Source organism: Panthera onca, chromosome E1 (genome assembly GCF_046562875.1).
Source record: "Panthera onca isolate mPanOnc1 chromosome E1, mPanOnc1 haplotype 2, whole genome shotgun sequence".
Classification (NCBI taxonomy): domain Eukaryota; kingdom Metazoa; phylum Chordata; class Mammalia; order Carnivora; family Felidae; genus Panthera; species Panthera onca.
The window spans coordinates 18032429-18162378 of NC_138352.1; the positions used below are offsets into that span (position 1 = coordinate 18032429).

The following is a 129950-nucleotide window of genomic DNA, read 5'->3' on the forward strand; positions in this document are numbered from 1 at the left end:
CCCAACAGCGCCATTGGGTTGTTAGTCCCGGGTCCAGAGAAGAAACTGAGGCCCCATGCAGCTAATTAGTGAGGTAGCCGTAATGCAGGTCTGGGCGCTCCCCGGGCGGAGGGCAGCCCCCCCCGTGGGGATCCAGACCTGCACTTGCAGAAGGCAGAGCTGCTTCTTCCAGCTGAGAAAGCTCTGCAAACATGAGAACACTTTCCACGGTCATTTCTAAAGAAGCTTCGCTTGCTAAGCAGGAGAGCTCTCCAGGTTAGTCCATGTGCCTGGGGCATCGACTTGGAGCTATCGGAGCTCAGGGCCACACCTTCCCAGGTATCTGGAAACATGTTCCTTCTCCAGGGATTGGGGGGGGGGGGGAGCGGGGAGGGGTAGCCGAGGTGGAAACGCTCACGGATAAAGCTGTCAGGGATACCGTAGGTTAATGGGCCGCTCCCACCACTGAGCAATTGTTTAAAGCTGAGAGGAGCAGTGTCTACAGCACCCATCTGGTGGCCAGACCTTTAGAGGAGACATTGTCTCCACATGATGCCACAGTCTGCTGGTCTTTGACCTCGGCGGGGGGGCGGGGGGGGGGGCAGGCACTAAAGCCAACCTTAGCAGGCAGCTGGATGTGTTAAGGAAGCAGCACAGAGTAGCGGGGCTATGGGGAGATACCGAGACCCGGGTGAGGTTAGGGGGGATACTGAAAGCCAGCCTGCCTTGGGTAGGCAGCGTCCCCCAAAATTCTACTGGTACAGGACGCAGGAGCCCAGTGGCACCCCGGGTTTCAGAGAGTTCACATGAAGGGATACATTGGCGGTGTGGGCAGAGTCGGTGATTGGGCAGGAAAGGAGGGTCTCTCGGGATGGCGAGTGGAAGGTACCCAAGGTCTACCTGCACTGAAATGTCATCAAGTCCCCACTGAACTTACATCTTCGAGCCAAATTAGAAGCTGGGAATATACAGAAAGGTATGAAGAAGGCTATTTTTTGAAGAAAGTTTTGGGATCTCCAAATGTATTTATTCAAGATCCCGAAACTCCAGGTGAAAAAGCAGAAAGTCCAAATGAGTAGCTAACAAAAGGAAAAAGCCTCCCCCCCCCAGAAAGAAATGAAAAAAAGCAAATGAAATTTCCAAGGAAACCAAGGGTGAAATCGAAGAAATGTCCAAGCTGAGCAGGCAAGAAAACTGGCAGATTCTGCCCATGATTCCGGGGGCGGGCGGGGGGGGGGGGGTGGGGTGGGGGTGGGAATAGTGGCTCTCAGGTCTTCAGGGGCCAGAAACTGGAGGTAGACGCAGGAAATACTCGAGAATACCTAAGGCGAGAAGGGATGCTGGCTTCTAGAAGGAAAGCTGGGGGTGTGAGACACAGTATGGGGTCTGGGCTTCAGTCAAATCGCCTGGGTGGGAATCCTAACGTTTTCTCTTAGGAAGTGTATGACCTTGGGCAGCTCACTAATCGTATTCAAACCTGTCTCCCCACCTGAAAAATGGAGACAAAACAGATCAGATCGACGTTACAGGGCCGTCTGGCATGGTTACGGAATGTTAGCACGTGTAGCAAATAAGATTGGTGGGCACTTCTCGAAGTAAAGTATAAAGTTCATTTTAAAAGACGGATTTGGAAGGACGAGGTGCATACAGACAGTAGATAATACACATTTATATAAGGCAGCTTTAGGGAAAAATAACCCAACTGTATTAATTTTTTTTTAATTAATGTCTATTTACTTTGAGAAAGAGAAAGCGAGAATATGGGTGGGGTAGGGGCAGCGAGACAGAGAGAGAGAGAGAGAGAGAGAGAGAGAGAGAGAGGGAGGGAGAGAGCATCCCAAGCAGGCTCTGGCCATCAGCACAGAGCCTGATGTTGGGGCTCGATCTCAGGAGCTGTGGGATCATGACCTGAGCCGAAATCAAGAGTTGGACGCTTACCCGACTGAGCCACCCAGGCGAACCGACCCAACTGCGTGTTCAAACAGTGAGCTGTCTCTCCCGTCTCAGCCCCCACATGACTTGTCCCAACTGCTCAGCTTGCTCTGACCTGCGGGGAACTTTGTATTCTATCATTTTCTTGCTCACATTTAATCTCCTTGCCCAGATTATAAACTGCTCAAGTAAACACTGTCGCCAAGCTATCCATTACATTCTGGATCTTGGGTCACTGTCAACAGGTCCCTGAAGACCCGGCAGTCAAAGCTGCCAAAATGAAGGTAGCCAGCACCAGGGCGTGGAAACCCAGAGTAAACACAATCGTACCCTTGCCCAGGGCCGTGGTTTTGGCTGCAGTTGGGGATCGTGTCTATGGTTTTGGCCGCTAGTGCCTGGAGACTGACATCAGGAAGCTGTGGGCAAACAGCTCACAGTTTCAAACGGGGGAGGTGTTTTCCTGAGAACGGGAAGATTCCGGAGTTTGGCAAGCTGCAGGCAGGGCAGGGATTCGATTTAACCTCGTTCCTCCAGGCCAGGACACGAAAGCGAGCAAGCAGCATCCTCCTGCTACAGTCTCAAGACACCAGGCTTCTTGGGATGCGGGACGCGCCCTGGCCCAAGGCAGGGATCACAGATGGGAAGAAAATAAGCAGGTGGGTGCAGTGGGCTTGATCAACATTCCAAAGTCCAAGAGAACAGAACCCGGGGGGAATTCTCGCTCTGCGGAAGACCTTTCAAACGGCGAGGGGCTGGGTGGAGCTGAACCCCGCCTTGCCCCCAAATCCTGCAAGTCCTGTTAGGAACGGACAGGTGGGTCCCCCTCTCCCTGCCCTCATCCCTCCCGCTCTCCTCTGTCGGTGACCACGCGGTGACCCGTGGGGGGGGCAGAAAGGGAGGCGCCAGGTGAGCCAAAATGGAGGGAGGGAAATCAGGACTGGGTTCGGCACCCTGAAGGGAGAGTCATGGGGCGGAACGTTCAAGAATCCAAGACGACCGCTCTTGTATCTTGATCTGGGTGATGATTCCCAGGGTACACACCTAGGTAAAACTCCGCCGAGCCGCACGCTTAGGATCTGTGCATTTTCCTTGGATCACCCACCCCTCTGTTTAAAGCCAGACCAAACCAGCACCGGCTCTGTTTGCTATCCTTTATTGAAGGGTCCCACACCCTCGTGGGACCCCAGCCAAACCAGAATCCAGACAGGGCCCCCAAATATAGCAGGAGGCCCGGAAGGGGAGGGGAATGACTTCCGGTCGGCCACACCTCACCTCCCTGGAAACAGAAGCCCACCACAGACAGACAGACAGACAGACAGTCGGGGCAGGGAAGAGAACTCGCCTCACCCTGGGTCCTCCCCTCCCCCCCCCCCCCCCCCCGTGTCCCCACTTGAAAAGAAAGTCAAACACTGGCTACGCGGCACCCCTACCCCCACCCCACCCCTAGCAGCATTTGTGGGACCCCCCCCCTCTGCAAGGGGCGCCCCGAGGCAGCCCCCACCCTCTCTTCCTTCACTTTGGTTTGCTCCCGGCAACTCCGTGCGCGCTTCCTTCCTGCGGCCTCCGGCCCAGCCTCTGCCACGCCGTCCATCACCTACTCGGACCTTCTCGCCCACCTGTCGCCTCCCTGCCCGGGGCTCCCGGGAAAGCGGCGGCTCCGGCATCTGCTCTGCTCCGGCCCCGGCCGTCGGGGCGCTCACACGGCCGCCCCGCTCTCCTTGAGGTCGGGGGCCGAGCGCTGCCGCCTCATCCGCGGGGGAGTGGTGTACGGGGGGTAGCGGGGCCCCGGGGGCCGCTGCGCGGGGTACGGCTGGGGCTGCTGGGGGTAATAGTTGTGCTTCTTAGGCTGGAAGTGCTGGGGTTCGGGCTGCGCGGAGCCCCCTCCCCGGGAGCGGCCGCCTCCGTCCAGGGAGTTCCTGCGGGGCCGGTGGGACCTCCGGGGACTGGGGGGCCGGCGCGCGGGGGCGGCCGGAGGGGGCGCCACCTCCTCGGGAGCTTGGGGTGCGGGGGCGGCCTCCCCGGCCCCCGGCCAGGACTCCCGGTGCTGCGGGTTGCTCTTGAAAGGGAAGCGCAGCTTGCAGTCGTGAGGGGGCACGAAGCGGGCGGGGGGCCTGCGCAGCCCCCCGCCCCGGCCGCCCGCGCCCTGCAGTCCCTGCAGCCGCAACTGCTCCTGCTTGAGCCAGCGAAGGCGGCCGCGGCGGAACGCGGGGTCCTCCTCCATGAGCCGCGACACCCGCTCCCAGCTGGACAGGGGCGGCGAGGGGGGCCGCGCCGGGGCCGCGCGCTCGCCGGGGGCCTCCTCCTCCACCGCCTCTGACGCCGGCGGCGCCGCCCAGGCGGCCTCCCCGGCCTCTTCGTTCTCATCCTCGTGGTCCTGGGAGGAAGAGAGGGGCAGAGGGTAGAAGGGCGGTGAGCACAGACTTCAGGGGGGCCCCAGAGGAGCGTGGAGACAGGGGGGGCCGGGACAGTGGCTTAAGGGCACAGGCCTGTGTGGGGGTGGGGGACGAGTGACCTAAGACCCTTCCTGGCCTGCCACTTCTGTCCCTGCCTCCGCACCCAGGCCCCTCCTGTGCAAGAGCCCTTCAGTAACGGCACCCACCGCGGGGGCGGCTGTAAGAGTTCAGCGAGTCCACCGCGGGGTGAATAGAGCCATGCCCCGCGCCCGGTGGGCACTGGGTAAGTCCTGCCGATACCTTCTGTGCCCTGGGAATACAAGGTCAGTGATACCTGCCATCATCTAAGGGAGAGAGACAGCTGATCCATCCATGAGAAAAACCGTGGAATGGTACATAGGTTATGCTTCAATAAGAAGTTAAATAGAAGAGCATGTTTAGGGGCGCCTGGATGGCTCAGCTGAACATCTGACTCTTGATTTCCACTCAGGTCATGATCCCAGGGTTGTGGGCTCGAGCCCAGGTTCCGCCGCTGAGCACGGAACCTGCTTAGGCTTCTCTCTTCTCGCCCTGTGCCCCTCCGCCGCTTGCTCGTGCTCTCTCCCTCAAGTTAACTTTTTAAAAGTAGAATATTTATATTGATATACGTCGGGTACATTACATAAAAGCATATGAGATGTATTCAGTGACGTGCTTTATCAAAACACGTATACCGGGATAAAGAGCAGAGCCAGGCAGGGGATGGGGCCAGGGTGAAGGTGGCCACGGCAGGGACCCATCCACCGGGAGGCTATCGGCTATCGCCGAAGTAAACGCCTGAAGGAGGTGAGCGGAAGGCGCTCCAGGCGCAACGGCCTCCAGGCGGTAGGTGCGCAGCAAGGTCAAGGAGCAGCTGCTGGGGCTGGACGTGCAGGGCGGGTGGGGGCGGTAAGCCGCCAATAACCCCCGGCCGGCCGAGGGCTGCCTGCCTGTCCTGCGCCCCCAGAGGGCAAGCAGGAAGAGCACAGCGTGTCTGCGGCCAGTAACCCGGGTGCCCAGCGCGAAGGCTGGCCCACGGAAGACACAGATTAACTCGTTGGGCCAAAGCCAGCAGAAGCGGGCCGGTGATCCCACCGCCACTGGCCACTGGCGGGGCTGCGGTCAGGACCAAATGGGGGAGGGGGGTGTGGGGAGCTGCTGAAACATCCGGGGACTCATTACAAATGCGGAGTCACCAGCAAAGACGGGGGGGGGGGGGGGGGGGGGGCAGCAATCTGCATTTTCCGTTAGCGCCGTGGAATGCGCCAGGAGGGGCAGGAAGGGGGGCCCTCTAGTGGGGGGCTGGCGCTGCTGGGGGAAGGGGTGTTGGGAGGACCCGAACGGCCTCCCCTTCGCACCTGCGCCAGGGGAATGACCCTCTCCATGCGCAGCATGCGGTCCCTCAGGGCCTGCAGCTCCCGGTCTTTGCTGCTGTTCTGCAATTTCACCTCCTGCAGGATCCCCGTCAGCTTGTCGATGTGGGCGCGGAGGTCCTCCACCTCCGCCCCGCGGGCCCCCTCCTCGCCGCCGCCGCCACCGCCGCCGCCTTCCTCCTCGCCCACCGTGTCCCAGACGTCGCGGGCCACGGCCCTCCAGGCGTCCCCGGGGCCCTCGGGCTTGCCGTACGTGCGGCACAGCTCCCGCATCTTCAGGGCGGCCAGGGCCTCGATCTCGGCGCGGCCGTGGCGGAAGTCGGCCAGGGCCACCTCGTAGCAGATCTCCTTCACCGCCTGCATCTTCAGATCGGCCATGGTGGCCCAGCGCGGGTCCTTGCCCTGCAGCCGCCGCCGCTGGGGGATCTGGTACACCCTCCGCGGGGCCCGGCGCTTGCCGCTGCTGGGCAGGCCGCAGCGCCTCACGATGGTCTGCACGGTGGTCGGGGGCAGCTGCTCTCGCAGGGACGAGATGAGCCGCCAGCTCTCCTCGCACGAGCGCTTGTCCGAGTCGTCCCCGCTGTCCGAGTCCGCGTACTGGGGCCACACACACAGAACGGGGAGGGGGCTCAGGACACCCCAGGGCCCGCCGGTCCCCGCGACCCCAGAGACGCCCCGTCTGGACCGCTGACCCTAGCGTCTCCCCGCAAACCCGCGCGCCCGTGGAACAGTGACGGGCAGAGAGCCCCGCGAGCGGAGCTGCGGCGGTGCCGAGTACGGGGGGTCCGCACACGGGGCCGCGCTAAGGGCAGGCCCGCTTAAAGAACAGTCTCAGAGCACAAACAGTACTTGGATGCGTGAAAATCACAAAGGTCGAGTCCAGGAAGCCCTGCTCACGTGGGAGGGATGCTAATTCCCTGCACCCAGCTTGCTCCCCGAGTCACCTTTCGGTCCCATCTCCTCCTAAATGCCACGGCCACGCGCCGACCCCGTGCCCACTCCCCACTCTGGCTCACACAGCATGAACCAAAGGCAGAGTTGTGTTATTGCACCGCCAGTCCGTCTCCTGCCTCCGCACCCCAGTGCACCCCACTGGCCCCCATTGCACACTCTACGCACACATGCCCCCTCCCTCCACCCCCGCGTGCCCCTCTGCATGCACCCTGCATGCCCCTCCACACACCTCACCACCTCCCTGCCCCCGCCCCCCGTGCCCCTCTGTGCGTGCGCCCCCCATGCCTGGCCGGCCCTCACCACCTCTCTGCCCCCCATGCCCTGGCCGGCCCTCACCAGTCGCTGCTGCTCGAGCAGAAGATCGGCCTCCTCCTTCTCTTTCCGGTACTGATTCTCCAGGTCCTGCAGCCTGGGGTTGGGGGGCAGGGGGGGAAGAGCATGAGGCTCCGAAGCCACCGCAGTGGGGTCCCCGACAATGGGAGGAGGGCGGTCCAGACAGCACTCCTCCCCGCACCTCTTCTCCATCTCCAGCTTGATGTCGATGCCCTGCTGCTCCAACAGCTCCTTCTGGGCGAAGTTCCAGTCGACGGGCTCGGAGGGCGGCCCGGGGGGCGGGGGCACCCCTCGCTCCCGCTCCAGCCGCGCCTGCTCCGGGTGATTGAAGCGGAACACGTGGTTCTTGCCCATCACAATCCTATTCCCTGGAGACGGGAGCGGAGAAGGGTGGGCTCGCTCCCCACGGCGGCGAACCCATCCCCGCGCCCACGGGGAGCCGGGCCTTGCCCACAAGCCCAGGAGCCCTGCCACCAGGTCTCCGGCCACCCTGCCAGCCAGAGGGAGCCCAGGAGCATGCGCACTCTTCCCGTTTCCCCAGGGCCATGGGAGAAACCAGGAGCAGGGTCCCTCTTCTTCACTTCCCAGTCCCTTCCTCTTTCCGGGTGCTGCCCCGGCAACCTCTGCCCAGGACCCTCTTGGCCCAGCCTGCCCGGAGCGCTCGCAGCACACGGTCTCCTCTACCTGACTTCAGCACCAGGGGCTCGGTCACCAGCCTCCCGTTGACGTAGGTCTCGGCTCCTTCGCAAGGCTCCAGGGTGACCACCACTGAGCAGAGGGAGAGAGGGAGTGGGGGGCATTAGGCCCTTGGGGGAGGGGGTGATGCTCACAGACTCCCATCTTGCAGTCCCCCCAAAAGACATGCACGCGCCCCCAGGCCCGCCCTCCAGTACCTGTCGGGGGTGCCACGGCCCCTCTGGTGGCAGGCAGCACAGGAAAGGAAGAGCAGAAGGAGGGTTAGAGCCCCAGCTACAATTCCAGAAGCCTCTGTAGAAGCTCCCTAGTGCCCCCCCTCCAACCTCCCCAGCAGTGGCTCAGCAAGACAGTAATTCTCAGAGTGCTTTGTCCTTCGCGTCCGGGCAGGCTGTCACTTCTGCCTTCCCGATGCCCACTCCTTCCTTTCCAACGAACGCCATCCCGCGCCAAGCCTGGACCCCTCCCGCAGGCCCCCAGCCCGCTGCCGTCTGATGTGCTTCGCAAACTGCCGCCTGACTACTCTTCTCGGGCCACAGCCCGCAGAGCACGGTATCCACGTGACAAGACAGAGCCGACTGGACTCCAACATGTGTCAGGGTGCTCCTCGGTCCTCCGTACAAGCCACGGAGCCTGCTGCTCGCTGGGACACCGAGCATGAGGCAGCTTCCTGCCCTCGAGGACTGGCGCCTCGCTGGCACCGAGGGACCCTGGTGTCCCAAAGGCTCTGCAACGCCTTCACTGAGGGATGCTGAGCAGATCGCCTGACTTCTGCGGCTTCTATAAACTGGGATGATCAAGTCCTCCCTTACGGGATGGTTGAGGGACAGAAAAACAAAGTGCTACATGGAGCTGAGTTCTTACACCAACAGTGACAAGGGAAGCAGAGCGAACAGTGACATAAGGCAGAGGGGGCTCCCGACGCCGCGGGAGAAGAAAGCAGGCAGGGAACTCAGCTCCGGGGCAGCGGAGGTAGTGACAGCGGGAAAGAGAAGGATGTGGCAGAGAGGGTGGGGTGGCTGTAATGGGGACCAGTCTCTCCCTACCCTTTCCCACCATGCCCCAACTTCATTCGTTCGTTCGTTCGTTCGTTCCGTGAGTGCTTTGCACCCCCACTATATGCCCGGCGCTATTTTAGGTCTTAGAAATACACTGGAGATAAAAACCCAAATCCCTAGGCGCCTGGTGGTTCAATCAGCTGAGCGTCCAACCGCTGATCTCGGCTCAGGTCATGATCTCGCGGTCTGTGAGACCAAACTCCGCTCAGCCTGCTTGGGATGATTCTCTCTCTCCCTCTCTCTGACCCCCATGAGCATGCGCGGTCTCTCTCAAAATAAGTAAATGAACGTTAGAAAGAACCACCATGTCCCCGCTCTCCCAGAGCTCACTTCCAGCTGGTAAGTCGGACAAGTCAATGAGCAGAGAATCTAAAGCTGGAGAGACGGGCATTGTGGAGGGCAGTGGGGCCGGCCGAGCAGACGACTTTGCTCCAGCCTTCTCCCGGACGCACAGCCGCCCGTACCCAGGCGGAGCTCAGAGCACAGCCCTGGAGCCCGCCAAGCAGTGTCCCAATCCAGCTCCGCCAGCTTCTAGCTGCGTGGTCTTGGGCAAGTCCCCTGACCCCCGAGAGCCTCAGGTCCCTCACTCGTGATCTGCGTGAGACAACGCAACAGCACAAGCTGGATGGTCAGCGATAAACGCTCTTCCACGTCCACGGCTCTGGCTGGGCTGCCCACCGCCCCTCCGCCTGTCTGCTCAAGTCCCAAGTCCGCCACAAGAACAGAGACCGGATCGGACTGAACCTTCACAGACCCCACCCTTTGGGGCACAGGATCATCGGCTGCTTTCACTGCTATGTAACCAACCGCCCCCTGCCTGCCCGTCACCTTCCCAAACGTGCTCTGAGCTCCCAAGGCTGGGCTCGCTCCGCGGGCCTTGTACGGTTTGGTCGTGACCTAGCACGTGGCTTGAGGCGACCACAGAACAGGAACTCGGCCGTAAGTCATCGGGCTGAACTGATTCGACAGCTTGCGGCCCGCCAACGCCGGAAGCACCTGCTGCCACTGAGGACTTGAATGAGACCAGAACCGCTGCATTAACCTGCAGACCCTGAACCAGAGTGCGGCCCGCCAGGCAGGTGTCCAACCTGAGCTGTAAGCCACAGGGCGGCGTCTTTTCTTATTTAAAAAGCGTGCGCGCCCCAACTCCCTGCCCCTCCTTCAGAGCCTGAGGCACAGCGCACCGCTCCAGGCTCCAGGCTCCGCGAGTGCTCGGGTGGACGGCACCCTGCCTCCTACCCTACCCGAGTCCCAGGGCTCGACTTCACTCGGGCCCACGTAAACCCAAACTATTCCTTTTAAAAAAATGACTGGACCAGAGACGGGGTGGTCCTGCCTAGGTGGCGCAGTCGGTTGAGCGTCCGACTTCGGCTCAGGTCATGATTTTGCGGTTCGTGGGTTCGAGCCCCGCGTCGGGCTCTGTGCCAACAGCTCAGAGCCTGGAGCCTGCTTTGGATTCTGTTTCTCTCTCTCTCTCTCTCTCTCTCTCTCTCTCTCTCTCTGCCCCTCCCCTGCTCATGCCCTGTCTCAAAAAATAATATAAAACATTAAAAAAAAATAAAGACCGGACCAGAACAAAACGGCGACCTCAAAACACACCCGGAAACGCACAAGTACCGTTCTGTCGCAATATCAGACGGGCTGCTACCTTCACCCTCAGCTTTTGTGAGTCCTCAAAGCTTTCGCTGCTACGGCTGAATTAGGGCTAAAAGTCTGGAAGTTTTGCAACCAGAGGGGCACGTGGGCCAGCGAACTCCCAGAAACCTCTACCGTCACAGCTGGACAGAAGCAGGACGTGAACTCAGAGACCCCACCGAGACTGACACAGCTTTCCGTAAGAAACAACCAGAGTGCTCTCTGAGGCTACAAGACCAGGGATGAGGGCAAGATGTCATCTTCAGCAGAACCTCACTGCCCCCACCCCCGGCACGCTTCAGCGTCGTGTGTCTGCAGTGGGGACCCCGCCGCTCCCGCCTGCCGCAGCAGACCTTGGTCCCAGGGCGGGTGCACACGGCCGGGCCCCGGACGCTCTCCCAGCGCTTAACCTGAGCTTGAAGCCGCTCCGAGGACGGACACGTCCCCTCTTACACGGCCACAGTCCCAGCGTGGGGACCCGACCCAGGCCACAGAGCTCTCGTCCCTCAGCCGTTACCTTCTCCGTCTGGCTGCGGGATGCTCCGGAACACACAGTGCTGCTCCCGGATGAACTGCCCGGTCAGCTTGATGTCCACGTCCACCTGGCCCACCCTGGGGAGGCAACGGCCAACGTCTTGTGAGCGCGTGCCAGACGTCCGCCACATCCCCTCCGAACACAAGCTCGCCCATCTCAGTGAGCCAAGCGGTCATTCCCGGTTCACGGAGAAGGAGGCCGAGGCTCAGAAAGATAAAGCCACCTGCCCAAGGTCATACAGCCTGCCCGGGGGGACGCTGGGATCGAGACGGGACCTGCCTGATTCCAAAGCCCGGGTCCTACCCACGGGTCACGTGGCAAGGGGGAAGGGAGCCGGAAGTGTGGCGGGCACCCTCAGCACGGGCCTCCCACCCGTCCCCGGGGCTGGTCGCCCGAGGGCTCACTTCCTACCCACGATCATCAGCCGTAATGCTTATGTTGGGGGAGGGGACATCCTCACCCCTCTGACTGCAGGAGGTGACCTCCGAGGCCCCGAGCCCCAGGGCTTGGTCAGAGCCGCCCGCGAACCCCCTGCCGCGTGGGCACTCTCGGCAACACGAAGCCGTGCTTCCCGTCTCCCTTTGCGAGGCAGGGTGCACCAGGGGAGGCCAAGGTAACAAACACCACCAGGGGCTCAGAAGGTGGCAATCGGAGCTTTCCGCCCCCCCTTGTGCCCCAGTAAATCGGGATCTATCCCCACAAACGAGGCCCGTCCCCGTCCCGAAGTGGTGGGTGCAGGGCACGGCCGCTGGGCAACCAGGCTCACACCTTCTCGGGAAGCCTGGAGGGCGACCTGGGCCGTGCAGGTAGCTGTCCTGAGACCTGGGGTGTCTCCAGGAAGGTCACCAGGGAAGGGAGTCATCAGCGTGGCCATCTGTCTGCAGCCACACCCCAAAAGGAGAGGCGGCCCCAGAGACTGCGGGGCGAATGCTACCTGGTGATGCCGTCCTTGATGTGGTACAGCAGACATTCGGACATTAGAGGGTCTTCGTTCAGGTTCACCAGGTGGGGGGTCTGAGGGAGAAGGGGAGCGGTCAGGGGAGCGGGAGGGAGCTTCGGCAACGTCCCCCCGGGTTCCAGCACCGCAGGCCGCTCCCCCACTCGGGGAGCTCCCCCAGCCGCCCGACCCCCAGGTACAGGTCACCGCAGGACACCGCGAGCCACCTCTCCACACACACAAGGGGCCCAGGTGCCCACCCGTGTACCCCTCCCACCTCCCACGGCCCACCCGACCGTCCCCCCCGGCAGAAACCTGGGGAATCACCTGCCCCGCCTCTGCCTTCCCTGCACGCCCCGTCCCCGCCTCATTTCTTCCTTCAAAACGTATCCTGCCCCTTCTGGAGAGCACAAGCGGGCACGGGGTGAGGGGTCGGGCTCCCCATGTGCCTTCCAGCTCGCGTGTCTTAGGAACACGGGCGACTCTTACAACCAAAGAACGGAAAGCGTCAGCTCGATTCAAAAGCGGGTGAAACCAACACAGCCGATTCTCAGACAGACTCCCGCTTCGCTGGGGCCGGGGTCCCTGCGGCAGGTGCCAGCCGGGGCCTCCCTCCCCGAAGTCCATCCCTCCGGCCCGGCTGGCTGCTTCTTACGCTGCTCTGCACGGAAAACCCAGCCCGGTCCTTCCCCAGAAACACTTTTTCTGGGTGGCGTTTCTTTGCCGACACCCCCGCCCTCCCTAGGCTGTAACTGGGCAGCCAGGAGAGTCGGCCTGGGTCCCCCCACACCCCCTCACGGCCCTGCCCCACACCCCCAGGGACGGCTCTCATCTGCTGCCCTCCTTTGGCCCTCCCTGCCCCAGGCCTGCCTTCTGCACAGGTCTCCAGCTTCCTGCCTTCACCACACAACTCGGGCCACTCTGGTGGGCAGCCCACGGCCACCTGACTTTATGCTGGTCCCCTGGCTCTCCTCATCAGTGCCCCAGCCTATTTATCCAAACACCCTTCCAGAAGCAGGTCCCCTGCACCTCTGGCCACCCTCCTGGGCTGCTCCCAGGTCTCCTTGCCTGGAACAGCCTTGCTGCCGACCCCACCCCTACCTGTCAAAGTTATTCACTTCCTGCCCCTCAAGATCGGTCTCAAATGCCACTTCCTCCACGAAGCTTCCTTAAGCCTTCTGCCCCAACACAAGATGCTCTGCCCGAGTTCTACAAGGATCTACTGCGAGCTTTCTATGTGCAAGACCCTGGCAGAGTGCTGGGGACTCAGGGACAAGTCCCCACCAGCCGCTGCTGTCATTAGTAGGGCCATCAGAGTCACTGGCAAGAAAACACCACAAGTGAGAAACAGATGTCCTACAGTGGTCTCTGACCTTTCCACACCCTCCCTCAGGTCACTCATTCATTGGCCCCTCTGTCCCCAGGGAGCTGAGTGCCACCACCTCAGGGAGGGGCTCGCAAGAAGGACCAAGGAAGAACTACAAGGATAGCATGACAGCTCGTCCCTGAGCACGAGGAGGACGTGGACGGTGGAAGGAAGAGAGTTCCAGGTGAAAGGAGGGGTCAGGACGAAAGCCCTGAGTCAAGAAAGTGCAGGGTGGGGGGAACCGGCCATGGTTCTCCGGGAGCCCCCTGAACAGAGCGCCCCTGCGATGTCCACGGTGGGTACGTGTGTCCACGTGTGTGCCCCAACCTGGGCACCCAACCATCACAGCTGCAACCCTCCTCTGGTCCCCAGGGATGCTCTCGCCCTCCCTCGATGCAGCCTCAGCCCTGCCCCAGGAATGGCAAACGCCAATGGGCTCTGGAAGCAGAAAGCGATCCATCCCTCGGGAGAGCGGACACGATTTAGGGCAGTGCTTTTCAATCTTTGTTCAGCCCTGGAACCCTTTGTTCAAACGAAACCGTACCTGAAAGCCTAACACGTCCAGCAGATAAGCAGGAGACGCTGGGGCCGAGGCTGGGGAGGAGGGCCCAGAGTCTGGTCCTGCCCACCCCCTCGGCCCCCGTGACGGAAGCTCCCAGCCAGGTTTGAAAATCACTGATGGCAGAGGTCCCTGGGCCTGACGATGGGAGCCCAGGAAAAGGGGGCCTTCCCTCCGGCTCTAAGCCCTCTCGGAGACAAACAGGCTTCTCCCGCAGGACCCGATCCGCACGGGGGCACTCCCAGGTTGGAGCCGCCCCCACCAAACCCGTTTTCCCCAGATCCAGCCACCCCTCCTTCTGAAACACGCACGCCCGTTCACGTGAGGACTCTCCACGCAAAGCAAGTGCAACAGAAATGTACCCTGAGACACCTTTGTCTCCAGTGAGACCAGCAAAGACCAAAAGCTGAAAAGGGTGAGGGGACTCGGCTCTCTTGCACTGCCCTGGGGAGTACAAAGTGACCCGGCTATAATCTTCGGAAGGCACTCCGGAGAAATACGTGGAAATCCTACACAGCTACCGTCTGACTCCAAATCTGCACTCCAAGAACTTGTTCTGGAAACGATAAACCTTTCCCGTAAGGCCACACACCGAAACACCGCTTGTGGTGTCAAAGAACAGGAAACAGCTTCAACGCCCATCAGCAGGAAGCCGATTAAATCAATGATTCCGCATCCACGCGAACATTCTGGCACCATGAAAACGAACAGAGCGCGCACACGCTATGACACGAGAAGCATCAGGCGTGGAACCGCGGCTGTTCCGGAGACAGGCTGTGTGTGTGCACAGCGCATAACTGTGCCACACACCTGTACGTGCACGGACCACCTCTGGATGACACGGGAGGAACGGAGGACGGGGCGGGCCTTGCGTGCGTGGTCCCCTTACGAGGACTGAAAACAAGACCCCGTCCGCTGGTCCCTGGACCTTAGTAGAAGGCATCTCCACGCAGCCGGAAGCCCTCTAAGAAAGAAACGTGCACCCCTCTATCTCTCTAACGCTGCACCCGCAGTGGAAGCGTCCCAGGCCCCCAGCACCCCCGTGTGGCTGTAGACCACACAGAGAGCCACCTGTGGTCCTGTGTCCCAGAGAGAGGCTACAGAGGGACCCCTGAGTGCCCAGCCCCGGACAGGCCCCAGCACCCCCGCCACGGCTCTCTCACTCCCCGGCTGTGCCCCAGGCCGGGCAAACCCCTCCCCTCTTGTTGCGCCTCTGCCTCCTTCCAGACTCCGTCTCCCGGACGGCCGTGACCTCATCGATCGGGAGGAGCCTCCTTCCAATAACCCAGAACCGCTTCCAGGCGGCTCTGAGCACGGCACACCTGACCGGGGCCTGAGCCTCCAAACTTCAGACCGCGGCCCAGACAGACGAGGCTGACTCCCCGGAAGGAACGAAGTTCCCGTTCGCTCGAACGGGCCTCCACGACGCCCTTCACCGTGCACTCCGGCACAGGCGTCCTGGCGGCCTCCAGCCTGCACCCGCCCTGACTGGCGGGCCCTGGGCCATGCTGGCCGGAGACGACTGAAGGCCTCTCCTCCCTCCCTCCTCTCGAGCACCCGCCACACGGCAGGCGTGCAACAGACACCAGCTGTGCCGCTCGGCCTGATGCTAGCCTGGCCCCTCGGCCACCCCCAACCTGCGCGTCCGCCTGCCAGACCGCCTTCCCCGGGACACCGCCTCCACGCGTCTCCCGCTACACCGATGCGTCCTTAAGCCTCCTGCCACGTTCGCAACCCCAGTCCTACGGTTCGCTGCCTGTTCCTGGCTCTTCCCCACAGGCTCGTCTTCCAGCGACCCTCTGGCGGTGCGTCTCTCAGTGCCTCTCTAAGCAGTAACACACGCACGGGGCACAAAATTCGGCCGTGCAGAAGATTACGTAGCGAGTACATCGCGACCCCAACCAGCCTCCAACCTCCCACCTCCTCCCCTGTTCCCGGGGTAACTACTGAGAACAATTTGCGAATCCAGAAACAAGCTCTGCGTGAACTCACGTACCAGTGCGGGTTTACGTTTGTTAACACGCAGGTTCCAAACGGCCCTTGAAAACACCCCGGAGGGGCAGGGACCCTGGTATCCTCTAGGGACCCTGGAACCCCGGCCACAGGCACCTAACAAGGCACCTCACCCCAGGCTGTCACACAGAGGCCTGACAACACACAGGAGGTGGCGGGCGTGGGGACAGAGACAACGCAGGGACACGCTCAGGGATCCGAGTTGGGGCTCGCCTCGTACCTCCCAAACCCCATGAGCTTCCACGGCCAGCAGAGCCTCCTCCGCAGACCCCTCGCTCACCTTCTTGGGAGAGAAGACGCCCACAGTTCCGCCGTCCTCCCGGACGGCCACCCCCATCTCGGCCAGCAATGCTTCTCTGGAGGCAAAGAGACATGTGACCGTGACCGTGCACCCCTTCCCTGCAGGGCCTGACCTTCCCTCCCACCCCCAGCCCCCCGGGGCCCCGGCTGCCAGCCCACCACTCGCACCTCTCCATCCTCAGAGCTTCTGTCTTACGTAGCTTCTCCTCCCAGGTCTCGTTCAGCTCAGCTATGATCTTCTCTGTCTCCTGGGGGCACGGGACAGGCACGGGTTGGAGAGGTCTGGGACGAGGACCCACCACAGGCCCACACTACTCCTGGGACTCCCTCTTCCTCAACTCTGGCTTTGGAGAACCAGACCCCCAGTGGCTGCTGCCCCTACCCCCCCCACCCCCCCACCCCCGCCAACCTGGCCAGCTCCAGTTTCCCACCTGGAGCCTCTCCATGGCCTCCTCGGGCCCAATCTGGGGCTCAGCACTGGGGGAGAATGACGGTTCCAGTTCCCCATTGTGTGCCGGGGGGTGTGAGGCTGACGCTGGGGCAGGGGGGGACGATACAGCCGGCAGAGCACCCCCGGAACTCCCCTCATCCACCTTTAGACCTGGGAAGGAGACAGAGATCAAAGGAGGCTAAGAAAAGACAGATCAGAGACTCAGAGAAGGCCTCGCAGAGGACCAGCCCATAAGGATCGCACAGGTCATCTGGTCAACCTTTGCCAAGCAGGGAGCTCTCCTACAGCAGCCATGACAAATGGGTACTCAGTCCCTACTTGTGGCCCTCCAGGGGCACTACTGAACAAGGCAGCCAATTCCTCCCACCATTGGGTGAGCTGCACCGTCAGAAGGTCAGCGTGGCTGCGACCCGCCTCACGTCACATGCGCCCTGGTGTCTAGGTCTGCCTTCCGGGAGAAGAGAGCCTGTGCAGCTCTCGCTTCTGCAACGCGACCATTCAGACGTGGGAAAGAAACACCATGTCTACCGGACTCTCGTCTTCCCAAGAACGGACACCCCGCTCTCCTCACTGTGCCCCCAGCCCCTGGCCATCTGCAGCAAGAGAGCCCCCGGGACTGGACGTGGAGCACAGATCACACAGCCTCCAACGAGGACACATCGGGTAACAGTATGGCTGAGCGTTACGCCGTAGAACCTGGGCCGCGGCTCACGGCCAGCCAAGCCCCACGTTCTGTAAGGTTGATCAGGGCCGGTGCCCCCATGGCCCATCCTAACCGCTTTACCGCTTGAACCACAGACGCAGGCCTGGCCCTTTGCTCCTGCTCCCTCGCTTTAGCGGTCCCAGTGGCCTCTCCAGGGCCCCGCACATCCTGACGCCCCTGGGGAATCAGTCCCTCCCTGAAACGCCTGAAGGCACGCGACGTCCCCCTTCACATCTATATCCGTGCCACTGCGCGCGCAGAGAGCTTCGTGGCCGGTGGCCCCCCCTCTGGCCTCGGGCCTGGGCGAAGGCCACCAAGAGATGTAGCGGGCCAAGGGGCGACCGTGAGCCGCCCTCCTCTGGAGCCCTACCTCCCAGGGCGGAGGCGGACAGCCCCTGAGCCAGGAGCAGCTCCCGCAGCCGGGCCACCTCCTCCTGCAGCTCACGGATCAGCCGGGCGTTGGGGTCCTCATTGATGACGGCGTTGCAGCGGATCTGCTTGGTGCGGTCAGCGTACCTGCGGGGAGGGGAGCGGGGAGGGCTGGGTGCAGCCCAGACGGGGGCGCCCCCCAGCCTGCTTCCCTCCCTCTCCCTGACCGTTAAATCCTGGTCAGCCTGTCTGGCGGGCAGGGTCCTAACCACCGGCCTGAGCTCCCTCGGAGCCCCACCTGAGGGTGCTGAGGGTCTCCTCGTAATTGATGTCTGCAGGGCTCAGGGCTGCGATCATGGCCGTGCGGGAGTTCCCACCTGCAAAGGGACAGGGCAGAGCCGTCGTTGGCCTAGGCCCTAAGAGAAGTCAGACCGGGTCTCGGGGTCAGGGCGGCCTCAGTGCCCTCAGGGGTCTGGCGGGGTCACTGTCCCAGGCAGGGTGAAGCTACGAGTTGTACACTAGCTGCGGTGGCGGTCAGAGGCGGGGAGACACCAGCCATCTCAGCGACCGTCAGAGACGGGTGGGAGGAGGATCGAGCCAGCGGCCAGCCCGCAGTCAGGGAGGGGTCTCGGGGAGCCCCGCGGTGAGGCCCCCCCGGCTTGTGGGTCCTCAGCATCAGGAAACCTACCGAGGATGCTCCCGGGCAGGAGGGACGGTCAGGGGACAACGGGGTGGGGGGGGGATGTGAGATTCTAGGGGTGGCAAGGGGACTCGTCAGACGTGTCAAAGGGGTCGATGGGAGGGGCAGAGTCAGCGGAGAGAGAGAGGCGGCCTCACCCAAGTTCTCCTTGAGCAGCCAGGTGAGCACAGAGTCCCTGTAAGGGATAAAATCCGACTTCCGCTTCTTGGACTGCTGGAGGACGGAGGGGGAGGGGTCAGGATGGGCACCCCTGTCCCGTGTCCCAGACCCGCTTCTCTCCCAGCCCCAGCTCTTACCAGATCCGCCAGGGCCGAGATCACCTTCCCCAGCGTGGTCAGGGACTTATTGATGTTGGCCCCTTCCTGGAAAGGGACGAGGAGCGTGGGAATGAGGCCCTCGTCCCCGACACCATCCACATCCCCCCGCCCCTCCCCTGCCAGAGACCCCCACCCGCAGCCCCCAGCACTGACCCTAAGCTTCCCTCCGAAGCCCCCTCACCTTCAGGCGCATGCCCCGGGCCCCCGAGGAGTCGGCCCGCTCGCTGCCGGCAAGGTCCACCAAACTGATCTTACTGACCTGGGGTCAGAGAGAGGGCCGGAGGTAAGGGGGCCAGGGGGCCGAGGGGGCTAGGGGTGGGCAGATCTGGGTGCCGCCCAGCGAGGGAACGGGGAGGGGGGCAGCGAGGGAGGCAGGAAGGCCACCTTCTCGGAGTCTAGCCCGGTGAGCTGGTCGTGGCAGCGCTGCGTGAAGACGATGGTGAAGACAGCGTGCGAGCGGCTGCTGGTCTCGTTCATGTTGGTGGCGGCCACGGTCCTGGGTGGGGAAGGGAGCGGTCACCGCATCGGCCTCTCGCCTGCCCGACGCTGGCTCCCCCTCCCCGCGCTCGTCAGCCCGCCTCACCGAGCCTTATTTCCACAGTCCATGAGGTCGGCGATGTCCGCGTAGGAGGTCACGGCCAACTTAGACAGGTCCTGCACGTAGGGGCCCAGGATGGGGTGCTCCCGGACCCGCAGAGCGCCCCGACTCTTGGGGTTCAGGAGGTCTCGTACCCGCTCACAGTAGATCTCCATGTAGCTTACCTGAGCGACAGAAACACACAGGAGGTGAGAAAGGTAGCGAAAATACCGACGACAAGACTCACCCTTCGCTCCCCTGGACGTGACACGGGCGACTGCAGCTGGAGGACCCCGAGCGTTCGTGATGCCCAGACTCGGCGCTAAGCGCTCCGCACACGCGGGCTCACCGATCCAGCAGCCCTCGGAGGGGCCGGCCGGTCTTTATCACCGCAGGAGCGAACACACTCAGGGGCCGGGACACGAAATCGCTTGCCCGAAGCCACTGCTAACGGCGGGGAGAGCCGAGAGTGGACCCTAGGCGGCCTGACTCCGGAGACGGCCCTTGATCTTATCCCAGCCCAGGGCCGCCGTGCCCTCCCCGTGCCCCACCGAGACCCAGGCTTACCTCCACAGAATAGGACAGCTGAGCACTCTGGTTCTTATTAACACGAGAGAAGAGGTCCTCGCAGAGCTGGAAGCGGACACAGAGAAGCTGCTGTTCACGGCGCACCCCCCCCTCCCCCAGGCCCTGTCCCAAGCAGCTCTAACCCTCACCATAGCCCTGAGGGAGGGGGTGTTCCCATTTCACAGACAGGAAGACCACCTCAGAGAGCTTCATGCTTGCCCGGGGTCACAAAGTAGTATTCAGGGAGCCAGGAAGCCATCGCAGGTGTCCTAACACCACACCCCTGAACAAGGCCCCCGTGCTGCACAGTCAGGAAGGATTACGGTCCGTTTCCAGTTACCCACAACCGGCTGTCTCTACGGTCAACCCTTTGCCTACAGTCCACACGTCTGCAGGGCAACTGTGCTTGTAAATGACGGCGAGACGAGATGAATTTGCAGCACGTGGTGGAACCGGGGTTCAAACCCAGGCTTCTCTGACACCAAAGCTCGGCTCTTGTCACTAAGCTTTCTTGCTTCTAGGGGGGGCAAAGACCCCTCCCCAAAGGGCCCCAAAGTCCACGTAGCAGCCAACCGCTATCCCTGTCACGTTCCCTAACAGCCTCAGAGAGCCAGGTCTCTGCTCCCTAATCCTCAGGCCCCTGTCCTTCCTCCCCGCCCGGGGCAGCTGGAGACGCTCCCGGCCTGGCTGCCCTCCCGCCCCGTGCGCACCTGGGGCACGATGCCCTACGTCCCCTCTGCCCCGCCGGGTCCCGTGCACACCTGGGGCACGATGCCCTGCTGGCCCGGCTCCTGCCGCCCCATCATGGTGTAGGACTTGCCGGCCCCGGTCTGCCCATAGGCAAAGATGCACACGTTGTAGCCCTCGAAGGCGTGAAGCAGCATCTCCTCGCCGATGTCCCGATACACCTGTTGCTGAGACGCAAACTGGGGGTCCTCAGCCTAGGTGGAGCAGGGGCGGGAAAGACAGCAGGAGCTCTAAATGATTTTGTCTGTAGCGTCCGGGCCCCAAGAGTCTTGCTCCTATCTGATGACGGCCCACAGGCCCTATGTGCCCCCGGCAAACCCCATCCGTGGGCCTAATCACCTGTGACGGGATCCCATGCAGGCTCCTACCTGACCCAGTTATCCCGAGAGACTCTCCCTCCCCCATCCGGGTCCCGGTCACAGCCTACGGGTCCTACCCGTCCCCACCCGGGATCCTGGTTCTCCCAACCCGGTCCCGACCCATGTCGTGGAGGCCCTATTTCCCAGCAGCGCCCCCTCCCCAGGACCTAAACCCCCTTCCCTCTTTGCTGAGCTCTTCCCCCACCCTGACAGCCTCACCGAAGTGTGTGACCAGTAGGAGTAGTCAAAAGTGAAGCTTTTGGGGGCATCCTTGCCCTGTTTGGGATTGATGATGGCTGAAGCGGCAGAAGGAAAGAGCGGAAGGCCAAGGTCAGGGACTCCCAACTTCTGCCCACTCCCCACCTCTGCCCTGCTTCATCTCTCCCCTTTAATACTCCCCACCCCCTCCAGCCACCAAGGCTAATTTTGGCTTCCCAGGACCCGCCCCCCACCGGCAGGCTCCCGATTGGGCAATGGAGGGCTCCAGGCCAACATTCCCCCTCCCAGGGACTGGGAGCATGGAAAGGCCAGCCTGCCCCCGCCCTTTCGCCTAGCACCTGCTCCCCTGGTTCGGCCCAGCAGGACAGGCCAGCGTGGTGGGCCCGCCTGCCCTGCCTGTGCCCAGCCAGGCCCCGGGGGACGCACTCACAGGTGGTGTTGCCCTGCATGCTGACCACACACTTGGCATCCTGGCTGGTCTCACGGGCGTTGAAGGGCCGGACCCTCACTGCCACTTTCACCGAGGCGCCAGCCATGGCTGCAGATACTCTCACCCTCCTCAGCTGGAGGACAGAGAAGGAAAAGGTGGTCAGAGCCGCTGGGGGGGGGGACCCAGACCTCTGTGACCCGTCTTCTCCTAGGAACCAGTCTCTCCAGCCACTTCCCCAGCTCCCCAGCACCCCCGGGGACCTAGTTCCTAGTCTCTGGCCCTCCTCCCCAATGTCACTCTCCTCAGGGACTCCCGAAGGTGTTCCTGCCTCTCTCCCCGGCCATATCCCAGCTCGCAGGGACCTGGGCCATCATCCAAGAGTTACCTGGTGTCCCGGCCCCAGACCAGGGGGGCTGTATCAGCTCTGGCTCCCACCGGCCCTCGTAGGGGAAGCCCCATCCTACACTTGGGGCCTGGCCACACCAGCTGGGGCTGTGGGGGAAACCCTGGTTGTGGGGGAAGAGTGGTTAGGAGCTATGTCTGTGGCTCCAGCGGTGTGTCAGGGGCTCCACGGCCGGAGGTCAGGGGCAGGGGGTCACGTTAGGAAAGGTAAGGACGATGTCCCGCCGCAGTGGCTGAATGCAATGTGAATCCAAGGGCAGGGACCGTGATATTTTTATTCCTCATCAGTCACAAGTGTACTGAACGTCCAGACAGAGGAGAGAGAGAGAGAGAGAGGGGCTGGACAGAGGGTGGTTCCGAGAGAGGGACACATAGGCAGAGACACTGAAGGCGGCAGGAAGAGGGGCAGAGAAATGGCACAAAGTCACAGACACCAAGAAAAGGGGAGATAGGAGAGAGGAGACCAGATCCAGCTCATGCTACGAAAGAAATAATGGAAGGGGCCACAGAAGAAACACAGAAATGTGAGACAGGGAGGGGAGGTCTGGGGCAAAAGCACAAAGTGGGAGCCCAGAAGAGACAAGAAGGAAAACCCCAAATATAAAAGCTGCCCTAAAATTCCCCCACAGGGTCAGCCAAGAAGTAGAAACCAGCTCCCACCTAGAGCCCACAAGCTCCACATAGGCAGGAATTGCCACTGGGCAAAGTCCAAGGGCTGGAGGTAGAGCCCGGGACTGGGATCCACAGGCCCGGCCAGGGGGCCCCAAACCCCTCACCCAGCCCCCCAGCACTTCCTCCTCAGGATCCAGGACAATGGGCAGGGGAGGGTGGGGTCATCCTGTATCCATCACACCAACCCCCCGGGGGCTCTTCTGTTGGGGGACCCCGGTGAAATACCTGCGTGTTTATTGGGGGAGGAAGAAGGGCTGGGGTCTCCCCCAAGAGGAAACAGGTATGTCCGGGCCCCAGGCTGGGGCTAGCGCTATGGCGTCCACCGCCCTGGGGAAGGTGCCAGGCTGGAGCCCAGGAATGTGGGTGACCTAGTGCTCACACCCTGGGAGGAGAGGCTGAGCAGCCCACGCCCACGGACAGGAGGGTGGAGGGTTGTGAAGCCGGGCCGGGATGCCGTGGCCCCGAACCCCTGTCCTGCTGGGCCTCACCTCCCGCAGCCCTTCCTGGGCAGGGCATGGGAAAGGGGGAGAGGGCCGGTCTGCCCCAGGACAGGAAGGGAGTAGCTCAAATCACAGAGGCTGTCTCAGGAAGCGCAACCCTGACCCCCTAGACCCTGCGCCGGGCAGGGAAGGGGCGACGACAGGGAACCGCCACGGCCGCGCCGTCGCGGCGGATGGGGCAAGGCTGCGGGTGGGCGCGGGCTCGGGGCCCCGCCGGGGCACCTGCGCCTCGCCCCGCCCGGCCATCCCCTCGCAGGGCCCCGTCCCGGCCTGTCGGCGCGGCCACGCGGACCCGGCGCTCCCGGCCCGCCGCCCGACGGCCGCCCCGGGCCTGGCACCTCTCTGCGCCTCCGCGGGACAAACAGCACATGACCGCGGCTCTCGCGGCCGGCCGGGGACCCCGGCTCCCCGCCCCCAGGCCGGCACATTCCACGGCGGGCGTCCCCTCCCTCCCTGCCCGCCCCCCCCTCCCCCCGGCTCTCACCTCGTCGCCGCGGGGCTCCCGGAGCGGCTCGGCGGGGAGCACGGGGGCGACCTTCCCGGGACGCGGGAGGCGGCGGCGGGCAGGTCCGGAGCGGGCTCCGGGCGGCCCCCGCCCCTCGCCGGGGGCCCGGGCGGCGGGCGGCGGACTCGCGCCCCGGGGGCGGCGGCAGCAGGAGCGGCAGCGGCGGCGCCAGCGGCCGGCGCCCGCCCGGGCAGCGCGAGCTGGGGCGGGAGCGAGGGGCGGGGGACCGGCGGGCGCGCGCACGCGAGCGGGCGCGCGCGCCGTCCCGACACCGGCCCGGGAGCGCCCTGGACCGCGGTTAAAGGGGCGATGCCCTCCGGACTGTGGGGCCCACCGGGCGCGGACAGGGAACCGAGTTGCGGACGCAGAAAGGCACGCAGGACACCGGCCCTCGGGAGGGTTACGGCGCCGGAGGAGCCGGGCCGGGGACACGAGGGGGGGGTGGGGGCGGGCCCTGGAGGGGACCCAGGCCCCGGACCCGCGCACGTCGCCGCCGTCGGAGGCGCGCCCAGGGGGCGGGGCCGTCCGTCGCGCCCCGCCCAGGGGTGGTCCCCGCCCAGGCTCCGCCCCCGGCCGCGCGCGGCGCGCAGGCTCCGCCCCTGACTCCAGTCAGCGACACCCTCTCTCTCTGCCGCGCGCCCTCCCCGGCGTTCTAGAAAGCCGCCGCGCCGCCGCCACCTCAGGTGCCGGGACCGAGCGCGGGGGCGGCGCTGTCCTGTCCCTGCCCGGCCGGCCGCCGCCTCAGTCTGGGTGCCGTCTCGGGCCCGGCCCCCCGCCGCCAGGGCTCGGACTGCCCCCCCCCAGGCCGGGCCTCCGCCTCACGCGGTGATGCCCTCGGGCCGGCGGCGCCTCCCCCGCTCCCCGAACCCGCGCTACCCCTCGGCCCACCTGCCAGGGTTCCCCCCTCCCCCAACGGGCCCGCCCCCTTCCGCCCTCTGAGGCCTCGGTGGCCCCCTGCGACCCGGCCCACCGGCCAGGGGACCCCGCCCCGGGGCCAGACCCGCCCCCTTACCCCCACCCCCCACCCCCGGGCTCCCCCCCGGTCCGCTGTTGAGTACCGTGTGGCTTCCTTGAGCTGCACCCCGCCCGGGAGAGCGACGGCCCCGCTTAGACGCCCCTGAGCGCGCCCCTCCCCGCGTTGGCCCCGGACGCCCCGTTCGGACCCCTGCCGGCTCTCCTGCCTCATCACGCAGCCTTGCTCGCTCTGTCTGCGCGGCCCGAGCGGCCGGCCGGCAGGTCATCGCCGGCTGCCCCTGATCCTCGGCTCGCCCTCCTTCCCCGTGGGCACCCCCCCCCCCCCCAGCTGCGCCAAGCGACCGCTCCGTCCCCACGTGGCGTCCATGAACGCCCTCGTACCCGATTTCCCTGCCTGCCCCCGCCCAGACCCCCAGACGCCTGTGCCCCGTCCGTGGTCTCCCCCTGCCCGCCCTCGTTCCACGTTGCCGTGTGTCCGTCCCACTTAGTGCGCACAGAAGGAATCTCCCCGGTCTTCGGCCGCGCCCGCCTTCCCCGCGCTCACCGCCTTTAGCCCGTACGCGCGTGCGTTCGCCTCCTAGAAACGTCCGGCCCTTAGGAAAAACCCCCGAAGCGCGCTCTCTCTCTCCGTTTCCCGGACCCACGCGGCCCCTTTGCCGTCTCTGCATCTTCGGCTGGTCTCGTCCCTGTTGCACGAGTGAGTGATTCATCCTCCTGTATCCTCCCAGCGCCAATGAGGAGACTCGGTCCAGCCGCCCAGCCCAGGCCAGTGGTGCAGGGAGAGGACGGTGCAGACGACCTCATCCCCTTCGCCAAGTGAGTCCTCCCCACCCGGGGGGGATGGGGTGGAGACGCCTGGCTTCTTCCCGGAGAGTCGATCGCAAAGGAGGAATGGGAGGCTCAATGGCCGGTCTCGGGGGATCAAGGATTTGTGAACTTGTTCAACAAACGGTTTTTTGTTTTTGTTTTTTTGATTTTTAAATGTTTATTTTTCAGAGCAAGGGAGAGACAGACAGACAGACATCGTGAGTGGGGGAGGGGCAGAGACAGGGAGACACAGAATCCGAAGCAGGCTCCAGGCTCCGAGCTGTCAGCACAGAGCCCGACGCCGGGCTTGAACTCAGGAACCCTTGAGATCATGACCTGAGCCGAAGTCGGACACTTAACCGACTGAGCCACCCAGGCGCACCCCACTTTTTTTTTTTTTTTTTTTAGTTTTTTAAGCTTTTTTTTTTTTTTCTCTTTAAACTCAGCACTGTATTAAGCACCAGGGATTCAGCAGCTAGAAAGACCAGGGGTGTTGATCTGAGGTTCCCGAGCAAGGAGACAGAACGTCTGAACACGAACATAATTTCAATTAGCGATAAGTATCATAAAAAAAATAAGATAGGAAGAGGACATAACAGGAAACCGTGTCTTGGAGACACGAGTTTAGATAGGGTGATTGTGGGAAGATGAGTTTGAATTGAAATCTGAAAAATGAGAAGCAACCAGTCTGATAATAGCCCCGGGGTGGGGGCGGGTGGGGGGAAGAAGAAGGAATAGTAGGGGTGAGGGGTTGGGGGGGAAGCCGCAAGAAAGAAAGCAGTTTGGTATCATCTGCAACCAGGAAGCAGGCCAGTGTCCCTGAAACTTCGTGATCAAGGGAAGAGTAGACAGCAGGTCAGACGGTCAGGCAGAGGCCAGCTCATATAGGACCTCATAGGCCATTGAAAAAGAGGCCTGAGGACAGTAGAAATCACTGGAAGGTTTTAAGCAGGGAAATGACAAGTAGACTTTTTCTAAGTTTATTTTTTATTTAAAATGTTTAATGTTTATTTTTGAGACAGAGTGTGAGCAGGGGAGGGGCAGAGAGAGAGGGAGACGCAGAATCCCACACAGGCTCCAGGCTCTGAGCTGTCAGCACGGAGCCCGACGCGGGGCTTGAACCTACAAACCATGAAATCATGACCTGAGCTGAAGTCGGACGCCCAACTGACTGAGCCACCCAGGCGCCCCTATGTATTTATTTCTGAGAGAGAAGAGAATGTGGGGAAGGGGCAGAGAGAGAGAGAGAGGGAGAGAGAGCATCCCAAGCAGGCACCAGCTGTCAGCACAGAGCCCAATGCGGGACTCGATCCCATGACCATGAGATCATGACCTCAGCAGAGATCAAGACTTGGATGCTTAACCAACTGAGCCACCCAGGCACCCCGTCCAACTTTTTAAAAATCCATTTACGTAAGCTCTACACCTAACATGGGGCTTGAACTCACGGCCCTGAGATCAAGAATCGCACGCTCCCCCACCTGAGCCAGCCAGGTGCCCCTCTTCGACTTTTTTATCATGGAAATTTTCAAAAAAATACAGAGGTTAGAAAAAACAATCATCATGAGGCCAGTGTACCCTTTTCAGTCTGGTCAGTAATTATAATTACATTGAATATAATTTTATCTGTATAGCCATCCAGCCTCCTCCTCCTCAGATTATTTTGAAGTAGATCTCAAAGTGTATGTTATTTCAGAGGACCACTTTTAAAAGATTACTCACACTGCTCTGGGCAGAATAGATTACTAGGGGATTAGAATGGGGAAGCAGGGAGAGGAGGAGGAGTCCATTGAATAGGCCAGGCAGGGAAAGATGTGCTGGAATATGGTGGTGGAGGTGGAAATGGTGACGAGTGGTCAAATAGGGTATATTAGATTTTTTATTTTTTCTAATTTAAGTGAAACTTTAAAAATTAAAAAGCAATTTTAATGTTATATCATTCATTTTTTGCAAGAGAGAGAGGGAGACACAGAATCTGAAGCAGGCTCCAGGCTCCGAGCTGTCAGCACACAGCCCGACTCAGGGGCTCGAACTCACAGATCGTGAGATCATGACCTGAGCCGAAGTCGGGCACCCAATCCACTGAGCCACCCTGGCGCCCGTAAATTTTTTTTAATATTTATTTTGAGAGAGAGAGAGAGAGAGCTTATGAGTGGGGTAAGGGCAGAGAGAGAGAAAGAGAGAGAATCCCAAGCAGGCTCCATGCTGTCAGCACAGAACCTGACATGGGGCTTGAACTCACAAACTGCAAGATGGTGAGCTGAGCTGAAATCAGGAGTCAACGCTTAACCAACTGAAGCACCCAGGCACCCTTTAAATTGTTTAGTTTTAAGTAAGTTCCACTACCAACGTGGGACTTGAACTCAAGACCCTGAGATCAAGAGCTCTACTGACTGAGACAGTTTTTATTTATTTATTTACTTATTTATTTATTTGTTTATTTATTTTGAGAGAGAGAGAGTGAGTGAGCACAGTAGAGGAGCAGAGAGAAAGAATCCCAAGCAGGGCTTGAACTCACAAACCATGAGATCATGATCTGAGCTGAAATTGAGTCGGATGCTTAACCGATTGAGCCATTCAGATGCCCCAAATTTAAGTGAAATCTTTTTTCAAAATAAACAAATATGTATATATATATATACATACGTACATACATATGCGTGTATATATATATATATACATACGTACGTACATATGCGTGTATATATATATATATATGCATATATATATATATACATGCACATACATGAGGCCTGGACAGCCATGTGGTCTCAGGCATATGTATATACATGTATATATAGGAAGGGTATATACATGTATATATATATATATATATATACACATATTTTTTAAAATTACTTTTTATTGTTTCTTTTAATTTAATTCCAAATTTGTCATATACACTGTGGTCTTGGCTTCAGGAGTAGAGCCCAGGGATTATCTCTCACATAGGACACCCAGTGCTCATCCCAACAAGTGCCCTCCTCAATGCCCATCATTCATTTTCCCCACACCCATCAACCGTCGGTTCTCTGTATTTAAGAGTCTCTTATGGTTTGCCTCCCTCTCTGTTTTTATTTTATTTTTCCTTCCCTTCCCCTATGTTCACCTGTTGTGTTTCTTAAATTCCACACGAGGGAAATCATGATATCTGTCTTTCTCTGACGGACTTATTTCACGTAGCGGAATACACTCCAGTTCCATCCACGTTGATGCATTAGGATTTTATTTTTAAGTGATCTCTGCACCCAACGTGGGGCTCAAACTCACAACCCCAAGATCAAGAGTCACATGCTCTTCTGACTGAGCCTGCCGGGCGCCCCAAATCTGGGTGTATTTGTGATGCAGAACTGGCACGAATTCCCGATGGACTGGACATGAAAATTGAGGGAAACGGAGGCATACCAGGTTTTGGGCCTTAGCAACTGGGCATTGGGGGTGCCTTTCCGTGAGGTGGGGGGGGGGGGCTCTGGAGGAGAGGTTGAGGGGGTGGTTGAACTTGCAAGTCTGGAGTCCGGGGGAAAAGCCGGGGCTGCAGATACGGATTTGGGAGTCGTGAGCACATTGGTGGTATTTACAGGCGTGGGCTGGGCTGAGGTCAGGTAAGGAGGCCTGGAGATGAGGAGATAAGGGCCCAGGCCAAGCCCCAGGACACTGAGAGGAGTCGGCATCCAGTCTGGGGACTCTGGAAGTGCTGAGCACTGTTCACCACCAGCTCTGCACACCCCTGCTTCCTAGAAGATTAGTCTCTCTGAGATACAGGGACACAAAGCAGGAATGAACGGAGGTTCAGCTCTGCTGGGTCCTTGTGGTGACCAAAGGGAACCTGGCTGTCACATCCCCTGAGTAGCCGGGGCCCTCCTCTTTAACAGCCCATTGATGGGCTCTCTGGTCGTTTGAGATCTGGGGCTCAAGCAATTGGCAGGCTCTACCCTCGCCCCAGCTCCGGTCTCAAAGCCCTCACCGTCTCCGCAGCTAAAATGGGTAAGAGAGCACATGGCCCGAGGGGGGCCGGACAGCCGTGTGGTCTCATGGAAAGACGGGACCACTGAGTCCCAGGAGTGAGCAGGTGCTGTGAGGGATGAGCCAGACCCGAGCCTACCTTGTCCTCAGGTGCTCCAGGGTGGTCAGCCGACCTGCACCACCTTCCCAGAGCCTCACGCTGATGCCCCAGCGGTATGGAGACCTCTTCTGGGAGAGCCTTAGCCAAAGGCCCAGGTGGGTAGAAACAGAGCAAAGGAGCAGGGAAGGGAAGGCCGGACAATTTTAAACTAAGCCCTGTGGCAGTGAGCCCTAGTCTGGGGACAGCTGGCCCACTGGCTGACGGACGCTGGGGCAACTACTGCCAGATAGACAGGTGGTTGGGACGGGCCGTCAGAGAAACAATACGGATGGGGGTGTCCTCTCTGCACGTAGCTCCCCGTTTGTGCTTTACAGCCCCACCTGGACGGAAGAATGGCACATCCCTCCCTCGCCGGTAGGACAAACTCTGTCCTTTTAAGGCACTTTTGGGTTAAAATTGCACCCACCACCGTCTTATCCTCAGCCCTCCTTGTCACCTCTTCCCTGCTGCCCCCCAACCAGTGCACTGACCACGCACCCTCCTTTCTATACATCTGTCACCGTGTTTTCCAGATCACACCTGTGTTGTCACGATCTGGGCTCCCCAAGACCTCTGACTCCCTACTTCAGTCCAAGTTCTCCTGAGAGACCCAGTTCTGCCCTCTAGCCCCTGCCCTCACCCCATTCTCTGGCACAGAGAGCCACTGGTTGCTCCCAGCCTGGCCCGTACCCCCTTGAGAGGCTCCCGCCCCCTGAGGTGCTTTGCAGAAGAAAGAGAAGGAGGCCACATTTGGCGGGAATGCAGCAGGGACCTGCGGGCATCCCAGCCCAGGTGAGGGCCGTCACTTATCACCTGGAGGACCTAAGGAGGCGACAGAGAATCATCAATGAGTAAGGAGGGACATGTGGGCAGAGTCTGGGGACAGGAGGGTCTGAACTAAGGAAGGGATTGGGGGCTTTGAAGGAAGTGGGAGGCTGTATGGGAAGAAGGCCCGGACTTGGTGCAGAACGTCCCCCGTCCCCCGTGTGGAGGGGAGGAGGGAGCTGAGCACGCAGGCTGAGCCTCAGGAGCTGGACAAGGTGGAAACTGGGTCACCGAGGCAGGAAAGCAGTCCACAGAGCTGGAGGACAGTGGGCAGCCAGAGGCCACCTCTGAGTCCCTGGACTGAGGGTGCTTCCGCCCAGGGCAGCAGGGACTGGGGGGGGGGGGGGGCGGCGCAGAGGGTTGGGAGCGAAGCCGTAACACCACTGGGTCCCAGCAGGAAGTATTTCGGGGCAGAAAGGTGAAGCCTGGAGAGGCAGAAAGCTTGGCCTTCAGGCGCCGCGTTCCTAAGCCTCCGGTCCCCACAGACTGAAGAAGGCTCAGTGGGACGTCTCCGGGGCCGCACCTGAGCCCCTGGCACCTGCCACTGCCGGCTGCGGAGTCCCCAGCGCCACCGAGTACCCGGGTCTGGAAGAGGCGAGGGCTACCTATCCACAGGAGGAGGGCCACCCTGTCACCACTGGCAGGACCCAGGTCTGGCCGGAGGAGCTAGGCGGAGTGCCGGAGGGTGACGGGGATGGACGCCCAGGGCCCGTTTGGGTGGCTGGATTGGAGACGCACAAACGCGGGCAGGGAGAGGCGATGGGGGCGGGGGCGCTAGGACACCTGGCGAGACCTCCTTTCCCGTTCTTCCGTTCCTTTCCCAACTTCTCTCATCCTTACAGCTGCTCTGGTCCCCCTGGAGCCCCCTGGGCCTGGGGGGGTCTGGTGTCCCCAGACGACTGGGCTCTCTGGCCTCCTACAGCGCTGTCCCAGCGGGCAGGAACCGCCTCCGCTCCCCCTGGGGCATGGAGGTGCAGTCTGCGGAGTAAGGAGGAACCCCCAGGCCCTAGGTGTCCGCGCGCTGCCTGGTTGGGGGGGGGGGGGGCGGGCAGGCTCGCCGGCCGACCTGGAGCCTCCCCCTGGTGACGCCGAGGCCTTTCCCTTCCGCAGCCTCTCCCAGCGACCTCCCCGCGCTCGGCACTGGGCGCTAACAGCCCCCTTGGCCGCCCGTGTCAAGCCACCCCCCAGGGCTCCGCACGGCCTATCGCCCCCGCCCCCAATCGCCCGCCCGCGCTGGCTGGCACTGTGTTCTTTGCTCTGCTCGGGTATTAAAAAGCAAGCGCGTTGAGCCCGAAGTGTCTTTCTGCTCGTGGAGCAGTGATGGCGAGGCTGGCGCGCACGGAGGGCTGCGTCACCTCGAGGACCCGGCTAAGATGAAGTCGGGCTGGACCCCCCGAACTCGAAGAGTCCCGCCGAGCCCCGCTCTTCCAGCCCCGGGGCGGCCCGCGCCCCGCTCTCTCGGCCCGGGCTCGGGCCGCACTTCCGCCCCCCGGGACCCCGAAGTCTGCCCCCCAAGTCCGGCCGCCGGACCCCCGCCCCGCTCCCCGCGCCGCCAGGGTTTCCCCGCCCCCCTCCCCCCCCCCCCCCCCCCCCGTCCCCTTAACTGCGAGGCCCCGCCCCGTGCGCAGTGACGTCGGACGCCGCTGTCAGCGGGCGCCGGGGGGGGGGTCGGTGTGGGGGAGAATGGCCGCTGCCGCCGTCACCCGCGGGACCCCGGGAGGTAAGAGCCGGGGCCTCGCGCCCGCCTCTCCGCCCCCGCGCCAGGGGGCGCCGCTCCCGGGCCCGCACGCCGCTCCGCCCGGCTCGCCCCCGCGCCGGCCCCCGTCCTCCTTCCCGCGCCAGGGGGCGCCGCTCCGCGCAGGGCCCCGCGGCGGACCCCGCGCCCGGGCCCCCGCCCCGGCGCCCCGCCGCCCCGCGCCCGCCGGGCTCTGTCCCGCGGCGTCCCCGGGGCACCCCTGCGTGAGGGCGGGAGGCGGACCCTCCCACGTCGGGGCTTCTCCGGGGACCCCCGCCCGGGGCCGCTCCGCACCCTGGCAGGCTGCCTGGCCCGGACTGCGCACCTGCGCCCTGGGGCGGAGTCCTTACCCAGACCCGGCTGCCCGGAGCTCTCCCGGCGCGGACCGACCTCCTCCCCTCTCCGCCCCGGACACCTGGCGGAGCCCGCAGCCCCGAGCCCGCGCTGAGAGCATCCTCCCGCTTCCATCTGTGCCCTCGGGAGGGTGGGGGCTCAGGCTGGAGCCCGAGTGGTAGATGGGGTACGGTGGGCCTGGAGGCCGGGGGCAGGCAGAGGCGTTTGGGGAGAGAGCTGGTGGGGGAGGGGTGGGGAGGGCCGTCGGCCTCAGAGTGGAGGATGGGTCGTCCCGAGGGAGGGAAGCTGGGGTCCGGGTACCTGGCCCGGATGGATCCTCCCAGGCCCTGACCAACCTAGAGGAGAGGGCGTAGGTTAGGATCAGTCGTCAGATATGCCCTTCCCCTTGCAAATATCAAATCGAGAAGGAACTCAGGGTGTGTCTTGTAAGGCCTAGCTCTCCAGCGGACTTAGATCTCCCGCCCTGCCCCCAGTGTCCAGGCTCTCGTCTGCCAAACCATCCTCCAAGGACCAGGTGCCCGGAGTCCCACCCCCAGGCCCTGACCCCACTGTAGCCCCAGCCTCCACAAGACCCACCCTCACACACACACACACACACACACACACACACACACACACACACACACTGGGGCCTCTGAAGCGCCACCCCTCCAGCCTTCTCCCCTCCCCCACCCCATTTGTCTCTTCCTGATGATTCTGTCGGAGAGGGGGTGTCTCCCCACTCCTGCTGGTTCCTCGCACGAGGTCTGGAGTCTCCCTCTGCTCGGTTCTGCTCTACTCTCCCATCTCAGTCTAGCCCTTTCCCCTCGCCTCTTCATCTTTCCCGGGTACCGCGACCCAGCTCCGCAGCCCTCTCCCGCCTTATTCTCCTCATCCTGGGTCAATGTGGGCCTTCTGCCGTGACCTTGTTCTCTGCCTTCCCAGCACAGACTCCCCCTCCCCCCGGCCTCTCAGGCCGGGGGTGACCTTGCCCCCTGGAGCCCTCAACATGAATACCAAGGACACCACCGAGGTTGCTGGTGAGTACACAGTCTGTGGTGACCCTTGGTTCTTGGATCCCTGCTCTCCTTGTCCTGGTTCCAGATGCTCCCAGGGCTTTGCATCCGGCCCTTTTGCCCTGGGCCGTCACAGAGGTGTCAGAGGCCGCCCTGACAGAAGCCCTCTCTTCTGCTTCCCTCTAGAGAACAGCCACCACCTGAAGATCTTTCTCCCCAAGAAGCTGCTGGAGTGTCTTCCTCGCTGTCCGCTGCTGCCTCCAGAGCGGCTTCGCTGGAATACAAATGAGGTTCTCCAGGGAGCTTGGGGGGAGGAGGACCTCGCAAGGCCTGGTGGGTTGGAGGAAGGCCAGTGGGGGTCTTGCTGTGTCCGTGCTCCTCGTTGCACGATATTGCTCTAAGCTCTTTGCGGGTCACGGAGGAGGTGTAGAGACCTGTATCTCGTAGGAGCTTGCTTCTGGGCATATCCACCTGGGTAAAAATAACACTTACCACCTACAAAGTCTTCCTTACAAACCTAGTACCGTGCTGACCTGTGTTATCTCATCCAGTCCTTGAATGACCCTGTGGGGCAGACACTGTCATCCCTGTGCTGTAGACGAGGCAACTGGTCTACCTTGTGGGGTCTATTTGACCATAGAGCCTCTGCTGTTAATCAAACCACCACCGGTGTTGGCTCTTTCTGGAGGCACGGCCCTCGTGTTACACCCCTTCTGTACTCCGCACACACGATACGTTGTGCTGCTTGATCATCACTGACTTAATTCACTAAACGAGGATTATCGGCAAAAACGTACGTGGGTGGTGATGTTAAAAGTGTGGGGAAGCTAAGGGCAGCGAGCAGGGCTTTTCGGAGAGGTGGGAAGGGATTTGGCCTATGGGGTGGCTAGGATATCTAGGCACGTCCGGCCTATAGGATACTGACACGCGGGAGCTGACTGCTCAGGGCACGTTCAGAGGAGAGTCGATGGACCGGCCTGGTAGGAGTGGTAGATGGAACATAGGTAAACAGGGAGAGCAGTGACTTGATTCCTGGTCCGAGAGAACCTTGGAGCCGGGCTGAGGAATCCAGAATTCCTGGCCGTGTCGAGCCATTTAGGTTTCTCGAGTCAGGAGAAGACACAAAGATGGGTTTTAGAAAGAGCAAAGTAACAGGGCAGCATGAAGAGTTGATGATGAAGAGATCAGACTTGACCCCAAGGTCAAGGCCCCCATCGAGAGGAGGGAAGGAGAGGTTAGACTCTCGTCTGAGATGAAACCCGGGATTCTCGGGAGGTGGTGGTCCTGGCTGGGAGCAGACGTGGGCGCCAGCCCGCCCTGGCCGCCAGAACTCAGGAGGGAGTGGGGCCGAGGGCCAGGAGTGGGAGGCCAGGCTGAGACTCTGCGAAGGGGACACCCACCTGAGCGCCCCCTGTCCTACAGGAGATTGCGTCCTATTTGATCACCTTCGAGAAGCATGACGAGTGGCTGTCCTGTGCCCCAAAGACAAGGTGAGCTTTGTGAGGTGGGGCGTGGCAGGGGGTCCCAGATCCTGTTTCCGGAACGCAGGGCCAACCCTTCCCTTCCCAGGCCTCAGAACGGCTCCATTATCCTCTACAACCGCAAGAAGGTAAAGTACCGGAAGGATGGTTACCTCTGGAAGAAGCGCAAGGACGGGAAGACCACCCGCGAGGACCACATGAAGCTGAAAGTCCAGGGCATGGAGGTGAGCCGGGTGCCAGCCATCCGTCCTCGGCCCGGTCCCAGCCATGCCGGGGCCCGGTGACCTGCGTCCCCCTCCCTCCTGCCACCCTGCCCTTCTCACTCACGTGCCACGGCCCCCTCCCCCACCAGCTCCCTGGGATTAGGCTCCTGGGAGGGCATCGGCGCCCACGCCCCTCGCCTCTCCTGGAGTCCCTCGGGGGCCTGTGTCCTGAAGCCCCGAGCACCAGTCACGGCGGCTCCTCTGCCGGGCTGTGCTCTCGCCCTGCCTCCCCGTCTCCAGATGGCCCCTCCCCCGCCTCCAGTCTGGGCCTTGTCTGGGTGCTAGGACCGGGAAGGCGCATGGGGAGCCCCCCCCCCCCCCCGGGGCAGGGGGCGGGGGTGGCTGGGGAAAGAGGAGCTGCTGGAAAGGTTGGGATTCCTGCAAAGGGACTGAACAGAGGAGGAGTCGGGGAGCAGACTAGCCCTCCCCCCACCGCAGCCTGTCTCCTGGCAGTGTCTCTATGGCTGCTACGTTCACTCTTCCATCGTGCCCACATTCCATCGGCGCTGTTACTGGCTGCTCCAGGTGAGGCCCCGGGGCTCGGGGAGCTGGGGGCTGGGAAGAAGGGGGGTAGGGGGTGGAGAAAGTCCCACGTGGGGGGGGGGGCGGTGAGGCCGGGGGCGCGCGGGAAGAAGGCCAGGACGAGGAAGCCGAGCCCCCCGTGGACCCCATGGCGCTGTGTGTCTGCCTTGGGCTCCCAGAACCCTGACATCGTGCTTGTGCACTACCTGAACGTCCCAGCCCTGGAGGACTGCGGAAAGGGCTGCAGCCCCATGTTTTGCTCCATCAGTGGCGACCGTCGCGAGTGGCTGAAGTGGCCCCGGGAGGAGCTGCTGGGGCAGCTGAAGCCCATGTGTAAGGCCCGCGGGGGGCTAGGGCGGCGCCGCTGGGGGCTGCTGGGGGCGTGTGGACGAGGGCCTCCACACCCAGAAGCCCCGGGAGCCCGGGAGGGTGCTTTTCCGAGGGGCCACCCGGACTCCCACCGTGTCCTGAGGTCCGGGAACGCGGAGAGAGGGGGCTGAGGGACATTTGGGAGCTGCGCGTCCGAGCTGCTTTGAGGCAGCTGGCCAGAAGCCTCGGAGCGTGTCAGGCGCTTGGAGAAGCCGGCGGGGCGCTGTGGGGACGGTGTGCGAGCCCCATGGCACCCCCTCCCCGCGCCCCACCCCACCCCCACAGTTCACGGCATCAAGTGGAGCTGTGGGAACGGCACCGAGGAGTTCTCCGTGGAGCGGCTGGTGCAGCAGATCCTGGACAGCCACCCGACCAAGCCCGCACCCCGAACCCACGCCTGCCTCTGCAGTGGAGGCCTCGGTTGGTGACCCCTGGCCCCGGAGCTCCCCCCCACCCACCCGGCCACGCCGCGCCTCCTCTGGCCGAGGGCTCCCCCGGCCCGCCAGGATTTGCATGCGGATTTGCGTGTCTTTTGCACGTCCCGGAAAGCTGGGCCGGAGGAGCAGAGGCCCTCCCGGCTGGCTGCACACGGGCTCCTTTCCCCGGAGTTCCAGCAGCCCTGGCTCCTTCTCTGTCTCCTACTCTTAGCAACTCTGGGCCACCCCAGCCCGGCGGTTGACACCTAGGCGGTACCGCCTCGATTCTGTTCTCTTGTCCTGTTTCTGTGCCTTTACGGGTCTCTCTCGGCTACTCTTCTGCGGGCTCCTGCAGTCCTGTTAACTCGGGGAGAAGGGGCACCGCTTCTGCCTCCCAGTGGCCACAGTCGGTATTACATCTCGTACACGCGCAAAGGGCGAGGAAACGCCTGGAGGCTGCCGGTAAGGGAAGGTGGAGAATGAAGTGTCCTTTTCCTTTTCTCCTCCCACCCTTTTCCGCTGCAGGTTCCGGGAGCCTCACCCACAAATGCAGCAGCACGAAACACCGCATCATCTCTCCCAAAGTGGAGCCCCGAGCTTTAACCCTGACCTCTGTCTCCCACCCCCACCCCCCTGAGCCTCCTCCGCTGATCGCCCCTCTTCCCCCAGAGCTCCCCAAGGCACATACTTCCCCTTCTTCTTCCTCCTCCTCTTCCTCCTCTTCCTCAGGCTTTGCGGAACCCCTAGAGATCAGACCTAGCCCACCCACCTCTCGAGGGGCGTCATCCAGAGGAGGCACTGCAATCCTCCTCCTGACGGGACTGGAGCAGCGCACTGGAGGCTTGACGCCCACCAGGCACTTGGCCCCCCAGGCTGACCCCAGGCCTTCCGTGAGCTTGGCTGTGGTTGTAGGATCCGAGCCCCCTGCCCCACCAGCTCCTCCCAGCCCTGCTTTCGACCCCGATCGTTTTCTCAACAGCCCCCAGAGGGGCCAGACATATGGAGGGGGCCAGGGGGTGAGCCCGGACTTCCCCGAGGCAGAGGCCGCCCACACCCCCTGCCCTGCCCTAGAACCCGCTGCTGCCCTGGAGCCCCAGGCGGCTGCTCGGGGTCCCCCTCCACCGCCAGGAGCAGGTGGGAGAAGAGGAAACCGTTTCTTTATTCAAGATGACGGTAGCGGGGAGGAGCTCAAGGCCCAGGGGTCTGCCCCACCCGCACCTTCACCCCCTCCTTCGCCCCCACCTTCACCTGCCCCCTTGGAGCCAGCAGGCAGGGGAGGCAGAGGGGAGGCCTTGTTTGGAGGAGCTGCTGGGGCCAGCGAACTGGAGCCCTTCGGTCTCTCGTCATTCCCTGACCTCATGGGAGAGCTCATCAGCGACGAGGCTCCAGGCGCCCCTGCCCCAGCCGCCCCGCTCTCTCCTGCTCTTAGCAGCATCACGGACTTCTCCCCAGAGTGGTCCTACCCGGAGGTGAGCCTCAGGCCTCGCTCCCCTATTTTTCCTACCCACGCCGCCACTTGGTTTCCCTTGGTTTGTGTGACCGCTCACTTGTCGTCCCACCCTATTTTCGCTGTCTCCCTAGTTAGCCCTCCCTCCTGCCTTCTCCCCTCTGCGGGCCAGGTGGCGTGGTGTGGGTCCCCAAGGTGCCTGGGGAACTTTGTCCTCTCGGTGACTGTGTCACAGGCAGGGCACTAGGGCGGCCCGGCCTGGAGAGAACATGACGGGGTGTGATGGCAGAGTCTGCCTTCGGCAGTGGAGAAGTCCCGCTTGCTCTCAGCTGCCCCACAGAGGGGAAGGACCGTGGGAGCCTCAGGCAAGGGAAGCAGTGGGTTCCCCAATCTGGGCAGGAGCGTCGGGAGGAGGGACAGGCTAGCTGACCTCGCCCCGCTGCAGCCCGCCCAGTCCGTGTACCCGGAATCTAGCACAGGGCCCCGCCCTGCAGCACTGGTGCCCGAGTGAGCACCCCACAGGGTTCCGGTCACACGGCGCCCGGCCTTCTCTCTGCAGGGTGGGGTCAAGGTGCTCATCACAGGTCCCTGGACTGAGGCCGCCGAGCATTACTCCTGTGTCTTTGATCACATCGCGGTGCCAGGCTCACTCGTCCAGCCTGGCGTCTTGCGCTGCTACTGTCCTGGTATGGGGACCAGGGATGGCACGGGGACTGGGGACGGCAGGATAGCACCCGGGCGGTTAGCTTCCAGGAAGTGCTGGGAACGACTCTGTCGGATCTTGAGCCTGAGTCCTGTGTCCCCGCGATGGGCAGATGTTCCCCAGGCTTATGTGTCAGAAGGTCTAGGCTCTGGTCTAAGGAATCTAGTCCTCGGCTCACTGGTGACCTCGGACAGGTCCGCTCCTTTCTTGGGTCCGTGGCCGCCCCTCTTGTAGGGGCAGGCATCTGCCCTGACGGGTTTCCAGTGTCCATCCAGGCCCTCTGGCTTGGTTAGAGTCAGTCTTTGGTTCCAATCCAGGGAGCATGAGAAGGGAGACATGTTGGTCTCCTCCAACCTGTCCTGGACCGAAGGACATTGCCTTCTAGATCTGGGCTGTCCGGTATGGTAGCCATCAGCCACATGTGCCTGAGATTAATTAAAATGAAATAAAATATAAAATTCGGCTCCTGCCTCTCGCGAACCACATTGAGTGTTCAGTAGCCGCACGTGGCTTAGCGCTCCCCCACCGGGCGGTACAGACACAGAACCTCTCCACTGAGGTGGTCCGTCTACCACCACCTTGCCTCCTTACCGTGCACCCAACAGTCAGCGTTACTGGGACCTCAAGGGCCACCAGAGTGACAGGATAACAGGTTTGCCGTCTGTGAGTGTCGTCCCCCCCCGCCCCCGCAACGGCCTGGTTCAGCATTGCATGGAAGGAAAAGAGAGATCAGAGAAGCTGGGATCAGGGATGCTTTTGGCCTCTAGTCTTGGGACCCCGGCCTGGTGGTGTCGTTCTCGAGGCCACAGAGATGCGGAGAGCCTGGGACACAGCTCTCACTAGACACTGCTGGTGAGCAGTTACATCTTTTCTGCTAGCCTCAGCATGGGCTCACGACCTCTGGACTCTGACCTTGGGGGATCAAACTTCTTTTTTTTCAACGTTTTTTTATTTTATTTTTTTTTTTTGGGGGGGACAGAGAGAGACAGACAGAGCATGAACGGGGGAGGGGCAGAGAGAGGGAGACACAGAATCGGAAACAGGCTCCAGGCTCTGAGCCATCAGCCCAGAGCCTGACGCGGGGCTCGAACTCACGGACCGCGAGATCGTGACCTGGCTGAAGTCGGACGCCTAACCGACTGCGCCACCCAGGCGCCCCGGGGGATCAAACTTCTTTATAAGCGTAGGTGTCTCCTGACCCTCAGCTTCCAGGCCTTGGTGCTGAATAAGAAGCATCTTCACTGCAGAGTCCGCAGTCCCAGGTGTCTCTGGCCCATAGGAGGTTTTAAGTTCCTGAATGAACGGAGTGGAGTCCCTTCCCCATCAGGACCAAGGCCACTTAAGCAAGGGTGGAGGGGAGCCGGCTATGAAATGATCATGTGTGGCCTTCACGTGGGGGGCCAGAGAAGGAACCAGGGAGAGAGCCCATGTTGCTGACCCTGCCCTCCCCAGCCCATGAGGTGGGGCTGGTGTCTTTGCAGGTGGCGGGGCGGGAGGGGCCCCTTTCCGCCTCTGTGCTCTTTGAGTATCGAGCCCGCCGATTCCTGTCACTGCCTAGTACTCAACTTGACTGGTTGTCACTGGACGGTGAGTACTTAGCCCTCTGACCCCTTGGCAGGCCCCACAGCCTTTGAGGACATGCTCCAAACCCCTCAGGACTCCGGTGGCCACCGCCCAGCCCCCAGTTTACCCCCCTTTTCCCAACCCCTGCTTCATTGGTCATCTCTAAATGCAGCAGCCATTGCCCCCCCCCCCCCCCTATCTCCTCTTCTCCGGAAACCTCGGAGCCGTCTCTGTCCCAGCTCTTGGCCTGTCCTCTGTCCCAAAGATGGGCTCTAGGCAGGCAAGGCCAAGAGTCGGGAGCAGGGACAGGGTGTAGGGCAGTGCATGTGGGGTGGCCACAAGCGTATGTATGTATCTGTATGTGTATTTAATTTCCTTCCTTAATTTTCTCTCTAGTTATGAAGATAGGTGGTTGCTGTAAGAAAGTTAGGAATAACAGAAAAGCATGCGGTAGAAAATGAAAACGGCTTATAACGTTACCACTTGGTGACATTCGCCTTTAATGTACTTTCTTGCACGGACAGAGGCGCACATGCTCACGCATATGTGTATCAAGTCTAGACCCACGTGTGTTCCTTACGGGTTATCCCTCCTGTGGCTTCCAGCTGTTTCCCTGTGGCACCTGCTTCTCCTGGTCCTGCAGGTGGCCCTCTCCCCCCACCCGGACTTCCTTCCCTCAGCGCCCTTGCCCCCCCAGCCCCCATCTGCCTCACTCTTGGGGGCGGTCCCCCCCCAGCCTGGCCTGCTCATGAGTTCTGCCGTGGCTGCTCCAGGCCTATGTGTTCCTGGCTCTCCTGTGGGCCTCCACCCTCCCCCTGCTCCTTGGACTAGTGTCCTGACTTGCCCCTCTTCTTCCCTTCCTCTCCTCTCCTTCACCCGGTTTACCCTCCTGCCCCCTCCCTTGTCTTTCTGTTCATTCTCCACTCCCCACCCCCATCACCTCTTCCTTAGTCCCCCTTCTGTCCTGGCATCTCAAGTGGGACCTCCTCAACCTCCACCGTGTCTCCGTGCATGTTTTCCCACGGCCCCGATCCCCTCCCGCCTCCCCTCCTTGTCCTTGTGTGATCTCAGGAGGGGACAGATATAGCTTGGGGTGTGCGCGCGCGCGCGTGTGTGTGCTTTGTGCACAGGGTGGGGGAGGAAGAGGAGGAATGGACGTGGCCGTCCGTCTCTGTCACCTTCCAGCCCTGCCACCCTCTTTGTGGACAGCTGCCGGGGGACTGGGAGGAGGGGGTGGTGCTTTTTAAATCACAGCCCTTGAGCTCTCTGGGCAGTGGATAAGAGAGAAGAGGGGCCCGGTGTCCTTCAGCCCCAGCATGGGGGACAGAGGTAGCATCTGGGGCAAGGAGAGCTGACGGAATAGTGCGTCTAGAAGGCTGGGGGGGCGTGTGAGTGAGACCTGGGCCAGCTTGGGGCCGCAGGCTGTTTGGGAGCTCCCACCGTGTCTGTGTCTCAAAGGACGCAGTTCTGGTCCCCGGTCAGCGGGTAGCGTTAAAAGCCCCAGTGTAAGGCCCGCGTCCTGATGGACCGTATTGGGGGCGGGGAGGGTGGGGCAGAGGGGCCGCTGTTCCGGGGGCGAGGAAAGGACGGGAGTCTGCCTCTTCACCCCCAGCGCCTGGGACAGGCCCAGTTGCGTTCGGGGCGTCGCCCGGACCCTGCCCCCCGCTCAGCCTCGTCCCGTACCTCTCGCCCCTCAGACAACCAGTTCCGGATGTCCATCCTAGAGCGGCTGGAGCAGATGGAGAAACGGATGGCCGACCTGGCGGCAGCCGGGCGGGCTCCCTGCCGCAGTCCTGCCGCGCCTCCCATTCAGGTACCTGTGTGACGAGGGAGCTCGGGAGGGTCTTCCCGGAGGAGATGGCTCTCGCGTGTGGCTCTCCCGTCCCCGGCTTCCTCCTCCCTGACGTCACCCCACTCCGGCTCCACCGCGGGGCGGGAGTGGCTATTCTGGGCACCCTCTTGGCACGACGGGCTTCAGACTATTTCTGATCTGAAGAGGGTGGGGGGAGGGGGCCAGGAGAGCAGGGGCCCGGGTCTCCGAGGAAGCAGACGGGGAGAGGACTCTGGGCTTCGAGAGGAAGAATCCGTCTGCGGGGGAGGAAGCTAACTGGGGGTGGGGGACATCCAGGACCCCAAGCCAGGGACACGGATGGCCCAGAGAGCTCTGGGTGGCAGGAAAGCTACTGGTGCGGGAGGTGTGGGGAGGGCAGGACGGGAAGCGGAGAGGACAGGGGTGGGGTGGCCAGGGCCATCCTGAGCCAGGGGACCAGACGCTCGGGTCCCGGCACAGGGGTATCTGTACCGCAGGACGAAGGCCAGGGACCCGGGTTCGAGGCCCGTGTGGTGGTTTTGGTAGAGAGCATGATCCCTCGCTCCACCTGGAGGGGTCCTGAACGTCTGGCCCACGGAAGCCCCTTCCGGGGCATGAGCCTCCTGCACCTGGCTGCCGCCCAGGGCTACGCCCGCCTCATCGAGACCCTGAGCCAGTGGCGGTGAGCAGGGCAGCGGGCAGGGGGACTGGGGCAGAAGTACCAGGGGACGGAGGAGGGACCAGAGGACCCGGAGCCCCGCCAAGAGGGAAGGATCTGCACTCGTGACAGACTCTCAGCCCCTCACGTTATGCGTCTCTGACCGTCTTGCTGCACCGACCCCGGTGCCTCTGGACAGCCTGCCCTCCTCCCCCGTTCCTTTGATTCTGATGCGCCTGCTTTGGCCACTTTTACCGACTGGGCTCGTGTCCCTGTCCCAAACCCTCCAGGAGCGTGGGGACAGGGAGCCTGGACTTAGAGCAAGAGGCTGACCCGCTCAACGTGGACCACTTCTCTTGCACCCCTCTGGTGAGCGTGGGCGGGACCGCGCGGGCCAGGCGCGTGGCCGTGGGAAAGTGTCGAGGGACGCAGGGGAGGAGCCGGTGGAGCTGGGGAGGAAGGGCCCCGGGCCTCACGTCCACGCTCCCCACCCTCAGATGTGGGCCTGTGCCCTGGGGCACCTGGAAGCCGCCGTGCTCCTCTTCCGCTGGAACAGACAGGCGCTGAGCATTCCCGACTCACTGGGCCGGCTGCCCCTGTCCGTGGCACGGTCCCGGGGCCACGTGCGCCTCGCCCGCTGCCTGGAAGAGCTGCAGAGACAGGAAGCTTCGCTGGAGCCCCCACTTGCCCCGTCGCCCCCCTCCTCCAGCCCAGACACCGGTGAGGGTCGCCCCCGATCTAAGAGGCTGTGGGTGGGAGAGCGAGAGGAGGAGCAGGGAAGAGGAGAGGGGGGTGGGAAGAACGATCTGGGAGGGGTCATGGAGCTCCTGCTGCCCTTGCCTCTCCCCTGTCCTTGCAGGGCTGAGTGGGGTCTCGTCACCCTCGGAGCTGTCGGATGGCACGTTCTCTGTCACATCAGCTTATTCGAGCGCCCCGGACGGTAGTCCTCCCCCCGCTCCTCTGCCGGCCTCAGAGATTCCGATGGAAGAGACCGTCCCAGGCCAACTCTCCACTGGGGCCCCTGAGGCCCCCCTATTCCTCATGGACTGTGAAACCACCAACTCCCAAAGGCCAGCACCCTCACCGCCTCCTCTCCCACCAACCACCGAAGGGGGGACTGCTCCTGAGGAAGCAGACGGCCCGCTGGCCGTGGACGTCATCCCGGTATACTGCTCGTGCTCGTGCTCACGGACGGTAAAGGCTAGAAATGGCACGAGGTGGGGGGTGGGGGGGCGGCAAGACTGAGCGGACGCTGATCATCCCGTGAAGCGGAACCTGAGTCTGGCTTCAGTTTGGGAGGAAAGGGCCGTTTACCTTTATTTTGGGACGGGCAAGGCAACCCTTGGCTCTCCCATCAGACCTTGTGACTCAGAAGTCATGAGGTGTCAGAGATCAAAAATTCTAGAGAACAGCCTCAGCTGGAGCTGGGCTGAGAGGTTACCTGCTGGTCCGTGCAGAGATGAGGTTTTGGGGGAAGCAGCCTGACGGAGGGAAGCGGGTGCCGTGTGGAGCAGAGGCTGACAAGCTGGCGAGTCTCGCAGAGATCTGGGGTGGGGACGAGGCTTGCACAGGACAAAAGCGAAGCAAGTCTTGAGACGGGAGTGAACAGAGGAACGAATCTTCGAGCCTAGCAGCGCACTTCTCTGCTAAGACCTGGGGAGGTACCCATCTTGGAGAGGCCAATGGACTAACTGGGCACCTAGTACCAGAAGCACAAAATGCTTCAAGTCGGCAATGCGCCGGCTTCACAGCTAGAGCCATCTGGCAGGGTGTCCGGTAGGTGGCAGGCACCGGGCTCAGGGGGCCGGGGGCTGCAGGCACGGCCGAGCCTGTGGGGAGCACACGTTGGTCAGCTGGCATGAGGCAGGGGGGCCAGCGGGCAGTTGGCCCGGAAGGGCCGGTCCTTCCCTTGTTCCACTCCTGCAACCCTGTTCGGAGGAGGTCCGTCCCGTCCCGTCTTCCACGCCGTCTCAACACAGGGCCATAAACTCAAGTGGGAGCCTGGCAGGCATATGTAAATAGTGGCTGAGAAGGACTGGGGAGCAGGGACAGCCATCCCCGAGGCCTGTCTGGTGGTGAGGGGAATGACAAGACAGCAAGTGGACGACGGTGACAGCCTTGGCGGGGCAGGAATGTCTGGCGGCTGGGACTGCTCCCGACTCACCGAGCCTCTCCTCTGTGCAGGTGGACATGATCTCACTGGCCAAGCAGATCATTGAAGCCACACCAGAGCGGATTAAACGGGAGGACTTCACGGGGCTGCCCGAGGCTGGAGCACCAATGAGGGAGCGGACAGGGGCCCTGGGGCTCAGCGAGACCATGTCCTGGCTGGCCAGCTACCTGGAGAACGTGGACCATTTCCCCAGCTCAGCCCCGCCCAGGTGACCAGCTCAGGACAGCACGTCCAGATTCGTCAGGGCGAGCAGGGAGCGGGGAGGTCCTTCCCTGGAGCCAGCGCTCCGTTCTGGCCCGGGGCCCCAGCCCCCGAGGAAGAGACTGGTACCGGCTGAGGGGCTCTCAAGTCCCCCTCCGGGCTCTGTGGCTGGACACGCTTCACGGTGGGCCCCAGGACACCCCCTCTCCCTGTCCCTGCAGCGAACTGCCCTTCGAGCGTGGTCGCCTGGCCGTCCCTCCCGCCCCTTCCTGGGCAGAGTTTCTGTCCGCTTCTGCCAGCGGCAAGATGGAGAGCGACTTCGCCCTGCTAACGCTGTCGGATCACGAGCAGCGGGAGCTGTACGAGGCGGCTCGAGTCATCCAGACGGCCTTCCGGAAGTACAAGGTCAGAGGCCGGGGGTCCCGCGGGATGAATCACAGCCAGCCCGAGGTCAGGGGACGTGGTGGGCTCCAGGCTGGAAGTCTGAGGCTTGGTTCTCGCAGGGCCGGAGGCTGAAGGAGCAGCAGGAGGTGGCGGCCGCAGTGATCCAGCGCTGCTACCGGAAGTACAAGCAGGTGAGCCCTTTCTCCCCTGAAAGCTCGCCCCCACCCCTGAGCGCCCAGAGCGCTGCGGGAGCCCTAACCCCCTTCTCTCTCCACAAGCTGACCTGGATCGCGCTCAAGGTATTAGGCATGAGGTCTGGGTGCGCGCTTGTCCCTGACAAGCCGGCCTCTCCACCAGCGTGTGGATTAGAGACCGGCACCCGCCGAACTTGGGGGCGACCCTCAGGGCGCTGGGGCTCTGTCCCTCGACTTCACCCCCCGTCCCCGCTCCCCTTCCCTGCAGTTCGCGCTGTACAAGAAGATGACCCAGGCGGCCATCCTGATCCAGAGCAAGTTCCGGAGCTACTATGAGCAGAAGCGGTTTCAGCAGAGCCGCCGGGCGGCCGTGCTCATCCAGCAGCACTACCGCTCCTACCGCCGCCGGCCCGCAGGCAGCCTGCCCGCCCGCACCAGGTACGGCCCGCGGACCCCCTCCCCGCCTTCCCCTGCCTCCCCTGCCAGGGTCCAGGGGCTAGGGGCGGGGGCGCCGGCGGGGGCCACGTCTGCTCATCGCTCCTTGGCTTCCAGCAGGGGCTCCTTTCTCACCAAGAAGCAGGACCAGGCAGCCCGGAAGATCATGAGATTCCTGCGGCGCTGCCGGCACAGGTACCCGCGTCCCGGGCCGCTCCCCGCGGCCACCCCCACCGCCCCCCCCGCCCCGTTCCCATCGGCCGGCGTCCTCACCCACTCCCCATCTCCCCCGCAGGATGAGGGAACTGAAGCAGAACCAGGAGCTGGAAGGGCTCCCCCAGCCCGGACTGGCCACCTGACCGCCGCGCCGCCTTCCTCACCGCCCCGGGGGCCGCTTCTGGCAGTCTTAACCGAGGCCGGGCCCTCGGCGGGAGGGGAGCCCCCGTCGGCCGCTGTCCCGCTAAGCGGCGGCCGGAACCCTCCCGGGGCCCCCGCCCCGCCCCGCTGGGGCGCGCCCCGTCTCTCGGCATCCCCCCCCCCCCCTCCAACACCCCCGGGCCCGCGCCCCACCTCCCCGCATCTTCAGCCGCGACCTCCGGAGCCCCGCCTGCCCCTGCTCCGCGTTTCCCCGCTGCCTGCACCCGCCCCGGCCCCCTCCCGACTTGCCTTATTTATTTGTTGGACGCGTCTCTGAATGTATCCGCCTCGGTCCCGCCCCCGCCGCGCGCCCCCGCCCGACTCCGCATGCCGGCGCGCGTCCCCGTCCCGGGCCGCCCCGCCCCCGAGGGGAGGGGCCTGTACATACTGTAACATACAGAGCAGAGTGAAGAGTCTATTTACGGCGCCGCGGGGAGGGCGGCGCGGCGGGGGCCCCCGGCCGGCTCCACGAGCACTTTCTACTTGTGCATGGGCTTGGTTTCTACGAGTTACCATTAAACATCGCTGCACCAGCCAGCCTCCCGCCTCTGTCTGCGCCGCGCGGGCGGGCGGGCGGAGCCTCGGCGGCGGGGGACAGCGGGCGGGGCGCGGCCGGCGCGGGGCTCTCCGCCTCCGACGTGTTTCCGGCCTTAAAGGCATTTCGCCCTTCCCTTTAAGACGCGCCGCCCCTTCTCAGTCACTCCCAAGATGGCGGACCTACTGGGCTCCATCCTGAGCTCCATGGAGAAGCCACCCAGCCTCGGGGACCAGGAGTCTCGGCGCAAGGCCCGAGGTGAGGACCCCAAATCCGCAACCGCCTTTCTTCGCCCGGTTTTCAGGACCACACTCTCCCCCCCCCTTCGGACGCTGCCGCCGCCTCAACCTTGAAAGACCCCCTCACAGGCCCCTACGGAGACCCCCAGAGTCCCTAAAAGGGCTGCCGGCCCGCCCGCTCTTGTTAGCGAGCGGTGATTGGCTACCTCAAGCCCAGCGCCGCCTCCCGCCTCTTCCCTACTGGCCTTCCGCAGTCCTTGTTTCCAATTCGCCGGCGAGCCCGCCCGTCCGCCGCTGTCGTGCTCTGATTGGCTGGCTTCCTCCAGCCCCTGGGCGTGCCTCGCCCGCCCTCCCGCCTCGCCCCGCCCGCGGGTCGGGGGGTGGGGGGCGTGTCCGGCCCGCGAGTCCTGGCAACCCCCAGCCGCATTCCGATTGGGTCCAGGGCACGCCCGTCCGCCACCCCTTCGCCTCTATTGGCCAGCTCCACTTAGAGCTCTGCCCACGAAGTCTTGTCCCACCTTCCTCGGGCCCGCCCCGCCCCCAGCGCCTCCTATTGGCGGCCGGGTCCTTCGGGTGCCCTGCGCCCCTTCCCCGAGCACCTTCCCTGCCGCGTCCCCGCCGCCCCTCCCTCGAGGTCAGCCTCCCAGCCCCCGGCTGCCTGCCGGCGGATCGCGCTAGTGACTGGAGGGACAGGGACGCTCCTGCCCCCGAGCGGCTCCCTGCGGGCGGGCTCCCCCGCGCGGGGGCCGGGATCCCGGGGTACCGTCGCGGATCGCGCAGCCCCGAGCGCGCAGGAAATGATCACCCTGCAGTTTGGTAGCCACCTTGCAAAATAATTGTCACGAGGGCAATGACCCAGGGGCCCTGACCCGGTGAGCGGACAGAGCTCGGAGGAGATCGGGGACGTGTGCGAACTGGACACTGGAATTCGTGCTCTCCCTGACTGCCTAGGCGGGGCTCACCAGCGGCAGTTGGTGGACCAGGAAGCTGAAGTGCATAGTGTTAGGTCCTCGCTTGAGGTCACAGGGTTACTAAGTGGTAGGGCTTTAAACCTGGCTTTAAACTGGAGTTAAGCCTACTCGATTTTTTTTTTTTTTTGCCAACATTTTTTGGTTTTTTAACGTTTATTTTTGAGAGAGAGAGCATGAGCGGCAGAGGGGCAGAGAGAGAGGGAGACAGAATCTGAAGTAGGCTCCAGGCTCTGAGCTGTCAGCACAGAACCCAACTCAAGGCTCAATCCCACGAACCTCGAGATCATGACCTGAGCCGAAGTCGGGCACCTAACCGACTGACCCCTCAGGCGCCCCTTGGCCAACATTCTTAACCTTAATCTTACGCCACTTCCTCAGATGCAGAGGGACCCGTTAGAGAGCTGTCAGTGGTCAAGATAAGATGCACTGATGGCAAAGCCCCCGGGATGAGAGAAAGAACGCCTAGCCTGAGCTATCAGGCCCTGGGGCCACGGAGACTAACGGGATGGGAGGTGAGCAGGGCGCCTGCCCTCCAGCAGCCCAGAGTCTGGCCCGAGAGACAAATACAAAGTTACATTATGTGGGTTCTCAGCACCTGCTCTAGTGGCTGTCTGAACCAAATGTGCTTTGGGCCCAGAGGAAGCGGCAACTGTGACTCATGGTGGGTCTCGGTGTGCAAGAGGAGGAGAAGCACTCGAAGCAGAAGGAGCCACAGGTGCAAAGGCCTGGGGTGGCCAGGCCAGCGGGAGGCGGCTCGGGACAGCTGCGGGGGATTTGGTCCAAGGAAGTGGAATCAAGGGTGTGAGGGATTTGAGGTGGCCAGAAAGGGGCGGGGGCGCTGAGACCTGAGCTGGGGGAGCTCCTTCGCAGCTCACCTTGGACTTGGATGCCTGCGCTCCCAGAGGAGGAGGGGGCCTGTCCCTCCAGCGTCATCCTGTCCGTAGAAGTGAGAAGTGGGGGTGTCACAAAATATAGGAAGTTAAATAATTTCCCCTTTCTTGCGTAGACGCCGTGACAGGAAGCTCTTGAAGGCCAGGCCTGAATCCACTCTCCTGACCTCCCCAGCTGTCTCCCGGTTTCTCGTGTGCCGTGGGCATGAAATAAATGCTAATCGGATTCCCCAGCGGGGTTGGGAAACGGGACCTTGCTGTTCCCGCTGCACGGCGGGCTCTTGCAGGGCAAAGCTTGGTCCGTCTGTGCCACGGGACCTAGCACAGCGCCACGTACAGAGAGCGTACGAACCGACGCTTGGCAGCAGTCCTCCCGCTCTCCCAGCGGGCCCGGGTCCCCTTGGCAGCCTGACGGACTCTCCCCGCCCGTGCCTCCGCCCCTGGCCTCACGCTGCCCTTTCTGCCCCCAGAGCAGGCTGCCCGCCTGAAGAAGCTACAGGAACAAGAAAAACAACAGAAAGTGGAGTTTCGTAAAAGGGTGAGGACAGCTGGAGATGTCACAGGCAGCTTCAGGGAGGACCTCGGATAAGTTAGACTTGGAAGGTGGAGGACTCAGGTTTCCCCAAATGTCTCCGGGGAGGAGCCTGGAAGCCAGTGGCGTGGAAGCTGGGAAAGGCGTGGGGAGGCGATGGCCCGATGGCCCGGCTAGGGCGAGGGATGCTGGGGCGGAGCGGCCCTCCCATGCCGTCCTTCTCCTTCTCCCAAGATGGAGAAAGAGGTGTCCGATTTCATCCAAGACAGCCAGCAGACCAAGAAAAAGTTTCAGCCGATGAACAAGATCGAGAGGAGCATCCTGTGAGTGTCCCCGGCCTGGGCGGCTGGGCGGGGAAGGGCCAGCGGGGACCCGTGAGAAGGGGGTGTGGCCCCTCTCCCCCCCACCCCCCACCACCACGGTGCCGCACACTCTCCCCTCCGCCCTCCCTTCCCAGACACGATGTGGTGGAGGTGGCTGGCCTGACGTCCTTCTCCTTCGGGGAAGATGATGAGTGTCGCTACGTCATGATCTTCAAGAAGGTGAAAGGCCCGAGCTCCGTGCTCCCCTGTCTCGTCTTCGGCCTGTGTCCGCCCCCCCCCTCCGGGGGAGAGGCCTGGGATGCCTATGGACCCTTGACCCCGGCATTCCCCTGTCCCCAGGAGTTCGCGCCCTCAGATGAAGAGCTGGAGTCCTACCGTCGCGGCGAGGAGTGGGACCCCCAGAAAGCCGAGGAGAAGCGCAAGCTGAAGGTGAGCTGCGAGGGGCAGGCCCTGGAGCCTGCGGCCCAGCACCCCGAGTCAGGCCCCCTGAGCGCGGGCCTCCCTCTGCACCCCCAGGAGCTGGCCCAGCGGCAGGAGGAGGAGGCAGCCCAGCAGGGCCCCGTGGTGGTGAGCCCCGCCAGCGACTACAAAGACAAGTACAGCCACCTCATTGGCAAGGGGGCGGCCAAGGACGCGGCCCACATGCTACAGGCCAACAAGACCTATGGCTGTGGTGAGGCCCGGCGGGGCTGGGGAGGGCAGAAGGGAGGGGGGGAGCGCCGGACGGCAGGCAGGGGAGAGGCTGTGATCACGGGGCTCCCACCCTCCTCGCCCCGCAGTGCCCGTGGCCAACAAGAGGGACACGCGCTCCATCGAAGAGGCCATGAACGAGATCCGGGCCAAGAAGCGGCTGCGGCAGAGCGGGGAAGAGCTGCCACCGACGTCCTAGGCGCCCCAGCAACCGGGGCGGGCCGGGGACAGGGGGACAGGCTGCTGCTATTAGAACCCATCCTGGAGCCCCACCTCCGCACCACCTCCCGTCCGCGGGCACCGGGCCGGGGAGGCGGGTATGTGACTTGTCACCGTCTGAGCTCAGACCCTCGAGTGGGGTGTGTGTGCTTGCGCGTGGCTGTGCGAGTGTGAATGCACAGGTGGGTATTTAACGTGTATTATTCTCCTTTCTCCTCGGAATTTTCTTCCCCACGGGGCTGGGATTACTCTACACTCAGTAAACACTGTTTGACCCAATGTCTTGGTTTGTCTGAACAGGGAAAGGGGGGTCCTGGGGAGGAAGGGAATTTTAGGTTGATTAGTAGGACTGCTGTTTGTGTAGACCGAGGATGGCCAGATACTGGTGCTCTCAGGGCAGGGGGGGAGGTGGGGGAGGGGGTCCCGAAGAGGTAGGATCTGCCCACCTCCCTGCAGTTTTCACACTCTCACTCCCACGCAGCTGCCCGTCGGGTGGGTCACGCCTCGGCCCCGCCCCCCCCTTCCCGGAGCCGGTTCCACGTGCCTTCAGTGCCCCTCTGGCTGCCTACACGGCGCCCCCTTCCCCAGCCTCCTTCCAAAGTGTGACCCCACCCCCTCTCCTGCCCTCTGGTCCCTGCGGGTGATGCGTCTTCCCTTCCCGCCCCGCCTGTCCGCTCAGAGACCCGCACCTGCTCACACGCCACAAGGACCACACCGTGTCTATGTTGGCACCAGCGTTTATTTCCCAGGGAGGGGCTTGTGGGCCTGGGTCTGTCCCATGGTGTCTTGTGGGGTCTCAGAGCCTCCAGCTCCTCACTTGGCCTTCGGGTTACGGAACTTGCGTCCGGCAAAGACGGCCTTGTTCCCAAGGGCCTCCTCGATCCTAGAAGGCAGGTGAAGTCAGGGCTGTGCCTTCCTGCCCAACGGCCCTCGGCTCCCCTCGTCCAGGCCCCCTGTGCCCACTGCACCCCCATACCTCATGAGCTGGTTGTACTTGGCCAGGCGCTCTGAGCGGCAGGGGGCACCAGTCTTGATCTGAGGAAGAAAAGGGAATTTGGAGGACCGTGTGAGGCTAGAGAAGCCAGATCCAGCCTGGCCCGGAGGGAGCTTCCCGTGGTGGCGGTCCAACCCAGGGATGGGAACCCAGGGCCCCCAGGAAACTTGGGTCAGACGTTTGGGAGTCGTGAGTACCTGTCCCGTGCAGAGCCCCACCACGAGGTCAGCGATGAACGTGTCCTCGGTCTCCCCGGAGCGGTGGCTCACCATCACCCCCCAGCCGTTGGACTGGGCCAGTTTGCAGCTGGGCAGAGAGCATGCTCGATAAGGCCAACTGACCGGGGCCCCAGAGGGAAAGCCAAGGGCTGGTGGGGCTTCTCCCTTCCATTTGGGGGAGGAGGCCCTTCGCAGGGAGGGGAATGACTAAGTTCTTGGGGAAGGAGCAGAGAAGGGGCAACTAGATTCGGAGTCTGGGCCCTGGACGTGCTAGTGGGAAGGAAGGCAGGATCTAGGAGGGAGGATTGGGGGCAGGACACGGCGGGGTCACCTGGGCAACGCTCCGGGGTCAGGAGGGTGGGGACGGGGCGGGAACCAGGGAAGGCGGACGTGGCTGGCCAAGCAGAGCTGGGGCGGAGGGAGGCCGCGGCCCCCCGGGGCCGGGAGGCACTCACGCCTGGATGGACTCGGTCACGGAGCCAATCTGGTTGACCTTCAACAGCAGGCAGTTGCAGGCCTTCTTCTCAACAGCCTGGGCGATCCTCTTGGGGTTGGTGACCGTGAGGTCATCCCCCACGATCTGGATGTTAACCCCCGAGAGGAATGAGGTCCAGGTGGCCCAGTCATCCTGGTCAAAGGGGTCCTCGATGGAGACCACTGGAAGGGGATGGGAGAAGAACCGGGGTGAAGGTCAGAAGAGTTGGGATGGGGATTTCGACGGGGCTCAGGACAGCCAGGGGCTTGGGCAGGAGCCACAGGACGCGTGGGGGTCTCACCAGGATAGTTCTTGATGAAATTCTTGTACAGCTCCCCCAGCTTCTCCCCAGTGATGTGCCGCGCGGGGTCATCGGGAGACTTGAAGTCGAGATCGTACTTCCCGTTGCGGTAGAACTCAGACGCCGCCACGTCCATGCCTATCACCACCTTGTCGGGGTAGCCAGCTGCCTGGATGGCCGTCTTCAGCAGCTCCAGGGCTGGGGGAGGGGCAAGAGGGCGCCTGAGGCTCCAGGGCGCCCTGTCTCTGCGGCCCCCTCCACTGTGGGGACGCAGGGTCCTGCCCCTCAGAGCTCACACCGACCTTCATTATTCTCCAGGATGTTGGGTGCGAAGCCGCCCTCGTCGCCCACGTTGGTGGCATCCTTCCCGTACTTGGCCTTGATGACCCCCTTGAGGTGGTGGTAGACCTCGGCGCCAATGCGCATGGCCTCCTTGAAGGAGCTGGCTCCCACGGGCAGGATCATGAACTCCTGCATGGCCAGCTTGTTCCCGGCGTGGGAGCCCCCGTTGATCACATTGAAGGCCTGGGAGGGGGAGGGGGAGGGGGAGCTCAGACCCGGGCCAGGGGCTGGGAGGGATCTAGAAGGAATGGGGAGGGTCCAGGTGGAATCCTGGCTCTCCTGGTCACCAGCTGAGTGCTCTAGGGGGGAGTACTTTCGCTCCTCAAGGTCTCTTTCCTTGTTGCGGTAAGACAGGGATACCACCTGCTTACCTGCAGGACCTCGCACTGAAAATCACAGAAGCGGAACGCAGCGTTCTCAGCGTGCGGCCGCTTCGGGCCGGGTAGTGACGCTGACGTGGTGGTTACCACAGCCAGTGCTCCCCGTGTTCTGTGAGCTCAGTTCGTGCTCACGGCAGCCCTATCAACTAGGCACTGTGATCATCCCCATTTCACAGATGGGGAGACCGAGGCAGAGAGCGGTGACACACTCTCGCCTGAGACCACACAGCCGGTGAACAGGCAGGAACCTAGCGGCTCGTCTCCAGAGCTGCCCCGTTAATTAACGATAAGTGGCAACGTTATTAGCGAGGTAAAATTCAAAGGGTTTCCAGCAACAGGAAATTGGGTTTAATAAGGATCAGGGGAGACAGAAAGAAATGCCGAGATCCTCGCCACGAAGAAGCACTTGATCTGCTCCGGGGGCCTGGGCTGGGACTAGACGCTGGAGCTCTCGCTGAGTCTGGCACTGGAATGCGAAGGCACAGGGTTGTGCCAAGGGAAGGCAGCAGAGGCTTAAGGGAAGGCTTGGATTGTGGGAAAGAGGGAGGGGCTGGGCCTCGGCTGGAGACGTTCCACCGCAGGAAACCGTTTCTTTGGAGCTGGGTCTGGAAGGTAGCCTTTCCAGGGGCAGCTGGTGCCCCCCTCCCTGGGCGGGGCGGCTCAGCCACTGTGGCATCCGGCGAGGGCAGCTGCACTCACAGGCACGGGGAGGACCAAGTCCGGGTTCCCGGCGAGGTCTGCGATGTGCCGGTAGAGCGGGACCCCCTTCTCGGCCGCGCCGGCCTTGCACACAGCCAGCGATATGCCCAGGATGGCATTGGCCCCAAACTTGGCTAGAGGAGACAGGCACAAAGAGACAGTGAGAGCTTCTCCCCCAGCGTCTGGCGTCGCCCCAGGAAGAATCTGGAACCCCACACCACTGGGCATCAAGAGCTCGTTAACAGATCTCTCCCCAGCCGCCCAAGGTGCTCTGGGAGCCCCCACCCCAGGGCAATGTGTCAGCCTCACAGCCGTGTCCACGGCCCGCCGGGCCCGGCAGAGGGCAGGCGTCAGGAAATGCCTGTGCGGTGAATAAAGATCCATCCAGCCACGATGTGCCCCGAAATGTGGGACACAGAGATCACCTAACCGGACCTCAGTTCTGGGGTCTCTCCCATCCCCCCACATCCCTTCCCTCCCCCTGGAGCTTCACTCACACTTATTTTCAGTCCCATCCAGCTCGATCATAAATTTGTCAACTTTTTCTTGATCCACAACGCTTAGTTTCTGGAAGGAGAGGTCAGAGAGGGGAGAACACAGGTCACATGCGGGAGGCAGTGTGGGCATTTAGGGTGGACAGGACAGGACGGCTGGCCAACCAGGGCCCCTCACACCTCCCAAGCAGGGGTGGCTTAGGGAGAGGCAGCTGGGGGGGTGGGGGGCGCGGTGGGAAGCAGGCGCCCTCTTGCCTTTTCCAGCAGAGCGGGGCCTAGGGTCTTGTTGATGTGTTCCACGGCCTTCAGGACCCCTAGACAGGCCGGAGGAGGGGGTTCAGATCTCCGGTGCCAGCAGGCCTCTTCCTGAGGGTTCCAGTGCCCTAGCCCCCTCACCCCCACCCCCACCCCAAGGGCATTGCGCACCCAGTCCTGAAACCACCGCCCACAACAGGCGCCTCCAGCCATGGGCCGCCCTCACCTTTCCCCAGGTAGCGGGATTTGTCCCCGTCTCTCAGTTCCAGGGCTTCATAGATGCCCGTAGAAGCTCCGCTGGGCACAGCTGCTCGGAATCGACCTGGGCGGGTTGAATGGGAAGGTCACGCGGGGTCCCAGCCGCACCCAAGGGGCCGAGGCGTCCTCTCTGAGCCCAGGCGCAGGGGGCAGTGCAGGGGGAGGTTCCCGCTTCTCTGGGAGACAAGGCCTGGGAAGAAGTCCTGGGGGAGGGGATCCCACAGAAAGGAGAGGATGTGGAGCGGGACCGGGGAGGGGTGGGGTGGGGTGGGCAGAGCCCGCTGAGGCCTGTGTTACCCTTGGCTGTGTGCAGGTCCACCTCTACGGTGGGGTTGCCCCTGGAGTCCAGGATTTCCCGGGCAAAGATTTTCTGCATGGCCATGGCTGCAGGACAGGAGGTGTAACTTAGTGTGGACAGTTGATCTCCCTTAAGGAGCCCGAAATCCCTTGCCCTTTAAGAGTCTTCCCCACCCCAAGAAGGCAGGTGCTGGAGCTAAAAATACCCCACAAAAAGGTCACAGAGGAAGAGGCTGGTGCAGCCCCCTCCCCCACTCAGGGCAGATCCTATTCCACCGCCAACCTGGGAATCCAGGGGCCCCTCCTAGAACTGCTTGGATTGTAGGCAGCCTGGACCCCCGTCCCCGCAAAGCTGCACTGAGGCCTGCTCCCTCAGCCTTCCGCTCGAGCGCTGCGCTCTCCCTGGCCCCGCTGGCCCTCAGACCCTCTTCTGCTGTTCTGGTTCGCATCTTCCCGCACCTCCAAAATCCGCGGGGACCCCAAATTCCCCACCCGGCCCCAACTCCCCCTCCCCTTTGCAATCCACCTCCACCTGCCTCTCTTCACAGCCTTCAGGGTGTCGTCAGTCCCTGGTCCTGGGCACCCCCAACCTGCGCGCTCCAACCCTTTCAATCAAAGCTTTCTCCAGCACGGGGTGGGGGGGGGGGTCCCGGGAGGAAGACACGCCTGACACAGCCCCCCCTTTCTCAAACCAGCACCCCCCTCCCCCTTCACTACCCCCCCATCGTCTGGGACTGCAAGATTCGCCAGACCTGAGATGTCTCCGCTGGGGGTCTGGGGTGAGCTCCGAGTCTGGATGGCAGCTGGGACAGTGTCAGCTCACCCCCTCTCAGGCCGGGCATTTATCCCCGAGCCACCCTGTGCCCCGGCCAGCCCCGCCCCTCTCTCCCTCTTCGTCCTCCCCCCTCCGCACCGGGCTGCCAGCCAAGTGCCCACTACAGCCTAAATCAGAAGGCCCTGGGCACCTGCCCCCTTCCCAAAGGTCAATGACGACCCCTCCTTCCTCTGTATCCCTCAACACAAACCCCTACTTTGAATTCCAGCCCCGGGGAGGGGCTTGGGAGGGCCTTCAGATCGGGGGTCTCCCCCTCCCCGGGATTACCGTACCATTTTGCAAAGGTTAAAGAGGAACCAGTGCCCTTTAGCAAAGGCCAAGGGTAACCTGAGCCCTGCAGGGCTGGGGAGGGGGCCTGGAAGAGGGGCTGCAGGATTGACATCCACACATGCTCAGCTCACTTGGCAGGCGCCCGGTCGCCTCTGCCGTCGGTCGAAGAAGGGGCCGGGGGCGTGGGCAAGCTTTGAGGTGTAAACCCCCCACTCGGAAGGCGAGAGAGTCTCACCTCTCCGGGTCCTCATCGCGGCCTCTCTCGGCCGCACCCCACCCTCCCCGCTCCGGGCGGGCGAGGGGGGTGGGGGAGGGGGCGGGGAGACGAATTTAGACGGGCCCCCAAGAGTTGGCGCGGCTCCCTACTGATAGCGCTGGGACAGCACTTGTCGCCCAGCGTGGAGACTGGCAGACGGGGAGCCTCTCTCCCGGCCGACCTCGGGCGCTTCGGGGCGCGGCCCCCGCCCGCCAGTGAATGACGTTAACCGGGAGTGCACAAAATGAATGGCGGGAGGACGGGTGGCCCCTGCGGGGAGGTGGGTGTCTGCCGGGGCGCGCACCCGCCCCTCCCCCCACCCCCGGCCGCGCCCTCCCGGGATTTTTCCGGCCCGGGGTCGGGGGTGCGGCGGGGCAGAGGTCGGGAGCCGGCGGGCGGGGAGCGCCGCCACGTGCCCGAGCGCCGGCCCCGCCCGAGCGTCCCGGTGACTCAGCCGCGCGGCTGTCGAGGAACGGGCTCGGGGGGCGTCGGTGCCGGGAGCTCGGGGCGGCCGCGCGGGGTCGCGCGCCCCAGGCCTGGGAGGACCAGCGGGACGCCCCTCCCCCAGCACCGGAAGCGGCCCAGCCCCTCGGCTCCCGGCGCGCGCGCGCGGGGCTGCCCCACCTGAGGCGCCGCGGGGCCCTGCCCACCGCTCCGCGCCCGGCGCCGGGTGCGCTCGCCGCGCTCAAGTTCTCAGCCGAAGTTTTACCGAAAAGAAGGAAAAAACCCAAGGGGCCCAAACGGGAAGGGACTTTCCCCTGACTGAAAAAGTTGCAAAGCGTGAGGCCTCTTGGTATTCTTCCGCTCTGAAAAGTAGTCCCGCCCCTCCGTCCCGCGCGCGATGACCTCGGCGGCGCCGGGTCGAGGGGCGCGGCCGGGGGCGCGAAGTGCTCGGCCGGGGAGCCCGGGGAGTGGGGGTGAGGCCTGGGACCGGAGCTGACCCCGCGGAGGGTCACCCCCGGGAGCTCGGCTTGTGCCACTCGGGCTGATGCTAGAGACACGGGTGTCCCCGCGGGGATGCCTTCAGCTCCGAAAACGGCCTGGGTATTTGTCACATCCCTCTTGGCTCCCGCGCGCCTTAGCTGCCTATAGCCGAGCGGAGCAGCGGCGCCGCCGCCCCCTCCGGTCGGCGGGAGACGCGTCCCCGGCCCGCCCGCCTCCGCGGGGGGTCCCGCCGCCCGCTTCCCCGCGCGCCCGCGCAGCCGGCCGCTGGCTCCAACCGCCCCGCGCCCTCCCGCCCGGCCCGGCCCGGCCCCGCGCAGGCGCGGGCGCACGCGCCGCCGCCGCCGCTCCTGCCCTCCGGCGGAGGTGGGGGAAGGGGGAGCCGTTCCGTTTAACCCTGAGCGCCCCGCACCCTCTTCGTTGCGCCCAATTCGCAGCTCGCCAATTCCTCCTTTCACTTTCCTTCCTCCCTCGGGCTCACTCCCTTCCCCGACACCAAAGTCCGATTTATATTCCAGGCGAAGTGGAGCAAGCCCGGACCCTAACCTTCCCCTGCCACCGCCCACCGCCCCCTCCCCCCCCATCCTTTTACACAGCTTTCCACCCAACTCTGCAAATTTTGCAATAGGGGGAGGGATTTTTAAAATTGCATTTGCAAAGTTCGGTCTCTGGGCAGGCGAGAGGGGGAGGGAGGGAACGAGGAGCAGGCCCCGCCCCTGCCGCCCTTTGCAAATAAAAATCTAGGGGGGGGGGGAGGAGCAGGAAGTGGCGGTGCGAGGGCTGCTGCACAGCTAGCAGAGCCGCGGTCCGGACGGCAGCGCGTGCCCCGAGCTCTCCACCTCCCCCCGCCCGCCAGCCCGAGGCCCCCGAGCCCAGCCCGCGGCCCCAGCAGCAGCGCCCAGAGCAGCCCCAGCAGCAGCGCCATGGCCGGGTGGAACGCCTACATCGACAACCTCATGGCGGACGGGACCTGTCAGGACGCGGCCATCGTGGGCTACAAGGACTCGCCCTCCGTCTGGGCCGCCGTCCCCGGGAAAACCTTCGTCAACATCACGGTAGTGCGACGCCCGCGCGCCCCGGGGCACCGGCCGGCCCGGACCCGGAGGGAGGGACTGGGGTGGGGGCGGGCGCGGTCCGGGGAGGACGGCGCAGGGCCGCCACCGGGTCCTGGCCCCGGACACGGCGCGGATGGCGGTTGCACGTGAGCGGGCCCTCCGCTGCCCCCCGAGCCCTACGCCCCGGGGCGGCGGCGCCCGTGCCTCCCGCCGCCCCGCTCCCCGCGACGGGGCGTTACATCCGGGGCACAGGGCGGGGAGGGGCGCGCCGCCCGGTGCCGAGGCCCACTTCCGCCTCGTCTAGGGCGGGGCGGGCTCCGCCGGGGCCGGGGACCGGCCAGGCGCCTGGGGACCCCCGGCCCCGCTTCCGGCGGCCGGCTCTCGCCCCGCCACCTTTGTTCCTCCCGCCGCGGGAGGGAGCCCCGGGCGCGTGGCCTGGGTCGCACGCCGGTCCCCGAGGCTCCCCGCCCTCCCGGCTCCGTTAGAGAGGGCGAGGCCGCCACACGCCCCCCCCCCCCCCCCCCCCCCACGGGTCGGCACGCCGTGCCCCGCATTCCTGGGAGGCCCGTCCCGGAAGTCCCCTCGCCCTCCCTTCCCGCCATCCGGCGGGGCCCGGAGCGGGGGAACTTTGTGGGAAGTTGTAGGGCAGCGTGAGCTGAGGAATGAGGGATGACTCCTGCTGTCCCCATCACCACCTCCCCTGTCCACACTGCCCGGAAGTGGGGAGGGGGAGCGGAAGTTCGGGAGGGGGGGAAGGGGATTTCCGGGCGGGAGGGGACCGGATGTGGGGGTTTGGGGGGTTAGGGGGAGGGGGGAGAAAGGTTCCCTGGGGTAGTGGACCCGAGGGCTGGGTTTGCGGGTGTAGCCTTGGGCCCCCTTCAGAAGTTTTCCAACTTTCCCGGAAGGCCCCCAGGGCTCTGCTTCCTCATCTTGGGGCACAGATACCTGGACCTACCCTAAGTCACTTGGAGACCCAGGCGTCCGGGCCCCTAACAACTCCTGCAGAACCTTTGACCAAATAAGGGCAAAGTTGCTTCTCCTGCTTCGCCCGCCCCCTCCCTTCCCCTCTGAGCTTCTGCTTTTCCTGAAGGAGAGTTCTGTGCATCCAAAGGCTCCCCATTCCATTCCACTCCACTCCTTTCCCTGGATTTTGGCCCCCTTTATTTCCTGGATTTGCTTTCCCTATTAAATGAGATCGAAATTTCCAGAGGAATATGTAGTCCCTTCCTAGGACCATTTTCTGGGTTTGAGGACCATGATCTTTTTGTGCACGAACTTTGAACAGCCCTTTTAAGGGTTTTTCAAATTTCTTAGATGTGCACAAAGCAGGTAACCTGTCCTCCTCGCTCCGGGGTGGGGGAGGGGTTCTCGCTTCCCCCTAGAAGTCGGGGGCAGGTGGGTCCTTGGAGAAGAGGGTGGGAACCTCGGTGTACTAACTTTGATGGGCGCTTCGTTCCCCTTCCAGCCAGCTGAGGTTGGTGTCCTGGTTGGCAAAGACCGGTCAAGTTTTTTCGTGAACGGGCTGACACTTGGGGGCCAGAAATGCTCTGTTATCCGGGACTCGCTGCTGCAGGACGGGGAATTTACCATGGATCTCCGTACCAAGAGCACCGGGGGAGCTCCCACCTTCAACATCACTGTCACCATGACTGCCAAGAGTGAGTTTCTCTTCATCTCTCTTGCTCCAAGATCCCCAGTGCACCTCCCGGTAGTCTTCTGGGTTCTTTTTCTGTGTGGTTCCCCCCAGTACAAAGGGATCCTAACAGCCTGCTGGATGCTGGGACGCCGGATACTTCCTCCGGTTGTGTCTCGGTTCCTCATCTTGTAATATAAAGAGTGGAACTGTGTTACCTCTTCAGTTCCTTCCTGCCCTGAGACTTTCAGAGGAAAAACTCCGTTTTCTTGGAAGAGGTAGACTGGTGGTCAGAAGTTGGCACTTAAACTGGGTCTTTTGAATTCTTTTGTTAAAACCTGGAGGCGGCAGGCCCAACCCTGGTTATTTGTAGCCTGAACCAGAGTCCGCGGTATGCAGGCTTTTGGCCCCTAAATTTTAGCTTGTTTCTCTCCAGCTTTAAGCTTGATTTCCCCCTCCTGAAAAGCCCTATTGTTTCAGGGTGACTGACAGCCTGCCTGTGTGTAAGGGGGGGGGGGGGTGGGAAAGAGGAGGTTGGGTTACAGCCCCCAGGGCTGGACAGCTGCTGAACAGCTGGCCGGGGGTGGAATCGGGACACCTGGGTCCTAGCCGCCTTTCTCTTTCCTCCAGCGCTAGTCCTGCTGATGGGCAAAGAAGGTGTCCACGGCGGGATGATCAACAAGAAATGTTATGAAATGGCCTCCCACCTGCGGCGTTCCCAGTACTGACCTCGTCCACCCCTCCCCCCCACCACCCCCCACTGCTTTTGCACCCCTCTCCTTCCCATACACACACGTACACCATTTTTATTTTTTGGGCCATTACCCCACACCCCTTGTTGCTGCCAAAACCACATGGGCTGGGGGCTGGGGCTGGATGGACAGACACCTCCCCCTCCCTGTACCCCTCCTGTGTGTGGTTGGAAAACTTTTTTGTTTTTTGGGTTTTTTTTTTTTTCTGAATAAAAAAGATTCTACTAACCAGGTGCTGTGTGGTTTGGCCTGGGTGTCAGGATGGACCGTCCCCGCCTCCTTTATTTTGGCTTTGGGTTAGAAGGGGGTTGAGGGCATTACAACCCCCTTTATCTCGGCTTTGGGTTAGAAGGGGGTTGAGTCTAGAAATTTGAGCTTCCTTGCGCCTAGGCCAGGCCTGAGCACCTGCCTACCTGGGCCCAGGTGGCCCAGCCCTTCCACAGTGGCACTTCCTAGCTGGACTGGGAGATAATGGAAAAGAGCCAGTCCGTCCCAGAGAATGGGTCCAGGCCTGCGGGCAAGGCAGGGCCAGTTGAGTCATCCTAGTGTGGGTGGGGCTCCCCCTCTCTGAGTCACAGTAAACGCCTGCTGGGGCTGTCCCCATGGCTACAGGTTATTCTCCAGGCACTCCCCTGCCCCTTTATGGCAAAGAAAAGGAGGGGGGCAATTACCCCCAAGGATAAGGAGTTCACCTATGTGAGAATGAGCTCACTCTTCCTCCGTTCACAAAAACTTTTATTAACCCCGAAAATGAAGACCCAGTCCCTCTACACCCTCAACCCCTTCAAAAGGATGGAGTTGGGCAAGGGAGAAACCTGGGGTGGAAATGTCCCCTGTCCCTCAATCCGGAAAACCGGAGGGAGGAAAAGGGGCTGTGCAAATAGGTCTGTGGGGGGGGGGGGGGGGGCAAGGGGATTATTAGACCAGCACGGCCGCTGAAGAGGAGGGAGCGGGCAGGGGATCTGCTGGAGATCCAGGGAAGGCCAGAGGGGTTGGAGCCAGGGAGCCAAAGGAGGTGGGAGGTGTGGGGCTGGAGCCCAGAAGTGGGGTCCGTTCCGAGACAGGCTGGTCCCCTGGCTCTCCTTCTTCATCACCCTCTGGCCCCTGAGTTTCGTCCTCCTGTTCCTCGTCCCCTGGACCCCGATGGACAGGCTGCTTGCAGATGGGGCAGGTCTTCCGGGTCTGGGTGAGCCAGGGGTCCACACAGCGGCTGTGGTAGGCTGCAAGAGGCAGGGGGGGGGGGGGGGGGTAGGGGTGAGGCACCGCGCCTGTGGGGAGGCCTGGGGGCCCGGGCACAGGGAGTGGAGGCCTCACCATGAGCACAGGGGAGCACCCTCAGCCTGTCCCCGTCCTCATACTCGTCCAGGCAGATGGCACAGACGTCATACTGGTCTCCTGCAGGGAGGAAGGGAGTCCTCCCGCTGAGCCACCCTGAGCCAGAAGAAGAGCTGAGAAAGGGCAGGGTGAGGCCACAGGAGGGCACGAGGAATCGGGTTCGAAGGGAGGAGCAAAGAGAAGCAGAGGTAAGAAGGGAAGTGGGTTTCTTAGGGGGAGGAGCGGAGTGGGGGGCAGGGCTCTGACTACAACCTTATATGGGCACTGGCGGCTCCAGGACCCAGAGACCCAGCCCCCCTCACCTGTGTCTTCCTCGGCCCAGTTCCTCCCCACTCCTGCCGCGTCTCTGCTCTCTCCACCTCCCCTACAGGCAAGGTCGGTCCCCCATTCGTCCCCCAACTCTTCCACTTGATCACCCGTGCCTTCCACCGCCTGCCCTATTCCCGTCCTGTCCTCACCGGCCGTGTGGATAGGGCGAAGGAAGGGTGGCATCTCTGCCCCTGGTCTCCTGAGCTCAAACTCCTTTGGAACCATCTGGGAGAAAGGCCCCGTCTCCCCCTCGTGCCCCTCACCCTTCTGATAGTCATGCGTGGGAATCTGTTTCAGCTGCTCTTTGGTCAGTCGATTCCGCTGGAGCCGTTTCCGGTGCTGGACACAACGGACTATCTGGGGAGGGGGGGGAGCGGACGGATCCACTTTAGGGAGCAAGACTGGGCCAACCCAGCACAAACCACCGCCACCTCCCGACCTAGATCCCGTCTGGCTTTAGAGGCCTCCAGCCCTCCCACCGCACTCCCCGGGCTGCTCACCATCACTGCTCCCATGGCCAAAACCAGCAGCCCCACGATCCCCGTAAAAGGGATGAGGTAGTAGCCCAAAGGGAAGCTGTTGTCTGGGACCAGCAGCACCCGAGCGCTGAGAAAGGAAGACCGGTATCAGAGGAGCGGGAAAGACAAGGAAGAGGCACAGGGTGGTGCTGGGTGAGGCCCACAGACGGGGAAGGCGTGAGAAGAAAGTCCAGAGGCAGCGTATGAAGGGCCCCGGGGCCTGGCCTCCGGGGTGGCGTGGAAAGACGGGGGCAGCGGGAAGGAGGGCACGTCCTACCCCTTCTCGTAGACGAAGAGGGTGCGCAGGTACTCGGAGCTCCTCTCCCCGATAAACACAGACGGGATCCAGATCTGCTGCTGGATTTCCTCTGCAGGGATCAGTGCGTCACCCCGGGGACCCGGTCCTCCCCTCGCATCCCCTGCTAACACTGCTAACGCGGTGGCCCTTTCGCTCCATCCCGCCCAAAGGACTGACTCGTTTTCTCCAAGCTCTGAGCGCCCCCACCATCTCAGCCTCAGCCTGGCCGTCCACACCCCCGACCTCACCGCTGTTCCACACCATGTTCAGAAGCTCGTTGGAGTTCACGTTGTGCACCACAGCTGCACCGTACCCCGCCTTCTGAGCATTGAGGACCTAGGGAGACAAGGCACGGGATGGGGTGTAAGGGACCGTCGCGGCCCTCGCCTCCCTCCACTCCCGGCGCCTTTTGTCACCCTCCGCTTCCCAGCCCCCCACTCCACATTCAGCAACCTTGAGGTCAAAGTTGCAGTCGAATCTTCGAAGCAGTGCAATAAAGACTGACCCGTTGACCGGGGCTGGGGGCGGTGGGGCAATGGGGCTGCAGGCATTGGCCGGGTGAGCCTCCACAAGGAAGCCCTGGGGAAGGGAAGCAAACAGCAGTTGGATTTCACCTGCTTGGGGTCCGCTCCCCACAAGGGCCCACCAAGCACACTGGCTCCCCCGTGCTGCACATACTCTGCTCCTCGCTTTTCGTTTGTGGGGTGGGGGCGCCCCGCCCGAGTCAGGTACATCAAACAGCATCTCGTGACCAGACCTCTCACCACCTCTCTCCCTACACCGGATGGGCTTACGCCCCACACTCTGCGCTGATTCAAACCCTGCCACCTTCCAGGCTCCCACATTATAAACCAATTCTCCACTCATCCACGTCCCTTTCTCTCAAGCTCCACTTCACATCTCCTTCTGCAGCACAAACTCCTACAGAACATACTCCCCTCTGTTTAAAAAAAAAAAAAATCCCCAAATCGAATCACTTGTGCTGGGCCCCACATCGCCAAACTTGACACCTGAGTGAATTACAATTTCAAGCCTCCCCACGAGAATGGAATCTTAACCGGTCGATCTGGAATCACTTGGTCAGAACGACTGAGGTCCTCTGTGGGATGGACCCCTGCCCTCCCTTTAAGAAAAGTATCCTGCCACAATCACCTTTACTGCTAGCCTAACTTACTTGTTCTGCCTCTTCTTGCCTATAAAAAAGCCTTTTGTTTTTGTACACCTCTTCTGAGTCCCGTCTGCTAGGTAGGATGCCGTCCAATTTAGCCAAACTGTTATCTAAAGCAGTCAGACCCTTTAAAAGTCCCACACTTAGACTTTGTTTTTCTGCCTTCAATTATTCAACTACCCATCTTACAAACGACTGGCCCAAAGAAATTCTTGCCGTGCGGCAGCCTTCGTGAAATACCCCAAAACTCCTTATCTAACTTCATTCTCACAATAACCTTGGGAAAACATCTCTTACCCCATTTTACAGCGAAACAAACCAAAGGTGCAGAGACATACAACGACTTCGCCCAACCTCATAAAACCTACAAGTGGCCCCGAAGACGCTACTGACAAGCACCACTTCGCCCCGCCTCTTATCTATCTCCGTGTCCATCACAGGGCTCAGAGTTCCAGGAGCCGACTTGGTCTTCTCCCTCCAGATTCTGAATTCCACGCTAGATGTGCTCCTGCACTGAGCTCTTAACCTGCCTCCTCTCCCACCTCCAGCTTCACGCAAGGGCAAGGCTCCTCCACCCCCACCCAGAAGAGAGGATGCAGGGAAACAGACAAAAGGGAAGGAAGTCACCTGAAGTCCCTCTTGGCTCAGGGCAGCCCCAAAGAGCGCTGGCAGGTCTGCAAAGTCCATGCTGGCATTGTGGTCCGAGGTCTGCGCACGAAAGAGTCCACGTTGCCCCTGAGCCTGCAGCCCCGCCCCCCAGTACCCTTCGCCCGCCAGCCCCCGGACTCACCGCTCGAATGAGCCCGCGGGTGGGGGTCGCTCCCCAGAGCACGGCAGCCACAACCACAGGAAGCGGGAAGGCCGCGGGGTGCATGGCAGCGGGAGGGGAGCGGCAGGAGAGGCCGCGTCCCGGTAGCAGGAGCAGCAGCGGAGGTGCGCGCCCTCTCCGCCTCTCCTTCAGGATCCCAGGGGTCCAACCGCCCCCAGGCCCCGCTTCCCAGCTACATGGGGGCGCGGGGAAGGAACCCCGGGTCCGGGAGTGGGGCAGCCAACCCGTTCGGTGAGGGCGGGGAAGGAGGCACTAAACGTATCCTACTCGGGTACAGGGACAAGCTCGGGAAGGGAGACCAAGGCAAACATAGGTGACAGAAAAACTTCTGGGTGGGGGCGCTCGAGGAGGCGGGACTTCCGGACAGGTGGGCTGTCTTCCCAGCTGCTGGAGCAGGGCTTCCGGGAAAGAAGTCAGGCCGCCTCCAGCACTGGGTGCTCGGGAGGAAGGACTTCCGGTCCTAAAAGGCCGTCGAAAGAAAGGTTAGAGGTGGAGGGAGTGCCTCTGCAGATGCAGGGAGCATCGAAATCCCAGAAAACCTAATCGCTTCCCCTTCGATGCCCGGGATTTTGGAGCTGCCCGCTTTACAAACCTCTCCACTCCGGCCGCCGCGGCGGCTGCGGTGCCTTCAGGTCTCGCGAGAGTCCTCACCACACCTTCCCTTCCACGAGCTGTGTGCTTGCCGTGTCTATCGCGAGAGACACTTCCTCCCTCCCCCCCTCCCCCAAATCTGGCTTCCCGAGGTCACTTTGTCTCGCGAGATCTCCTGACTTTTCCCGCGAGTCCAATTCGGTGAAAACTGCGTCTCAGCGATGGCTTCCTAAACCAGCCACACCCCTTCCCGCACCCAGCCTCGAAGCCCCGCCTTCGGCCCCGCCCTCCTCCCGGTCTCCTTTGCGCCGCGCGCCTGCGCCTGCGCCTGCGCCGGCTTCCAGCTGGAGCTGGACCCGAGAGCCGGAGGGGCGTGCGCGCGCGCCCTCGGCCCTGTTGCGCGCGCGGTGTCACCTTGGGCGCGAGTGGGGCCGCGCGCGCGCGCAGGACCCGGAGCTGGGGGCCACTGAGTGGCGATGGCGGCGACGGCGAGTCCCGGGGCCGGCGGGATGGATGGAAAGCCCCGCACCTCCCCCAAGTCCGTCAAGTTCCTGTTTGGGGGCCTGGCCGGGTAAGCTCTGGCCCCAGGGATGGGACGGGAGGAGGAAGGGACGGGTGCAAGGAACCGGGCCCGGTTCATCTTTGGGTCTGTTGCGGCGAACGGAGCCGGCTCGGGGTCAGCGCGGCCCCCGGCGTATTGTGAGGTCCTTGATGGGCCGTCAGGCCCTCTTCACCCACTGCAGGACCCCTGCTGGTCTGCGTACTGGGTCATTGCTCGGCTTTCCCGGGTTGTGTGGGGTTCCAGGTCATTGCATGGCTCCTGTCGCGCTACATGAAGTCCCAGGTCATGAATGCCCACCTCCTTTCCCCCGGGGTCGTACTGCTTCCAGTTCCAGGTCACCACTTGACCCCCTTGGAACTGCACGGAGCACTTTCATTGCACGGTCCTCGTTGGATCCCTGGACTTTTCAGATCTATTGTTCTCGGTCCGAGTAGAAGCTTACGCACATACCCACTAGTCTCCTGAACGCTTAGTTAATCACGTGAAAGGCTTTGCACTTTGTGATCCCTTGTTGCCAGGTTCCAGTGGGCATTGGTAGGTCCGAGACACGTGGCCCTTGACTCTGCCTCTGCCTTCCTCCAGGATGGGAGCCACAGTTTTTGTGCAACCACTGGATCTGGTGAAGAACCGGATGCAGCTGAGCGGGGAAGGAGCCAAGACACGAGAGTACAAAACCAGCTTCCATGCCCTCACCAGCATCCTGAGGGCAGAAGGGCTGCGGGGCATTTACACCGGGTACTGGGGCCACAGGAGAGGGGGCAGGGTATGGGCTGGCAGCTCCTGGCCCTTGGCCTGATGCACTGACTCCTTCGCTCCCCAGGCTGTCAGCTGGCCTGCTGCGCCAGGCCACCTACACCACCACCCGCCTTGGCATCTACACGGTGCTGTTTGAGCGCCTCACTGGGGCCGACGGTACGCCCCCTGGCTTTCTGCTGAAGGCCCTGATTGGCATGACGGCCGGTGCAACTGGTGCCTTTGTGGGAACACCAGCTGAAGTGGCTCTCATCCGCATGACCGCCGACGGCCGGTGAGTTCCAGGTCAGGCGGCACCCTAGCTCCATTTCCTGGAATCTAAAGTCAGAGGACTGGTTTCTTATCGTTGGTCTGGAGCTGAGCATTGATGTGTTCTGGCCTCCCTTTCTTTGCTCCTGTGGGGCGGGGGGGGGGGGGGGGGGGGTTCTATCCTGAGCTCGACCCCTTCCTGTCTTCCCACCAGGCTTCCGCCTGACCAGCGCCGGGGCTACAAAAACGTGTTTAATGCCCTGATTCGAATCGCCCGGGAGGAGGGCGTGCCCACACTGTGGAGGGTGAGTGAAGGGGCCGGAGGCTGGGGTGGGGGGGTGGGGGTCACGTCCCCGCCATTTCTGACACACACCGCCCCCTCCTCTCCACAGGGCTGCATCCCTACCATGGCTCGTGCTGTCGTGGTCAACGCGGCCCAGCTCGCCTCCTACTCCCAGTCCAAGCAGTTCTTACTGGACTCAGGTGAGACCCAGAGCCGGGCTCTTGGCCCCTGGCCTGGCCTGGGCCAGCTCTGAGCTGACTGGCACCCCACTCTGCCTCCCCCAGGCTACTTCTCCGACAACATCCTGTGCCATTTCTGCGCCAGCATGATCAGTGGCTTGGTCACCACTGCCGCCTCCATGCCCGTGGACATCGCCAAGACCCGGTGAGCGTGCAGGCCCGGTCCCGGAGGGGGATAGGAGGTCCCGCTTTATGTCTCTCAAGCCCCTGCTTCCTCCTCTCCAGGATCCAGAACATGAGAATGATTGACGGGAAGCCAGAATACAAGAACGGGCTGGTGAGGAAGCTGGGCTGGGGCTCAGGCTGGAGGGTGGTGACGGCGGTGGGGAAGAGGGACGCAGCCCTAGAAGCCAGGCCTTAACCCTGCCTGCCTGCCCGTTTAGGACGTGCTGGTGAAGGTTGTCCGCTACGAGGGCTTCTTCAGCCTGTGGAAGGGTTTCACGCCCTACTACGCCCGCCTGGGCCCCCACACCGTCCTCACCTTCATCTTCTTGGAGCAGATGAACAAGGCCTACAAGCGTCTCTTTCTCAGTGGCTGAGGCAGGCAAGGGGCCCGGAGCCGGTGTGCCAGGGCTCCCCTCACCCGCTGCCCCCACAGTCAGTGTGCCCCCGGGGGCCTGGACTCCGCTGCCCTGGGCCCCTGTATTTATTTTTCCTCCACGGTCTGGTCCTCTCCTTTGCGGTAAAGGACTTTGGTCTGTCCTACCCCTGCGTCACCTCGCCCTCCCTGTCCCGATCCTCGTGACATCTCTGCCCCTGGCTGTGCCTCAGAGGGAGCTGGGAAACTCCCTGAGGATTTCCGGTCTCCTCTTGGGTGTTAGTTTCAGGGCGTGTAGGACAGCAGAGGACCTGCCTTCTCAGTGGGTAAACCAAGGCAGAGCTGAGGGGACAGGAGACGGCAGAAGCCGTTGGGACGGTCACAAGGTTTGCAGTGGGAGGACGTGACCCTCCACCTCACTGAGGACGTGATCAATAAATTGGATTGATGATACCACCCCCAGATCTGGATAGTTGTGAGGGGGGCGGAGGGGAGGAAGCCGGACGGACGAGGGGAGGTCCCTGGGAAACAAAAACCGGAGTTTCTAAGCAAAGTTGTTAAAAGAAGGGGCAAACGCCGCCGTGCAAAACAGCGTTGTCGTCACAGCAGGTAAGAAAATGAAAGCGCGGGTCCTGCCAGCCACTGGAGTCAGTCCGAGGATGTCAGAATCACCTCGTGTGATTCCTAGGAAAAGCCTCCGGGCTCCCTTGGCTCTTACTGCAGCCCAAAGAGGAGGGAACGAGGAGTCAGTGGGGAAGGCTGACCTGTGGGAAGAGGGTGATTGAAAGAACTCAGCGTGGAGCTGGGGCCCCCAAAGCCTGGAGGCTTGAGGAGATGGGGTGTGTTAGCTAGAATCCTGATCTGAGCCCTACCTTGCGGAGAGTGACTACTCTCCCCGTTTTCTTTAGAAGAAAGATTCCCAGGCGGGGCCTCAAGGAGCCTAAAAACATCCTGGGGCATAAAAGGGCACTGGAAGGTCAACTGGAAGGAAGGCTGGACAGCCTGAGGCCCCGAAGGCTCCTGAGCCAGGCTGGGGGACAGGCAGGCAGCAGGTGGGAACCGTCTCCTTGGCAGAGCCTCGTCCGGAGAAGAGGTGGGGCTCGGCGGTCTGGCGCCCCCGCCGGGCCCTCCCAGTTCTGCCTCTCGCCTTACCCTCTCCGGGCACCTGCTGGCCTGGCCGTGGCGGCCACTCTGAGACACTGGGAGCCTGGAGCTTGTCCTTAGGAGGTTCCAAGTCCAGCGGGGAGGATGGCCCGCGAGCAGGCGGTAAAGGGAGGAGAGCAGCAGACCGTCGCGGGGTAACGCAGGTAGAGCTGGTGAACAGCGGGGCATCTGGCCCAGCCTGGGAGAGAGGCCTGTGCTAGCGGTACTCGGGCTGGATGGGGCAGCGCTCCTGGCCGGCAGGAGAGCAGAGGCTCAGAGGGAGAATGCTGCAGAGCCGGTGATCTGGAGGTCTGCAACAGCTGGAACACAGGTGGCGAGGCGCCTGTTGCAAGAGGTTGGCTGGGTCGGCGCATAGAAGCCCTTGACGGCCAAGCTCAAGACTGATGTATCCAGGGGGGCATTCCAGGCAGGAGAGGAGCGCGGTCAGGTTTTCAAGCTGGCGCCATCTGGAGAAGGGGGTCTGGAGCCAGAAAGGCTCAGCTTGCACTCCCATTGTCCAGGCTGCAAGCCCTGGCTTGGGCTGGCGACCCCAGAGGAGAGAAAGCCCGGCTCGGCGCGCTGGGGAAAGGGCAGAGTCGAGAGAAGCAGGGGGGAAGTGGGTTCCGTTTGCCTGTGTTCTAGCTTAGGAGTGGGAGGCTTCACTGAGACCACTCGGTACAACCCACTAAGGAGGGCACATCACCAGCCCCACTCCCATCCGTGCCTCGGACCTGAGCGGAGCAGGAGGCCCCGCCTTGGCTCCTCGGAGGCCCCAGGCACGGGGGCAGCTCCAGGGAAACTTAGGTTTTGAGCTGACACCAGCGCTCGCGGTGGTGAGGGGCTGTCCCCCTGGAGGAGGCAGGGGGCGTGGGTTGCCAGGCTGTTGGGTGAGGAGTGATCCAACTAGGGTGGGGGCAGTGGGGCCTCAGACGGGCCACCGTTTTCCTCTCCAAAGGAAAGCAACTTTTCTTCGTGAAGCGCTTTTTTTTTTTTTTTTTTTTAAACACAAATACCTCACAGTGGTAGAAAACTTAGGAAATGCTAAGCGGAGGAAAAGAAAATAAAACCACTGTGTTTATGCTACCCAGGGGTCATCAGGGCTCACGTTTGTTTTTTTTAATGTTTATATTTTGACAGACAGAGACAGAGCGTGAACAGGGGAGGGGCAGAGAGAGGGGGAGACACAGAATCTGAAGCAGGCTCCAGGCTCTGAGCTGTCAGCCCAGAGCCCGACGCGGGGCTCAAACTCACGAACCGCGATATCGTGAGCTGAGTGTTAACCAATTGAGCCGCCCAGGCGCCCGGGCTCCCATCTCGATATGTCTCTTTCCAGGTCTTTTCAGTACACACGTGTGAGAGTGCTGATTGGTGCATCTCCTTTTTCCTGAAGCGTCCCCAAGGTGATGGCAATAGCCTAGCGGTCTGGGACCCTCCCCCGCCGCAGCGTGGGGAGCCTTGTTCTATGAGCTCCTGGCTCCCGCATCTCACCACCCCCGCGGCTTTGTCAAGGTTGTGCCCGTGCTATGGAGAAGAGGCTTCGGATAAAGGAAAAGTAATTACCACCCCCACCCCCCCCAAGCTAGATCCCGACAGGAAAGCCGTCACATCACAGCCTCTCAAGGTCCCCACATCCCCCCCAGCCTCAGAGGCTGTGGCCAGAGTACCTAATGCCCACCGTGCCCAGCAGGTCCTGACCACGACCCAGACTCAGGGCTGAGGGCCGCCGTCCTGCCACCAGAGGCCCCACGCGGCCGTTAGCCCGCACCCACAGGAAGAGGCTGGAGCGGAAAGTGGGCAGTGAGCCTGCAAGGAAAAGGAGCCAGGCGCGGGGCACGGGCACTTGCTTCCCCCTCTGCAGCTCCAGATCCGTGGTGTATGTGGCTGTGGCCGGGGCCTGTGGCGTCACACGGCGGTCCCGGGCCAGTAGCAGGATAAGGACCGCGGAAGCAAACAGAAGCCAGAGGAGACCCAAAACGTAGAAGCCCAGGGGAAGGAGGCAGCACGTGTCACGGCCGAGAGAAGGGTCATTTCTGGGGCTGCGTGCATTCTCTCGAGCCACCCCCTGAGCCTCTGGGAGGGTAGTTGTGGCACGTGGCCAGGTAGTAAGGAATGAGGTGACTTTGGGGCTGGTTAAGAATGTGGTTATTTCAGAGGTGGTTGGGGTGGTGGGGGGTATGGTGGGCTCCGGGGTGGGGGAGGTCGTGGTGGTGGGGGTCGTGGGGGGCTCCGGGGTGGGTGAGGTTGTGGTGGTGGGGGTCGTGGGGGGCGTCATGGTGGGGGTCGTGGGGGGCTCCGGGGTGGGGGAGGTCGCGGTGGGGGGGGTCTTGGGGGGCATCGTGGTGGGGGTCGTGGGGGGCTCCGTGGTGGTGGGGGTCGTGGGGGGCTGCACGGTGGGGGGCTCCGTGGTGGGGGTGGTGGTGGGGGGCTGCACGGTGGGGGGGGTCGTGGGGGGCTCCGTGGTGGGGGGGGTCGTGGTGGGTTCCGGGGTGGTCACGGATGTATTCTGACTCTCAGTGGACTCTTGGGTAGAAGACAGATAGGGCGTCTGGCTGTGTGGATAATCGGCAGACGTTGGGTAGAGTGGGGGCCAGTGGGTTGTGCGGGCTTTGGCGTTGGTGAAGAGCATGACCCCAGCCGTGGTGAAGGGGTCCTCGTCCTCATACTCGTCGTAGCCTATGTCCGCATCCCCGAGGGTGGGGCAGCCCTTCCCCGGGTAGGTGTAGACCGGTGTGTTGGCCAAGTTGACGCATCGCACGCTTTCCACGTTGGGGGTCATGGCCTTGACGTCTACTCCCTCCTTCCACAAGTAGACGTTATTGGGGTTGTCTTGCAGCCAGCGAGTGAAGTAGAGGATCTCGCAGTCGCAGTACCAGGGGTTGCTGTGCAGGAAAGCGAAGGGCAGGAGGAGGTCCCCAAAGAAGTTCTTCGGGATGGTCCGCAGCCAGTTCCCCTGGAGGTACAGGGTGTCGAGCTCCTCCAGTCCGTCCAGGAGCCCGGGGGGCAGCTCGTTCAACTTGTTGTCGGCCAGGCTGAGCTTCCTCAGCCGGGCGGTGGGCGCCAGGAGCCCGGGCGGCAGCGTCTTCAGCTTGTTGCCGCGCAGGTAGAGCTCGTGGAGTTGGCTCAGGCCGTCCAGGGCACCAGGGGGCAGCGAGGTCAGCTCGTTGAAGGACGCGTCGAGGGTGTTGAGCGCCGGCAGGGCCCGTCCCAGCGGGGGCAGGCTTCGCAGCTTGTTGTGGGAGACGTCCAGGGTCTCCAGCGCGGGCAGCGTCCCGTCCACCTGCAGGTGGGTCAGCTGGCTTTGGCTCAGGTGCAGCTGGGCGAGCCGGGTCAGGGGCAGCAGGGAGGCCGTGGAGAAGGTGCCCAGGGGGTTCTCGCCCAGGCGGAGGATGGCCGTGTCGGCCGGCAGGTCGGGAGGCGGGGCCTTGAGCCCCCGGTTGTCACAGCTCACTTCCACCTGGCTGGTCACCTGGGAGACCTCGCAGACGGACTGGGGGCGGGAAGGGCTCGGCAGCAACAGCAGCAACAGGAGGAGAGGCATGGGGGCCTGGCCGGGGAGGTGGGGGGGGGGTGCTTAAGCGGGCACCTCTGGGCCTGGGGCGCTAGGCCCCGCCCAGACTCTAGCCCCCCACTCCCACCCCCAGCCTCTGGGACCCCTGCCGACCGAGCTCCCACTCGTCCTGTCCCCGCCGCTGCCCTCTCCCACCCTCGCCCCCCAAAGCCTGGACAGCACCACGTCCTCGTCCTCACCCCTCCCTCGGGGCCCCCGTCCCCCAGCCCCCAAGTCCCGCTTACGGGCCAGCGCAAAGACCTCCGAAGGCACAGAGCTGCTGCCACGGTGACTCCGTCCTTCGCTCTTCCAGCTCCAGGGAGGGCCTGCTCGGGCGGGCGGCAGGAAGGGCTCGGGGAGGGGGAGGAAACGCCAGCCCGATAGGGACTCCTGTGACCCGGGAGCTGTCTCCCTCCCGGACACAGGCCCTTATCATCTCCTTCCACGACTGTCCCCCGCGCTCCTTGTGGCTCCGTTCTCCCGCCGGGCGGACTGGGACTGGACTCCAACCACCACCTTCGCCCGGCTTTTAAGCCTCCGGCCGCCGCTCACTGCCCCTCACTGTTGTCTTCTTACGGTCGCCAGTGTTGACCCTCACCTCCCTCTGCCTTTTCCCCCTGTCTCTAGCATGGTCCCCCCCACCCCACCCCCAACCCACTGGCTCAGTTCTGGCCGAGGTCGCCAGTGCCAGCGCTCTACGCCCACTGGGCGCTTCTCCGTTATGATCTTAACGTGTTTTCTGCGACCCACATCAGCAGCGTCTCTTCCACTCGGGACTCATGACACACACTTCTCTTCTCTGGCTGGACTTTCTTTGTAGATTCGTCTTTGGCCCTTCGTGAGAAGTTCACCCCCGGAGTTTGGCCTTTGGCCCTCTCCTTTTCTTTCTTTCTTTCCTTCTTTCTTTCTTTCTTTCTTTCTCTTTCTTTCTTTCTTTCTTTTTTTCTTTCTCTCTTTCTTTCTTTCTTTCTTTCTTTCTTTTTTTGACATTTATTTTTGAGAGGGACAGAGCACAAGTGGGGAGGGGCAGAGAGAGAGAGAGGGGGAGACAGAACCCGAAGCAGGCTCCAGGCTCCGAGCTGTCAGCACAGAGCCCGATGTGGGGCTCGAACCCACTAACCGTGAGATCATGATCTGAGCTGAAGTCAGACACTCAACCGACTGAGCCACCCAGGCGCACCCCCCTCCTCTTGTGCTACACAAACACCTGGGATCACCCTCGTTCTTTTCCTTGCTTTTCAACCACACCTACACCCCAGTGACTCAAACCTATGTCTAGCCCAGACCCCTCTCCTGAGACCCAAACCCCTAGGTCCCCCTGCCCTTTGGAATCCTTGGATGTCCCACAGGCATTGAAGCTGCGTGTTCAAAACTGAGATACTCCCCCTGTTGTCCAACCCAGCGAATGGTACCACCGTCCACGCATTTGGCCGCTCAGTACCAACAGATCCCTGATGGCCACCCCGAACCCTCCCCCTCTCATTCCCTGTCCAACCTGTCACCTAGTCACGCTCATTTCAGCTCCTAATCTCTCTGAAATCCACTTTTCCTGTTCCCACCGCCACCATCGCCAGTCCGAGATGCCATTTTCTTTCTACACCCCACTGCAACAGCCTCCCAGCTGGTCTCCTGACTCTGGCCCTCCCTTCTGCCCGACCCTCACTTATCTGGGAAGTTCCAGCCCAGAACTTCTTCCTTTGGAAAGCCTTTTAAGACCTCCAAGACTTGGGGTACCCGGCTGGCTCGGTTGGTGGAGCATGTGACTCTTGGTCTCAGGGTCATGAGTTCGAGGCCCACGTTGGGTGTAGAAATTACTTCAAACAAACAAAACAACAACAACAAAAGCTTCCCAAGACCAGGTTAGGTGCCTATAAGAAAGTCAGCTGCCATGTCTGTTGGTTCTCTTCCCGATGATTAACATGTCCCACCTACTGTCCCCACAAGGGACGTCATGGGCCTGCTCCTGTCTGCTCAGCACCGGTGACACTTGAGCCAGATGCAGTGAATGTCCAGATCTGCCATTTATCTCATTAGCCTGCTGCAAAGAGTACCTGAAACCATGGAGAAAGCAAGGAGTCAAGCAGCAGGAAGTGAGGTGATAAGTTGCAGAGAGAGAGACACCAGGGTGTGGAGTAGGGCCCCTGGGGCTGCTGAGCTTTGCTACATTTGTATGGGTCAGGGGTTTCGCGTGAGCCTCAGAGAACATTCAGGCTGACTTAGAATGAAAAGGAATTTGTTAAAAATACATTGGCTCCTCCCCGGGCTGTACCCGCTAAGGGGCTAGAGAACCAGACTTGGAATAGGGCCAGGCTGCGGAAAGAGTCTGGTGAGCAAAACTCTGCTCCTGCCACGAGACCGGGTCACTGGAGCCCGCGCTGCTCCAGCTGCTGATACGGAAACTCAGCGCAGCCTCCCTGCCCTGACGTGGTACCTACCGCCTTGGGAAGCCAGGGCTGGGTGTGAGGGGGACGGGTCGTAAGCCGGTGACCCAGCTGCCAGGGAGCCCAGGAAAGCCAACGGCGTTTTCCCAGCTTCTGTAAGAGGAGGCCGCGTCGGCTTCTTCGAAGATGCCCACGTTGAAGGTTTTTGCAGACGTAGAAACGAGGGATTCATACACTTTGGCACCTGCTGAAATGATCCAGTGTTTTAGTTTCTTCACATGTTAATGTTCTGATTTTTTTTTTTTTTTCTTCTAATCTTGCATCTTTGAATGCCTGGGAGTAACATTAGTTGGCCATTATGAATTATTCTTTTTTTTTTTTTTTTTTTTTTTTACGTGTATTTATTATTGAGAGACAGAGTGTGAGCTGGCAAGGGGCAGAGAGAGAGGGAGACACAGAATCCGAAGCAGGCTCCAGGCTCTGAGTTGTCAGCACAGAGCCCAACGCGGGGCTTGAACCCACAAGCCGTGAGATCATGACCTGAGCCGAAGTTGGAAGCTTGACAGACTGAGCCACACAGGCGCCCCTCTTTTAATATAATCCTAGGTTGGCTTGCTCACATTTTAGTTAGAATTTTTACATCTAGGGATGCCTGGGTAGGGCTGAGTGGGTCAAGCGTCTGTCTCTCGATAGCAGCTCAGGTCTTTTTTTTTTTTTTTTTTTTTTTTCCATTTTTGAAAATCTTTTCTTTATATTTTTTTATTAAAAATAATGTGTTGTCAAATTGGTTTTCATACAACACAGTGCTCATCCCAACAGGTGCCCTCCTCAATGCCCATCACCCACTTTCCCCTCTCCCCCACCCCCCCATCAACCCTCAGTTTGTTCTCTGTATTTAAGAGTCTCTTATGTTTGCCTCCCTCCCTCTCTGTCTGAAACTATTTTTCCCCCTTCCCTTCCCCCATGGTCTTCTGTTCAGTTTCTCAGGATCCACATACAAATGAAAACATACGGTGTCTGTTCTTCTTTGCCTGACTTATTTCACTTAGCATAACACTCTCCAGTTCTATCCACGTTGTTGGAAACGGCATGATTTCATTCTTTCTCATTGCCAAGTAGTATTCCATTGTGTATATAAACCACATCTTTATCCATTCATCGGTTGATGGACACTTGGGCTCTTTCCATAATTTGGCTATTGTTGAAAGTGCTGGTATAAACATTGGGGTACAAGTGCCCCTGTGCATCAGCACTCCTGTATCCTTTGGGTAAATTCCTAGCAGTGCTATTGCTGGGTCGTAGGGTAGTTCTATTTTTAATTTTTTGAGGAGCCTCCACACTTTTCCAGAGCGGCTGCACCAGTTTGCATTCCCACCAACGGTGCAAGAGGGTTCCCGTTTCTCCACATCCTCGCCAGCATCTATAGTCTCCTGATTTGTTCATTTTAGCCTTTCTGACTGGCATAAGGTGATATCTCAGTGTGGCTTTGATTTGTATTTCCCTGATGAGTGACGTTGAGCATCTTTTCATGTGTCGGTTGGCCATCTGGATGTCTTCTTCGGAGAAGTGTCTATTCATGTCTTCTGCCCATTTCTTCACTGGATTATTTGTTTTTCAGTGTGGAGTTTGGTGAATTCTTTATAGATGATAGTAGCTCAGGTCTTGAGCTCAGGTTTGTGGGTTCAAGCCCTGCATTGGGCATGGAGCCTACTTATAAAATACAAACTTTTACATCTAAGTTAGAAAATAAAAGTGGCCCATAGATTTCTTTTTTTTTTTTTAATTTGGTTTAACATTTATTCATTTTTGAGAGAGAGAGAGAGCATGAACTGGGGAGGGTAGAGAGAGAGGGAGACATAGAATCCAAAGCAGGCTCCAGGCTCCAAGCTGACAGCACAGAGCCGGACGCGGGGCTCGAACGCACAAACCGTGAGATCATGACCTGAGCTGAAATTGGACGCTTAATCGACTGAGCCACCTTGAGTTCTGTTTGTTTTGTTTTGTTATCAGAATTATGCTGCCCTTATAAATTAAGTTAGAAAATGTTATATTCTCTGGATAAGTTAGAGATTATAGGAATTTTCTGTTCAATGCAGGTTAGGTGGACCCATAAAACCATCTGGACCTGATGCCATTTGGGAGATAGCTTCCTGAATACCTTTCCAATTCCTACTATAATTTTTGGTCTGTTGAGGTTTCTTGAGTCAAATTTTTTGATCCTCCCCCCTTAAGTCAGTTCTGATGTTGAGTCAGTTTTGGTAACTGATATTTTCTTTCTTAATATATTTTTTTAAAGATTCTATCTTTAATCTCTGCATTCAATGTGGGGCTCAAACACACAACCCCAAGACCAAGAGTCACATACTCCACTGACTGAGTCGGCCAGGTGTCCCAATTAATTGATATTTTCTAATTAAAATATCTATTTCATGTAGCTGTTCAAATGTAGTATTGCACGTTTGAACACTTACACTTTTACCATGTGTTAAAATCTCCATATCTGTAGTCGTGATCCCTAATGTTTTTTGTATTTTCTTTCTTTTTCTTTTCTCTCTCTCTTTCTTCCCACCCCCCATTTTTTTTTTCTTCATCGGACTTGCCAAAGATTAGTCTATTTTATTGGACTAGCCAAAGAACCAGATTTATTAATTTTACTAGTCGATTTCTTTTTTTTCCCCTCTCTCTTTGACAATGAATGTCTACTCCCACCTTTAATAATTCCTCAGGCCTTGAGCTTACTTTCATGTTCCCTTTCTACCTTCTTGAGTTCTTGAAATCTTAGTTCACTTACTTTCAATCTTCCCTGCTTTTTAGGTAAATCCACTTAATTCATACCTTTCATCTGAGTATGGCATCATGCCATCTGATGTTTTTTTTTTTTAATTTTTAAAAATGTTTGTTTATTTTTGAGATAGAGAGAGACAGAGCGTGAGCAGGGGAGGGGCAGAGAGAGAGGGAGACACAGAATCTGAATCAGGCTCCAGGCTCTGAGCAGTCAGCACAGAGCCTGACGTGGGGCTGGAACCCACGAACTGCGAGATCGTGACCTGAGCCGAAGTCAGATGTTCAATCGGCTGAGCCCCCCGGGTGCCCCCGAGGTGCATTTTTAAAGAGCTTTGTGAGGAAACATTAGTTGGAGGTCTACTCAAGATCCACTCAACTTTCCTTTTTTTCTTTTGAAAAATCACTTCTACTGCACCCTTAGGATTCTTGGTGGGAATGATTCTATTCGAGCTACGTGAGTGGGCCTCAGCCAGTCACAAGGACCCACACAAGTATCCTCATAGAAGCTGGTCAGAGTCTCCCACCGTGAGAGCGAGACTGGTTCAGGGTCAGAAAGAAAAGGTAAGTGGGTCCCTTCGTAACGAAGCCCAAGGCTTCTGTGGGGTGACTGAAGTAGGCATGCTTTCTCTGGATGTGGGCAGGAAATATGTGACCCTGGATGAGCGATTGAATCGTTTTATGATCACAGGAGATAAGGCCCTAGGATGACGCTAATGTCAGGAAAGCTACAACAACAAAAAAAAAAAAAAGAAAAGAAAGGAAGAAAGAAAGAAAGAGAAAGAAAGGAAGGAAGGAAGAAAGAAAGAAAAAAAGAAAGAAAAAGAAAAGAAAAGAAAAGAAAAGAAAAGAAAAGAAAGAAAGAAAATGGCAGGACGCCGGGGGTGGGGCTCAGTCCGTTGAGCATCCAGCTTCAGCTCAGGTCATGATCTCGTGGTCTGTGAGTTCGAGCCCCGCATCGGGCTCTGTGCTGACAGCTCAGAGCCTGGAGCCTGCTTCGGATTCTGTGTCTCCCTCCCTCTCTGCCCCTTCCCTGCTTGTGCTCTGTCTTTCAAAAACAAATAAATATTGAAATATTTTTTTTTTAAATGGAAAGAAACCATTGACTTCACTGAGCGGGAAACCTAATTTTTTTAATTGGTGTTGGAATTGTTACTTGCAACATAATAAGCTTTAGGAGGTAAAGATTGCATTTTCCATTTTTCCTTTTTTTAAGTGTTTTTTTTTGTTTGTTGAGAGACAGAGCACAAAAATGCTAGCAGGAGAGGGACCGAGAGAGAAAAGAGGATCCCAAGTGCAGGGATCCTATGCGGGGCTCGAACTCACAAACTATGAGATCATGGTCTGAGCTGAAATCGAGGGTTGGATGCTTAACCGACTGAGCCACACAGGCACCCCATTTTTTTTAAGTGGTGTTGTTTATTTATTTTATTTATTTTTTTAAACATTTTTTAAATTTTTTTTTTTAACGTTTATTTATTTTTGAGACAGAGAGAGACAGAGCATGAACAGGGGAGGGTCAGAGAGAGAGGGAGACACAGAATCGGAAACGGGCTCCAGGCTCTGAGCGGTCAGCACAGAGCCCAACATGGGGCTCGAACTCACGGACCATGAGATCGTAACCTGAGCCGAAGTCGGACGCTTAACCGACTGAGCCACCCAGGCGCCCCTAAGTGGTGTTGTTTAGAAAGGTATTTTAAAAACTTTTTTTTCTTTTTTAAAATATTTTTTATTATTTATTTATTTATTTTTTTTTTTTGAGAGAGAGAGAGAGGGAGAGCAAGCAGGGGAGGGACAGAGAGAGGGAAACAGAGGATCCAAAGCGGGCTCTGAGCTGACAGCAGAGAGCCCGACTCAGGGCTCGAACTCACAAGCCATGAGATCATAACCGGAGCTGAAGTCGGACATTTAACTGACTGAGCCACCCAGGCACCCCCACAAAGGTATTTTTTAAATTTCAGGTAGATTTTTAAAAATAAAACTTTTTTTGGGATCATTATAGATTCCCAGACAGTCGTAAGAAATAAGAGATCCCGCGTGCCCTTTCCCCAGTTCCGATATCACAGCCCAGATACTGACATTGTCCTCACCATAAGGATCCCTCACGATGCCCCTGTATACCCACACACGCTTCCTTCCTACCCCCTGACTCCCACCGCTCTGCTCTTCATTTCCGCCCTCTTGTCACATTAAGGATGTTGGGGCGCCTGGGGGGCTCAGTCGGTTGAGCATCCGACTGTTTCTCAGGTCATGATCTCGCGGTCCGTGAGTTCGAGCCCCGCGTCGGGCTCTGTGCTGACAGCTCAGAGCCTGGAACCTGCTTCGGGTTCTGGGTCTCCCTCTCTCTCTGTGCTCCCCTCTCCCCCTGCTTGAGCTCTGTCTCTCTCTGTCTCAAAAATAATAAACGTTAAAACAATTTTTTTTTTAAAGAACATTATATAAATGGGATCGTACAGTATATGCCCTCTGGGAGTCGACCCTGTCCGCTCGGCACACTCCCCTGGAGGTTCGCGGTTTGTAGCGTGCACTGGTATTTATTGCCAGGTAGTATTCCATTGCGGGGAGTACCACAGTGTACCCACTGCCCAACTGAAAGCCGACTGGGCAGATCCCAGTTGTTGGCTGTTACAAATAAATCTGCCATGAATATTCACATACAGATTTTTGTGGGAACACAAAGTCTTCATTTTCCTGGGAAAATGCCCCCGGAGTGCGGTTTCTGGGTCGGAGGGGAGTTGATCTTTGGGCGTGACCTGTTGGGGGTTTGCTGGCTTTCTTGCAACGTGTGAGTGTCTGTTTCTTGCCAGATTTGGGCGGTCTTCAGCCATCATCTGGGAACTTTTTTCAGCCTCGTCCTCTTCCTCCTGTTTCTGGGTCTCTGATGACACAAGGTCAGATCTTTTGTCAGAGCCCCAGGGGTCCCCGAGACGTTTGTGCTTTTAAGTCTGTTTTCCCTCTGTCGTGCGGAACGGGTGATTTCTATTGTCGTATCTTCCGGGTCACGGGTTCTTTTCTCTGCTCCCGCATTGTGTTGTGGGGCCCACTCCCTGAGCTGTAATCTCAGCTGTTATGCTTTTCAGCTCTGCAGTCTCCATTTAGTTCCTTAGACCCTCTGTGCCTTTGCTGAAGTTCTGTTTGATCTCTTTCAAGTGCATCCATAATTTCTTGTTAAAGCCTTTTTATCGTGGCTGCTTTAAAATATTTTCCAGGGGCGCCCGGGTGGCTCAGTCGGTTAAGCGTCCAACTTTGGCTCAGGTCATGATCTCACGGGTCGTGGGTTCAGGCCCCACGTCAGGCTCTGTGCTGACAGCTCGGAGCCTGGAGCCTGCTTCGGATTCTGTGTCTCCCTCTGTCTCTCTGCCCCTCCCCCACTCACGCTCTGTCTCTCTCTCTCTCTCTGTCAAAAATAAATAAACATCAAAAAAATAAAAGATTCCCCAGAGAACCCTAACACCTCTGTCCTTTGGGAGCCACCTGGGTGAGGATGACCTCCTGGCTGCAGAAGTGAGTGACGGTCCTGACCCTCCTGGGGCCCCCTGACGCCATCCCAGTGGGGATGGGAAGGGTGCCTCATGGTGGCCAATCTGGGATGGGTATCCAGGCTCCCCTGTGGTTACCAGCTGGCTGGGGTGAAAGTCCCTGCTCCCCTACTTGGCCTTCCCAGAGAGTCTGCCAGCCCGGCAGGGATGTTGGGGCACCTGGTGACAAGCCTGGGGAGGGTGCAAATCTAGGCTCAACCTTTGGCTGCTGGTGTGGGGGTGGCCACAGTTTGTCCGTGGTAGAATGTCTGGAATAGAGTGGCCATTTCCCAAGTTCTGCCTTGCTAGGCTACCCCTTTCCTGGTCCTCTGGCTGGAGAGAGCAGGCTTATTATTATTATTACTATTAGGGCACCTGGGTGGCTCAGTCAGTGAAGCATCTGACTCTGGTCTCGGCTCAGGTCATGATCTCACCATTCATGAGTTTGATCCCTGCATCAGGCTCTGCACTAGGGGTACAGCTAGGGATTCTCTCTCTCCCCCTCTATCTGCCCCTCCCCTGCTAGCTCTCTCTGTCTCTGTCTGTCTCTCTCGGAATAAGTAAATAAACTTTTAAAAAAATTATACACAAAACCGAAAAAACACAAAGGGCTCATCCCACCGGCAATAAACGTTTTTGTTTCTAGGTTGCGAATTCCTTCACTTCTTGTGTGTATATAGAATGTCCCGGATTTGGTTGGATTTAATGGGCGGAACAGCGAAGCACACACCCATGTTGCCGGAAGCGGAGATCTCCCTGGTGGGTATTGCCACCTTCTGCAGGCTTCTCAATTTCTCACACTTGGCATTAAACATACCGACTGAGGGTTGATCTTACGGATCCGCTTGGCCCGGATTCCCCACTTGTTAACATTTGGTCTCGTTGGCTTTATTCCTGTGTCTCCTGTGTCTCCGAGGGTTTTCCCTGAACTAACTTGGAGACATCGCCACTAAATTTCAACGTGTGTTGCCTAAAAACAAAGGCATTTTCTTACAGAACTGCAGTATGGTTATTAATGTGGAAATTCAATACTGATGGGACAGTATGGTCCAATCTGCAGTTCATATTCCCATTTTGTCAATTGTCCAAAAAATGTCCCTCGTAGCTCCCCCCGCCACCCTCCCGCCCACGTCTAGGAACCCATCCGGGACCATAGCTCTTTTGTTTCCCGTAGGTCCCCAAACTGTCTGGATTCTTTATGTCCTTGACATTTTTGAAAACTACAGTCCAGTAATTACGTAGAATGTCCCTCGACTGTGTAGAATTTCCCTCAACTCGTCTGATGCTTCTCACAATTGGATTTGCCGTACGTTTCTCTGGCGTGACTATTACATAAGGGATGTGGCTTTCTCGGGGCATCGTATCGGGAAATACTTCATATCAATTTGACCTATTGCGGGGGTGCTGTTAACTTTGATACTTTGGTCAAGGTGGAATCCACCGTGCTTTTCCACCGTCAAGATACTGTTTCCTCTTTTCTCGCTAAGAAGCACTTTTGTGGGGAGATGTTCTGATACTATGTAAATATCCTGTTCCTAATTCAACTCTGGCCTGCAAAGTACAGCACCCGTTGGTGACTCTCGTCTGGGCCGATTATTGTAAAACCGTATTTTTAGGTGATTTCAGTTCATTCCGTTTCCTTGTAACCAAAAGAACCCAATGAAAACAGAACATTAGACTCAGAAGCGGGGTTTTGTGGAACTGATCCTGAGTGCTATCGGCTGGAAGGGAATGTTTCTACCCAGTGTTTTCACGGCAAAGCCACTAACTGAGCCTTCTCCTGAGGTCTCTCGGACTCTAAGCGTGGGCCTCGGTCGGTGGGGCGGAATGTGGACTTTGAGCCGTCTAGACTGGATTAGTTACCGTATTGTAAATTCCTATAGGCCTGACAAAACCGTTGTGACACTTTGTTTTAACATCTGTCCACCCCTCTAGCTGGCAAACTTTGGGACAGCAGGCCCTCAGAAACACCGCCCATGCTCTACAGGGTTAGGGTTAGGGTTAGGGTTCCATGGGCTGAAGGGGGTGTGGCCCCTGTTCCATGGGCTGAAGGGGGTGTGGCCACGTAAATAAGACATGTCTAGGGGCGCCCGGGTGGCTCAGTCGGTTGAGCATCCGACTCTTGGTTTCAGTTCGGGTCATGATCTCGCAGCTTCGTGGGCTTTAGCCCCGCATCGGGCTCCACACTGGCAGCGTGGAGCCTGCTTGAGATTCTCCCCTCTCCGCTCTCTCTGCCCCTCCCCTGCTTGCACCCTCTCTGTCGCTGTCATAATAAATAAACTTTAAAAAAAGAAAGTCCCACCCCAAAGGTCACAAAAATACTCCCCCACATTTTCATCTGTTAACTTTCTAGTTTTTCACCTTTCGTTTTAGAGTCTTTAAACCACCCGGAGTTTACTTTCTCGTATGGTATGAAATAGGGATACGGCTTTATTTCTTTTTCTCTCTATAGAGGGAGGCAGCCACTTGTGTCTTCTAATCTTTTTCTTTTTTAACATTTATTCATTTTTGAGAGACAGAGACAGAGTGTGAGTGGGGGAGGGGCAGAGAGAGAGAGGGAGACACGGAATCCGAAACAGGCTCCAGGCTCCGAGCTGTCGGCACAGAGCTGACGGGGGGCTCGAACCCACAAACTCTGGGATCGTGACCTGAGCTGAAGTCAGATGCTTAACCGACTGAGCCACCCAGTGGCCCCCTGTGTCTGCTAATCTAACCGGTCCTCCCTGAGGTCACCCCCCTGAGGTCACCCAGCCCATATCACACTTCTGTGGGCAAACGGGTGGCTCCATGGCTCTTACCCGGTTCCTTTCTTTAGTTTTTAGCAACTAAGCAGAACCAGTTGGGTTTTTGTGTAATTGTTGTTGCTGTAACTTCTGTTGGATGTTTTAATATCTGCCGGGGTGACTCCCTCCTCTTTTTCAAAACCCACACGGCTATTCACGGACCTTTGTACTGTCATAAACATTTTATCTTTTTTTTTTTTTAACGTTTATTTATTGAAGTAATCTCTACACCCAACGTGGGGCTCGAACTCCCAACTCCGAGCCCAGGAGTCGCTTGATCACCGACTGAGCCCGCCAGGCGTCTCTAGATTGTCATAAACAGTTTAGAAGAAGTTCCTCAAGTTTGTAAAAATTTAACTTATAGGTTATTTGGGGCAGGACTGACATCTTTAATAATCGGGAATCAGCTCATCCAAACAAAAAGTGTCTCTCTCCATTTACACTCAACTTTCATGCCCGTTAACAGTTTCACATTTTTATGGGGCGTCTGGGGGGCTCAGTTGGTTGAGCGTCCGACTCTCGATCTCAGCTCAGGTCTTGATCTCAGGGTCGTGGTGGCCGTGAAGACTACTTAAACACACACACACACACACACACACACACACACACACACACACACAGCAGTTTCGCATTTTTGCCGTAAAGATTTTACATACATTGAAAGAACATCCTTAATTACTTTGAGTTCTGAATACTTGAGAGACTTTGTTACTGTTGTGAGCGACCTTTTGTTGTCCGTGACTTCTTTCCGCGGGGGTGAGGAGAGCTGTTGGTGTTGATGTTTCTTACATCCAGGGAAGTCCCTGACTCTCCTGTTGGTGGCTTATTGTTGCCCTGCAAGGTTTTCCACGGTGGGAATTATACCCTCACGTAGTTAATCTTTTCCTTTCCTCCGCTTTATTTTCTTCTCTTAGCGCGTTGGCCAGGACCCCCAGTGTTGCCGTGAAGACAGTCCTGCCTTATTCCTGTTTTTACAGTGAGGGCGTCATGACCCATGTGAACTGGAGGTTTTTAAAAGTCCTTTTCAAGTTAAGGAAGTTGTTTCCCGACAAAAAAGTGTTTTAAGTTTATGTATTTATTTGGGGAGAGAGAGCGTGCGTGGGGGAGAGGCAGAGAGAGAGGAAGAGAGAGAGTCCCAAGCAGGCTCCACACTGTCAGCGCAGAGCCCGACACGGGGCTCGAACTCACGAACCGTGAGATCGTGACCTGAGCCGAAGTCAGATGTTCAGCCGACTGAGCCACCCAGGCGCCCCTGAGAGTGTTAACTTCTTTTTTTTTTTTTTTTTTTAATGTTTATTGACTTTTGAGACAGAGAGAGACAGAGCATGAACGGGGGAGGGGCAGAGAGAGAGGGAGACACAGAGTCTGAAGCAGACTCCAGGCTCTGAGCCGTCAGCACAGAGCCCGACGTGGGGCTTGAACTCACGGACCGTGAGATCATGACCTGAGCCGAAGTCGGACACTTAACCGACTGAGCCCCCCGGGCGCCCCTGTTAACTTCTTAACCAGCGGTCTGGAGACGGGCCCTCTCAGGTGGGTCTATGTCCTTCCCGTTTTCCATCCTTAGCACGCTGGCTTTCATGTCCCTGTCCTTGTCACCTCATGCTTGCAACATGGCGGGCGCCCTTAAAGGCGTACACCTGCTGGTGACAGGGAAGGAGCAGGGGCACAGCAGTGCCTCACCGTTAGTGACTGTCCTTGTAGCAGCAAAGGACAGACTTTCCCGGCAGCCCCGTCCCCTGGTCGACTTCTGGCGACATGGGTCAGAAACGGATGGCGGCGTGCTTCTGGCCGCAAGACAGGGCTGCATTCTGAGCGTCTGGCAGACGAGACCGGGGACACTGTGCGTCATCGTGACTCATGCCCGGGGCCGGGCACGCGCTCCGCGTCTCAACAAGACGGGGCTCTGTTGGGAAGAGAGAAATGCCTTTCGCCCTTGCACGTGTGGGACACACTTGACTTAAGTCACTTGACTTAATTGGCAGTTTCTAGTTCGGTCAACTTTTGGGTTTGGTTGGCCCATATTTTATGGAGGATTTTTCACATTTATGTTCAGAAGTGAATGAGGCCTGTGTTTTTATTTTCTCGTGTTCACCTTAGCTGAAGCGAGAACTTTGTAAAACGAGTTGGCTTGCCACCTTCTTCTATTTTCGGGAGAACTTGTGTGAAATCAGATGATCGTGCCTTGAAAGTTTGGGAGAACTAAGGGCTCCTGGGTGGCTCAGTCGGTGAAGCCTCGGACTTCGGCTCAGGTCATGATCTCACGGTCCGTGAGTTCGGGCCCCGTGTCGGGCTCTGTGCCGACGGCTCGGAGCCTGGAGCCTGTTTCAGACTCTGTGTCTCCCTCTCTCTCTGCCCCTCCCCCGCTCATGCTCCATCTCTCTCTGTCTCAAAAAAAAAAGAAAGTAAGTAAGTTTGGGAGAACTCACCTATAAAGCTACCGGGGCGTTGGGCCGCTGTGGGGGCCAGGCTTTCGCTGCCTTCTCACTGCTGCCCTCTACCTCAGGGTACTGACATCCCTACTTTTACAGACAAAGTGGCACTTATCTTTGATAATGAATGAATAAGAATGAATAAAAACAAAACCCAGGTTTGGGATAAAGTGAAGACAATTTCCTGTTTCAGATTCTTGCCCAATAGAGCCTCTCCCCATGTTTAGGTGATGTGGTTAAAGAAATCACGATCAGATACAGGAATCTGTTTTCTCTACGTTTAGACCGCAGGGAGAAAATTAATTTCACTTTGATCATATGTGAATCGGTTTTACATATTATTAAATAGACAGGATCAAATGAGGGACGTCCGTCTGGCTCAGTCTTATTTAAAAAGAAAATCTTTTTTTTTTTTTAATGTTTATTTTTGAGACAGGGAGACAGAGCGTGACCGGGGGAAGGTCAGAGAGAGGGAGACCCAGAATCCGAAGCAGGCTCCAGGCTCCGAGCTGTCAGCACACAGCCCGACACGGGACTCGAACTCACAGACTGTGACCTGAGCTGAGGTCGGACGCCTAACCGACTGAGCCCCCCAGTGCCCCTCCCGTGGACTTTTTAAAAAAAAACCCTTGAGCTCCACTGACTTTCAATATGACTCCTATAGATACTATGTGTTAATACCAGAAGAATCAAAAGTCAGTAAGAGCCTCGGAGTATGAGTCCTTGGATCTAACTCGCAACATTTTATAACTGTTTCTCGCAGCCTTTTTGTTTGAAGATGTGGCTTCAGCCGGCTGCTGAGGAGCCTGGAGTTCTTGGCCATGGTTTTTTCCTCTGAGTCGGAATCATTTTCTCCCCGGGCTTCCAGAATCACCAGAGGAATCTTCATGGCAGAATCTACAAGCCGCGCCACCTTCTCTCTCTGAAGCCAAGCCCACGACGCCCTAGAAACTTCCCCGGGACGTCCTGTCTGTGCCTGGCTGATGCGGAGACTTGCCGTCCCGGTTCACCTTCTTGTCGCCTCTGTTCTGAGAGGAGAAGGCGATTTGAGCTCTCCTATGACGAGGCGCCCAGAAACCACCACGGACTTCCTTCTTTCCTGCGCTGGTAAGTCCCAAGGACTTTTGTTTTCTTCTGTAGCCAAGTGAGTAAAGAGGTCGCCTCCCGGGGAGGGGGCGCGGCACGCGGCCTCCTGGGCCTGGGGCAGCCACCCCCCCTTTCGTGCTCTCGCCCCCACCCCTGCCGTCTGTCTCTCTCTCTGTTTCATTTTTTTTTCCTTTTTTAATCTTTACCACCTACGTCTTTTCTGCTCTGGTCCGCTCATGGCCTTGTCTCCCCGCCAAGAGTCCCTCCCCCGCCACCTGTCGGTGTTTTTACACCTGGGGAGGGACCCAGCAGCCCCGGGGGTTCAGCACCTCGCCAGCCTCTTAGGGCTTTCGGCCGGCTCTGTATGGACAGAGATGAGCCGCTCTTGGGCTGCGGGCATCTGCTCCCGGTTTGTCTTCGCTGGCCTGTGGTTTTCTATTTTTGACCCTACGGAAATTTTTCTTTTTCTTTATGGTCTCCGATTTGGGGCTCCAGGGAAGGGGAGAAAGGCCTCCCTCGCTCCAAGATGACAAATGCTGGCTTTACTGGAGGCCTTCCTTGGTGTCGCTTTACATGCAGGTGTCTGACCTCCCCCCGCCCCCAGCAGTCGACAGCTGAGGGTCTGCCGGCATTTTGATGATTGTTTCCAGTTGTCCCAACGGGACTTACTTGATTAAGCCTCGTTTTCTACATCAGATGTACCACTTTACCTTCATCGTATGGCAGATTCTTGTACACTGGAACTAAAAATCGACCTTCTTGATCAGCACACGTAAATAAAAATAATGAATAGCAGTTTTCACCTATTGGTTTGGCACACAAATTTTTTTTTTTTTAGTTTGAGGATATGCTGTCCTGGGGAAGGAGTAAGACCGCGTTCTTGTGCTCTGTCGGCCTGAGGGGTGTCAGTGGGCACGTGCTTTTGCGAACAATTTGGCAAAAGTCACCAACAGTTTTTGTTTTGTTTTTTAAATGCACGAACTTTATTTGTCTAACCTTTATTTTTGAGAGAGACAGAGACAGAGTGTGAGGAGGGAAGGAGCAGCGAGAGAGGGAGACACAGAGTCCGAAGCAGGCTCCAGGCTCCGCGCTGTCAGCACAGAGCCTGATGCGGGGCTCGAACCCACAAACCATGAGATCGTGACCTGAGCTGAAGTCGGACGCTTAATCGACTGAGCCACTCAGGTGCCCCTAAATGCAGGAACTTAAATTTTTTTTTCCATTATATGTATATGTTTTTTATTTATTTATTTTTCAGTATATGAAGTTTATTGTCAAATTGGTTTCCGTGTATATGTTTTTTAAAGTGTATATGTTTTTTAAAGTGTATTTATTTTGAGAGAGAGAGAGAGAGTGCACATGTGAGCAGGGGAGGGGCAGAGAGAGAGAGAGAGAGAGAGAGAGAATCCCAAGCAGGCTCTGCACTGTCAGCTCAGAGCCCGACGCGGGGCTTAATCCCATGAACCAAGAGATCGTGACCTGATCTGAACTCAGGAGCTGGACGCTTAGCCCACTGAGCCGCCCAGGCGCCCCTAAATGCAGGAACTTTTTGTCCCAGTAATTTCACTGCTAGGACCATTTGCAAAAGTCGAGCAAAGATAGACGCAGAAAGATGTTTCGCTGTTGCACAGCCCGTGGTCGCCCAAGCCAGAACGGTTGCATCTTAAATGTCTGTCCGTTGGGACTGGATCACTCATCCAGGGGACAGCCGTACCACGAGCAGCGGGCGGCAGCCGGACAGAACGAGCGGCTGGGTGTGCGTGCCACTGTCTACAAAGTAGATCAGGGGAGACGGTCGCAGACTCCACGCCGACACTTCTGTGTATGTTAACGTACACGCACACGCACACGGACGCCGGGCTTTGGTCTAGAAAGACTGACATTCAACAGAAGCGGTTAACCTTTGTAGGGAGGGATGGGCTGGATAGCGGAGAAGTTGGATTTTTTTTTTAAGTTTATTTTGAGAGAGAGACAGTGAGCGGGGGACGGGCGGAGAGAAGGGGACAGAGGACCCGAAGCAGGCAGGCTCCGCGCTGTCAGCGCACAGCCCGATGTGGGGCTCCTCCAGCCCGCGAACGGTGACATCATGACCGGGACCCAAGTCACAAGCCAGACGCTTAGCCCCCGGAGCCAGCAGGAGCCCTACTTTTTTTGGAAACACACGTTACTCTTCTGGGTTCCCTGTCCCCTTCCATCCTTCCCTGTTCCAACACAGGGACACGTACGTTGTGGCGACTGGAAGAAAACCAGAATAATTCCGGCTGCAGGATAGTGGTTACCGCTGAGAAGGGGGGATTCGATCAGGGAGGGCACAGAGTGGCTTCCGAGGACAGTTACATTCTATCTCTTGGCCTGGGTGGTGGGCACATGAGTGCTTATTACTGCTTTTTTACCTGTACACGTTTTCTATCCACACGCGTAGGGAAGATATGCTTTACGATTTGAACAAAAGGTGCTTATTACGGGGCGGGGGGGGCAGTACCTACCCTCAGAGTTTAGGTTGACTTGACTTGATCTCGATGCCGTTGATTTGCTCCCGTGCTTCAGACCTTCCGTTCCCACTGTGCGGGTTCCTGCTTTATGCTTTTCCAGTTTTCCGTATTCCACCGTCTCCTGGACTCCTTACTACTTGGTTCCCAACACCACCGGCCCGTGAACCTATCCCAATAACGTCCCCCCGGGATCCGGAGAGCAGGAAAATGCCTTCTTCTGTGGGCAAAGAAACGGTTCGGACCTAGGCGAGAACGGAATTAGAATCACCGAAGCTCGTTTCTGTGGAGGACACGCTGTGTGCCAAGCTGCCCGCGAGGTCTGGGGACGGCGGGGACCCCGCGTCTCTACAGTCCGGCCGGGGGCTTCCCTTCTTGTCGATGCTGGTCAGTGGATGGCGGGTGCTGCCGCCGGGCTGTTTGGGGACAGGTTTCCGTGTCTGCGGCGGGGAAGACGTAGGATCGGTGTAATAGATTTCCAAAGCACGGATTACGGTCTTGCGGTCAGAAGGGTTTCCTGGGTCTTGTGTTCGGGGGCATTTCTGTTTTCTTCCTACCAGTTGATTCCTTTTTTTAATGCCATTTTTAAGTCAAGAAAGGGGGGGAATCTCGTCTCTGCTTGACTCTGTATCCGAGGCGCAGTCTCTCTCTCCACGTGGAGACCACGCTGCCCCCCTCCCCACCCCGCACCGAAGCGTCCTCTCCTGTGGCCCCCACGGCAGAGGGCGCCGGCTTCCCGACGTTCTCCGGGAAGCGCTTCCTTTGGCCTGGCTTGGGCTGGGTGTCCTCCCCGGGACCCATCAGCCCTGGCCGGAGGGCGGGCGTCTCCAAGCACCTGGCAGACCCTCTGGGGACACCGGGCCGCTCCCTCGGCCCCACGGCGCTAGGCAGAGGGCAGCGGGAACGAGGACTGAACGGGCTGCGTCCGTAGAGTGCGGCCAAGAGGTGGGTCTGGGGCCAGGACCTGGTGGAAGGACCCGCGAGAGAGCCACGACCGCACCACCGGGGGGCTCACGGAGAGAACCGGCGGCGGCTCGGGAGCCGGAGGAGCACAGAGCAGAGCAGCAGCAGGAGACTTGGGTCATCCGAGCTGCAGGCCGGGCCGATGCTCGGAGTGCAGGGCAGCCGAGCGACACGGTGCCCGACCCACAGCGCCCGCGACTCTTGCTTTTTCCCCTGGGGCCCGCTCGGGGTCACCGGCTGCGGCTCTCCCGCCTTGAGGCCACGGTCTACTCACGCCTAGAATCGGGGCGGCCGGCCCAGAGCAGGGGACCTCGTGGTGCCCGTTAATGCCCGAAGACGTCTCTGCTTTATCAGAACCCTCGGCCCAGGCCCGAGCGGCAGCGCAGATCTGAGCCCACACGCCACTCGGCCACCTGCAGGGGGGCGAGCGGGGGCCCGGACACGCCGGACGGCAAGGAACGCGTCAGCGGCCGAAGCAGGCGGCTTGCAGGATGCGTGGGAGACGGCCGGACCCTCACGGGTAGAGGGAGGGGACCCCCGAACGACGGCCGTGCACGTGTTCTGCGAACACAGGTGCTCGTGGTCAGGAAAGCCGATCGGCGGGTCCCGGGTGTTACCGCCATCACACCTGTGTGACCGCGGACCCGACGGAGTCCCGTTTCGTACCTATGGGGACCGCTTTCCCGCACCGCTGAGGAAGCAGTAGGTAAGACACGGCACCCCCACTCCCTGAGGAAACACCAAGAGCTCCTCAAAAAGGTCTCCGGCACCCTCCTGAAGCAGGGTTCTCTGGGGGCGGGATCTGAGGACACGAATTGTGAGCGAGCACCTCAGATGACAGGCCGGTCCAAGGAGACTTTAGGACAAACGCTCTAAGAATCCGTCAAGTGTCCGGGGGGCGGGGCGGGGGGGGGGGCACCTGGGTGGCTCCGTGGGTTAAGTACCCGACTTCAGCTCAGGCTCAGGTCATGATCTCCCCGTTCGTCAGTTCCGGCCCCGCGTCGGGCTGTGTTGACAGCTCGGAGCCCGGAGCCTGCATCGGATTCTGTGTCTCCTCCTCTCTCTGTCCCTCCCCCGTCTGTGCTGTCTCTCTCTCTCTCTCAAAAACTGAACGTTAAAAAAGAGTCTGCCCCTCCCCCGCCCCAAGACCACATGTATCACCACCTGCGGCCACGAGGTGGCAGCAGGGAGAACCAGCGCCCAGAGAGGAGCTGCGGGCGGGCCGGCCCACCTGGGACTGAGGTCTGTTACTGCTGAGTAATCCCCGGTGGCCGCCTGCCTCATTACCCTGTCTTTGTGCAGACTCTGCCAAACCGCAGGCAGAAACTGCATTGGCGTGACCCTGGCTGGGCCGTGTAGGTGGCGGCAAGGTGTGTGTTCCACGCTAGTGACAGGAGGCCACGGAGGCCACCTGCACAGGCAACTTACTCCAGGGACACGTGCGGGGTATTACCCCACCCCCACCGCCGGGCTTGTGGTCCCAGGTGCTTCTAAAGGACCCCCACCTGCACCGGGCTTCTTGAGTCACGAGGATCGGGTCCGTGGCCCTCGAGCTGGACGCTCACCAGGCAGAGGATGCTGGGACGGGGCAGCTGCCTCTGGAAACGGCCAAGTCCTCTCTGGCTGCAGGAGCAGCAGCGGCAGCGGGGTGTGGGGTGGGGAGGATTAGGTGACAGTCCCCTACCCAGCCCGGAACTAACACCTCCCCTTACTCCCTCTCCCAACCTCAACGCTCAGAATAACCCCGAGGACCAGACGGCGGGATGGCGGGGGCTCTGCTGGGTGCCCTGCTCCTCCTGGAGCTCCTCGGTAAGGACAGGGGTGGGACACACGCACGGGACAAGGCCACAGGGCACGGGACAAAGACAAGGGGCCGAGAAGGAGGCTGAGGCCCGAAACTTGGTCCCCAGGCTCAGTATGTGGTTCGGGAGGCGGGGAGATCACAGAGCCTCGGAGACAGACGCAGAGGCAAAGGAGGCCCCCAGCCCCGTGCCCGCCGTGAGCCCACGTGACCCCGTCCCCAGGTGGAGGTGACGGCAAGAACGAAGAGCTACGTCTCTACCACCATCTTTTCGACAACTACGACCCAGAACGCCGGCCGGTGAAGGAGCCTGAAGACACTGTCACCATCACCCTCAAGGTCACCCTGACCAACCTGATCTCACTAGTAAGATACTTCTGCCTGAACCCCCAAATTCTGTGTGTGACCCTGGGGCCCCACCCCGACCACCCCGATCCCCCACCTGCAGAACGAGAAAGAGGAGACCCTCACCACCAGCGTCTGGATTGGAATCGTGAGTCCGACGTGGGGAGCAGGGTGAGGTCTGGTGCGGGGACCCCTCTCCCCCAAGCCCCCATGGGGCCCCGGGCGCACGCGTTTCCATCCCACCCCTCAGGACTGGCAGGATTACAGACTCAACTTCAGTAAGGACGACTTCGGGGGCATAGAAACCTTGCGGGTCCCTTCGGAGCTCGTGTGGCTGCCTGAGATCGTGCTGGAAAACAAGTGAGCACTGGGCCAGGGCAGGGGAGGCCGGGAGGGTGAGGGGGTCGCGGCCGCGCGCAAACGCCGCGTTTCCCGGAGCCCACAGCATCGACGGCCAGTTCGGCGTGGCCTACGACGCCAACGTGCTGGTCTACGAGGGCGGCTACCTGAGCTGGCTGCCCCCGGCCATCTACCGCAGCAGCTGCGCCGTGGAGGTCACCTACTTCCCCTTCGACTGGCAGAACTGCTCGCTCGTCTTCCGGTGGGGTCACATGCTCAGAGAGGGGGGCGGTTGCGGGGCGGCGAGACGGGGGTGGGGGTGGGGGCAGCCCGGGTCCCAGCAGCCCGGGTCTGTGCCGGCCCTGGCCCCGCAGCTCGCAGACGTACAACGCCCGAGAGGTGGCGTTTGTCTTCGCCGTGGATGACGAGGGCAAGACCATCAGCAACATCGACATCGACACCGAGGCCTACACTGGTGAGGCCCCCTTCTCCGAAAACTCGCCTCTAGGCGGGGCCCAGACAGGGGACACTCACCGAGGGGGGCTGCCCCGGGCCACCGACACTGGGCCTTGGCTTTGGCAGCCGGGCTCGACCTTGACCCCCCCTCCCCAAACCACCCTCGACAGTGAGCCCAGCATGACTTCCTTGGCCTGCGTCTGTTGTGCACCTGCACCGGGCGGGCCCGTCTAGCCCGAACCGCCTTCGCCCGTCGCGCCACCCAGACCACTAGGGGCGGGCCGGCCGCAACGGCTCCCTCTGCCCAGAAACCGGGGGCCCGCGGCCAGGCCTGGGGCCCACGAGGGCTGACCGCGCCTCCCACCCCGCAGAGAACGGCGAATGGGCCATCGATTTCTGCCCCGGACTGATCCATCACCACGGGGGCTCCGCGGACGACCCGGGGGGCATTGACGTCATCTACACGCTCATCATCCGCCGGAAGCCGCTCTTCTACACAATCAACATCATCGTGCCCTGCGTGCTGATCTCGGGCCTGGTGCTGCTCGCCTACTTCCTGCCGGCGCAGGGTAAGGGGCCGCCGGGACCCCAACCCCGGGCTCGCCGCTGGGAGCGGGACCCGCTCTCACCGGCCGCTCCCTCCAGCCGGCGGCCAGAAGTGCACCGTGTCCATCAACGTCCTGCTGGCGCAGACCGTCTTCTTGTTCCTGATCGCCCAGAAGACCCCCGAGACGTCGCTGAGCGTGCCGATGCTGGGCAGGTGAAGGCAGAGGGCCGCGGAGGAGCCCACGCGTGCGCGGGGCCAGCGTGTGGGGGCAGGGCCGGGGGCGCGGCCAAGGGCACGCGAAACCGGGAGCTGCTGTGGGTCGGAGCTGCTCTGGGTGGGTCCCGTCTGGGCTTTATTGGAACGCGGGGCGGGGCTGCGGCGGCGGCGGCGGGTTCTCTGGTCCCCCGTTCTCCGCGCTCTCTGGTCCCCCGTTCTCCGCGCTCTCTGATCCCGCGTTCTCCGCGCTGCCACTGGATGCCACCTGGAGGTCTCCCGAGTATCTCTGTCGGGGGCGGGTCGGCTCAGTGCCTCCCACCCCAGCCCCCCCGCCTCCAGCCCCCAACTCCTCTCCTCCCCCCGCCCCCCCCACCCCCCCCACCCCCCCCCCCCCCCCCCCCGCCATGCAGAACTCACCTGTTCCCCGGGGGTCCCCAGGCCCAGCTGACGTCGCCACTGCTGCAGGAGGGAGGCGGACCCCTGCAGGCCCCGCCCGCACAGGCACAGCCACGCCCCCTGCAGTGCGAGCCGGGCGCTAGTGCCCGCCGCTGCCCCCGCGTGCCGCGCCCCCTGGACCGCGGCCCGGGCCACCCGGGCCAGCGCTCCGCCCGGATCCCCGGCGCCCCGGGCTGGGCCCGAGCTGCCGGCGCCGCCGTCCAGCCGCCGCACCTCCTGCTGCAGCCACAGGGCGGAGATCTGCCGCTGAGGGGGGGGGGGGGGGGGGGAGGAGGGTGTAGGAGTTGGTGGGGACGCAGGGGTCCCTGTCCCCCTTTCCCGCCCTTCCGCAGCCCCCCCGCGCCCCACCTCGAACAAGGTGGCGCCGAAGCTCACGACGCTGGCCGCGGCTTCTCTCAGCACCAGCCCCAGGGTGGGCTTCGGGGCATGCGGCCGCTGCGACTCCAGGGACTCGAGCTCCCTGAACCTCTGCTCCAGAAATTCATGGGCCGCGGCCACAGCGAGTTCCAGGGAGGACAGGAGCGGGGGCTGCAGGGCCACCTGGAGGAGGAGCAGGGGCAGCGGGGCCGTCGGGTCACGGGGTGGGGGCACCGGAGACCTCCCAAGGCCTCGGGCTGCCAGCCCTGGGCGCAGTCTCACCTCCGTGGAGCTGTGGAAGTGGTAGACCCACAGCAGGGTCTCCAGGGAGCTGGGGGTCCCCTTCATGGCCGGCGGCGGCGGAAGGAGGGCCACCGGGGCACGCGTCCGGTCCCGCCGCCGGAGAGGGTCGTTTGTGAGGTCACAGGCCGGGCCGCGGGCCGCAGTGGGGTCACGCGCGGCGGGCTCCGCAGGTACCTCATCTTCGTCATGGTGGTCGCCACGATCATCGTCATGAATTGCGTCATCGTGCTCAACTTGTCACTGCGGACGCCCACCACGCACGCCGCGTCTCCGCGGCTGCGCCACGTAAGCGCGGGGCGGGGTGGGCGGCCCGGGTGGGCGGGGCGCGTGGCTCCGGCGGGGGGGGGGCGGGGGCGGGGCCTCGAGCTCGCCCCCGCCCCCCGCCGCCAGGTCCTGCTGGAGCTGCTGCCTCGCCTCCTGGGCTCCGGCGCGCCGCCCGAGCCCCCCCGGGTCGCCTCGCCGCCCCGGCGCGCGTCGTCGGTGGGCCTGCTGCTCCGCGCCGAGGAGCTGATACTGAAAAAGCCGCGGAGCGAGCTCGTGTTTGAGGGGCAGAGGCACCGGCATGGGCCCTGGACCGGTGAGCGGGGAGGACTCCGGGCGGGTCGGCGCGGGCGCCCGCGGCGGGGCGGGCTTCCCAGTGACCACCACCCCCTCCCCGCCCGGGCGTCCCCACCAGCCGCCCTCTGCCAGAGCCTGGGCGCCGCCGCCCCCGAGGTCCGCTGCTGCGTGGACGCCGTGAACTTCGTGGCCGAGAGCACGCGAGACCAGGAGGCCTCCGGCGAGGTGCGGCAGGCACGGGAGGGCGGGGCGGGTGCTGGCTCGGGGGAGGCCCCTTCCCGGACCCAGCCGGTGCCTGCTCCCTCCCCAGGAGGTGTCCGACTGGGTGCGCATGGGGAAGGCCCTCGACAACATCTGCTTCTGGGCCGCCCTGGTGCTCTTCGGCGTGGGGTCCAGCCTCATCTTTCTGGGGGGCTACTTCAATCAAGTGCCCAAGCTGCCCTACCCGCCGTGTATGTAGACGGCTCTTCCACCGCCTCCGGGAGGAAACCGGGCGTGAAAAAACCAAGTTGCAGTCGCTGCCGCAGTGGGATTCTTTCCTAATGCCGATAATAAACCCGGGCCTTTCCGTCTCAAGAAGAGTCGTGTGCTCACACGCGTGGGTCTGGCCACCGGGCAGGGGGCAGAAGCAGAGGGCAGACGGTTCAGGCAGGCTCTTGGGTGCCAGTCCGGAAACGGCTCCCCGCCCCTCCGCTCAGCCTTGCTGACCTCCCAGCCCTTCTGAGGCCCTCGTCCCGCGTGACCCTCCAGCCCTGTGAGCTTCTGAGCGCTCTTTATCCCTTGATTAACCAAAGCGAAGACGCCCCTTGGCAGGACTTGACGGAAGCCGGGCCCTTCCGTGTTGGAGTGGGCAGGGGCCACAGGCTCTCAGCAAAGGTTTCCACCCCCCCCCCCACCCCAGCCACAGGGTAAGGCCGAGGGTGCCCTGGGGCACCCTCAGTCACTTCTGATTGACCCAGCATGGCCCCCCTGACCGCTTCCACCAAAACCCACTCATGCAGCTTCTGCCCCGTCCCGTCTGCCCCCCTCTCTCCCACCTCTGTTGGCTTATCCTGGCTGGTGTCCAGGACCGGGAGAGAAAACGGAAATAAAAGGGGGCCCGAGATGGTGGGAGCTGGTTGAATTGTCTTTATTAACAAACGGAATATCCAAGGCCACTACATTGGGGGGGGGGCGGGGCTACTTGCTGCTCACACTATATACAGAGGCAAGCAAGGGGGTGCAGAGGGGGTGAGAGCTCCCTGCTCCCTCCCGCCACCAGGGAAGGACAGAGGCTAGAAAGAAATGGGGTCAGAAAGGGGGAAATGTTTTGGCTGGCGGGGTCCCCCCTCCATTCCCTGGGGTTTGGGGGGAGGGGAATCATTAAAGTGCTTTCAGAAAATGAGGAAATGGTCCCTGCCCCTGGAGTGGCTGGTGACCCCCCCCCCCAAAACCTAGGGCCCAGCGACCCCCCCCAGGGTCTGGTACATTCAAGGGGGGAGCCGGCTCCCCTGACGTGCAAATGAAGGGGCCCAGGGCCCTGCCCAGTCAGCAGCAGTGGGGGACCGGGCCTGAGCCCCACCCCCGCTGAGCTCTCCTCTGAAATGGAGAAAAGGGGGGTGGGGCTAGGCCCACTCGATTCCTGGTGAGGGGAAGCTGTGCCTGTCCCCAGAAGCTGGGACAGGCACAGGTTTTGGGGGAGAACCTATCGGGGAAAGAGGATGGTCACGTGATCACAAAAGCATCAGGGGTCAGAGGTCACGTTCCCAGCAGGCTCCAGTGAATCAAACCAGTAAAAAGCAAAAGCCCAGGGAGGGGAAAGAAGGGCGGCCTGGGGAGTCTGGCTGTAGTGGGGAGAGCTGGGTCCACTGGGGCAGCCCCAGCCCGGGCCCCGTCACCAGTTCATGATGCAGTTCCGATTCAGGGTCATGAAGTAAACCTGGCTGCTGCCCCCGGAGCGGACAGAGGCAAAGAACACCTGGGTGGGGTAGGAAGGGGGGGGGGGGGGGGTGTCTCAGCCAGGAGACAGAGCCAGAGAGAAGCTGCTGCGAGTAGCCTCTCAGAGAGCCCCGCGCCTTCCCCTCGAAAGGCAGAGGTGCTTGGTGATGGGGGCGGGAGGGGGGGCAGCCGCAGGCCTCCTGGGTGTCCAGGGCGCTCTCAGGGACGGAGGGCGAGGAAGGGCGGGCTGTGACGCAGGCTATGCCCCCTGGACCCCGTCTCACGAAGATCCCCCAGCCCCCCACCTCCGGCACCCCCCCCCCCCCCCCAGCTCCGGGGCCGGAGGGCAAAGGGCCTCCCACCTTGTCGTTCCGCTCACACAGGAACTTAAGCCTCTGGGCTCGTTTGTGCATGAAGACGCCGTCCAGGTGGCCCGTCTCCACAGAGCGGATCTCAATGGCTTTCTCGCCCCAGCCCATGATCTGGTTGGAGCAGATGTAGGCTGGGGGAGAAGGGGGTCGGGCGGCAGTGAGTGGGCCACGGCCCGCCGCCCACCCCGGGCAGCCTGGGGGCGGGGCCCACTCACCCACAGAGGTGGGCATCTCTCCCCACTGCAGCACCACGTCCTTGATGATGCGCCCGTACGTGTTCACGTACACGCCCTCGTCCTCGTAGCACAGGAGCATCTCCATGCCGTCCGTGTTGGGGAGGAAGATGATGGCGTGGGGCGTGATCTGGCTCTGGATCTGGGGACGAGAGCATGCGTTGCACGCGTGTCCAGAGCCCGGGGTGGCGGTCGCGCTCCTCCCGAAGCCCCGCCAAACTTACATGCACGGGGATGTAGATGTCGTAGCTGTTCCCCGAGTCGACATCCACAGCGTGGAAACCGGCACTGGAGCCGTAGATGACCTTGAGCCGCTGACCCTCCTCCACGGTCAGGTCGACCAGCAGAGGGCGGTGAGGGAGGTCGGCGAAGGACTGTGGAGGAGAGGAGGGCTCAGGGATGCGGCCAGGGTGCTGGGCCGGCAGAGGGGCTGCGGTGGGGACTACCTTGAAGGCCATGAACTTGTGGTAGGGCTTGGGGGCCCAGGCATACACCTCCACGGAGCTCTTCAGGGCGATGACCAGGAACTTAATGCGCTCGTATTTCACTGGGGGCAGGGAAGAGGAGTCCCACGGGTCGGTCACCAGACCCCAAACCCAGTCGCCCAGCCTCTGGCTTCGAGGCTCAGCCACTAAGCTCAGGGCCCCCTTTCCGTCTTCTCGTAAAGCAACGCGCCCTGGCCACCGCGTGGAGCCCTCCTCACCCACGCGGTAGTGCCCGCAGCCCTCCATGTCGCCCACAGTGGTCCAGCCCTGCTTCTTCTCCACTTCCGGATCGTTGTGCAGAATCTTGTTCCGGAGCCAAGACAGGTAATACACCCGCAGCTTGTTCCTTTTCCCTGAAGGAGGACACACACCCCGTCACCCGAGGCCCAGCATCCACCTCTGCGCCATCCTCCCCCCCCTCCCCCCCAACCCCACAGGGGCTGAGCAACCGCGGCCCCACACCTGAGATGGTGATGAGCAGGTTGAGCCCCTCTAGCACGTCCATTTGCTGGAAGCGCCGCCGCCCGATGAGCCCGTACACCTTGCCCTGCCCGCTTCGGTCCAGCAGCATCAGACCGTTCTCGGTGCCCACCAGCAGGTTGACGCCTGCAACGGGAGCCCTTGGGCAGATGAGAGGCAGCCGGGCCCTCACCCGACAGGGAGCCCCGGGGTGCGCCGGACCCCTCTTTTCCTTCCCGGCCCTGGCTTACCCCAAAGGGCCGCACAGAGGATCTCGGAATTGAATCGCTTCTTGTATTTCCGGATCTCGGGGGTCTCGCTGTGGGCCCGGGTGTTGGTGGGGTTCACGTTGACCACGGAGCCTTTCCGCACGTCGTACTGGAGCTGATCAAGCCGACCGCCCTCTCCCCCGACCAGGGCTGCCGGGAAGAGGAGAGGGGGGAGGGGAGGAGGGCTGTAGCCCCCTCCCCTGTCCCTCCTGAACCCAGCCCTACATCTGGTGGAGGCCCCTGCGAACGAACGAACGCACGCTCAGCAGGAAAGGGGAGGGAGGAGAAGGAGCAAATGGCCTCAAACAATCCGTATCCAGTCAGGTGCCGGGGCCACTCTGAGCATTTTTCCTCGCGGCTCTAAGGGGCCTTAGGTGCCCTTGCTGCCTCTGTGCCAGGGTAGGGGCGTCGGGCCAAAGCGGAGGCCACCACTGCCTCCTAAAGCCGCGCCATCAGAGGCCCACCTGTGCCCTTCACCAGGCCTCATGGCAAGTCTGTCCTCCTGTCCTCACCTGTGATGGGGATGGTATCCCCACTGCCTCCGGGCTGGTAGATCCCTAGGTCCACAAACATCGTGAACGAGCTCTTGCCAGGGGCCTTTACCAGCCCACGAGACTGGTACTGTGGGAGTGGGGCAGCAGTCAGGCAAACACCGGACACCCTGCCCCTGGGCCCCCCGGCCCCGCCCCCACCCCCAGGTTGCCGAGCTCCGCCCCGCCCCCCTGCAGTGGCCCCCAGCGCCCCTACCCACCGCCCGTGGGTCTGCATCCGCCCACTTACGTCACTGCCTCCCTCCTTGGATGGGGGGCTTTGACCTTTGCCACTCTCGGTGGGCGAGTGGCTGGGCTGGACCACATCGGGCAGGTTGGTGTAGCCGTTGCTGTCCGCGTGCAGCAGGCTGCGTTCCTCTTCAGGAGTCTGCAGGGACAGAGGAAAGGGAGCCAGTGCTCGGCTGAGGACAGGGGAGAGCAGGTGCCGGGAAGAAGGGGGGCCCACTCACGCGCTGGACCACCATGGTGCCGCCCCCATAGGGGGTCTGGGTCCCCGCGATCTCCTCCACGTCATGGACCACCATGGTGCTGATGCTGTCTGTGTCTCCGTCGCTGCCATAGGAGAGAGGACGGCCATCAGTTCCCAGGTCCTGCCTGCCACGGGGTGGAGACAGGGGGACCGGCGGGTGCTTCGCACTGGCTCCTGGTGGACATGGCAGTGGGAGGCCGATGGGGACCCCGGAGCAGACCCCATTGTCTGGATCAGCAGTGACGGCCAGGGTCCCCTAGGAAAAGGAGAACCCTGCCCTCCCCCAGAGCGCCCCCATACCGGGCCCCAGGGGTATCTCTGCTCCCCTCTGATGGCTCGCCATTGCTTTCTTCCTCGTCCTCGCTGCTTTCCACCTCCTCGCTGGAAGACGAGTAGTCCATGGCCTTCTTGGGAGGCCGCGGGGCCTCGTCCAGGGCCCGCTCCTTCAGGAGCACGAAGTCCTGCAGAGGGTGCCGCATGAGGAGGGGAGGGGTGGGGTACAGGGGGTGCCAGAGGGGAGGGGCTCCCGAGCAGGCCTTCTCACTAACCTCGCCGATGGCACGCTTATAGCTCTGGGAGGGGCGGCGGGGGGAGAAGGACAGCCAGGAGGAAGCAGGAGAGAGGTGAAGAAAGGTCAGTAGCTGAGAAGTGCAGCCCGCAGCCCCTTGGCGCGAGGGTTAAGGAAGGCCCCACCCCAGCACCTGGCTCCTGGGGGCTCCCGAGGCTCCCAGCCCCCACCCAGGAGACGTCAGGGCCGCAGCTGCGGACTTACTGCGGGCCGGCCTGGCCGGGAGCGGTGGTCATCAGGCTTGGCTTTGTTCCCAGGGGAGAGCACTGGGGAGCTATCCAGCTTGGAGGAGGCTGCATGGGGCAGAGCGGGAGAAGGAAGGTCACGGACACCTGGTCGTTCGGGGCGGACCCCAGAGCTCAGCCAGGCTCCACATCCAGCCGGGCCCAGCCTGGCGCCCGAGGGTGTCCTGCCTAAAGTTGCCAAAGGCAGGATCCCTATGACAGAGACCGGGTCCCGCCCCGGAGGAGGCTGCCCAGGCTGGCGCCATACCTCCCACGCGGTTCCGCTCCAGCGAGCCAGCCTGGGGCAGGTGCCCGTGCGAGGGGAGGGCACCTTCCGAGCGTTCCCAGCCAGGGTCGCTCCTCCTGAGGTCGGGGTTACTGTGGGGAAGGCAGAGACAGGTCAGGAAGATAGGTATCCCCCTGAGCGCTGAGCTGCACAGCAGAGGGAGCCACCACCAGGGGGGGAAGCAGGTGGCAGGAGCGAGGGCAGGAGTGAGTTGGGGAGGGGACAGACAACTCCATTACCTACAGGCGTTGGGCGGACCAGGGGGCTGAGCGGGGGGCCCCGGAGGCTTGGGGGAGCCCCGCTCGGCCCGCCTTTGCAGATAGATTTGCCAGGCGGAGTTGCTGCGAGGTCTGTGGAGGGAGCACAGGGGTGCCGGGGGCGGGGCGGGGGCGCTGAGGTGACGGGGAGGGGGCCTGCCCGCCCCGAGGCAGGTAACCTGGTAGAGTCCCCTCTGTACAGCCCGCCCCACGCCCCGGGCCACCACGCGACTGCCCCCGGGTGCTACCTGGCACGGACGGCCTGAGCCGGCCGGGTCCCTCCGGCCCCACTGGTGTTAAGGGCAGTGGCGATGGACGAGGTCCTCTGAGGCACCTGAGGGGGGCGGGGCGGGGAGGGGGTCGGTGTGCTCGGTGCCAGCGCCGGGCCAGACGCTCGTCAAGCGTGCGGCCTCATCTAGGCCCCCGATGGGTACTCTCCCCGCTTCGCACGGACAGGCAAACCGAGGCTAGGGGAGCTGATGACTTTGTCCAAAGTCACGGAGCGGGGACTCCACCCCAGGAAGCCAGCCCCTAGAGCTCCCCCCGCACTCTGGGCATTCTCCCCTCCTCTCAGTCATCCCTGGGGGCAGGGACACAGCCCCGGGGCGGGCCTCCCGCCCTCCGGCCAGCAGTGGCAGCCGGCCCTCCTCCTCCCTTCCAGCCCTGAGCGCCTCTCCATCTCGCCCGCTCCCCACCACTCGCCACCCTTTCCCTCCCAGGCTGTTTGTCTCCCGTTTCCCCGGCCCCGCGGCCCCACCCGTACCTTGGGTGGGGTCTCAGTGTCCGGCCGGACCCAGGATGGGGGGTTCGGGCTGGGGCCAGGCCCTTCCGAGGTGGGATCTGAATTCTGGCGGATGACCGCTCCTCGGGTGCCGGGCGCGGCAGTGGGTGTGGGGACGGCAGGGTCGGGCTCGTGGGAGGCCGGGAAGGCAGCCAGGTTTCGGGTGGGCTGGTCCTGCAGGGACTGGGATCGGGGTACGGGCGCTGCATATGGCTTCAGTGGGACCCGGTGTGCCACCAGGCTCTGCAGGGAAAGACCAGGGAGGGTGGGCTGCCCGCTCTGAGGCACGTCCCCACCTGGGAGGGGGGGGTGCCTGGGCCAGGAGGAAGGAGCAAGGAAAGCCTCGGGCTTCCGAGTGTCCGCTGAAGGAGACGTGCTCCTGAAGGCCGAGAACAGCCAGGACGGGGCCCGCAGCGCCCCCACGGTCCCTGGCTAAGGGTGCGCGCGCTCGCGTGCAGACACATACACGTGACACAGCTGTGCGGAGCGAGGCTCCTGCCTGTGTCATCGCGGGAACGGGGACAGACTCACCTTGTGCGGTCCCTCCTGGGGCTCCACCGGCCTCTGCATAGGAGGAGTTTGGGAAAGGGGGCCCGCGGGCCCGGGGGAGGCCTGGGGGACGGGGGGCTCAGGCCCTGCGCCGCCGGGCTTGGTTTTGGCCAGGGGAGAGTTCTGCTGTTTGTTCATCCTCGTTCTCTCTTCCACCTGCGGTGGGAAAGGGCTTGCGTCCCCCCCTTCTCAAATCACAGGTACCCCCCCCCCCCGCCCGCCCCCAGACCCCACCCGCGCCAGGCGCCCCGTTCCCCTTCCCGGTGCCCGCCGCGTGCAAGGTCTCGGTCTCGGGCGGTCGGGGCCCGCGGGTACCTCGCGCGCCCAGGCGGGCTTGTCCGCGGGACCGACGCCCCGGCCGTAGTGATACAGCGGCTTCCGGTCTGTGGGCGGGGCCTGCTGCTGCTGCTGCTGCTTCTGCAGCTGCTGCTGCTGCTGCTGCTGCTGCAGGGACTTGAGGTAGGCGTGCTCCTGCTGCAGCTGCCTCTGCAGGCGCTCGGACTGCCGCTGCTCCTCCAGCTGCTTCCGCTTGTACTCCTGGGCCCAAGGGTAGGGACGGCGGCTCAGCGCGGGGCGGCCCCACGAGGGCGCGGGCGAGCCCTTGCCCTCCTCCGGCCGCTCCGGGGGTGGGGAACGGGCGTCTTCCCCCCTGCCGGCGCCTGGCGGGGTCCCCTCCCCGGAAGCGCCGCCGCCCCCGCTCCGGCTCGGGAGCTCTGAGTCCGCATCTTCCCCGAGGAAGCCGGGGACCCCGTTACCAGCAGCAGGGCCTGTTCCTGGAGCAGCTGTTGCTGAAGGATCTCGAGCTGTCGCTGCTCCTCCTCTAGCCTGTGACGAATATATTCCTGGGGGGGGGGGGGCGGGGTGGGAGGGCAAAGGGCAGGGGGAGAGGAGGAAAAGGCGGGGGGGGGGGGGGGCGGCGGCGGCGGCGGCGTGGGAAGGCGGGATCGGTGGGGTGAGGATGAAGAGGAAAGCGGGGAGAATCAGAGAGAGGACAGACGGGGTTGGGGGGAGGCGATGAGGAGGAGGCGGGCGTGCAGGGCCCCGCGAGCGGCGGTGCAGGGGTGAGGCGGCGAGGATGGGGCGAAGAGATGGGGAATGAAGGCACAGAGACAGGAAGAGGGCAGGGAGCCGGGGTGCGGGTCGAAGGGTGGGAGAAAACAGAGAGAGAGAGAGTGAAGCTGGAAAAGATAGGGGGAATCTGGGGGGTCGGGAAAGAAGCGGAGAGGTGTCCGGTGCAGGGAGGCGGGCGGCGGGCGCAGGGGGAGGCGAGGGAGGGCCGGGTGTTTGCGGCGGGCGCTGTACCTGCTCGCGCTCCGCCTGCCGCCGCTCCTCCTCCCGCCGCAGCACCTGCATGTCCTCCAGCCGCCGCTCCTCCTTCTCCTGCAGCTTCCGCTGCTCCCGCTCCCGCCGCTGTTGCTGTGAGGGGGGAAGGGGTGGTCTGCGGGTCTGCCCCCGAACTCGGCAGGGCCCGAAGGGGGATCGGGTCCCCTGCCGGAGCGGAGACGCCCACTGGACGGCGCGGGCAGAACCTGCCCCTCGGGACACCGGTGGTGAAAGGCGGCGGCCCCCACCTGCTTCCGCAAGCCCGCCGGCCCCAGAGCCCCGGGGCGGGTTCGGCTCAGGAAAAACCGCTGGGCGAGGCGACCGCGCCGGGGACGTGCAGGCTGTGCGTGCCTGCTGCCCACGGTGGGCCACCTAGGAGGACACCTGTCCGCTCCTCCCGCAAGCAAGCGGGCGACGGCGCAGCGACGGCCGCTGGCCACAAGGGGGCGGCAGGCGCACACAGGCGCGGCGGCGTCCAGGCCCGGCCGCCCCAACCGGAGCGGAGCGCGGGCCCCGAGCGGCTCGGGGGACACTCTGGCCCTCCGCTGCCGCCAGCAGCCTTTACCACTCCGGGAATCTGTGTGCGGCGCCAGGCTTTCCCACAGGGTGTCCTTGGTTCGGGGGAAGCAGGGGCCGCTTCGGGAAGTCAGACCCGGAGCGTGGGGGTGCTTCCGTCTATACCATCACTTAGATGATTTTTGTGTGAAGTCTGGCTCTCCGTACAGAGGAAATACATTTAAGCACAGGTGTATACAGATACATGCTTTTTAAATTGGTGAGAAGAAAACCCTGCATCTATCTAAAAGGAAGCTTACTGGGGCGCCTGGGTGGCTCAGTCGGTTAAGAGTCTGACTCTTGGTTTCAGCTCGGGTCATGATCTCACGGTGTGTGAGTTCGAGCCCTGCATCGGGGCTCCGTGCTGACAGCTCAGAGCCTGCTTGGGATTCTCTCTCTCCCTCCCTCTCCCCCCCTCCCCCACTCTGTCTCTAAAATAAATAAATAAAACTTAAAAAAAAATAAAAGGAAGATTATTGATGAAAAGGTATCCCCCCTCCCCCCACCCCCCATCCACCTCCAATGAGTGGATGGGCTATTTTCCAGCAAATCTCAGCCCCAAAACCAAAAGTAAAAGGAGGGTCTCTACAAGGAGCTTCCTGCTCAGGGCGCACAGCTGCTTGTGGGCCAGATGCCCGGGGCGCTGCAGTGCGCAGACACTGGGGGGGGGACCTCGGGGCGAGGGGGGGGGGGGGAACGGGCGGCAGCACAAGGACAGCCGTCCTGAGAGGCTGGCTCCTGGGGGCCGCTGACGCCACCCACACAGGGCCGGCCGGCCTCTGACCCCGCACAGCGCCTTCCCACAGGGACCTGCAGGCCAGGGGCTGGGCCGCGCGGGGAACCAGTTCCGGGGCGGGGGTAGAAGGGCGAGCCCGGCGCGCAGCCCCACCTCCTCCACGCGCCGCCGCTCCTCCTTCTGCTCCTCGATGCGTCGCTGGCGCTGGTGCAGGAGATGCTTGATGTGCGCCTCGGGGTCCCGCTGCTGCTGCTGCTGCTGCTGCTGCTGCTGCTGCTGCTTCAGAGCCTCCGAGTTGCTCTTATTCTCCTGCTGGAGCCGGAGAAACTCCCGGCGCAGGGTGGACTCCCCGGGCACGTTCATGATGGAGCTGGGGGGCAGGGCAGCCCGGCCGGCACTGGGGTCAGAGCCCGGCCACCGCTCTTGTCCTCGTGGGAGTCTCCGGCCACGGCCAGGGGATGGGACGCGTGCCCACCTGCCTGCCCATGGGGGCCCTGCCGCCCGGATCCCCAGCCTGCGGCCCCCAGTTGCCCCCCCCACCCCCACCCCGCCCCAACCTCCCCCGCTCACTCCCTCCGCCCATTCCACACTCAGGGGTGTCCCACGGCCTCTGCCTCTCTGGCCCACCACCCCACACCAAGGGTCCCCACGCCGGGGGCACTGCTGCCCTCCGACGGGGGTGGAGGGTGGTGGCCCACCTCGGCTCCCCCTCCTCTCCATGGCTGTCGTCTTCCTCCTCGCTGCCACTGTACTCATACTCCGTCTCCTCTGCAGGGGGAGGTCACCGCTGTTTCTTTACCCAGCGTCCCAGATCCCACCCAGGTCTAGGGAAACCTTCGATGGGGATGACCAACACCTGCGGTGTGGAGCTTGGGCCCAGACCCCGCCGGGGGCGGGACGCGGCAGACTGCACACGCGCACTTACGCACGCGCTTCTGCAAGGATGTAGAAGGGTGGCCCTCCCTGGGAAGGTTGCCTGGGATCAGCAGTCAAAGAAGAAAAACCCCACTGGGACTGGAAGTTTGGGAAGGCGGTCTCCGCGGGAAGGAGGAGCCAGGTGGGGGTGCGTCCTGAGACCCGAGACCCAACACTTGGTGCCTCTCTCGCTCGCCCACTGACCCTTCTCGCCTCGCTTCTTGCGGGAGCGGTCGATGTGGTCCTTGAGCTGGATGCGGACCTGGCGCTCTGTGGGCTGGTCACGGATGAAGGGGAACTTGAGCAGCTGTTCCGTGGGTGGGCGGCTCAGGTAGGTTTTGATGAGACACGTGTCGATGAAGTCGATGAACTTCTTAGACCTGGAAATGAAGGGTGCTCACACTGGGAGGGCCCTCTTGGCAGGGGGAGATCACGAGCAGAAGAGGGAAATCACTCATCCAAAAGCCCCCTCGATTTCTCCTGTCTTATCCATGTCCCGACCCTGGGCCCTGGCCCTGCCCCTCTGTGGTGCAGACCCACATCTGGACACAGGGGATAAGGTGGCAGGGGACACTGGGGGTAAAGCTCCTGGGGGATGCAGGGGGTAAGGCAGCAGGGGACACAGCAGGGGACACGGTGGGTAAGGCTAGTGGAGGATGCAGGGGGCAAGGCTAGCAGAGGACACAGGATAAGGCAGCAGGGGACGCAGGGGTAAGGCTGGTTGGGGATGCTGGGGGCAAGGAGGTGCTGGGTGGAGGTGGTGGTGGGGCTTTGTCCAGAGGCCCTCCTTCCCTGACACGCAAACCCCCAGAGACCTACCATTTCTTGGACTTGAGTCTGGGGGGTGGGTTCCGTGGGATGAGGAAGAGGGCTCGCATGGGGTGCATGTCACACAGAGCTGGCACACGGGAGGAACACCATCAGTCCCTCACGCAGCCACGCCAAGAGCCGGAAGGAGCCCTTCCTACCAGCCCTCCCTGCGCTCCCAGACGCCACACTTACGGGGGGCTCCCTCTGCCATCTCGATGGCTGTGATTCCTAGAGACCAGATGTCACTCTACAGAGGGACAGAAGAAGGGACAGGAGCACGTTCCAGACAAGCCTCTTCAGGGCCACGTCTGGGTCCCCACCCCTTCCCCGGGCCAGTCTCCAGCCTGCCCACCCCTCACCACCCACATACCATTACAGCTCGTGTTGTCACCCCGACTTTTGGCCTCCCTACCACCCCCTCTCGCTTCCTGCCCTTGGCAGTCTCCGTGCACCCCACTCTGCTCTGTACCCTGTAATCGTAGGTGGCATCGGGGTTCTCGTCACAGGCGATGACCTCCGGGGCCATCCAGTAGGGGGTTCCGATGAAAGTGTTCCTCCTGCCCACAGTACGGTCCAGCTGAGCACTCACGCCAAAATCCACTGGGAAGACATGGAGGGAGGGGTCACGACAGAGGATCATGCCTGCGCCCCTCGCCCCGGGCCGGGTGCGCCCCGGGGCACCCAGACGTTCTCTGGCCCTTCCCCCCCATCAACGTCTCGTCTCAAAGAGCCTGACCTAATCTCCGTGTTGTGGCAAGACACCCACGTGAAAAGGCCAAGCGACAGGCAGGAGGGGCTGGGCTCCCCCGTCTCCCCGGGGGGCCTACACGGCACCTGTGACATATGGGTGGCGGGGCCCCTCGGGGGAGATGAGGAAGGGCAGGAGAGAGACTCCCAGCCTGCAGGTGGTTAGACCTGAGCCATCAGAGGAAATAGAGGGGCCTCCCCTTCTGTCCTGGAGGTCCCGGGGCCCCATTCGCCTCAGGAGGGAGCGACCTACCCAGCTTGACCTCGGCGTTCTCTGTCAGCAGCACGTTCTGCCCCTTGATGTCTCGATGGATCACCTTGTGGGCGTGGAGATGGGCTAGGCCCTGGGGCGGGACAGTGGGGAGGTGAGCCTCGGTGCCGGAGGATGTGGACGAGAGCCAAGGAGCGGGGCAGGCACCCGCATGGACAGGGCCGGGTGGAAGGCGCAGCAGCCCCCGCCACCCCGGAGCCCAAGCGCAGGCTGGGTTTTCACAGGGAGCGTCCTCAGAGTGGTGGCCCCCGAGAGTCCCCGGCAGCCGCGGGGCCACCGGCAAAGGGGCAGGCTTGTCCCCCCGGCCGCCTGAGATCACGCCAAAGCTGGGGCCCTGTCCATCCCTGCCCCCCTCGGCCACCGCTGCTCGGAAAGGATGCCGCCGCGGGGCCTCCCGTGCAGGGAAGGCCCGGGTGTGGGCAGAAGGGCCAGCTGGGGCCTCACCCGGAGGATCTCCCTGCAGATGTAGGCGATACAGTCCTCCTTCAGGGCGTTCCCTTTTGTGTTCTTCACCAGGTCTGTCACGGAGCCAGCGCCGCAGAACTCCATCACCAGCTACGGCCCAGGAGCGCCGGAGGGAAAAGCACCGGTCAGGCAAGGCGTCCCCCCGCCGGCCTCCCGGGGGGGAGGACCCCAGGGCCCCAGCCGATGTGAGCCGCAGAGCAGGGGTAGGAGACTGCTCACAGAGGCCACAGGCTCCCCGAGGTTAGGAGAGGAAAAGGCAACACCGGGGGAAAGACAGGCCGGGTCCCAAGTAGGAGCCCAAGGAACCGGGGATGCGGCACACAAAATGACACGCACGTGCGTGTTTTCCTTGAGGAGCACCCAATGTGTGCACCAGGCCCCCGCTGGGACGCATAACCCCCAAACTAGAACTCCCTGGCGTGGAGGTTGGCAACCTTGGCCATGGAGCTGATAATTTACATTTTTAAATGGTTAAAAAAAAAAATCGAAAAACGAAGCATACAAAATTCAAAGTTTAGCATCCTAAATAAAGGCTTCTGGGAATACAGCGACATTCCTGTTCCCATTCGTTTATGCACTGCCTGTGGCTGCTTTCCCGGTTCAGCGGCCAGGCTGAGTGGCTGGGACAGAGACCGTATGATGCGCAGAGCCCCAAACATCTACTCTCCGGCCCTTCACAGAAAGTCGGCCACAGCCTGACCCAGAGACAAGCAAGGGGCTAAGGACCAGCGATTCTCCAGGTCCGCCAGAGACGAAGCAGTGCGGGGGGCCCGCCAGAGAGCTGCAGGGGGAAAGCTGGTGAGACTCCAGCACAGAGGCAGGGGCCAAATCAGTCCCCTGGGGACTCGGACGCCTGTTCAAGTGCTTCCCTGCACGTTTTCCAAAAGCCACGTGCAGCGCAGAAGGAGGCCGGCCGGACATATACACTTGCAAGTGCGAGAAAGGTCACTCGCGTGCCTAGCGCCCCGGCCTGGGCCTCGCCCTCTACCAAGCTCAGGGAAGCGGGCTGGGGCGGGGGAAGGACGGTGTCCATCGCGCCCGGAAGGGGGCGCCCAGCCCAGCGCCCCCAGTCCTCCGTGACATCACCCTCACGGCCGGCAGGTAAACACACAGGAAGTGTTGCTCACCTCGCTCTGTGTGCACAGTCTGTGTGAGTGTCTCTAAAAAGACTAAGTGCCTTGGAAGCAGGGACCGTGACTCGCGTCTCTCCGTGCAGGGTACACAGAAGGTGCTCAATAAGTACTTGTCTGGCAACTGGTGGGAGGGGGGACCTAGCACCAGCTTTAAGCTCCCCACGGCCGCCACCAGGCTCCCTGGCGCTCTCCCCTAGGGGCCGGGCTGGGCAGCAGGAAGGGTGAGGCCGGGAAGAGGCCCGGGCTGGGGAGGGCAATGACTCTCAGGAATGTTCTGGGCCAGGAGGGAACACGGGGGAGGCCCAAAGGGGCCTCCGCAAGCTCCGGGTGGATTAATCGCCCAGGAGGGCCTGTGCACTGCCAGGAGGGCCTGAAGCTGGAAGCACAGGCGTCTGGGGCTGCTGCTCTCGCGGGGGGCTGGGTACCGGGGCAGGACGGACGGGCGCACCCGCTCCCCCAGCCCCTGCTTGTTGCCACCTAGTAAGCACGTGCCGCACACAGGGCGCGGTGCCGGTCAGGACAGAAGTGTGGGCAAACCCCAGGACGCTGCCCCCCAGACACGCAGTGGAAGAGAGGCGGCAACACGCGAGGCACCACGCGCATCTCACCCAGAGCTGGTCGTCGTTTCCGGGGGGGCTCTTCTTTATGAAGGCCCCGTAGTAGGTGGCGATGTTGCGGTGGTGAGAGTACTTCTTTAGCATGTTGATCTCCTGCTTGATCTCCTCCTCCTCGTCCTGTAAGTGGGAGGGGGTCAGCCCACGGGCCCCCAGCCCTTCCCAGCGCCCCCACTCTCCCTGGGCCCCCACCGCCCCTACCTCCGTGACGTCCATGACCTTGATGGCAGCCAGCTGCCCAGTCTTGACGTGCCGACCCTGCGGGACAGAGAGCCGGGAGTGGAGGGTGTGGGTCCACATCCAGGGAGGGCTGGATTCTGGGAGAGGCCACACCTTTTGGCTGTTTCTGTCTTACGCAGTGTCCCTGTGGTACCGGACCCCTTCACTTATGGGTCGGTCACAGGGGCAGACAGGGCTCCAAGGACAAAAAGCGCTACGCTGGGTAGAGATCCAGGGTCTCCCGCCTACAATAGCTGAGGGAGGAGAGTGGGATTCACCTATGCTTTGCTGTGGCCTCCCCGGCGTGGATTTGCCACAGTCTGAAGGATAGAGCAGTGAGTCAGAGATCCTCTCCTCCCTGGGAGGGGGCTGGAGGGGGCTGGAGGGGGCTGAATGAGGGCTCTGCCTCTCTGGCAACTTCTATGCAGGACAAAAGCACCTGGTTTCCCACCCCGCCCCCTCTGCCCAGGAAGACTTCCCCAGAATCTCCCCTACTCCGTTTTTTAGTAGTACTGACAGGGAAGAATAAAGACAGAGTTGAGACTGGAGGGAATCTCGGGGAAACAGAGAAGACTGGCTGACGTGCGTCGATGCCCCATCACCAGTGTGAGTGGGAAAGTAACTTCTAGAGCGCGTCCCTGCCATTCCCCCTCCCCCCAGCCTTCTGACGTTCCTAGCAGAAGCCTTGGACAGGAAGGTCCAAGCCCTCCCAGGGAAGGGCAGGGTGGGGGGAGGCAGCCCCTTGTGGGGACGGACATGGGTATGGCCAGCCCGTGGATTATCTTTATCCTCAGCAGTCATTTGAGACCCCAAGCCCAGAGAGGCAGTAGAGAACAGAGCTACTCTTGCCATGGCAACGACCAGGCAAGAGATGGGTGAACCGGGGATGCCTTTTCCCCAAAGCTTACAGGGTGGTCCCCGTGACCCCTGCGACACAGGGACGTGTGAACGGGCTCAGCTCCCTGCTGGGGCCTGTGCCCTCAGGGCCTCCAGCTCTGGGGCAGCACCCTCCCTGGACTCATCTGCCGGGCGGGCAGTCTCCCCCCTCCAAGGGTGCCGCCAGGCTAACGCTACAGGCAGCCGGTGGGGAGATGCTACTTTGTGTGGGGGAGAGGGGTGGCGGCTTCGGGAGCTCAGGCACACCACTTCCGCCCAGGAGGCCCCGGAGCTCCACCAACTGCAAGGCTGGGTCTCCCTGCGGCCTTGGGAGCAGCCAACCTACAGCCTCGCTGAGTCCCCAGGGGAGCGCCCCGGCCCGCGCCCCTGCCCGCACCCACCCGGTACCAGGCCTGCTCCCGCAGCACCCAGCACGTCTGCGCTCGCCACACAGGCCAGCGAAAACAGCCCCCCTCCTGGGCTCCCCTCCCCCGTCATTGTTACCCTCTCTCCCCGCGCCCCTCCCCTCCCCACCCAGATCCCCAGACCTACGGTCCACTTCTGTCACCGTCCCGACAGGGCCCCGCGGACGACGGGCACCCTCCCACACGTGAGTCTCACCTTGTACACCTGCCCGTAAGTTCCATTGCCCACAACCTCCACCAGTTCAAAGATTCCAGCGGGGTCCTGCAGGGAGGGGGACGAGAGGGGGAGAAGGAGGAAGCGTCAGGGCCTCAGAAGGGGACTATGAGCCAGAGCGGGGAAGAGGGATCCAGTGGGAAGAGGGCACCCTGGTATACTACGAAGGGCCTCGGGGGAACCCCGACGGCCAGCTGCGCTTTTCCTGGGCTGGTTCAGAGTTCACGTTCTAGAGGAAAAGTCAGAAGAAGGTGAGAGAAAATGGACGTTGGGGACCAGGTGGCTTTCCAGACGTGCTCCTGACTTCACGCTCAGTGACACGCTGAGTCTGTGGCCTCACGTGCAAAGCGGGGGCGCCCGAGGACGCGCCCCCGGAGCTGGGGTCAATTTGAAGCGAGGCGACGCCCATGAAAAGCCTGAGCCCCTGCCTGGCACGGAGCACGTGTGCAATGGGAGTTAATCGGCACTGTTATTTCACTTTGTAGAAGCAGGGCCGGGGAAAGCCAGCGGGGGGCCGGATTCGAGAGCCTCCCTCCTGGGTCCCTGTCCCTTTTCTTCCCCGTCCTGAGACCCAGGGCTTCTGGGCCGGGGCTGGGGGCACTCTCGGGGAGAGCAGGTGACAGCGAGAGGGCCTCCAGGAGGGGCGGTGGGGACGCGCGGCACTCTCAGTCCCCGCTTTCCGGAGCCAGCGGTGCCAGGAGAGGCACGGGGCTCAGACAAAGCCTCCACAGAGGCTCACGGCCCGCGGGACCACAGCTGCTGGGCGGCCGCCCGCACCCCCGCCGGCGGGACTCGATTCGGAGCGGGAGGCTGGGCGCGCCAGCCCGAGGGGCCCCACACGCGGGGAGGACGTCACGAGAAGAGCCGGGCCGGGGCCTCTGTGCCGACAACCCGAAAAGGATACGACCCGAAACTCCTTTCGCCCCGACTCTGAAAACCAAGCTAGGATTTCTGGAAAACCAAACGCAAGAGCCCCTCACCCTTGGTCCACTGCCATCAGCAGGGAGACACCAGCCCGAGGCCCCCGCAGAGCATCCACACCGACCTCCCTGGTCACAGCGTGCGCCACCGTGTCCCGGAGCCGGAAGAAAGGGAAGCAGCGAGCGCAGCCCGGGGCCGACGGCACATCCCGACCGCTCGGGTCGTCCGCGGGGCAGGGCTGCCCCTCCCCTCGGGGCCGCGCTGACCGGCCCGGGATGTCGTGGCTCTGTGTGGCCGAAACCAAAACCACACCAACAAGGCAACCTCGACCGGGTCTCAAACAAACAGCGGGCCCACGGGAGACGGACAAGCTGTCACCGTGGGGGGACCAACGCCAGGTCTGTCTGAACCGAGACGTGCGAGGAGACCGGGCCCCGTTCTCTCGAGCGCCCGCAGCTCCACGCTCGGGGAGGGGGCCCCGCAGCCCCCAGGACGGGCTCACCCGCGCTGGCACCTCCGACCTCTGCCTGTGGGCAGGTCCCCGCTTCCGACACGGACGGAGACGGCAAGACGGGTGCTCCTCAGCCAATGGGAAGCACGATGCCCCCACGAGTCCGACCACTGTACCGCGAACACCTCAAACCGGCACAGACAGAGCTCATCTCGGACCCCGACCCACCTCCTCCTCACGTGTGTGGGAGACACAGGGGTATGAAAGCCACCCTTGAGGTCAGACACAGTGTCCGGGTTTGCGGTTCCAAGCCCCTTTCCTGACCCACAAACCAGGACGGCCGCACCTGCTGGGAAGGGTCGTTCCGAGAATCAGGTCGAGACCAGGCATGTGACACGCAGTCACGGTGCCCGACAGCTTGCACGGAACATGCTCGGGAGGCTGTCCCTTCTCCGCCTGTCAACGGCGGCACCGTTTTCCACACCGGTCACCCTGTCCTTCCTCCCCTCCTCTCAGTCCCGCCCCGGCCCCGGGCTCCTGCCTCCCGGTCCCCTCCAGCTCCCGGAACAGAGTCCCGACACCTCCATGCCGGTTGCGCTGCCCCCATCGGTAGCCAGCTGGTGGATAATTTCCGAGGCTGGGTCTGTGCCCGCCCTGGGCCGGGCTGGGCCCTGAGCAGGGAGATCTGTAAGGCAGCTGTCCCTTGCTTCTCTCACCTGTTAAACGTTTACCAAGCACAGATAATCCAGGGTGGCGACCCCCCAGCGGACACAACAGGAGGCCAACACACAAGAAGCACGGAGGGTCCCCGATGGACCCGCAGTCGACAGGCCAAGTGCCCCAAGGCAGCGGTGCGGATTTTATGCCAGAAGAACGCTGTGGGCTGTCCAGGCTTCGAGAAGCTTCCAGTGGAGCGGAGGCTCCTGCAGAGCAACCTTCCAGGAGGACGCGGGCACTGACCGGTTCGGGGCGTCGGACTGGGAAAAGGTCCCTCTCACAGCCTCAGGGACAGCCATCAGTCAGGCCTGGCACGTCCCACAGGCTCCTGGAGGAGACCACACTGGGTGGAGTGGACAGGAAGGAGGAACAGAGGAGCTGAGGCTGGCCTCTGAGGAACAGTTGTGCATCCCCACGGGGATAGCAGGACAGCCTGGGGGGAGCACGCCTGGGGGGAGCACCGGGAACATCCGTGTGGCCAGAGGGGCTGCGGGTGAGGGGCAGCGGAGCCCAGGGGCACAGCAGCCCCTGGGGAAGCCTGGCCAAGAGGAAGGGATCAGGTGACAGGCAGCAGGGCAGACAAATGGTTGTGGAGACAGGAAGGCGTCTCATGCCCGCGGAGGAAGAAGACAGAGAGACGGGACCGATGAGGCGCGCTGGATGGGTCTCTTGGGGCCCGTGAGGGCGTGTGTGTCCGTATACATCCCCACCTTGTGTAGACGGCACGCCCCACGGGCTTACAGTGGTGACGCAACACAAGTCTGGCTTCTCCCCGACGCACACACCCGAGGATTCAGAAGGCACAGTTCAAGTGGGATTCCTGCACTGATCTGGCCTCACACGCGGGCCCTTGGAACGTGCCTTGTCCGCGTGCTCAGTCACTCTCTTCGCTGGGGATCCGGAGGACCCTCCGGAGGAGGTGCTCTGCTCCTGGGGAGCACCAGCCAGTCCCGGCCCCTGCACGCAGGCCCAGCCCCATGACGACACTGCTGGAGGCCTCCTCCAGCTCTTCCTCTCGGTGCTCACACTCAGGTGGGGGCCCGGATAGGGAGGAGAAGCTGGGGAAGAGAGGCCTACACAGGGTGTCCGGGGTGCGGGCTCTCAAATGTCACGGTACAGGAGAATCACTTGGGAACGGACTCCTAGGATCTGGCTCCAGGGGCTCTGGTTTAGCACACAGGCCTGGGGGGAGGAGCAGAATCTGTACATTTAAGAGATGCCTGCCCCCCCCCGCCGCCCCTCCCGGGGGTTCTAACACACTCCGAGAAGCTGCGCCTCAGGGAGGTACTGGCAGGGGACGGGGTGTGGGGTCCCCGGTAGCAGTAGGTCTGCGTGACCTCGGGCGGCAGCGCGGGCAGCATCTCTGCGCCACGAACTGATGAACGACTGCCCTCCCGTGATGGCCCCTCAGCCCCTCCGTCCTCACACCAGCCCTGCCTACAAATGACCTTTTCCTGTCAGCCAAGCCAAATCCCGCTGTTTTCAGGAAGTCCTCCCTGAAAGTCTTCCCAAGCTATCCCACCCATGAATTCCGACTTCGATGTCACGGTGGAGACGGTGAGATTTAAGTTTCTCAAGAACAGGACTAAGGGGACGTGCATTTTTAAAAAAATAATCTGAGAGTAAGACGAGGTTGTCAACTCTTGCCATTTCTATTCAATGTTACACTGGTGGTTCTCGCCAGGGTGATTAGGAAAGAAAAAATAAAAGGCATCCAGGTTGGAAAATAAGAAGGGAAACTGTCTCTGTGTGCAGATAACATAATCAAGGGTGCAAAAATTCCAAGGAATCTACTAAAAATCTACTAGAACTAATCAATGAATTCAGCAAGGTTGCAGGATATAAGACTAATAAACAAAAACCAACTGTATTTCTATGTACTACAATGAGTAACCCAAAAATGAAATTAAGAAATCAACTCCATTCATACTAGCATCCAGAAGAACACATTTAGCCAAAGTGTCAGACACGTGCACTGAAAACTATAGACATTGTTGGAATAAGTTAAAGACTTACGTAAACAGAAAGATTTCCCACGTTCATGGATCAGAACGCTTAATATTGTTAGTATCTATAGATTCGATGCACTTCTATCAAAATCCCAGTGGGCATTTTTGCAGAAACTGACCAGCTTATCCTAAAAATCCTATGGAAATGCAAGGGATCCAGAAGACACAAACAATCTTGAAAAAGAACCAAGTTGGAAGACTCACGCTTCCCGATTTCAAAACTGACTACATAGGCACAGCGATAAAGACAGTGTGGCACTGGCATAACGATGGACATATAGATCAATGGACTGGAACTAAAGAATCCAAAAATTAACTCTTGAGTTTGTGGTCAGTTGATTTTCAACAAGAGTACCAAGTCATTCCACAGTCTTTTCAACAAATGATGCTGGGGCAACTGAGTGTCCACATACAAAAGAATGACACTGGATCCCTACCTCATACCATAGACAAATATTAACGCAAAATGGATCACAAACCTAAAAATATAAGAGCTAAAATCATAGAAATCTTTTTTTTTCCCCTGCCCCCTAACACCACAGAAACCTTAAAAGAGAACACAGGAGTAAATTTTTATGACCTTGGATCAGGCAATGGTTTCTTACAAATGACACCAAAAGCATAAACAACAACAAAAACCATAAATTGGATTTCCTCAAAATTTAAAACTTTTGAGCTTCAAAGGACACCAACAAGAAAGTGAAAAGACAACCCACATAATGAGAGAAAACATTTTAAATTATGTATCAGATGGCCACCTGGGTGGCTCAGTTGGCTAAGCATCTGACTTCGGCTCAGGTCATGATCTCATGGTTCATGAGTTTGAGCCTCAGCTCAGAGCCTGGAGCCTCCTTCGGATTCTGTCTCCCCCTCTGTGCCCCTCCCCGACTTGTGCACGCACACACACGCCCACTCTCTCTCCCTCTCTCAGAAATAATACATGAATCAGCTTCAAATAAATGAATGAATAAATGAAAAAATAAATATCAGATAAGGGACTTGTAACCAGAATACAAAAAGGACTCCTTAAGAATAAAATAATAAAAAGACAACCCAAGTAAAAAGTAGGCAAAGGAGGGCACCTGGGTGGCTCAAACGTCCAACTTTGGCTCAGGTCACGATCTCACGGTTTGTGGGTTTGAGCCCCATGTCGGGCTCTGTGCTGACAGCTCGGAGCCTGGAGCCTGCTTCAGATTCTCCCTCTCTCTCTGTCCCTCCCCTGCTCACACACACACACACGCTCACACACTCTCTCTCTCTCAAAAATAAATGATTAAAAGTTAAAAAAAAAAAAAAAAAAAGCGGGCAAAGGATCTGAATAGACATTTCTCCAAGGATCTACAGTGTGACCAATAAGCACCCAAACAGATGTTCAGCATCATTAGCCACACACGGCCACTAATGGGCTAACTCAAAAGGACGGACAGCGACACGCACTGGCGAGGATGTGGAGAACTTGGAGCCCTGGTGGGAACGTAAAACGGTGCAGCTACTTTGGGAAACAGTCTGGCAGTTCCACAAAATGTAAGACAGAAAGTTCCCACATGACTCAGCAAGTAGACGTCCCAGAGAACGGAAAACGTATGTACACACAGGAATCTGTACACGTAGTGTTCACGTGACTGTTACTCGCAGCAGCCAAGAAGCGGCAATAACCCAATGTCCATCAGCCGGTGAACGGATAAATAGCCATGCAACAGGATATTATTTGGCAACGAAAAGGTACGAAACAGTGACCCACACCACAACGTGGACGACCGCTGCAAACGCGCTAAGTGGAAGAAGCCGGTCGCAAGGCCCCGTGTTGAATGGCTCCGTTTGTGTGCAATGTCAATGGCAGGCAAATCCGTAGGGGCAGAAAGTAGTGGCGGCTTCCGGGAGCAGGGGAACGGTGGGGACTCCCAGCGGGCACGGGACTTCACTTGGGGCTGATAACGCTCTGACATTGGACTGTGGCGACAGCAAGTCTGTGAATCCACCAAAGTCTACTTCACGGAATCCTGTGCTATGTGAGCTCTGTGTCGATAAAGCTGGGGTGCCCGGCTGGCTCAGGCAGAAGAACATGGGACTCTAGATCTCAGGGTCGGGAGTCTGAGCCCCACGCTGGGCACAGGGATTACTTCATAAAAACAAAACACAATTAAAAAAAAAAAACAATCTGATGAGCATGTCCCACGGCACTCAACAGACTGTTTTGATCGGGGACGGTTTCCACACGAAGAAAGTAACCCTACAAACGTGGGAGGGGGCCCTCAAAGTGCTCTTGGTCTGGTAACACATACGGAGTCCTGAGCCAAGCACAGAAAATGATAAAATCTACATGATTCAGAGTTAGGGAACTCGGTTCCCGTTTTTGGCTCTGCTGCTAAGAGGCTGTGTGTCTGGGGGTAAGTCACTTAAGCTCTCTGGGGTCCCCACCAACAAGAGAAGAAAACACTCCGGCTCGCTCTCTATGGTTCTAAATGCTCAAGTCCACACCCCACAAAGCTGTCAACCTAATGACTATGTCATCACTTCCTCCCCGTGCGCCAGGGTCTGTGCTGGGCTCAGGAAAACAGCGGTGAATGAAATGAGGTGGTCTTTGCCACGAGGTTGCTGACAGTCTGAGGGGGGAGGCAAACGCTTTAATTATAAGCGAGGGGCTTGTCTGTGCCACAGACACATCAGGGCACTAGGACAACACCCTTCCCAAGTCCAGGAGTTCAGGGAGGGGCTCTAGTGAGGGCAGCAGGGTCTAAGAGCCTTCCGGTGCTCTCCTACGGGCAGGGGACGCTATCACCTGTCCCTTCCGTGTGGCCCTTACCCGTCCCGCTTACACGTCTGTCTCAGACACCTGTCTCGCGGCCCACTCTTCCCACAGCCCTTTAACAATTAAGTAGCTGGCAACCTGGCATCTTCGTTCTTCCTGGCGCTGCTGAGGGCTCTGGAAGTACAGGGTCATGACAGACGTGGAGGAAGGTGCTGGTGGCTCGCTCGAGTCACGGGTGAAGGGGGTTTGGAACAAGTGTGTTTCCTGCCCGGAGTCGAGTACAGCCAGAAAGTGGCAGAGCCGAGCTCTGCCCTAAAAACTTTTGACTCCGAGGCCTGCGTTGCCCTGCTCAGAGCTCCTTTGCCTGAGGGACCATGTTCCCAACCATTTGGTCTCATTTCTTTGCTCTTTAAAGCTTTAAGTAATACCTACACCCAACGTGGGGTTCCAACTGACGACCCTGAGATCAACAGTCACACGTTCCCCACCGGCTGGGCCGGCCAGGTACCCCCCGATTTGGTTCCTTCCTTCCCCGAGTCACAGCTCCTGGCCCTCAGCCGGGTTCCCGACCCAAGGTAGGCAGTCCAAGGCCACAGAGAAAAGACACGCTGGGGCGGACCTCCCGCACCAGCCGTTCCCCGACCAGGACCCAGAGGGAACACGCCAGACGGCACACGGAGACAGGGCTGGAGAGGCCGTGAGCAGGTCAGACGCGGGAACGCGGAGGCTGTTAGTGGGAGGAGGGCCCCCGAGAACAGGGCAGAGTGGAGGGGGTGGAAGTGAGGACAGGACGCCCGATGGATTCCAGCTGTCCCCTGGTGTCACCAGGAACCCGGAACCACCCCCGGAGCCAAAACAGCGGCTGTGCCGCATCAGACCGCAGTGAGATTCTGGACTGAAAGGCGGTGAAAATTACTCCTGGTGGCCAGCCCCGCTCCACGAGCCTTACACGTACCGAGTAACTGAACCCCACGGGACTGCAGGACACGGAAGCCGCTGTCGTTTCCGGCCGACAGATGAGGAAACGGAGGCTCGGGGAAGGGAAGCCACTTGTCCAAAGGCAAGCAGCTGACGGGCTCCGGAGCCCGTGACGCAGCCTTCCCTCGATCCGACCTGGCCCCGAGCCAGCGGGACCCCATCGCTACTCGTCACATGGTTACGTGTCTCATCTCCCGCCCGGGACAGAAGCTCTTTACGGGTGGAACACCGCTCGGGGGGTACGCGGGCGCCACGCCGGACGGGCCTGAGTGAAAAGGCCTCACACGCGGGACCACAGCGGACTCTGAACACGCGCGTGAAGCACGCGGGCCCCGCACCCGCGGATTTCTTCCGTGAACAGAGGCCAGCACTGGAAATGCGTTTTCTCTCCCGTATGCTTTCTTTTTTTCTTTTCTTTTCTTTTTAACGTTTTTTATTTATTTTTGAGACAGAGAGAGACACAGCATGAACGGGGGAGGGGCAGAGAGAGAGGGAAACACAGAATCGGAAGCAGGCTCCAGGCTCTGAGCCATCAGCCCAGAGCCCGACGCGGGGCTCGAACTCGCGGACCACGAGATCGTGACCTGAGCTGAAGTCGGACGCTTAACCGACTGAGCCACCCAGGCGCCCCTCCCGTATGCTTTCTTTCTCGCAGCGCACAATCCCCTGACCGTGGGTCGCTAAGGCTTGCAGTGGAAGCAGGCCATCGGTGGTTAAGTTTGCGGGGAGGCCGAGACCACGCAGATCTGGGGCTGCGGGCGTCCGTGCCCCGGGCACCCTGGCGGGCCAGGGTCGGCCGCACGTTGCTGCACGGTGAGGGCGCAGACTTACCGTCTGCGCTCTTTCCCTCGCAAGAGCTTCTGTGCTGAAGCCTTTCTCACCTTCCATGTTTTACAAACGTTAACGTGCGGCGCCTGGGGGGCTGGGTCAGTCAAGCCTCCAACTTCAGCTCAGGTCACCATCTGGCAGTTCGTGGGTTTGAGCCCCGCGTCGGGCTCTGCACTGACAGCCCGGAGCCTGCTTCAGATTCTGTGGTCTCCCTCTCTCTCTCTGCCCCTCCCCTGCTCACGCTCTGTCTCTATCCTGTCCCTCAAAAATAAACAAACATTAAAAAATTAAAAAAAAAAAAAAAATGGGGCGCCTGGGTGGCTCAGTCGGTTAAATGTCCGACTTCGGCTCAGGTCATGATCTCGCGGTCCGTGAGTTCGAGCCCCGCGTCGGGCTCTGTGCTGACAGCTCAGAGCCTGGAGCCTGTTTCAGATTCTGTGTCTCCCTCTCTCTGACCCTCCCCCACTCATTCTCTGTCTCTCTCTGTCTCAAAAATAAATAAATGTTTAAAAAAAAAAAAATAAAAAAAAAAAAAACAACTTTGTAACGCCTCCAGGTGACCCTCCAGGCCGCGAGGGAAGACACAGAGGGCGTCGTAACAATGCCGGAAGCGACAGCTCCCGGGCGAGGCTCGGGCACAAGTGGCAGAGCAGAGTGGCAGGGCCTGGTTAGGGGCGCTGGCTTTCCTGCGTGACGCCACTCGCCATGTCTGATGACGCACGTTCAGATGCAAAGAGGCGGCCGCGGTGGTGGCCACACGTGCGCTGCAAGGGTGGGGTCCCCCCAGCTGGGTGGTGTGGTCCGCGCACAGGACCGCCCGGCCCCCAGGCCGGTCTCCTCCGGTTCCAGGCGCTCCTCCGATGCTGGGCGACTTGGCGCTTGTGGGCCCCACGCAGCAAGGACAGCTGAGGGGAGTCGGCTGGGTGCACAGGCACCGCGTGCGAGGACACACCAAGGGCAGGAGGAAGGGACTGTCCCTCTGGACCCTCCTCCTCAGTCCTAAATGGTGACCCCCAGGGCCAGCGCCTGGCTCTCTCTCGCCTGCTTCCCCCCCTAAGACTCCCATCTGGAGGAAGAAAAGGGGAAACGGCGCTCACAACTCACAACTCTGACAAGCAGCAGGGCTGGGGCCCCAGCTGACACCTCCTTCCCCTTCCCGAAGCGGGGAGCCCTTGGGACTGAGGTCAGGGTACAGAGGAAGGCCGCGTCCTCCTCCCAAGAGCGGTCGGGTTCGGGGTGCTGCGACGTGGAGGCAGTGGGGCTACTAACTGAAGTTCAGGGCTGAGGTCAAGGCCGTCGGGCAAGGGAAGGAGAGACCCCAGCTCCTCCCTCACAACTGGGGGGAATTCCCAGACAGGGACAGGAGGGCCTGGGCCCTGCGGGGTCCAGGAGGAAAGGGGCAGGTGACAGATGGGCCAAAGGAGGCAAGCACCTTAGGGCCGGGGGCACATTTCTCACAAGTGGCCCAGACCTGGCAGGGCTGAGCCCGGGTCTCCAGCCCGGTTGCACTAAGGTAGGCCTCCCCCCACACCTCCTGCACTGTCTGCTCGGGGTCCACGAAACCCCCCGAGGGGTGAAGGTTTTGTGAAGTACTTGAGCAAATGCAAATTGTTATCACCACATCTTTTTTAAGAGCCTGTCAAACAGTGCCTCTTTAAATACCCTGGCTGTGCCTTCTAGGAGCTTCTAAGTCAGACACCAACACAGAGGGAAGGAACACGCCGACAGGAGTCACATATGCCACAACGTGAGAGGTTAGCCGACTGCAGGGCAAGGAGGCAGGATGCGGAAACCAACCCCCTACTTTTCTGCTGACCTGGGGCCTACACCCCACACGGGGCTCCGAACTCACGACCCTGAGATTAAGAGTCACGTGCTCTACTGACTGAGCCAGCCAGGCCCTCCCCTCCCCCCACCAGGGTCTTATAAATACAGAATTTCAGAGCTAGAAGGGTCTATCCACTCAGAACTCCCAGAAGATTCTAGGAGGCTCTGGAGCGGTAGAAAGAACTAGAACCACAAGGCCTGGGGAAGGGCTGGTCTGCCCTGTGCTGCAGGCCCAGCAGTGTCACTCACTGGGATGCGCCCTGGCAGGTCCTGCCACTGTAACCGGGGCCCAGAGGTGCCATGCTGCCCTGGACAGGAGGGCCAGGGCTGGGGGAGGGGCCGCAGGCGCCCCCCCTCGCCCCCCCAGCGGAGGCAGGCTCACTCCTACCAGGCGGACGGGGAAGGGGCTCCAGGGAAGAGAGTGGGGAGCCGTGTCCACAGCAGGACCCGAGGGCGGTGCAGCGGAATCCTGTGCCAGATGCCTCTCCCGCGTGGAAGAGCCTGGATCGGCGGCTGCCAGGGCCCCGGAGCCTCCACTTATCTGGTGCGGAGACCGGGCTGCACACGGCAGCCCCACACAATAGGCCTGTTTTCCTGAGCTCTTCCTGTGACCGAGGAGGCCCCCACAAAGGGGACGAGGGGCAGGGGCGACGTGGCCCGGCCTGGGGGAAGGGCCCCAGCCTGCGCGAGCTTGAACGGGGCTGCCCTGGCCTGCAGAGCAGCTTCAAACCCCACCCCCGGGGCCAGAGGACCACGGCCAGCCCGGAGCACCGCAGCCAAGCCGGGCAGGGCAGGGGGCTGAGGGGCAGGGTAGACAGGTGCCCTAGCAGGCCGGTCCCCGGGACACGTGGAGGGGGCAGTACTCCGCACAGGGGCGTACACACTGACCCCCTTCGCTTGGCCGTGAGCAGCCTCTGCACGAGCAGAGGACGCGTGTGCATGGACGCCCACAGTGCCACAGGTGGGGGCGTGTCTGAGGAAGAGTGTGCAGGTGAGGGGGGGGTCGCAGGGGCGGTGGCCGGGGCACCGGAGGGGCCGGGGTCTCTCATCAGAACACCTCCCCACCCCCCCCCAGCCCCGCGGGAGACGGCCCTCCTGGGGGAGCCAGCGTCGTGCCCGGGACCCCCGTGCCTGCGACACGCGTGGGGGGCAGGGTGTCATCAGCCTGTTTCTACCCCGAGGGCTTGCAGGGAAAGCAGGCTCGAAGCCAAGCCTGGCCCTCTGGCGAACCCCGTGCCCCAGGGACGAGGAAGGAAGCCCACCCACTGCCCAGGGCCAGGAGGGCGCGAGCACCAGGAGGGTTAAGCCCCCACCGGCTCCCCGGAGGCCAGCACGTCCAGTAGTAAAGAAAACCTGCAAAGACGCCTTTCCCCATGTCCCCTGCTCCCAAACCCGACCGTCCACCCCTGTCTGGCCAACCTGCCCCTCACACTGGGGCCGAATCGGACCCTCGGGTTCTGGCTCCACGCGGGGAAGTACGGCCCTCGGGTCGGTGACCACCACACGTGTCCTCACGTGCTCAGTGGGGGTGCAGCGCGGGACGGAGGGAGCAGAGGGGAAGGACAGAAACCAGGAGACGTTTATGTGCTGGGGGAGGGACAGTTCGAGTCTCTCCTCCCGGTCCCTGTGGCAGAAGGACACACACGCGCGCAGAGGCAGGAACAGGTTCAGACACGACGCACGCACAAGCACAAAGACTGCTCTAATGGGAAACCAGTCAGAGCAGAGGGCCCTGCCCACGCGAGGAGGGGGGGAGCGGTCCCCCGCGTGCCTCGATGCCCGGGCTGCCCCCAGACCCGGCTGCGCAGACCGGGACCCCCCTGGCGAGCTGGAGGGTGCCTGGGGAGCGGCGTGGGCAAAGGGCAGTGGGGAGGAGGGGGGGAGAAGGGGGGCCGGCAGCCCGGTGCTGGTTCTAAAATGGCCACAGGCAAGGCAGGGGACAGATGGTCTCTTTCTGAGGCTGAGCTGCAGAAAGTGGGGAAAGGGAAAGGAAGAAATAAATACCACCACAGTCAGAAGTTTAAAAATAAACCCCAACACCTAAAAGATAAACAGCCTGCTTCCGAGGCTCGGCCTGCCCACAGGGTGCTCTGGGGGAAAGAGAGAAGGGGGGCACCCTCTGGCCTCGGGGGTGAAGGCCGCGCCCCGCATCGGCCTTTCCTCCGCCTCCCCGGCGACTAAGGGACTTGGCTGTCAACGTGTCATATGGAGTCACGGCAGTCTGATCATGGCTCTGCCACGGAACCCGCTTCTGTCTCTGGCCAGCAGTCAGTTCTGTCACCTTGTGGCTGGGGGCCACCGCGCCCAACAGCCAAACGCTGCACGTCGCAGCCGGATGGCTCACGGCCGCCGTCTCATCGGCACCTCATACCCGCAAGGGAAGTGAGCCAGGCAGGAGTTATCGCCCATTTCACAAATGAGAAAACCAAGGCTCCAAGGAGTGACACGTTTGCCAAGGTGGAGCTGGAACCTGGGGCTCTGTGCCTGCCGTTCGCTCCTCCAATCGCACCGCTCCCGGCCGGCCCGCCGCTCCAGAGCTCAGGGCAGACACGGCCTCCTCCAGGAGGCTTCCCGGACTGCCCACCTGCTCCCACGGGACCCTCTACTGCCCCTTTCGTGGCACCAGTTCCATCCGTGTGAAAAATTCTGTAGTCGTCTGTCTCCTCTGCCAGGCTAAGTTCTTGGGGGTCAGGGCCACATTCCAAATCTGTCTGCTGAACGATAAATACAAAACTAAAAGAAGTTGGGGCACCTGGCTAGCTCAGGTGGAAGACCATCCGACTCAATCTTGGCGTCATGAGTTTGAGCCACGTGATGGGTGTAGAAACTACTTAATAAAACTTTAAAAAAAAAAGAAAGAAAGAAAAGAGAAAAGAAAGTTGGTGCTCTCTAGAAAAACCTTCCTTCCTCCCTGATGCAATCAATGGTTTCTAATGCTAGTTTTGGGTTTCTCTCCTCTCTTCTAATCATCCACGAATATTCACTTAAAAGCAACACACCGGGCAGCTGGCAAAAGTGAGTCCCCTTTTGTCACGTGAACCGGCGCTCCGTGATTCATACGCTTCGTAAATACTACGTATCAATGGAAAGGGCGCTTTTTTTTTTTTTTTAATTTTTTTTTTTTAACGTTTATTTATTTTTGAGACAGAGAGAGACAGTATGAACAGGGGAGGGGCAGAGAGAGAGGGAGACACAGAATCTGAAATGGGCTCCAGGCTCAGAGCCTGACGCGGGGCTCGAACCCACGGACCGTGAGATCATGACCTGAGCCGAAGTCGGACGCTTAACCGACTGAGCCACCCAGGTGCCCCGGAAAGGGCGCTTTTTTAAAGCAGTGAACTCGTACATAGTTGGCGAAACCCAAACAAGAACATTAATAAAGATCCAAAGACTGGGACGCGACCGGGCAAGAAGAGATCAAGGGAAGGCGTCCCGGAGGAGCCAGGAGCCAGGAGCGCCCTTTGGGAACGAAACAGAAGTGGGCAGAGGCTGGGTGGGCGGGAAGGGCAGAGGTCCCACCTCAGAAGACCGAGCCCAGGAGGGTTCGGAGGTGCGGGACGGTAAGTGCGCTGCGGCAGGGAACAGCCACCGAGAACCAAAGGCCTGGGCACCGTGTGATGGAGGCAAACCAGCACGTCCGGGATCGCCCGAGAGCCTCCCCCCGTCTCCCCAGTCCCGGCACACAAGAATTCCTGGATGTCAGAACGCTCTGAAATCCACAAAGCGCTGCAGATTTGCAGAATCATTACCAACAGACCACCTCCCGGAGAGCAAGGGAAAATGCCGTCAAGAGGTCACTTGTTAAGACCATTGGGCTCACGGGGACGTAGGGGGAAGAGTGGTGGCGCATGAACACAGAAAGCAGCCAGAAAGTAGAACCGAGTGGGGGACGGGTGAGGGCCGGAGGGGGTGGGGGTGGAGGGCACAGATCCGAGGCCCCGGAGACTGGGCTGGGGAGGGCTGTCTCCGGGAGGCGACACTGGTGAGAGGAAGAAAGGACAGAGTATGGGAAGAGGAGGGAAAAGGGGGGAGGAGGAGGAGGAGGAGGAGGAGGAGGAGGAGGAGGGAGGAGGAGGAGGAAGAGGGAGGAGGGGGAGAGGGAGGAGGGGGAGAAGGAGGAGGAGGAGGGAGGAGGGGGAGAAGGAAGGAAGGGGAGGAGGAGGAGGAGGGGGAGGAGGAGGAGGGGGAGAGGGAGGAGGGGGAGAGGGAGGAGGGGGAGAGGGAGGAGGGGGAGAAGGAGGAGGAGGAGGGAGGAGGGGGAGAAGGAAGGAAGGGGAGGAGGAGGAGGAGGGGGAGGAGGAGGAGGGGGAGAGGGAGGAGGGGGAGAGGGAGGAGGGGGAGAGGGAGGAGGGGGAGAGGGAGGAGGGGGAGAAGGAAGGAAGGGGGGGAGGAGGAGGAGGGGGAGGAGGAGGAGGGGGAGGGGGAGGAGGGGGAGAGGGAGGAGGGGGAGAGGGAGGAGGGGGAGAGGGAGGAGGGGGAGAGGGAGGAGGGGGAGAAGGAGGAGGAGGAGGGAGGAGGGGGAGAAGGAAGGAAGGGGAGGAGGAGGAGGGGGAGGGGGAGGAGGAGGAGGAGGGGGAGGAGGAGGAGGAGGGAGGAGGGGGAGAAGGAAGGAAGGGGAGGAGGAGGAGGGGGAGGGGGAGGAGGAGGAGGAGGGGGAGGAGGAGGAGGAGGAGGAAGAGGGAGGAGGGGGAGAGGGAGGAGGGGGAGAGGGAGGAGGGGGAGAGGGAGGAGGGGGAGAAGGAAGGAAGGGGAGGAGGAGGAGGAGGGAGACGGTGGAGGGAGGAGATGAGGAGGAAGGAGGGGGAGGAGAAGGGAAGAGGTGGAAAAGGAGGAGAGGGAGGAGGGTGGGAGAAGGGGAGGAGGGAGAGGGAGGAGGCAGTGGCAGGGGATGGGCTGAGCCCGTGCAGACTGGCACACACTGAGCCCGAGCTCACGGAGGACAACAGTAATCAGGGGCTGGATAATAATAAGCCTTCTCACTGCTGGTTTTCTGCTGCAGCACAAACAGATCATTACACCTCATTGCCAACCTCCTCCTGTGGGAGTCAGGTGTCCACAGATCCAAGGGAAGGGACCAGGGAAGCCTCATGACCAAGGAAGCCTGTGAACGGTCTCTTCCCTCATTCCTTCTAAACTGGGGTGCGGGGGGGCAACTGGCTGGCTCAAACGGAAGAGCTTGCGGCTCTTAAATCTTTGGGTTGTGAGTTCAAGCCCCACGTTGGGTGTAGAGATTACTTTAAAAAAATATAAAAGTAATTCTAGATGGGAGGCCAACCAGGTGTCGTGGGGTGGCAG

At 61.1% G+C, this 129950-nt stretch overlaps 12 protein-coding genes and 2 long non-coding RNA genes across 52 annotated transcripts in view; 7 read left to right on the forward strand and 7 right to left on the reverse strand.

Moving 5' to 3' along the window:
- Positions 1-3048: 3048 nt before the first annotated feature.
- Positions 3049-23689, reverse strand: KIF1C (kinesin family member 1C). Of its 3 annotated transcripts, none has more exons than XM_078437891.2 (23): positions 23576-23689; positions 21903-22023; positions 21518-21650; positions 21088-21164; positions 20524-20703; positions 19763-19828; positions 19202-19380; positions 19003-19114; positions 18800-18877; positions 18598-18663; positions 18439-18511; positions 17900-17978; positions 17603-17748; positions 16510-16679; positions 16247-16326; positions 16059-16134; positions 11838-11917; positions 10886-10980; positions 7667-7750; positions 7164-7350; positions 6986-7058; positions 5681-6292; positions 3049-4285 (listed from the first exon to the last, which is right to left on the reverse strand). In XM_078437891.2, the coding sequence occupies exons 3-23, from the start codon at positions 21621-21623 to the stop codon at positions 3608-3610; spliced, it is 3297 nt and encodes a 1098-aa protein (XP_078294017.1). In that variant the 5' UTR covers positions 21624-21650; positions 21903-22023; positions 23576-23689; the 3' UTR covers positions 3049-3607. The 3 variants fall into 3 exon arrangements, with proteins under 3 accessions (XP_078294017.1, XP_078294015.1, XP_078294016.1); XM_078437889.2 differs by having other exon boundaries at positions 18439-18514; XM_078437890.2 differs by lacking the exon at positions 21903-22023 and having other exon boundaries at positions 18439-18514; positions 23576-23682.
- On the forward strand, positions 23672-31849 carry INCA1 (inhibitor of CDK, cyclin A1 interacting protein 1). 5 transcript variants are annotated; one of them, XM_060647601.3, is made up of 8 exons: positions 23672-24279; positions 25300-25387; positions 29492-29596; positions 29816-29855; positions 30138-30331; positions 30791-30956; positions 31148-31290; positions 31416-31825. In XM_060647601.3, the coding sequence occupies exons 2-8, from the start codon at positions 25305-25307 to the stop codon at positions 31591-31593; spliced, it is 909 nt and encodes a 302-aa protein (XP_060503584.3). In that variant the 5' UTR covers positions 23672-24279; positions 25300-25304; the 3' UTR covers positions 31594-31825. The 5 variants fall into 5 exon arrangements, with proteins under 5 accessions (XP_060503584.3, XP_060503585.2, XP_078294019.1 ...); XM_060647602.3 differs by having other exon boundaries at positions 31148-31315; positions 31416-31593; XM_078437894.2 differs by lacking the exon at positions 23672-24279 and adding an exon at positions 24945-25127 and having other exon boundaries at positions 31416-31849.
- Positions 31850-31892: 43 nt separating this feature from the next.
- On the forward strand, positions 31893-46482 carry CAMTA2 (calmodulin binding transcription activator 2). Of its 14 annotated transcripts, none has more exons than XM_060647596.3 (23): positions 31893-32025; positions 33319-33413; positions 33576-33679; positions 34812-34879; positions 34959-35094; positions 35572-35658; positions 35835-35988; positions 36310-36444; positions 36966-37909; positions 38447-38573; positions 40043-40177; positions 41851-41966; positions 42461-42645; positions 42912-42990; positions 43119-43341; positions 43481-43815; positions 44806-45002; positions 45217-45400; positions 45499-45570; positions 45658-45678; positions 45842-46011; positions 46126-46203; positions 46304-46482. In XM_060647596.3, exons 2-23 carry the CDS (start codon positions 33383-33385, stop codon positions 46365-46367), a joined length of 3645 nt encoding a protein of 1214 aa, XP_060503579.1. In that variant the 5' UTR covers positions 31893-32025; positions 33319-33382; the 3' UTR covers positions 46368-46482. The 14 variants fall into 14 exon arrangements, with proteins under 14 accessions (XP_060503579.1, XP_060503572.1, XP_078294012.1 ...); XM_060647589.3 differs by lacking the exon at positions 31893-32025 and adding an exon at positions 32274-32560; XM_078437877.2 differs by lacking the exon at positions 31893-32025 and adding an exon at positions 32275-32560 and having other exon boundaries at positions 46129-46203.
- LOC132688457 (uncharacterized) lies at positions 43161-49251 on the reverse strand. Of its 7 annotated transcripts, none has more exons than XR_013552143.1 (3): positions 49046-49251; positions 44063-45548; positions 43161-43271 (listed from the first exon to the last, which is right to left on the reverse strand). It is a non-coding gene; the product is annotated as an uncharacterized LOC132688457 (long non-coding RNA). The 7 variants fall into 7 exon arrangements; XR_013552140.1 differs by lacking the exon at positions 49046-49251 and adding an exon at positions 46814-46927; XR_013552139.1 differs by lacking the exon at positions 49046-49251 and adding an exon at positions 46814-46927 and having other exon boundaries at positions 44063-45551.
- Positions 47111-50946, forward strand: SPAG7 (sperm associated antigen 7). Its single transcript, XM_060647614.3, has 7 exons — positions 47111-47218; positions 49531-49598; positions 49827-49915; positions 50050-50134; positions 50255-50344; positions 50432-50588; positions 50695-50946. Exons 1-7 carry the CDS (start codon positions 47134-47136, stop codon positions 50802-50804), a joined length of 684 nt encoding a protein of 227 aa, XP_060503597.1. The 5' UTR covers positions 47111-47133; the 3' UTR covers positions 50805-50946.
- Positions 50947-51545: 599 nt separating this feature from the next.
- Positions 51546-56422, reverse strand: ENO3 (enolase 3). The gene is made up of 12 exons (XM_060647608.3): positions 56290-56422; positions 55538-55624; positions 55209-55304; positions 54983-55041; positions 54731-54800; positions 54234-54367; positions 53115-53337; positions 52813-53010; positions 52492-52693; positions 52016-52124; positions 51801-51859; positions 51546-51707 (listed from the first exon to the last, which is right to left on the reverse strand). The coding sequence occupies exons 2-12, from the start codon at positions 55620-55622 to the stop codon at positions 51638-51640; spliced, it is 1305 nt and encodes a 434-aa protein (XP_060503591.1). The 5' UTR covers positions 55623-55624; positions 56290-56422; the 3' UTR covers positions 51546-51637.
- Positions 56423-58591: 2169 nt separating this feature from the next.
- Positions 58592-61511, forward strand: PFN1 (profilin 1). The gene is made up of 3 exons (XM_060647617.3): positions 58592-58895; positions 60361-60553; positions 61159-61511. Exons 1-3 carry the CDS (start codon positions 58764-58766, stop codon positions 61254-61256), a joined length of 423 nt encoding a protein of 140 aa, XP_060503600.1. The 5' UTR covers positions 58592-58763; the 3' UTR covers positions 61257-61511.
- A 493-nt stretch (positions 61512-62004) lies between these two features.
- On the reverse strand, positions 62005-66528 carry RNF167 (ring finger protein 167). The gene is made up of 10 exons (XM_060647610.3): positions 66330-66528; positions 65699-66197; positions 65536-65616; positions 64194-64319; positions 63989-64076; positions 63720-63810; positions 63425-63530; positions 63188-63281; positions 62595-62675; positions 62005-62500 (listed from the first exon to the last, which is right to left on the reverse strand). The coding sequence occupies exons 2-10, from the start codon at positions 65780-65782 to the stop codon at positions 62199-62201; spliced, it is 1053 nt and encodes a 350-aa protein (XP_060503593.1). The 5' UTR covers positions 65783-66197; positions 66330-66528; the 3' UTR covers positions 62005-62198.
- A 148-nt stretch (positions 66529-66676) lies between these two features.
- SLC25A11 (solute carrier family 25 member 11) lies at positions 66677-69408 on the forward strand. Its single transcript, XM_078437895.2, has 8 exons — positions 66677-66899; positions 67473-67625; positions 67711-67917; positions 68107-68197; positions 68285-68375; positions 68460-68559; positions 68640-68691; positions 68798-69408. The coding sequence occupies exons 1-8, from the start codon at positions 66805-66807 to the stop codon at positions 68951-68953; spliced, it is 945 nt and encodes a 314-aa protein (XP_078294021.1). The 5' UTR covers positions 66677-66804; the 3' UTR covers positions 68954-69408.
- Positions 69409-70995: 1587 nt separating this feature from the next.
- GP1BA (glycoprotein Ib platelet subunit alpha) lies at positions 70996-74198 on the reverse strand. Its single transcript, XM_060647604.3, has 2 exons — positions 73888-74198; positions 70996-73639 (listed from the first exon to the last, which is right to left on the reverse strand). The coding sequence occupies exon 2, from the start codon at positions 73631-73633 to the stop codon at positions 71738-71740; it is 1896 nt and encodes a 631-aa protein (XP_060503587.3). The 5' UTR covers positions 73634-73639; positions 73888-74198; the 3' UTR covers positions 70996-71737.
- An 18319-nt stretch (positions 74199-92517) lies between these two features.
- On the forward strand, positions 92518-98566 carry CHRNE (cholinergic receptor nicotinic epsilon subunit). Of its 4 annotated transcripts, none has more exons than XM_060647580.3 (12): positions 92518-92781; positions 93813-93884; positions 94100-94242; positions 94325-94369; positions 94472-94581; positions 94667-94822; positions 94935-95035; positions 95388-95585; positions 95662-95776; positions 97066-97180; positions 97286-97678; positions 97764-98566. In XM_060647580.3, exons 2-12 carry the CDS (start codon positions 93839-93841, stop codon positions 97911-97913), a joined length of 1572 nt encoding a protein of 523 aa, XP_060503563.1. In that variant the 5' UTR covers positions 92518-92781; positions 93813-93838; the 3' UTR covers positions 97914-98566. The 4 variants fall into 4 exon arrangements, with proteins under 4 accessions (XP_060503563.1, XP_078293999.1, XP_078294000.1 ...); XM_060647577.3 differs by lacking the exon at positions 92518-92781 and having other exon boundaries at positions 93824-93884; positions 97286-97472; positions 97572-97678; XM_078437873.2 differs by lacking the exon at positions 94325-94369.
- Positions 95890-97067, reverse strand: CE1H17orf107 (chromosome E1 C17orf107 homolog). Its single transcript, XM_078437876.2, has 4 exons — positions 96875-97067; positions 96584-96775; positions 96197-96475; positions 95890-96065 (listed from the first exon to the last, which is right to left on the reverse strand). Exons 1-4 carry the CDS (start codon positions 96938-96940, stop codon positions 95916-95918), a joined length of 687 nt encoding a protein of 228 aa, XP_078294002.2. The 5' UTR covers positions 96941-97067; the 3' UTR covers positions 95890-95915.
- MINK1 (misshapen like kinase 1) overlaps positions 98567-129950 on the reverse strand; it is a 44241-nt gene continuing 12857 nt past the window's right edge. The window contains exons 2-34 of one of the 11 annotated variants that reach the window (XM_060647569.3): positions 114158-114223; positions 112643-112699; positions 112436-112561; positions 110674-110784; positions 110212-110302; positions 109681-109811; positions 109404-109458; positions 109221-109299; positions 108606-108781; positions 108185-108254; positions 107640-107856; positions 106175-106288; positions 105628-105714; positions 105188-105409; positions 104855-105028; positions 104306-104506; positions 103791-103876; positions 103525-103677; positions 103268-103377; positions 102980-103068; positions 102756-102779; positions 102508-102668; positions 102188-102332; positions 101968-102105; positions 101700-101808; positions 101170-101337; positions 100922-101065; positions 100678-100812; positions 100421-100521; positions 100199-100348; positions 99957-100116; positions 99733-99872; positions 98567-99410 (exon numbers count right to left, since the gene is read on the reverse strand). In XM_060647569.3, coding sequence (XP_060503552.3) covers positions 99327-99410; positions 99733-99872; positions 99957-100116; positions 100199-100348; positions 100421-100521; positions 100678-100812; positions 100922-101065; positions 101170-101337; positions 101700-101808; positions 101968-102105; positions 102188-102332; positions 102508-102668; positions 102756-102779; positions 102980-103068; positions 103268-103377; positions 103525-103677; positions 103791-103876; positions 104306-104506; positions 104855-105028; positions 105188-105409; positions 105628-105714; positions 106175-106288; positions 107640-107856; positions 108185-108254; positions 108606-108781; positions 109221-109299; positions 109404-109458; positions 109681-109811; positions 110212-110302; positions 110674-110784; positions 112436-112561; positions 112643-112699; positions 114158-114223 — 4074 coding nt within the window. In that variant the 3' untranslated portion in view covers positions 98567-99326. Of the gene's footprint in view, positions 99411-99732; positions 99873-99956; positions 100117-100198; positions 100349-100420; positions 100522-100677; positions 100813-100921; positions 101066-101169; positions 101338-101699; positions 101809-101967; positions 102106-102187; positions 102333-102507; positions 102669-102755; positions 102780-102979; positions 103069-103267; positions 103378-103524; positions 103678-103790; positions 103877-104305; positions 104567-104854; positions 105029-105187; positions 105410-105627; positions 105715-106174; positions 106289-107639; positions 107857-108184; positions 108255-108605; positions 108782-109220; positions 109300-109403; positions 109459-109680; positions 109812-110211; positions 110303-110673; positions 110785-112435; positions 112562-112642; positions 112700-114157; positions 114224-129950 lie in introns of all 11 variants that reach the window. The other 10 variants (XM_060647565.3, XM_060647567.3, XM_060647566.3 and 7 more) reach the window with 10 other exon arrangements.
- Positions 124675-129950, forward strand: part of LOC144614392 (uncharacterized) — a 12745-nt gene continuing 7469 nt past the window's right edge. Inside the window, exon 1 of the long non-coding RNA XR_013552135.2 lies at positions 124675-125199. This is a non-coding gene — a long non-coding RNA (uncharacterized LOC144614392). The remainder of the gene's footprint in view (positions 125200-129950) is intronic.

Bases quoted from the DNA above. Each gene is read 5' to 3' on its own strand.
- GP1BA (XM_060647604.3), bottom strand. From the start codon at position 73,633: ATGCCTCTCCTCCTGTTGCTGCTGTTGCTGCCGAGCCCTTCCCGCCCC.
- SLC25A11 (XM_078437895.2), top strand. From the start codon at position 66,805: ATGGCGGCGACGGCGAGTCCCGGGGCCGGCGGGATGGATGGAAAGCCC. The intron at 67,918-68,106 runs GTGAGTTCCAGG...TCTTCCCACCAG, and splicing joins CGCATGACCGCCGACGGCCG to GCTTCCGCCTGACCAGCGCC. The intron at 68,692-68,797 runs GTGAGGAAGCTG...CTGCCCGTTTAG, and splicing joins CAGAATACAAGAACGGGCTG to GACGTGCTGGTGAAGGTTGT.
- KIF1C (XM_078437889.2), bottom strand. From the start codon at position 21,623: ATGGCTGGCGCCTCGGTGAAAGTGGCAGTGAGGGTCCGGCCCTTCAAC. The intron at 17,979-18,438 runs GTGAGGCCGCCT...GTCCCTTTGCAG, and splicing joins GCTGCTCAAGGAGAACTTGG to GTGGGAACTCCCGCACGGCC. The intron at 7,059-7,163 runs GTGCGGGGAGGA...CCCCAACCCCAG, and splicing joins AAGCTGGAGATGGAGAAGAG to GCTGCAGGACCTGGAGAATC.
- ENO3 (XM_060647608.3), bottom strand. From the start codon at position 55,622: ATGGCCATGCAGAAAATCTTTGCCCGGGAAATCCTGGACTCCAGGGGC. The intron at 55,305-55,537 runs GTAACACAGGCC...CAACCCGCCCAG, and splicing joins GGACCTGCACACAGCCAAGG to GTCGATTCCGAGCAGCTGTG. The intron at 54,801-54,982 runs GCAAGAGGGCGC...CTCTCCTTCCAG, and splicing joins GCCCCGCTCTGCTGGAAAAG to AAACTAAGCGTTGTGGATCA.
- CAMTA2 (XM_060647589.3), top strand. The intron at 42,646-42,911 runs GTGAGCAGGGCA...CAAACCCTCCAG, and splicing joins GAGACCCTGAGCCAGTGGCG to GAGCGTGGGGACAGGGAGCC. The intron at 43,342-43,480 runs GTGAGGGTCGCC...CTGTCCTTGCAG, and splicing joins CTCCTCCAGCCCAGACACCG to GGCTGAGTGGGGTCTCGTCA.
- CHRNE (XM_060647580.3), top strand. From the start codon at position 93,839: ATGGCGGGGGCTCTGCTGGGTGCCCTGCTCCTCCTGGAGCTCCTCG. The intron at 93,885-94,099 runs GTAAGGACAGGG...CCCCGTCCCCAG, and splicing joins GCTCCTCCTGGAGCTCCTCG to GTGGAGGTGACGGCAAGAAC. The intron at 97,181-97,285 runs GTAAGCGCGGGG...CCCCGCCGCCAG, and splicing joins CGTCTCCGCGGCTGCGCCAC to GTCCTGCTGGAGCTGCTGCC.
- SPAG7 (XM_060647614.3), top strand. From the start codon at position 47,134: ATGGCGGACCTACTGGGCTCCATCCTGAGCTCCATGGAGAAGCCACCC. The intron at 47,219-49,530 runs GTGAGGACCCCA...TTCTGCCCCCAG, and splicing joins GTCTCGGCGCAAGGCCCGAG to AGCAGGCTGCCCGCCTGAAG. The intron at 50,589-50,694 runs GTGAGGCCCGGC...CTCGCCCCGCAG, and splicing joins CAACAAGACCTATGGCTGTG to TGCCCGTGGCCAACAAGAGG.
- CE1H17orf107 (XM_078437876.2), bottom strand. From the start codon at position 96,940: ATGAAGGGGACCCCCAGCTCCCTGGAGACCCTGCTGTGGGTCTACCAC. The intron at 96,476-96,583 runs GTGGGGCGCGGG...CCTCAGCGGCAG, and splicing joins TCGGCGCCACCTTGTTCGAG to ATCTCCGCCCTGTGGCTGCA. The intron at 96,066-96,196 runs GTGAGTTCTGCA...CGCCCCCGACAG, and splicing joins TGGGGACCCCCGGGGAACAG to AGATACTCGGGAGACCTCCA.
- INCA1 (XM_060647601.3), top strand. From the start codon at position 25,305: ATGAGGAGACTCGGTCCAGCCGCCCAGCCCAGGCCAGTGGTGCAGGGA. The intron at 29,597-29,815 runs GTGGGTAGAAAC...TGTGCTTTACAG, and splicing joins AGCCTTAGCCAAAGGCCCAG to CCCCACCTGGACGGAAGAAT. The intron at 29,856-30,137 runs GTAGGACAAACT...TCTCTGGCACAG, and splicing joins GGCACATCCCTCCCTCGCCG to AGAGCCACTGGTTGCTCCCA.
- RNF167 (XM_060647610.3), bottom strand. From the start codon at position 65,782: ATGCACCCCGCGGCCTTCCCGCTTCCTGTGGTTGTGGCTGCCGTGCTC. The intron at 64,320-65,535 runs GTGACTTCCTTC...TCCCTTCCCCAG, and splicing joins TGAGCCAAGAGGGACTTCAG to GGCTTCCTTGTGGAGGCTCA. The intron at 63,811-63,988 runs GTGAGGTCGGGG...TGATCCCTGCAG, and splicing joins GAACATGGTGTGGAACAGCG to AGGAAATCCAGCAGCAGATC.
- PFN1 (XM_060647617.3), top strand. From the start codon at position 58,764: ATGGCCGGGTGGAACGCCTACATCGACAACCTCATGGCGGACGGGACC. The intron at 58,896-60,360 runs GTAGTGCGACGC...TTCCCCTTCCAG, and splicing joins AAACCTTCGTCAACATCACG to CCAGCTGAGGTTGGTGTCCT. The intron at 60,554-61,158 runs GTGAGTTTCTCT...TCTTTCCTCCAG, and splicing joins TGTCACCATGACTGCCAAGA to CGCTAGTCCTGCTGATGGGC.